The following is a 121,896-nucleotide window of genomic DNA, read 5'->3' as shown; positions in this document are numbered from 1 at the left end:
AGGCTACTTCTGGTGCCCTTGAAAGATTAGAATTGGCATCTCTCTGCTTTATTTTAATGTATTAAGACTATTTTAGATTTTCAATTGCAGCAAAAGCTGTTAACGCCTCTGAGTTAATAAACGGGGTACATAAAAAGACTCTTTACTACTCTGACTTTCCAAAACATTACAAATAACGCAAAATAAAACCACTGGCTCTTCCTGATCAATGTTCTCACCCAGCAGGTACCTCCTGTTAACTGGATGCTCGCAGCTCCTGCGCTGGGTTCAACCGCGTTGTGCTGGGATTAACCACCCACATGACCACCTCTGCAATCACAATAATCACCCCACAGCCTCCTATTCAGAGCAGCCGGGAGCGATAAAGGTCAGGCTCAGCGTGCTCTTTCCCACTTATTCTCCAGCCTGGCCGAAAAGTAGCAGAGGAGAACAGGAGTAAACACACTGGCTGCCACTCATGAACTGGTTTTAACAGGTTACTAAAGTGCAAAACCCACTCGGCTTCTGCTTAACATCTTTTGGTTTAATCACTGCTGTTTTGAGGAGTTTGGCTGATTTTTAAGCTATATTTTCTCAAGGCTCGTTTAGGTTATTAAAACACTTGAAGTGCGACAAACAGACAGCGATGAAGGCAGCTGGACCCCAAGACTGAACTTTTGAACTGAAGAGCTGGGAAATACTAATCCTGAAGCAAGCAGGAATGGATTTCCTCAGGTTTAGGCAGCCTGAATGATCAATCAGTCCAAAGGTCTCCTTCCATTACTAATGTGTTTTTGCTGAGAGTAATATATGTAAGAAAAATGGAGTTTTTAACCTTTTCTCCAGAGACTCACTGCTTTTCAGACTTACTTAACTACAGCGATGGTGATGAAGAGGAAATCGTAGTGTGCGGCGAAGATTTAGAGCTTAATCCTTTTGATGGCTTGCCTTACTCTTCTCGTTATTATAAACTTATGAAAGAAAGAGAAGAACTTCCAGTATGGAAAGAGAAATATGCTTTTATGGAAAGTTTGCTTCATAATCAAATTGTGATTGTGTCAGGAGATGCTAAGACTGGCAAGAGCTCCCAGGTCAGTACAACATTGGGTTGGGGCTTTTAAAATTATTCTTAGAATGTTTAATATTGTACATATTTTAGAGTTACTATAACTATTTTCTTACATATGTATTTTTAAAACAGAAGAAACTTTTTGTAATCAATTTACTATTCCCTGCTGTTGCCCTTTATTTATATTAGGTGCATGCAAATCTGCATTTATATTATATTAGAATCTGGCTTCAGTTAGCAGCAGGTTGTTTCTGTGCCGGTGCTGTATGGATGGTATTGCAGGACAGAAACGGAGATCGGAACTGCAGTTCAGAGCTGCAGTGTACACACAGACAGTTGCGCTGAGTTTAGCAGTTCTCAGTTTAGAAACAGATGTGCAGCCATCTATGGTAATCTGAGCTATTAAAGTAAGAAAGGGAAAGTCAAATACAAAATGTGACAAAAGATTAATGCAGTCAAAGAGAAATTTAACATATGTATATATAAAAGCTACATTTAAATGACCTTCTTCAAATATTCACAAACAATTGACACTTACTTTATGTTTGTCCATTCCAAGCCATATTTACATAGTTAATGACATCCTGGGCCTCGGGGTAAACAGAGTACAGAAGGATAACACTTTTTAGACTGTGATTGTCTGACAGTGTCCTAAACAACTAACAAAAAATCTCAAAGTACAACTTTTTACATACTAAATACTAATTTTACAAATATCAAGCCCTTTCTGAACACTGAACAAAGAACACTTGCATTAACTTCTCTAGTTTTAAAATCAGATCCAAATATACACGTATCCTTAGAAAAATTCGTGATAAAATGCTCTTGTGTCTATCAGTATGTGCACTGTAATTTCTTTCCTTGTTTGTATACCAGAACATCGCAGCTCAACTTGGAAATCTATCAGCTATGTACTTTCAAATCCATGTATCAGAATATTCCAGCTAAAATCCTTTCCTACAGAAATTACAAGAATATTTCCACTGTCTTCAGAGAGGCAAACCCTAAGTGTAATATACTTCAGTACTTGTTTCAAGTTACTTTAGTGTTTTATCAGAAAAGACTTCCATCTACACTTGTCTGGCCACTATTTTATTTATTTAGAGAATTTGATAGCCTCTAATATTGACTGAGCTTGTTATTCTATCCTCTTTTTGTCTATCATTACATTGAATGCCCAGTGGAAACGGTATAGCTCTGCAATGCCTGTGTTGGATTTGATGCATATTCTTACTTGGTAGAGTGGTTTTTGGTTCTGATGAGTGTTATATCAGGAGAGAAGTACAGTGGATTTGCAGGCAGGTTGTAACAGAAGATGGAAAAAGTTCTCAGGGAATGAAGGATTGAAATCAGCAGGGTTGTTTCTCAGGGAGAAGTAATGGTCCTTCTCTCACTTCAGCCAAGAGCAAGTGCTTTTTTCAAGAGTAACCAATTACTTTACAGAACTCATGTTAAAAGACATCACTGAAGCCGAGATCTCAGTTGAGTCTAAGCACATAAATATCCAATATGACTATCAAATTCTGTTATAACCTGGGACTATTACTACAGCATGCAGAGAAGAATTTTCAATCAAGTGTTATAAGCCAAAATATGATAGTTTATGACTGGGATAGGGAGAAGACTTTCCTGCAGATAAAGCTGTAAGATAATTACTGTTGCAGGGCATCTCATACCTGCCAGAGACGTGGATGCTGGGCACTGCTAGAGACCACATATTGAACGAGAGACATCACACTTCTAACTGAAAATTCTTATGTTCCTCTAAAAAGGATACACTCTCACCTCCTGCCTGGAATATTTTTTGGAGTGCAAAATCTTTACCCCTTGTTATTGACTGTAATTTATAAAAAAACCCTTTCTATAATAATAAACTAATTGTTGAGAAATGTTAGCTTTTTTTAATTGTCCTTAAGCAAGTTTAATAAGATGCAATACATTGCTGGCTGGTTTTAGAACTTTTTTAGAAAGATAAATAACAGAAATAAGAACAAAAATAAATACAGAAATAAGTGATGTGTGGCCAATGAACCTAGTTTACACACATTGATTAAGTAAAGAATTTAAAACCTAATACTTTCACTAAAATAATTTTTATACTGTAATTTTACTTTCTTATTACAATAACCCATTAATATTTTCTAGTGTTGATTTTCCACTGTAAATATATGTTAGAGAGCTTCTTCCTAGGTTTCAGGAGCAGTTCAGTTTCACTCAGCTTTGTTTAGAGAATAATTAATCTGAAATTATGTATGTTTGCTCTGGCATTTGTCAGTGTGAAATCCTCTTGTTCGTAGGACACATTTCTCATGTCAAGCACATGAATATGATATGACATGAGCAGGTTTACCACCGATCCAGCTGACAACCCCTGACAACAGCTGTGCTAACATTGTTGGATCAGTCAGCAGATGCTTAAGAATGATACTGCCAGAGTAACCTGCCTCCCAGAGGCCAAACCAGTCTCTTCTGCAATATATCCAAACTAATATGAGTCCAGCTGAGAAATTCCCAGGTAAACTTTCTAGCCCATGTCATTCCTACTCTTGACTATTTAAGAGCCTGAAGACAGGCTGAGAGAGTTGAGGTTGTACAGTCTGGAGAAGAGAAGGCTCCAAAGAGACCTTATAGCAACTTTCCAGTACCTGAAAGGGCTACGGGAAAGCTGGGGATGTTCATAAAGGCTTGTGGGGATAGGACGAGGGGCAATGGGTATAAACTGGAGAGGGGCAGATTTGACTGGACATAAGGAGGAATTTCTTCACTCAGAGTGGTGAGGCCCTGGCCCAGGTTGCCCAGGGGAGCTGTGGCTGCCCCATCCCTGGAGGTGTTCCAGGCCAGGTTGGATGGGCCTTGGGCAGCCTGAGCCAGTGGGAGGTGTCTCTGCCCATGGCAGGGGGTTGGAAGTGAATGGGCTTTAAGGTCCCTTCCAACCCAAACTATTCTATGATTCTTGACATTTATCAAGGCAGATAATTTCTGTGTCAGGCACAGCTCCTCCATCAGTAGTCCAGCAGACAACAGCAGCAGGTGCTCAAGTTGAGTCAGCTCTTCTACACTGCCTGCTTCTTTTACACTACAGTCACTGCTAAATGTGCTAAAAACCAGATACATCTGTTTTCTTATTTACTTACAGATTCCTCAGTGGTGTGCTGAGTATTGCCTTTCTGTCCACTACCAACACGGCGTAGTCGTATGCACTCAGGTACACAAGCAGGCAGCAGTATGGCTGGCACAGCGTGTAGCTGATGAAATGGATGTCAATGTTGGCCATGAAGTGGGGTATTTTGTCCCATTTGAAAGCTGCTGTACAACAGAAACCATCCTGAGGTTTGTGTGTTCGGTTTTTAATGCCTACAAACTAATACGTAGCTTACAGCTCTTTACAAGTGTAAAATTTGCAGCTGAGAGCGCTCCAGTCCTTAGGCTGTTCATTACACTGCTCCACTAACCTGGTCAGGACAGATAACCTAACACCCATGGCGGAACAGTGCTATAGTTACAAAATACTTCTGCATACATTCTGGAAGTGAAAAAACCTAACTTTGCTTTACAAAGTTACATACTACATTTTAAAATGCAGATATTGGAGATTTTGTGATTAATCAATAAGTTGTAAAAGACCTGAAGGAGGTATTCTGTTCTAAATTGTAGTACACATTAAAGAGGACAAGGTTACATCTGTGCAAAACTTGTCTCAGCGCCTCAGTGACTTCCATTCTACTTTTTCTTTCTCAGTTTTCTAGTACAAGAGTGTTCATAATCCTAAGAAAACATGGGTTAATCAATCACAAAGTAAAGCTGGAATTTATAAGTAATCAAAAGTCATGGCTAGAAAAGGTTATATTCAGAAAAAAAGAGAAAAAGAGGAGGATTTTTAAGAGCTAAGAAATGTACTTAATATATTAAATATAGGCAGGCGATAGCAGCAACACAGGAATTGAGATTTTGAGCCTCTCTGAAAATTATTTTCTCTGGTTCCCTAATATAGTAGGAATAAACTGTAAAAATCTAAATCATAGGCCTTTTTCCCAGCCATGTGAGCTCCAACCAAGAAGAAGGTACTCACCATTTCTGAAAAACAGAATCACTCTTCCTTTTGCATGTCCTTTCTCTTTTGTGGAGAACCATGTAACCCTCATCCTGCAGTGCATCTTCCTGCAGCTGCTCCTGATGTGAAAGGGAGATGAATCCTACCCTCTCACACATCAAAACCTGGTTTGGGAAGGTACAGAGTACTGCTGAGCAACACAGCAAAAACAATAACCTTTTAAAAAACAACTTTCAGTAGCAGGAATAATAGGTATGAAACCGAGGAGGGCATTACAGTATAAATCAGTCTCTCGTCTTGGTTTTGGCACTACCTCATGTGTGCGTGTACACCTTCTTTTCCTCATCTGAAAGTATTAGTTCCTGAAGAATTGGTTATGGCATGCCATAAGTTTAGATAGCCTGGAAGATAAAAAGCAATGTAAGTTATTAATGTAGGGCAGAAGCATTTCTTCTGCCTAGAGCATCCTTTCAGCTATAGTACCATTTAACGTCCTTGAATTGCATGAGTTTCTAACTACTTAAAGAAAGATTTAAACTTGTAGCTGATACTGTGATATTGTTGGCAAAACAGACTGTTCTTATCAAATATTTCTTGTTAGAACAGAAAGAACCAAGCTGTCCTCAAGACTCTGAATTAACTTCTTACAATCAAATCTGAATATTCCAAGGAACTTTGTAGAGATTTCTGTTTGTATGTTGCAGATACTGTACAGATGATATGCTACAAAGGGAAATGATGTCTACTCCTCTTCTGAACTATTACGGTGTTATCATCTTGGACGATGTCCATAAAAGAACCATTGCAACAGACGTGTTACTTGGCCTTCTGAAAGGTGTCTTGATATCAAGACCAGAATTGAGGCTGGTAATACTCACCGCACCTCATATGTCCAGCAAACTGCAGAGTTATTACGGCAGCGTCCCCTTCATAAGGGTGGAAAACAAACACCACGCAGAGGTTGTATATTCATGCAGCGTTCAGGAAGACCACTTTCTGTCTGCACTAAGGCTGCTTTTTGAGATACACCATACAAAAGAGAAGGGCGACATTGTGATCTTTCTGGCATGTGAACAAGTAAGTTATTAAATGACACTGTTATTTCTGATTTTAGTCAAGAAACTACTTACATCTGTGTTTTTATATGACCTGTAAATATCTTGTTGTCAGTATCTAAGACACTGGAGATTGCCAGCATTTTTTATCAGGTTTTGCCTACAAAGAAGTTATGGTATACATTACTTACTGAGAGTAAAGTAATACAATGAACCATCAGGTTTTCTGTTGGCTTAAAGACAATCATTCTTCTGTGTGATGCCAACAGTATCAAAGGCAGGATCCAGAGACAAGGATCACAGATGCAGGGAGTTAATACATTGCAGCCTGTTCCAGGGCACTTTGTGAATTTACAGGTCTTTTTTACACGTCATTTGCATAAATGTCCTGCTTCACATGAATGTTTTTACCTTAAACCTGCCTACAAATTTCTTCCGTTTGCATTCTCCTTTACGGCTGCAAACTTTCCAACCATTTGCATGCACAACAGCAGCAGGCAAATCTCACTCCAGAGGTGCTGCAGATAATCCAGGAATCTGCATGGGCTCAGCTGTTCTAGATAGTGGCATCTCTGAGGTCCCGCAGCCAGCAATGATGCCCTGAATTCAGCGCTGCCTGGATTGCATGATTGGGTCCTTCTCAAAAAAAATTCACAGTACTTTATAGCTGTCACAGCCATCTGCTGTGACAAAATAAAAGAAAATAAAAATGTTAAGACTTGAAATTCTTATAAATTATTATTGATTTCATCATAGTGATATTCAACCTCCCACTTTGTATCATTAAATCTGCTTTAGAACAACAAATTTGCCTTAGTAGCTCCAGGAAAGCATGACTTTTCACAAGCAAATACAAATCACCATAAACTACCCAGGCAGTATTGCTTTTCACTGTAAAAAAGGATAAATGTAATACTTTTAATAATGCTAAGAATCAGCTGTAAACTTTATAGACACAATTTTACAAATGATAAATTAATGAGCTCTCTGTATCAGTTCCCATATTTACAATAAGCAGTGTTAGAAAACAGATAGAGTTTCCATTTTGAAGGAGTAGGAAGAAAGTTTTATTATTGATAAAAAGTGTTTGGTGGGGAAGTCCCTCACAATACTAAAATAGTAAATTATTTCTTGCTGAGAAGCGATTACTTGGTTCTCTCTCTCACAGTGAACAAAACACTCATTATGAACTGTTACCACACAGTTCACATCACACGCATTCTTGCTTAACTATGATTTAAAATTTCATATTGCTAGTGGCTCACTCTTCCCTAGCACTCAACAGTCCTTTAAACTGAGCAAAACCAGGTATAAACTAAGAACATCAAGATTTACGTGCTGTCTTGGTGCCAGTCTTGCTATTAGATGCCACTGTCATATCTTTATAAGAATTGTTACAGAATATATTCAACTTATAGCTACTATGAATGTGGTGGCACTCTCAAATAGAAACCCAATATGGGTTTTCAATTTTGAGAAATGTCTGCCAGTAAAAATGCTTTTTAAAAAAATTCCCTCTCCAACTGAACAAGTCTACAAGTGATTTTTGTATAACTAAAAATGATCGTTTACAACACAAATGATTTTATATTTTTAAAAAAAAGGAATGAAAAAAAAAAGTGCCACCATTTACAATTTATATTTGATCTCTGAATTTGTGGATTGTTTTAAAGGTGATATTCTGGACTGGACATTAGGAAGAATTTCTTCATCATGAGAGTGGTGAAGCACTGTCCCAGGTTGTCCAGGGAGGTTGTGGCTGCCCCATCCCTGGAGGTGTTCAAAGCCAGGTTGGATGGGGCTTTGAGCAGCCTGAGCCAGTGGGAGGTCCGTGCTCGTGGCAGGGGGGTTGGAACTGGATGATCTTTAAGGTCCCTTCCAACCCAAACCATTCTATGAATCTACGTATCCTATGCATATAAAGTTTAGTGTGCACTGCATGATTTTTCAGCCTTGGTACTCCTTTACTAAAATTTTGCACATCTATTTTCCCCTGGACATTGGTTTGAATATGATAAAAGGCAGAGAAGTCTATTTTGAAGACTGCAGAAGAGAAAGACGTTTCAGAAAAACAGCCCAGCTTTTCACTGGTCTGTGCTTAGCAGATACAATCAGTAAATTCTCATACATATTTCAGTCCCTTTTCCCCCATCCTTTAATTATTAATCATGTAAGATTTAACTGTTGTTATAGTTTGATACATAGTTATAATTAAAGTAAGAATTAAAAAGTTCCTTTAAAATTAAATATGAATTTTTTTTTCATACGATAAAACCAAATAAAAATCTTTTTCCTGATCACAGGAAATTGAAAAAGCTTATCAAATGATCAGACAGGAACAGTCTAATTTAAATCCTGACCTCGGAGAACTCATCCCAGTTCCTTTATGCCCCACAAACCAAGATCCAATTCCCAAACCAAATCAAGACAAACAGGAATGCTGCAAAACATACAGAAGAAAAGTGCTACTCACCACAAGCTTTGGAGAATCACTGATTTGGAGTAAAAACATAACCTTTGTCATCGATGTTGGTGTTGAAAGAAGAAAGGTTAGTAAAGTTAACCAGAATCAGTGTGCCAAAAATGAACTATGCTTAAGGTTTCTTTCTGGATGGGGAAGAGGGAAATGTGCAGCTCATAGATTGATGCAAGTGGTTTCTAAAGGATCAAATATTTTCTGTTCCTTCATAAGTCAGATTCTACAATATTTTAAATTACGCAAATAGTTTTTATGGACATTGCATGTGAAAACCAAGTGAGAAAACAAAATTAACAAGTTTCTAAATCCAGATAAACACCCCGAGCTGAAACTGCCACTCATCTGGGCAATAAGCTAATCACTTACCATTTGCAAACTACGTCTCACCTTAACTTTGACCTATCATTCCTAATTATCTCTTCAATATCTTATAGATAGAGTGAAATACAATCAGTTGTTTGCTATTTATTGGCAGACTGCCTGGTTTAGTAGATTAACCTCATCCCTTGCTTAACACCTTTATAATCGGCGTAGTGCCACAGATCATATAATACCGAGGGGCGCTCATACAGGGAATCACTTCTTGTTAAAGTTGTTTGTGCTCCTTCTAGTCACATGTTTCCATCCAAGTAACCCAAAATCTTTGACCGCTTACGGTTCATTCTAAGTATGTCTTCAGTTCTACTGATCCTGGAAAGGACTGCAAGTCAAAATAAATATTCCAGTAATCTGCAATAAAAAAAAAATAGTACGGTTTCTTTATATAACCCAGAACTGAATCACCAAAATGGAAGTTAATGGATGGATGATCATTAATCCTCATCAGCCTTGAGAGTAGTTCAGGCAAAAGCTTGGGAACTACCAGTACCTCTAATTTGCGTTGGAACAAACTGTGTCTAGCTGTCATTTTTAAGGATTCTTATTTGGAGGTTGTAACTCAGCCTCAAAAAAATTGTCATACTTCTGTGTGAAATGAACAAAAGCCTAAAAGCAGTTTTCAATTAGCCCACGCATAACCAACGTTATTTGTGAAACTGCAGGTGTCTTGTAGGACAGAAATCAACCTCACTTCCATGGTAATCTGAAGTCTAAAGTAAAATTCAGTGCTTCCAGGCTTCTGTGAATCAGATATACGAAGTGGTGAGAATAAATGAGTTTCAACACAGCTCTGATCACCATCAAATCGCCTCTATTGGTGACAAAATTTTTACCCTTTAATTCAATTATTTTGTCCTAGCAACTGGAGTTTAGTCCTCTCCTAATCATTCCTCAGCATCTCAAATTCACATTCAACCCATATGGCCAAAAGTCATTTGAGTGCAGAGCAAACAGTCAAAGTTTTGTGCAGAACAAAATCCCACATCAGTCTTGCAGTTGGGTTATTTAATTAATTTACCTGGAGGAAAGAAATTTGTCCTCTGCACTGAGGCATACGTTACCTTTTTCAAAAAAAAGATCCTGCTTGAATTAGACAAAGTCTGTTCAGATAATATGACTACAAAGTTGCCCTCTCAGATGTTGTATGACTTTCCATATACTAAAGAAGCTTATGGACATCAGCTGGTGGTCAGAATAGTGAGTAAATAAGCTACCCGGTTTAATCAAAATTAAGTACAATTAAGAAAACCATAAAACGAGGTGTTGTGCACCATTGTTACAGTCCTTGTCTGTAATCGACAAGTTTCAATATTAAGACAAAAATCTAGAGTTGCAGGACAAAAAGTTATCAATGTTGGGATTCTGTCACTAGAAGAAATAATCTTTTTTGATGCTTTTCTTGATGATACCATAGATGTACAATTTGGGCTTTAGTAAGATATATTTCTTCAGAAAAAGACATTTATTTTAGAGTTTACTTAGACAGTTATTGCAAAACGTATCTGTCTATTTATCAAAGTGCTGACTGCTTTCATTTCCAAGCTGGTGGAACTCATAGTATAATAAGAAATGAAACTGTTACCATACGTTCTCTAAAATGACCTAGACAAAAATTGAATATAGACCATTAATATTTTTGTAGTCTTCGCTTACTTATCTGATGCATGATATCTCTTTCATTTAAAGGTGTACAATCCTAGAATCAGAGCAGATTCTGTTATAACGCAGCCTATCAGCAAAAGTCAAGCAGAGATGCATAAACAAATTCTGGGCATGTCTTCATCAGGTAGAATTATTAGCTAAAAATTTAAATCCATTAGCTCAAATTATTAATAGAATCAATGGGGCACAACAAAAAAAATAGGTAATTTCTCTGAAATCTTTTTCAGGAAAACTCTTCTGTTTGTATCCTGAAGAATTTACATATAAAGAAATGAAACCACATCTACCAGCCAAAATAGAGGAATCGAACCTAACTAGCATGGTTCTCTTCCTGAAGAGGATGGATATAGCAGGCTTGGGACACTGTGACTTCATAAGCAGGCCAGGTAATGTCGATGCATTAATTATCCACATTTTTATTATTATATTTGTAGACATTTAAAGATTATTTGTCCTGTTACACACACTATTTTTTTTATTGAAATACTTCTAAAAATATTGCCACCGCTTTTACCATTTACCTGCTAGAACAGTTCACAATGGCATAGTTGCACTTAGAAAAATAGTGCCATCTATGAACTCGTTGCTCTGAAAAAGACAGTAAAGTATCTGAAAGGAATTGGAATAAAAAAAAAATACCAATATTCCAAATATCTTCTTATCTAGGTTTCATATTATTTTCCTGGAACCCACAAAGAAAATGTGTGTCCCATTGTACAAAGCATTGTACAGATATCTAACAAAATATATGCATTTCATCAAAAGTTTACAGCCCAAACAAACTGCTGTTGTTACCTAGGAGACATATTTGGAGGAAATCAGCTTTCTTCTTATCATCCAGCATCTCCCACCTCAAATTTACAATAAACTGCTACTGAAGGGAAATATTTATAAAATAAACCTGACTAAACTTTCAACACTAGACAAAGAATACTCTGAATTTTGAGGTAAGAGGGTGAAGATAGTGGTTTCTTTTTTATTACTATTTTTCTGACTTTGCATTTTAGGGTTTTTTCTATAGAAGGATATCCTCTTCCATTCTGACCTACCACAAGCCCCAAAGACCATTGTAAATTCTGCAGTTTATTTGAAGCCCATTAAACTGAGGGATATAGCACTGATCTCACTGGTTTGGGTATCATGTGACCCATTGCTAGCTTCGTTTATGGTAATTTTCCAGTGCAAATAGGAGGAATTCTTATATTATCCTCTCTTTCTTTATGAAGATACACAAAGTTAAAATGATAACTTGGCTTCTGTGTGTTGTGCACCACAATTAAGTAGTAACCAAGAGTTGCATTCCCACTGTTGGATGTTGTGATGGATTTTAAGTTGAATTTTTAAGCAGAATTTATTCTACTTTTCTCTTGTCTGCCTGTTTAGCAGAAACATGCCTAAATGAAATGTGCTACAACTTTGCCAGTATGAGTGGTAACTAATTCATGACTGATGAGAATTGAAGTATTTTGGCTTTGTGAGCATCATTTCCTCTGTTGAATCTAGGAAACTTTCATGGAAAATGGTTATGGAATACAGTTGGTTTACACTCAAATTCAGAAAGTATTTTACTAAAAAAAAAAATAATTCTGAAATGTATCAGTGCTTTTACTATATATGAAGAAGGTTATTCTTGAACCGTAGAACGTATAAGTTACATTAGGAAAAGCATTCAGTATTTTGGGATTTGAAGGCACAATGGAGGTAGTTATTAGGCATAGAAAATGAAATTCTAGAGGGATTTAAGGATTTCACAAATGTAGGAATTCTAAATTTTGTGTGGATTTTTGAGATGAAGCTGAAGAAAGCACCTTGTTCGTGTACAAAATTGTAAAGGCATTTGATGAATGCATCAGCTTCACTTGAGTGGGCATCAAATATGAAAAAGTTTTTGCTAACTAAATCAAAAAAGGAGATCAAAGTATTGCAAAGTGTGAGGAATTACTGAAACAGTCTGAGGAACGTTAAATTGTTTGAACAAAGAAAAAAATCCCACAAACACTGTAGGAGGTCTGCAGGAGGGAGATGAGAAAGTCTGCATTTTCCTGGTCTCTTTCCCATCTTGAGGCCCCATATAATTAAGTCTAGTACAACTCTTCCTTTATCCTAGGATAGATCACACATAGGCTTTCTTTGTCTTGAGGCTTTCCTTTTCCCATTCTGAGTGGGCAATGAACCTCTTTCCTACAAACACTTAAGTTATATCCCTACCACCGTTCTCCAGATATGACTTTAAATCTCACACTATCAGAATATAGACAGTTTGAAGTAACTGGTGTGAAACACGTTTGTCTGAATGAAACAGCAATACTGAAGTAAACAAATTTGGGCTGGGCGTTAGTTATTTTATTGGACCAAACAGCAGAACTCAAAACAGATGTCAAGCTTTCAAGCACATAAACCCTTCTTTGGGGCCTTTCATCTATCCAAGAGCTTTGGGTCAATGATCTCACCCTGTGAAAGCCCAAGTTTTCTCGCTCTTTGCTGAGACAGCCCAACCAGCTGCACACACTCAATGCTGCACAGCTCTCCTAAAGAAGAAAGTCATCTTCCAGCAGAAGCAGGGACTGAGTCTAAAGTCACACCGTGGAGTCCTTGATGCTCAAGTCCAAATACTCCTGATTCCCAGTTAAAGGGTATCCCTGGAGCTCTTTGACTGCAAGTCTTAAGATCAAATAGATGTTATACCTTTCTGGATTACGTACTGCAGAGGAGGCAAAGAGAAGGGCTATCAGAGATGGAAGAGGAGGAGGGCTCTCTGAGCTGGCATACAGACCTAAGCGAAAAACATGAGCAACAAAGTTCACAAAACAACCACTGTGGCTTTTCCAACCCTAAGGAAACTCCTGGGCATAACAGTTCTTATTCTCATTTACTAACAACGTACACAAAGTAAATTTTTGCACCCTTAACCAAACACGGCACAAGATCAACTGGATCCCCCAAAATCCTGCAAACAAGACACAGCAGTAGTTCCATATGCTCTTATTTGACTTGGACAAATCAAGTGCCATTGAGAGCATACAAATACTAAAACCACAAATAGCCTTTCTTATTTCTTCCTAGCAGAGTTTGTCCTGGGCTTGACTATTCCATGTCTCTCCATCTCCTCAATTTCCCTTTTATTAAAGGGAGTAAACAGGCTGCAGCATCTCCCACATATCACACGTGCCACAGGCTTCCCCACACATCAGTTCTGTTCAGTTAACGTTCTCAAATTTCCTTTGCAATTGAAACAGATGGAGGCTTTGGGTTTTTAACCCAAGGTGAACTTCTCCTAAACAAAATAATCTTTGCAGTGAGATGACAAAGCATGAACCGGTGAACAAACAAGTCAAAAGTACACTGAAATTCATGGCAAGAATTCAAATACTTCACAGTCCATTCCCCGTACATGAAGTAGAGAACACATAGCAGATAAGTAAAGAAACAAAAATCACATCAGTAAAACATTTTATTTCTGTTCAACAGTGATGTTGCACAGTTGTTTTTTTTTTCCCCTGCCGCTCTTTGAGGAAAAATAAAAGCCTGGATTTACTCTGACTCGTTACTGTATTATGAAAGCAACAAACATGTCAGGCTTAGAGCTGCTGCATTTAATTCACGCTATAAACGAGATGAGCAAATGCAGCAGAGTGGTTACCCTTTCTAGAATTGATGAGCTATATGAAAATGTATTTGGCACTGCAGTTCTGAAGTGCGTTATTTGATTCCTGTGATACTATAATAGAGATGTCTTTACCTTCTTATCAGTTAATCAGCTAGATCTTTCCCATAGATTGCAGAAACATCATGTATTTTTGTAAGTCACTGGAAAATCCTTATTTAAACTATGCAAATCGGTATAAAGATGAAGCCAAGCAAAATTTCCATAAGAAATCAAAGTGAAAGCAGTTTGCAGATTTTAAATTCATGCGGAATAACCATAAGCAATTTTCAGACCAAAATATTTGTTGATGGTCATGGCTATCTTGACATCTGAGAGCTATGTTATTATAACCCCAATGAGAATATATTTCTATAATACCCATAATAACAAGAGTTGTATAAAAGCATATAATTTCAAATTGTTTCAGACACAGAAGTTGTTTGCATATTTTAGAAACAGACTGTCAAAGGCAGTAACTCAAACCACCATGTAAGGTCTGCTCAAAAGAAGTCACTTCACGGCAGATTTACTATCTTGAGATCACTTGTTGATGTTTTAATTTCTGAATTTCATTGATTAAATTGTATTCTGTATCTCCTAATGAAAAGCTTCCTGATAGCACAGACATGGCTACATACTTTATATTCTGCACCGCACAAATCAGTGGGAAAACATAATAGGAATAGGAGGATGTAAGGGCCAGACATCAAACAAATACAGGAAGCAAAGCATGGACTAGGAGAATTTGTTCAGTCTCATATCCATGGGACAAAAGCCATCAGGAATGGGAGTCAGGGCACTACATAAAGCCCAACAACTCAACAACTGAGCTGCATGCAGCCGGTTGCTTGGGATAGGGAGCTGGTACCACAAGGGACATCCCAGAAACGGGAAGGAGTAGTCCAGTACTGTTAAATCTGGACTACTTTCATGTCAATTACCAGAGAACAGCGAAAGAACCAAAATTGAATAAAAATATTTTTATGCTATTATAAATATTTAAAATATTTTATGCTGCTATATAATATTCTTTAAATTGTGCTCTGTGTGGATACTACGTGGTGCACAGTCATGCGTGCTCTGAGGACACAAAGCAGAAGCAAAATGAACCTCACTGAGCAGTCAGTGCTACTGTGCGGCTATAATTCTGCATATTTACGTTAGGAAAATGCAGGTCAGCCTCTGTCTTTCTTGTCCCTGCTGGCAGAAAAATGCAGCGACCATTACCAGCCACCTTGGAGGGGTGAAGAAGTGGTATAAGGAGGAAGCGAAAGACTGCAAAGCATGAGCATGGAAAAGTATTTTTTTAACGATCAATTCCAATTATTATTTCAAAATAACAGTTACAGAATTGGTGGTGTCAGAGTACGGCAGGCTAAAAAAAACCAAATCATACGTCAGAAGTCAAAGAGGAATAAAAGAAAATCAAAATAAAACCTGCACACAGAAGCTTGTCCTTGCAGAAGAAAACCCTTTGCACAATTTGAAGGAAACTTGGCACTAGTTTTCTCCCTATCCTCATTTTGCTACCCAAGGAGCAATGTTTAAAAAAAAACAATAACAGAAAACATCATTCCCCAGAACTGTACTCCCTGCAGTAATTACTTTGGCAATTCTTCAAGCTGTTAAGCCTAAGAGAAGATGGGAAAACTTGTGGTTTGTCAGGCAGCAAATCAGCTCTTTAAAGACAATGTCCCTTCACCTGACATCCACGTCATCTCGAGCTTTGTAACAGCTATTTCCATGGAAAGAAAGGATCTACCAAAAAGCAGGTGGTTTACATGGTCGCTTTCAGAGTAGGAGAGCAGAACACAGGACCCTCAGATACTGCAGACAAGCACAATATGGCACTTAAATGGACTATCAATAATAACAATAGAATTTATGTCTCATTTCTATCTCTAATACTCATTTATTACAGAATAATACATAATACATATCATAGGGAACTTTCAAATGAGCATTTGCTGTCCTTACAATGGCTTTTTATCGACTGAGTTTCTGCCTCAACATGCAGACCCACGCCTGAAAGCCCTATTCTATTTTTTTTTTCCTTTCTCTTCCTTCACCTACTTCAACTACCTGTACTATCTTGTCCTTTCTAACACAATAAAACTCTAAGAATATTTTATTTTTTTTTTTGTTAACACTCACAGCAAAACAGGGAAGTAATTTGTGCTTATAAATCTCAAGGAAACTAACTCTGGGGCATAAAAATGCAAATTACTGATACTATCAGGGGATTGAAATTGGCTGCCATATAACCACATATTTTTGTATGCTTTAGCACAAACTACTTTGTTGATTTCTGGAAATTAGCTTTCCATGATTTCCTAGTAATTACATCTGAATGACCATTTTACTCTCCTTGTATTTTCAGTCACTGATATCTATTTCCTGTCACTGACTCTCATGTTTCATCAGCTGTTACTTCTCATTTCTTTAAACTTTCTAAGTATTTTTTTCTCAGATGCTTCAGCTTTTGCAAGAGCTCATCTTTTATCCCATTAAACCGCATATGCCTGATAGCAAATGTTCTCTCCAGGCAGAAACCCTTCATGTTGTACAGAGATATGAACTCTTAATACTGAAAAAAATAATAGGTCCAGAGTTCTAACAGGAATTTAGAGACTCCTGAGAGAATTTCTCTGAGAACTAATAGCAAGTCTTCTCAAAGTGAAGTTGTAACACTAACAGATTTACACTCTGGAGAAGTTCTGTAAAAGCTCATGTAGCAGGAATTATTAAACTACTATTTTTCCATTCAAACATTAGTAACAAAAAAGGGTTAAAACTCACAGACGCTTGCTTGCTTCCTATTTTACTTTTTCCTTTACTTTGTTATCACTTGTTACTATAGAGTGAGTGCAATTAATCAAGAATTCACTGCCAACAAAGTTGAAATCCATCCTCAAGAGTTTCTTGCAGGAAGGCAGAGAGCCTGAAGGAGCGTTACGGGTAGGTGTGACCTACTAGCTCCTTACAGGCTTGCCTTGCTTTTAATCTTCGTGGTGCAGAAGTAGCCTGCCAAAGGCAGCTTCCCATTCATAATGAATTCAAGCAAGAAATTATTTCTAGTCATCCTCTCACGAAGATACAAGAACAAATACACACCCTGCCTGCGTGGGTAGCTGTGGTTATAGTTGGGTTTTTTTTGTATTTAGAGATTTTTTCAGCTTTCATGTGCAAACTGACAGCAGCCCACAGAAACCTGAAAAATTGCCAGTGCAGTCATTAGTTTCCCAGGGCTGGGGATGAGGCCAAGTCCTGCTGTAGCGGAATTTTTGCCACTAACTTCAATGGGACTAGAATTTAACTTGTTATCCACAAAAGAGAGAAAACATCAAACAATTTCTTAAACTGGAAAAAGGACAAAGTTGCTGCACTGATAGGAGAGCAGTTATGAATTTAAATGAATCGACACTCACAAAAGATATTGACCATTACAACAAGATCTGGAATAGAAATCTGCCTTTACAGAGAGATGAGAGAAAAAAGCCTTCGCACTTCAAGAGTTCCCAGACTTCCACCAACATCTTTCATGCTCTAACAGCTACTTTTTGGAGACTGTAGGTTTGACAACTTCTACTCAGCTTTCAGGTTCACCCTCTCTAGCCCCAGAACTCCATCCTCTGTGGTTGTACATAAAGCTTTTCTATGCTTGTTTTGCCAAAGGGACCTACTTTCATCAATAGGAGATTTCCTACAGACCAGCTCGTGTTCTCAGTTTAAGTACTGATTTGCTTAATCCTGTCCTTTCAGATATCTTTTTTTATCACTGCAACTGTGAAGGTCCGAATTCATTACACCATTCTTTCACCAGAACAGAATCTTGCTGAGAAAACACTAATTTTTTCAAAATCTGAAAAGAATGTCAGAATAACGCTTCACATTCTTCCAGCACTATCCATGAAAACAAAAAGCAGCCAATAACAATAAAAGGGGGAGGGTATACACATAAGCTGATCCTACTTTCCACTGCCTCAGATGCAGAAAAACAAGAGAAAAATAGTGGAAAAAATGGTAAAGGAGAAATTCAAGAAATTCAAGAAAAAGGAGAAATTCTCCAAGATACTTAATGAGGAAGGAGAGTCTCCATCAAAATCCTTCATTATTTACTCCCATCCAGCTAAGAGGTTCAGAAGAGCTACTTCAATTACCATCTTTTGGTCTATCAATAAATAACTGATGAGATGTTACTGGTAACTGATGAAAAAGGCATATTTGTGTTCATGTGTATAAGCCACTTCCAGTATCTTCAGATCTTGTGGGTTGCTGATTTCATTCACCTTCATCCGTGAAAGAGGAAGACATACCTATGATTTGTGGGGGTTCTCCTCATAGAATAATCTTAATATGTCATTGATCAAAACTGAATTATTAGAACAAATAACTGAAGTCATCACTGATACTCCAGCAGTATTCAGAAAAAGCTCATGTGGACTAATTTAGCCTGAAAGTTTGGTGTTCAACATCTGGAGAACCCTCCTTACCAAACATTCCTGACAGGCCTCCATGTGTGTTTGCCTAACATCTAAGATCCAAAGCCCATCACTTCAGTTTTCATCGTCCTCTGTTTTCCCTGTTCAGATACCCATCTTAAATGCTAAACTCTAACTCCTTATATCCTTCATTCTTCCTCTGTTCAGTCCATCTCATACTCACGCTCCCTTCTCACTGTGTGGCCCAAATTCTATTTCCTACTATTTTTCCCCAAATTAGTCTCTCAGTCTACCTAGTTATCTTCCTCTATTCACCCATTTCCTTCTGCCTCACTATTCTCACATCTGCTTACGCAGCCCATAAGGACATTATACCCTATAATAGAGGAAAAATGAACATTTAATTTTGTGCAGAGAGAAAGTATAGCCAATTGATGGGGACACATTTTCTTTTACTACGCTCCCATTTTTCTTCTGACATGATGAGAAACTATGTAAAAAAATAATAAATAAAAAAGGCAACCAAATACCTGCAAGAATGACAAAACGGCTATGACTTCTGTAAATGCTTGACTTTTGGTTATAATCCCCTTTCCAAGAGCTGTTGTGTATCTCTCAACACCCATCTAATGTGACCAACCTCTAAAATGAGCAAACGTGCACACAAAAGTACCTGAAGACTGTCAGTAGTGGAAGTTTTGGAATGTTATTTGCAGCCCTGTAATCGTTACCCTTTGTTTTCTTCCTCTTGAATGTTCTCAGCCTTCTGTTCATCTCATTTGTTATTATTTTTTTTTTACCTGTTGTCAAATGATAGAAGTTGACTCCTATAATTTTCACATAGGAAATACAGAACAAAAATATTATAATTAGAATTTAGGCATTAATTTATATGCAAGGATTCTCAAGTATTTGAATTATCTATCCTTTTTATTAGCTCCTGAAAGCCTGATGCAGGCTTTGGAAGATCTTGATTATCTAGCAGCCCTGGATAATGATGGAAACCTTTCTGAATTTGGAATAATTATGTCCGAATTTCCCCTGGATCCACAACTGTCAAAGTCAATTCTGGCTTCCTGTGAATTTGGGTGCGTTGATGAAATGCTCACCATTGCGGCCATGGTAACAGGTACTCAGAAACAATGTCTTACTGCCAAATCCACGTAGACTCTTTCAAAGTTTACTCACAAGGGCAACCGAAAGGCAGACTTTTGTTATTCACATCCTGCTTATTTCAAGTAAATTACTACCTTTGGCTGTTTAAGTTCTTTAGTTTAAGCATGCAGTGAAACACAAGTAATGAATTCCTAAGTAGCACTCCAATTCCATGCTTCAGATGCCCCATTAACTTCCAACCTTTTGTTCAGAAAGTATACACAGAACATCCCTTCAAAGTGAACTTTTGTATCTCATATTAATGTACATACGTTACAGGCTGAAGCAGCAAATTAGGGAAAGTTCTATTTACTAACAATACTGAACTGTTGACCTACGAAGAACGAATTTCTGATCTTGTCTCTCCACTTTATTTATATTTTATAAGCCTGACTACCCTAAGTATCCATACCATTCTGTCCTCATGGATCGCTCTGCTCCTACATGCCACTACGAGGCAAACCAGCTGTCCCCAAACACTGAACACGAGAAGTCTGAAGCAAGAATATTTATATATAAGGATATTTATATATATTTATATATAAGGAGGTTGTTTACTACAGAACTTCTTTCATCTGATGTGACAGAGCTTTCAAACACATAAACCCTAGATATTTAAACTTTATTTATTCCGCAATAAAGCAATGCTTGAGAGCTATCTATAGCTCCACAGCCACAGCTTAATCTTGTCTGCAGAGAACGTTTTGGCATAGCATAATTGTGCTCTGCCCAGAGGACCCAGAAATTGGTGAGGAGTCCGAAGCAGCAAGGTCGTGAACCCACAGGGCACCAAGCTGCATTAGTTCCTCTCCTTTTGGAAGAACTTGGGTTTATGCTCATGCTTGCTGGATTTTTAACATTGGGGCTAAACTTGTGACAAAATTTTGAAGTAAAACCAAATAAAACAAATATAAATAAATGAGCATCTGCATCCTTTAGTTTTTAGAAAAGCTCAACCTTCTCAAAAGACACAATTATGTAGCACAGCACTGCAACAGAAGTAAAATGCACAAAGGGAGGCACAAATCTCAAATTATATGAGTGAATTAAGGCATTACATCCATAAATTTTGTTTCTTTCTATATTATCCCAAATCCAAGCATATGGTTTAAGTTGGATCACGCCATTAAAAAGCATTTTTGGCATTAGTCTAGGAGAAAGCTTCTCACTGTCTTTTGTGCCTCCAGCGCAAATTATCTAAACAAGAGACGAAAATAACATCCACATAAATAAGACCTCAGTGGATGCAATAGATTCTTCAGCAGCAATGAATATTAAAAGAATATTAAAGGGAACTGAGAAAGGAAAGAAAAATATCAGTGGAGCTACTATTCGTGCATGCACCTACGTGTCTTAAATAACAACTGGCTTGATTTTTTTTCTAAGCTCCTAATTGCTTCTTACACACACCTCCTGGAACAGAAGAGATTGCTCTTACTTGCTGGCGAAAATTCTCACACCCTGCAGGAGACCACTTTACTCTTATCAATGTCTTCAATGCCTTCAAGAAAGCCAGCATAAACTCCACGAGCCAACGTAAGTGTACCCATACCAGACAAAATGAAGCACATTGCAACCAATTTGGAAAAAAAAACCAAAACAAAACCCTCAAACATTGTTGGCATTTTGTTCACAAATTCTGTTTGAATGGTTCTTTCTGGAATTGATAATTTGCACTGAGAAAAGAAGCCTAAAATATTAGCCATTACAAACGAATGTTAGTTTTAATATATTAACTAATTGAAAGTGATCTAGGACAGCCTAGCTCATCCAACAAGGCTACGTCAGCACTATTACTACTGTCACTGGAAGTGACATTGTTCAAACCCAGAAAGATGGTTCTTTCTGTAAAAGCACATAATTCACCGTTAAGATGTGAAATGACATAAACACAGCTGAGAAGGGACTTGATTGCACCAGCAGCCCATCAATTCCGGCATTTTTCTAATAGCTGTCAACTAGAAGGAAAGTTTAAAGAAATATTTGTATGTAGTGAACTTCACATTTACAGGAAATTAAATTAAAGCTGGGGGACTGCACAGCAGACTGCAGCTCTTCAGAGTATTTTCCTGAGCTCTGACATCTTGCTCAGGTTCATTTAGATGGAGTCCAGTACTTAGACAGTGGACAGATGTACATATAACTAAGTAAAAATTACAGTTGTTTCAGGTTCAGTCGTGCTGAATGCTTAAGAGCGCTTCAAGTGATCCTGTCCTTTCCACACATGATCACCACCAGCCCTACAAGTGGGATTTCACTTCCATACCCTGGCCTGTACCCAGAAAGCCTGAAAATAGAGTTGCTACTCCATCTCTTTGAAGCTATTACTTTTTACAGACCAAATAAGAGATTTTGAATATTTTTGTTTAGAAAAATACAGCTAAAATTCCATAAAACTAAGTAAGGATATCAAGTATTGCCCACTCACTTTACAATACCTACGAGTCTAAGTCGTCAGCTGTGACACAACTATGCTTTCCAATGTGGTTTTAATCTATTGCACCAGGTAAAGAGCATTTTATAGAGAAATATCTGTGGATAGCATCCACCAGTAAAACTTTGCTTTAAGCCAAAATACTGTTTTTTCCCTCCACAGACTGCAGTAATGAGAAATGGTGTCGTGATTATTTTCTAAGCTGTTCTGCACTGAGGATGGCAGAAATTATCAGAGCCGAACTAGTAGAGATTATGAAGCGTATTGAACTCCCCATTTCAGAACCCGGCTTCGGATCAAAAGAAAATATGCTAAGCGTTAAGAAATCTCTCTTATCTGGTTACTTTATGCACGTAAGGAACAATATTGTGGTTTCATATCACTGCATTGTTAACTTATATAGAATTCTCCCAGAGAATTTCCATTAGGCTGTGAAATCTTTTGACCATCAGAAAGGATAAAAGCCATTTTTTCCACTGCATCACACCAACACTCAGGCCATTTCCAATCTTTTCTCTGGGTTTCAGCTGTCACAGCATGAAGTCCATACACTACACTGCAAGAGGAAAACTGTCAATATGCCTTTCACTCAAAGAACTCTTCTACCTCAAAAAACTCTTTAACTTATAAAATTTTCTCAATTTTACAATTATTTCCTTTTTGAAGATGTTTTTGTGAAAATACCCTGAAAACAGAGAAATGACTTGTTAAATATTTTTAGGAATATAGAACACTCAGCTTTCTTAACCTCAACCAAATTAGGCACTCTCAACTGTAACTGTAAACAAGAAAGATTAATTTATTCATTCCCACTTGAAAACAAGCTTTCCTTTACACCATTATCCTCCATCTAAATACAGGAATAACCTCTCTAGGCTACAGTACTTCAATGTGTGTAAAATACAATGTGTGCCTGGCCACACATGGTATTTTAAAGTCTTATAATTCTTTTAAGAATAGATCTGTTTCCACACAAATCCTTAAAAGCCAACTGCCAAGTTCAGATATTTACTGTATAAGCCTGTCCTAATTTCTTGCAGTTTCCTTCCAAATATACAGACTGATGGTTTCTTTAAGCCTCACTTTATAGTATTTAGTCCTTAGCTTTCCCACAGAAATTTGTGAAGAGATTTACGCTTTCCAGTTGAAAGTATTGTACGAATACAATTTTAATCCCTGGTTTTAACACAATAGGCAAACACTGATCTATGCCTCTTGTACATTCAATTAAGTAATTGAACCCTCGCTGCATTTTTTTTTAGATTGCTCGCGATGTAGATGGATCAGGTAACTACTTGATGTTAACACACAGACAAGTGGCCCAGCTTCATCCTTTCTCATCGTATTATAACACCAGAAGGATTCCCGAGTGGGTTTTATTCCATGAGTTTAGTATATTGGAAGACAATTCCATCAGAGTAGTCTCTGAGATATCACCTGATCTGTAAGTTAACAATGATGAAACTGTTTCTTCACTCATACCTCTACTACAAAAGCCTAATTAAAGTCACAGACGGGGTGAGGATGTGCGCAGATGCTGAGACCAATGCTTGGAAAAATCAACTCCAGTCATCATTTCAGTTTCCTCTAGCTCTGTCATAAAAATAGTTATCGTCTAGTTCCATTGAGAAAACATTCCAAGCACAACTGATTTGCTCTAGGTAGGGATGTTGGGTTACGAAAAACAAAAAATAGGCATAAGAGAAAAGGACAATTATCATCGGTCTTCATACCTAGTCAAGCAAGAGGAGCAGGCACCACTGGAAGGGTGAAGAAATTAATGGTTTCCACACTTTTGATATTCAGTACTGAATATATGCAGAATAAAAATTTACTTCTTTGTTGCAGTATTGTTCTGACACTGTGTGCAGCTTTGCTTGATGGCTTCATTTTTCATTCAGAACATCTCATGCCCTTACTATTATTTTCACACAAAACAAAACATCACTTAAGACAGTCTTTTTTATTTCCTAATGTGTACTGATCTGTTCAGGTCCTTAAGTAAGTCTCAATGTCTGCCGCTGTAACTGTAATCAATTCATTCATTTTAAAAATGGATGTTTCTTACCAGGTAAAACCTATCCCCCCCAAAAAAATCACGGAAGAGATAAGACAGCAGTGTACTTATAGATTAATCTAGCTAGAACTGTCTTTGTTCCATGAAAAGCTATTTTCCAGCAAATCTTTTTCTCAACATGTTTTATATACCCAGCCAGCTAAATCACTCCATATCAACAGTTTATGGATTGAAGAAAAGACAACAGTCTCCCTTCTGCAAAAACCTCTTTACACGGAGAACATACATTTCACTGTCCTACCTTTTCTATTTTCAGTCTTTATAAGAAAGCCTTTTTCAGACTTTTATCGAATCAAAAAATGTGTGAATCCATTAAAATTACTATTTAATGCAATCTGCAGCATTGAGAACTGAAAAATAATGACCTGAAACACAGACTGAATACCTTAATTGCACATGTCCTGAAAGCACAAAATACTACTACATCTAGCAGCAAGTTTTGATTTTGAGTTGAAATACCAAATTTCTAGCTGTATGCATCAATATGTTGGTGGTGTCTTTGTAGAAGCCTGGAAATAGTTATTTAAACATTTCAAAATTCAATTTTAAAAAATAATAATCTTTTGTCTTATTTCCTCCCCAGATTCATGGAGCTGGTACCTCAATATTATTTTAGCAATCTTCCTCCTAGTGAAAGTAAGGATATTCTGCAGGAAGTGATCAATCATTTGTCACCTGTTTCGACCATGAAGGAGGAACAGAAAACTAACAATGACAGCAAAGAAAAATTTCCCGAAACTCCCCCTGAACAAAGATGTATTGTTCAGTGATTTTAGACTGAATTATCATATATTGGACAACTATAAATAAAAACCATCTATACAATATACATCCTCACCTTAACCCATGTAATTATTTCTAATTGTTGACATAAATGTATTTAACAAGAAGAAACAAATAGAAAAAGCATTGTTTCATAACAAAAATATACGATTCGGTTCGGTTACTAACATATTGAGCAGATCTTCAGATTTCTGTGTAACACTGGGTTTTTATTGACTGCTTAATGATGATCTAGAAGTATATTAAGATGCAACATTTAAAAATATTAATTTGATGGATATTTTCAGTTGTACCACCTCCTTGTCTTGTAAGTGTACAGAGGAAGCACATGGGCAGTAAAAAACCATTAACTGAATAGCAGTCTTCTGAAAATATTGTGACGTTATAGTTCTGTATGGCTGCTTTATAAAAAAAGTATCTCAAAGTTCAGAGTGAGAGATAGTCTTTGAGTTTATCCATAATTACATTAATATTAACAGCTGGAACTATCATAACAGTCCGCAAAGGTTTCATTGGCACATCATCAAAGGACCATCTGCCGCCCAAGCAGGTGTCACTCTCTTCTTGCACGGAGTAGTTGAACTTCAGAAGGGCTTTCTAAACAACAGAAACAAATGCATTAGGATTAAAATGTTTAATTAGCATGAAGATTACACATAATCTAAACAAAGTAAAAATAATGCCCCTACTATGCACGTGCTTATTAGGAAGTTTTTTTCTTCCCTTTCAAGAGGGACCACCAAAAAAATTCTACTATTAAGTGTTTAAAACTATTAGCTTTTCACACAATTTATATAATTAATACCACATGCTAAAATGATTGCTATCAGTATAGTTTGGTAGCAGAAAAAAGACCTAAGAGAGGGAAAAGAAACAACCAAAAAACCAGAAACATCAATGTGACCTTTATATGCTTCCTGTGCCCCATTTTAGATGGTTTTAAGACAGCCTCTAATTCCATATTATCACATTAAGTAATGGTGACCCTATGAAGCTATTGCATCAACTAGCAGGGATCACTAACCAATAACAGGAATACCAGGCCCTTAGTGGACCTTCCAGCCCGGAACAAGAACAAACCACTAGCTGTGTAATTTGAAGAATTAGCAGATCATTCAAAACCCAGATTAAAAAAAAATCCAGGTAGAATAGAGCCTGCATTAAAGACGATAGCTTGGAGTTGGCACCATGTTAAAGGCCTCTAGCAATGAACAGGCTCTGCAGCATTCATGGCTTTCTCTAAGACTGCTCAGAGTCCTAAAAATTAATGTATCTGTAATAATATGCGGTACACTAATCCATTTTTTCATACTGCCAATAGAAATTAAATATTAAGGGGACAGGCACTAACATGAATCCTATTCAGAACTTCAAAACGCTCTCGGAAAGAGTCGAGATTACTGAAGTCATTGAATGACATTTATAAAGGAGGCTTCTTCAAATCAGCAGGTGTCCATAATGTATATTATTTCTTTTCAGTGATATACACTGCATATACATAAAACAATCCTTTTTTTATTAGTCTTCCCAGACAAAATGCCTGACGGATAAGAAAAACTGACCTAACAAATGTTTCCAGTTCTCATGCAAGTCAGACTAACAAGTATGAAGTGAACTCCTACGCAGAAAAACTTACTTAACTTCTCCCCTTTTCAGGGAAAATTAAGATGCAGTCTCCTTTTAAGATTGCTATTTACCAACAGTATTTCAAGATTGTAAACTTAATTTTGGAAGAACTGTTAAATTAATTGAGTGGCTTTGCTCAAGAACAGCGCAATTTGACCAATGAACTCCCTAAACCTTTAATCAATTCCAAGTCTGGTCATAACGGAGCTTTTCTTCTGCTCCCTCAATAACATTTTAAAGAGCAGAATAAAGCACAGAGAATTGACAAGTGAAAAAAGTCTTCCCTTTGTTTTATATGGCTTTAAGTGTCTGCCTTATCTCATTGAATACTATTTTATGGCAATCTAATTAAAGTTATGTGTGATCAGGGAAGACATACACTCCAATGCTAATATAACATATACATTATTAAATACAAAGACCTACTTAGTCTAATATCTTTCACAATGTTTAAAATGAATTTGTTAAAAACACTGTTAAAAAGAAAAGTGTGTTCAGTTTGAGTCTATTCACTTGAGCTGAAAATTATTGCAATTTAGATAAATGCACACAAATAGACTTTAAAAACGCCACTCAAAATAAGAGAGCAGAGATAAATACAAAACAGGCCTTTTAGAACATAACACCTGTGGACACATGGGCATCACAGGCTTCTCCCCTTCAGTCTTTCAATAACATGCTTACGCAGAGTTCAAGTTCATTTATAAAGCTGCCGTGGGAGAAACACAAAGAGAAAATCCCAAACTTGTTATTGCATGGAGGCTACAACAGTATTCCCTATAGTTAACAATTAATTCATCCACCTACATTTTGCTTCTTCTCAAGAAACAAAATTACAGCCATATCATAGCCTCTAACAGAGAATGCCAGGAATGATTACAAACTGAAACCTTTGCTATTAACCACACAATGCACGTGCAAATACTTTACCCTGTAGGCGCTACCAGAAATGAAAAAACAATGGCCCTTGACAAAGTAGTAATATTGTAGAATACTACTTTTAAAGCTTTTTCGGAAGGGGGGAGAAGAACAATGAAAAATCCTTTGCATTTTAAAGTATATTTTTAATTTAATTTCCTGCATCTTCCCTTCTCCTGATTTGGCCTGGGACCAGCAGAACTGTGTAGTCAGCTTAGCTCAGGAAATAGAAATTAATATTTTCATCTCCTCAGTACTTCAGCACTTTATTAATATACTTGTCCTGAGTAGAGCAGAGACAGAAAAGGAAAGTGACAGCTACTTGTTTGGATCTTCAAGTTTTTTATTCTGAGCATTTTTTTTAAAGCAATAGGTATCCAAAAGGAAATCAATAAATCAGCTTTCACATTATACAATGACAATGACACAAATGCAGAGCTTTGCACCCGTTAAGTTTCTTGGGAAGAGATCCCAGGGAAATGCATTTAAATGCACTACCAAATCTCAATAAAGCCTCAACAGCTGTTTTTTTCTGACACAGGACTAATTATGTAGGGACAAGAAAAAGAGATCTGTGTATTTAAGTACTAACATGCATTGCAGATGCTCATCAGGACACCAAGAACAGAGATTCCTCTGCACTTTCTTGAATTTTTGTTCTTCTAAGTGCTTAAAGCTGTGACACATGATTGTTAAAGCACCTTTCCAAGTTACCACCTGTTGTTTAAGCTGCCACTCTTGAACTTGCGATGTAAACCATGTTAGCTTGAATCTCACTGACAGACATTCAAGCTAACCTGCATTTCCTGCAGTTCACAAACACGGAGTCAGTCCTCTCTGTTCAGCTGACACAGTAATCTAACAAGTCCTTCACATTTCTCATTATTCAGATTGAAGAAGACAACTGCACTGTCCCCAAACAAATGCAATTTCAACTCAGTCAGCTTGAGACACGCTGCTAAATTCAATATCCAGATTTATCACCAAGTGTTCATCCTAAAATTATGGACATTTAATTCACAGTATTTCGACAAATCTGACAATTACTACATTCAATTCAATTTCTTCACCATCACTACAAGAGTAAAGAGATCAGCTTAATTCTTTGACAACAAGACACCAGCCTCAAAACAAAGTAACTTCTGACCTTTTCCCTAAGGTCTCTGCTTATTTCAGGTATTCTTTGATTTTTTCCTGCTTTCCTCAGAGCACTGTAACCCTACCAGGTAGTAGCCCTGCCAAGGGTAGAAACTACCCAGCCTTACAGTCAGGTTAATCGTGACCTGATACAAATAGCACGTTAGTAAATTCACGCCAACACAGAGGATTAATTTAACAATGTAGACTTATGGACGTCACAACTCTCCCTGATTGTCTAACTACAAAAGCTGTTGTCTTCAACACACAAAAAGAAGTTGCTTGCTCATCTCTCAGTACTACAAAAAAGCCGCATGTAATGTAAAAGACACGTGATCACATTTTTTTAAAGCCCCACTTGAATGTAGGATGAAACACCCTTTCTGCTGACATATAAACAAAAATAAACATTTTAAATTTGAAGAATCACGTTACCTCATAAAAGAATTCTTCCTCTGCATTTGCAAACATTAATTCCTCCTTTTGCTGATTCCTCCCTTCCTTCCTCTTAGAATTACTCTTTGTGGCTTCTGTAAAGGTTTTGCTGATCAGAAGATAGTAGTAGCATTTTCCACAAGGTTTGTTTGTTCTCTGTGCCTCTGTTAACTCCTTCCTGAAGATAAATAAATGTTTATATGTACAATTTAAAAATACACATTTATATACACAATTCAAACCCTCAAAAGGTATAAAAGTAAACTTATTAATGTATTATTAAACATCATTAAATGTATTATTAAACTTATTAATGGTTTAATATAGAACGGGTGTTCATATTTCAGCCTATTCTTCTGAGTTCTGCATAACAAATTTTGCACGCATGTCCCTAGTACAAACTATTTACACTTAAAAACAATGAAGTCTTTCCACACTTCACAATATAACCCTTTTTTCCCCCTAATGTAGTTGATCACAGAGTCTGTGAAACGTTTTTAAGTGCAACTGTCCTGAAAATTCATCCAGTTATCATTTGCATGAGGAACTATAACTGAAGAACTAAAACTTGCCCACCCTTGTGTTAAACATGTTGTCATCGCAACACTCCAAAAACTTTAAGACGAAGAGGCTGAGACCTGAACTTTATTCGTGATGAATGCTGTACTAGCAGTAAACCTCGAAGCCAGACCTTCAAGCACCTCACTTCTTTCCTTAACAAACTTCCCGACCAACCCAATCTACGTGTTTTCTCTCATATCATAGTAATAATTCCTTAAAGGTCTATTTTATTGTTCAAGTCAGCCATGACAGCAGTCAACTTAACCTGACTTGTAATCTCACACTGCATCAGAGAAAAGAAGAAAAAAAAATCTTTATTTAATTACTGGAGTTTCTTATCCAACACAATTTCCTGGTTCTCAACATGGCACTAAACCAATACAGTACTGTACCTCAGTGGATTTATTTATTTACTGTCTCTCAGCCTATGATATAAACCCACGAATTGGTAGAGATTAACCAGCACCTAACCTCCTTCACTTATTTACTTGAAACTAATCAAAGGACTGCATATGGTTTTCATGGGCCATAACTCATCCACCTTATAAGCCTGTCCCTCAATCCAAATCATCCATTCCAGAGCCAGACATTAAAACATGAGCAGAAACGTCCAAGTTCCTCACTATCAGCAAGCTATAAAAAGTTCCCATTTTCAAATTTTCCTGGATCAATATGAAAATAATCTGCAATAAAATTATAAACAATAACATACACTGCTATTTTTGCAGTAGAAGAGCACATATTCTTAAACTATTTCCTTAGCTTAAAGAGGTTGAAGTGCCTAAAGACATAAAAAATACTAAAATATTAACTGAAGACCTTATATAAGGCGAAAGACGAAAATAATATTTTCTGTTCATGTCTTACTTCAATCTATATCATCACTTTTCCTAACATAGTCCTACATAAATAAGACTTCTGCAAAAATGTGAAGAAAAAGTACTATTCAACATCAAATAAAAATCCCCAAACTTACTGAAGCTGCTGGTGCATGGGTAAAGCAATTTGTGGTGGTACATTAATAAATCTTTCACTTAGCATAAGACCAACAGGCTTAGTACTGTCATTTAGGAGCTTATCCAGTTGTTCAACCACATGCTGTTCACAGCTCTTCTCACACCGACTTAGAACCAGCTCTTTGATTTGTTCAGCACACTGTGTACCCTAGAATAAAAAAAAATGCTTTTCCTTTGTATTATAGAACAATTATTTACACACTTACTGGCAATTTCCTTAAGCAGTCTGTAAAGCACTGATTTCTCTGAAATTTTGTACCAACCCTAAAGCTGAGGGCATCAAGTTTCTTAATTGATAGGAATGCAGCTTGGAGCTGCAAAACGAGTGCACTCAACAGCAAAACTCAAAAGCTGGGAAAGATCGAAGTGAAGAAATACAAGAGGCTGGAACTACTTACTAGATCTAGTTTTAACTTTTCCACTTTTTGTGTTTGACCTCCAGCAAGTTATGCTAAGCGATGTGCAACTATTAAGACCATAGTCCTCCATAGTGGAATTCAAAATCCTGATCCAGCTGCCTAGGCTTATTATACAAGGCAGAAAAGCAGGATGCAGTCTCATTACTGTCTCACTCATTACTGTCTAGAGGTTAATAAGGAATACCAACCTTCCTTTCTGTTAAGTTTACACAGCTTATAAAACCAAAGACTTCATCGTCATTTTCATCGTCATCACTACTGTCTTCTTGGACTTCTGCCTGCTATTTAATGAAAGAAAAAGCAACAACTCATATTGACGTTCTATTTCCATTCTCTGCAGCAAGAAGTGTTTTTCTTTCCAGAAGACACTTGGCAGATGACAGCCATCAAGGTAACACGTACAAACACATAACCTACAAATTCTGGTTATGGTTATGAAAGTGCCGCATCATTGAATGTCTCTGCGTACTTAGAGCCAACTATATAGAAAGCCAGGTCATGTATCTTCTACAGCAAGATCTTTTGAAAGGCACTAAAATTTGATAGCTCACATATAATAAGCAGCAACTTGGTACAAGAGATGGCAATATCTTAGGCAAACCCAATCTTCTTTAGTTTCTAATGTACAGAAATAAACCTGCAAAGTCTTAAAAACCACACAGCAATAGAGCTTTGATGGAGAATCAAACAAAAAGCTCAACAAAACTCACAACGAAAAACTTGGGGAAGGAACTGGGGCTCATGCAGTTGTAATATAAGGATCATAAGAAATCTGGGCAGAAAAACTGTTGGTGCAAGACAAAAAGGGAATGTACAGCAATGATAACCATGCAACATGGTACAACAGCACAGCTGTGCCATGGGGACAGCTTGTTAGGGTGTGAGGGCAATGTGGCCATGACATCTTGAACATTACAGAGTACTGAACAGCTTCCTTAGCCAGGAGGAACTCAGGAGCCTCTGCAGCGCTCCACTGCCATAGCAGAAGTTGTTCAGGACATAATTCAGGATCCTTTACTATGCCTAAAGAACACTGCACAAAAGGAAATGTCATGTGGGATATTTTTGGTCTATATATCCGTACAACAACAAGGTAGGGAAATCACAAGGTCCCATTTCTTATGGAGATGGTAACAAAACTCTTCACAGCATTTCCAACATTATTACTCTACTACACTAAAATTCAGAGAGAAAAGTGAAGCACCTTCCATATCTAAAAAGAAACCAACAAAAACAATCAGTCAAATTCCTTATTTGGTTGAAAGTAGGCATGAAAAACTTCAGCTCCCGTAGAAGATTTGTTCTCAAAGCAAAAAAGCAAGGATGTATACAAATTCAAAGACAGGATCCCCTTCTGTTAATGTCTGTTAAACCATTTCAGCATAAAGAAATATTGTACTTCATTTACAAATTTAAAGCCTGTCTTACCTTGATAATACTTCCAATATGATTCTGTTGTATTAGTATATCAGTTAATTCAGCAATGTTAACAGGAGCTTTTAGAAACAACTGGAAAACAAGAAAAAAGTATTAAGAAGGTTTAGGCCTTATGATATATCATGGGCCACTTAGAAGAAAATAAAGACAGCAATTTCTCTAAGTTTTTATGCAACATTGTTCCATTTTTTTTTTTCCATTTGTTTATTTAACTTCCTTCGACACAATACTGTAAAGACTAAAAATCAGCTCCTGAAGCGCTCGCTTCTCAACGCTCCACAAGGCGGCTTTTTGCATACCTGTCATCCTTTAGAGTTTGGTATGAACTCAACACTTGCTGAACACAGGTTCACAACGGAAACAGCCAAAAGACAGCTGGAAGCTGCCACCTTGAACAGACATACTGCTTGTTTGCCTGTTTTCTAAGGGCTATAATGCATAAAAAAAACCTCCAGGAAGCTGATTAATATTGAAGGAGGTTTCCTGGGAAGCAACTAACACAATGGAGAAGTAAAAGATTATAAATACTGTGGAAAAACAGTCCTACAATTCACTGTGTAAAGTTCTTGCAGCCATCGTTTAGGAAATATATGCTAATTGTGACTGTGATTATTTTATCTTCATGAGCTGAAGTACAGAAAAACTATGAATCAATATAGACAACGTGAACTGACGACTTCGTGTAACTCTTTAATAACTCATTTATTAATGGATATAACAACCAAGGTAACAAGAAATCAAAATACCTGTTGCAGTAATTTCTTTATCCCATTAAAGTCATTGTCTGATATGGAATGTGCTTCAAATTCAATATTCACTTCCTGTGAAGAAGTAATATAGAGAATATCAAACATACTTGGCAAGAAGCTATATCAAAACAAAGCTAAACTATAAGAATCTTGAAGACAAGCAATGGTCAACATCAGAAATAGAACTTACTTCCATATTTCAGAAATTTCAGCAACTGTTACAATTATAATTTCTTCCATAATCTTTAGAGAGCATCTGTGAAAGTAACTTTTTTAAATTAACTTACAAATGGTGTTGTGAAAAAATCTTTTAACGCTTTGTTCCTGCAATCTGGTTCACACAATTATGTTTACTATAGCCACATAGACTCTTACTGTAGAGACGCTTGATCCAGGCCATTAAACTCTTAGAATGGCAGGACTGGAGTGTAATGCCTTAGCTAGATGAAGATTGCTGCAGGCATTTGAATAATTACATCCTAACACATAATTCTGCTCTTTCCTCAAATTCTAATGGCATCATTAACTTCACCAAAGTCTGCTCAGTGGGCACATGATGAGATGCAGTCACAGCAAAAACAGAATGTGACCTCCTGTTCCTCTATCCAGAACAAATGCTGCACGCTTATCAAACTTTTCTATTGGTTTTCTATACTAATAGCACTACCTGTCAACATCACCTTGCCTACCTATTCTTCTGTGAAGCAGTGTTCAGGATCATCTAGATTTACTTTGCTCCTTCATTATCAGTTTAGATTCGACTTTCTGAAAACTCTAAACAACCGATGTGTACTTTTGTCACCAATTAAGACTCATAACTCTCTCCAACACCATATTGTGGTCACAGTCTGTTGTCCACTGGCAGAACACCATTAAAGGCCAGTTTACAATGTAGAAAACAGGTATACAACCACTCGAGGGGCTAATGAATAACAGGAGACATGCTCAGATATTCTTCTACAGTCTAGTAAAGGAAGGAAAGTCTATAGAGGCAATTGAGAGCATATTATTTACTCGAGAATAAATACAACAGATTGTATCTTTAGTGTATACAGCATCGACTCCTGGCGTGCAGGACTGCTTTAAAATTCAAGCATCTCACTGAATGATTAAGCCAGTAAATTCTGAACAAAATACAGTCTATAGTGGTTCTGAATGTTGAGCAAATCATAGCCATAAAATTGATATAAGCCACAGGAGCACTAGATGTTCTAACACTGGTCTTGCTTCATGGCTTTTCCACTACCTAAATAACAGCCTGGTATATGAGAGTTTACATCTTTCATCTATTAAAAAAAAAAAAAAAAGGTGAAAAAAGATTCATTATATATTTTGGAGCATCCTGTCTTGTTCAGTGTGCATTTATTCTTTTGCATCCAAAGCAAAGCAAAGGCCCACAGAGCAAGCTGCCACATACAATACTCTGCTATGGACAAAGCTCCTCCTCAGCAACCAGGTCCCATTTAGTAATGATATTGTTGTTCTCCAATTGACAGAGCTAACATGTGCTCCTTTGGATAAAGAGAATATCTGTATAAATATTGAAGACTGCCCTTTTCCCACCTGAAGTAGAAAGGGGTAAAGCGAAGGACTAGTACGGCAAAAATAAAAATGCTGAGAATCACAGAGAAACATGTACCCTTTCAGTATTGCACAACTTTCTAAGTCGGAACAGTTAGAAATAATCATTACATTTCTTTAATATTAGCAAACGCACACCTTGCTGTCCTATACAAGAACTGAGGGAAACAAGATATCTTTATATCAAGACTTCTCAACTTAAACAGATATAATAGTAATATATCACCTTCAAAAGCTGAACTACGAAATTAAAATAAGAGTTACGGTGCAAATTTATTCCAGTGCACAAATGACAACAAAAACCCCACAGGACTGCATAGCAGTGCAGGATGCATTCAAAACCCATGTCACTGAAGACTCAAGAATTTTCATCCACAAACACCACAATAAAAGCCACTGTTACATATAAATTATGCAGGAATGCTGAGCACTTTAAAAAAAATGGGGGGGGGGGGGGAAGAGATTGTTGTCATTAGCTTTAATTTCAGTGTCTAGACATCAGCACAACATCCCGTGTCAGTTTACAAACACTAAACAGTACACAAAACACACGCAGTGCTATTCAAGAACTTCACAAATGTACTATTCAAGAACTTCATAAATGTATGTAAGGCCAAACTTAAGTCAGTATCAATTTACCATGCGTGCTATGTCAAGTGTGCTTTTCCATCATGTTAGTATGGCTTATGATACAATTAAACCTCCAATTTTATTGTGACACAGTTTTAATAAGAGGTACTTTTTTTCGATTTGCTACCAAGCTAACTGGGGCCTCAGCTAAGAAAAACAAAGGCAGGAAGATAATTATCTCAAAGCGAAACTCCAGTGAAGACAATGAAGTTAGAAAAATATATAAAATATCTCCAATACACAAAGTACAAATGACAATGAGAAACCAGATTCAGTAGAAATTTGTTGATAAATAATGAAAAAAACAGATTTAGTAGCAATTTACTGACAGGCTGTGCTGTACAACTGGCTTGCAATAATTAACCAAGGCCCTGACATGAATTATGAAAGTCTCAGTCTATATGAACTGAAGCAGGAAGGAGCACTGGTTTTGCTGATTGTTCAGGTACAAGAACCAGTTGAAAACAAATGGACTGAGAAACGTTTCCCCATCTGTGAGCCAAGGTGAAGTGAGCACACACAAAGAGGAAGAGGTCAGCTACTGGATACTGCGATGAAGAGGATGAATCGCACCTCTGAGGGAGTCAGAGACCCCTAAGTGACTGCAATATGAACTTTAAGGTGCTAAATAGCAGCAGAGACTGAGAAATTACGGACTGATACTTGGGTAGACTTATCAAAACAATTTGGGAGGAAGGTTTGGATGCTTCGGGAATCAAGTGAATACGTATAATTTTATAGTATAAAAGCTTGTGATTTTCGAACAATCGCTGGGAACTCTTAAGGTGGAAAATCCCCAGGGTAACCCCAATGCTGAATAAAGATACCTTGCTTAACAGCAACGATCGTCATGCAGTTGAGTTTAATCTCCGTTTCAAAACCCATGGAGAGTTCTGGGTTTTTTTTTCATCTTTTATGCTCTGTCAGAATGACAGATTGCCTTACCATTCTAAGATCTTTGTAAAAGTTAAAAGTCAGTGCATAACTCCTCTACTCCTAGAAGGAGGGACACCTACTGGTGTCTGTGTTTCACAATTAAATACATTTATGCATCTGTCCCAGTGCAGATATTCACACAGAGGAGCTCAAGAAAAGCAATTAACATAGAGACCTTGCAGTACCTGACGGGGCTACAAGAAAGCTGGGGAGGGATAGGATGAGAGGCAATGGGTATAAACTGGAGAGGGGCAGATTTAGACTAGACACGAGGAGTTTCTTCACTATGAGAGTGGTGAGGCCCTGGCACAGGTTGCCCAGGGAAGGTGTGGCTGCCCCATCCCTGGAGGTGTTCAAGGCCAGGTTGGATGGGGCTTTGGGCAGCCTGAGCCAGTGGGATGTCCCAGCCCATGGCAGGGGGTGGAACTGGATAGGCTTTAAGGTCACTTCTAAACCAAACTATTCTATGATTCTAAGATCTCAGTAAAAGACAGTGCACGACTCCTCCATCCCTACAAGGAGGGACGCCTCCTGGTGTCTGCTTCACAACTAAATGCATTTACACACCTGTCCAGGTGCGGATGTTGACCCAGAGCAAGCTTGAGAAATGAAACTAACATCTTATTTCCTTGAGGTCTCGCAGTTTTCCTTTTACACTCCCCCTCAAAACTTCTTATAAAAAACGAAATTAGAGCAAATCTTTTGTGTTCAAAGCATCGTTTCCAGGTGGCCGTCCCCAATCCCACAGGGACAGGATACACACAAGTCTGCACAACTGGGATTCCAACATTAAAAAAAGAAGAAAAACGGAAGAATTAAGGCTCTCCCCAACAATGAACAGTGACCCCCATGCTTTATCCCAGAGCCAGGGGCTCCCAGGCTGCCCCCAGCAGTGCTGCTGCTCATCCTGGGGGAGCAGGGGGGGGGCGGGGGGTGCAGAGAGGGACTGGGGGAGCAGAGGGGGAAACAAGGGGTGCAGAGAGAGGGGCGGGGGGAGCAGAGAGAGGGACTGGGGGTGCAGAGAGAGGGGCGGGGGGAGCAGAGGGGGGGGGCGGGGGGTGCAGAGAGAGGGAACAAGGGGTGGAGAGAGAGGTGGGAGGTGCAGAGAGAGGGACTGGGGGTGCAGAGAGAGGGGCGGGGGGTGCCCCAGTGCTCCCCGCTCACCTCATCAACCTCCTCAGAGTCCGAGTCCGACCCCGACTCTGACTCTGACTCCGACCCCGAGCCCGAATCTGAGCCATTCTCCACTGCCACGACCCGGCGCTTGGGCTGCGAGGCCATGGTGAGGGGCGCAGGCGCGGGCGGAAGGGGAGGAGAGGGGGAGGAGAGGAGGAGGAAGAGGAGGAGTAAGGGGAGGAGGAGGGAGAGGAAGATGAAGAGGGAGAGGAAGAAGATGAAGAGAGAGAGGAGGAGGGAGGAGAGAGAGGAAGAGGAAGGAGAAGGCGAAGGCGAGGAAGAGGGAGGAGAAGGCGAAGAGGAGGAAGAGGGAGGAATAGGCGGAGGGAGGGGACGAAGTAGGAAGGGACGAAGAGGAAGGGGAGGGGATGAAGGGGAGGAGGGAGAGGAGGAAGGGGCGGGAGCGCAGGTGAGCGTCGCCCTCGGAAGCGGGGTGGGAGCGATTGGTACAATAATTGCTGTTGCCAGAAGTTGATAAGTGGCAGTTGTATAAGCCTGTGTGTTTCACAGTGAGACACGCTCCGAGCTAAAGTCTGTCTGAAAAGAGGAGCGGTTTTCCAAAGAACAGCCATCCTGTAGGATAAGATAAGGAGCCGGGGCAGCCCCATCGCAGCAGCACCGCCTTCTGTGCGCCTTTGGGCTGCGCCGCTTTAAGGTTAATAGTTTGGTAACGAGAAAGACTTCGAGCCTTCATTTTTGGACCCCCGGGAGGGGGAGAAGGAGGCGTGGAGGTATGTGAAGGATGTCTTTAAAAAAATGAATAGGTAAAACATTTTCGGGAGATGAAATGAATACGTATAGATCTGTAACTTAAAATACATGCGGTTTTCTTGCTTGATGTATGTGTCTGGAGCAGCCAGCGCTGGAAATAAAGAATAACTGCTTAATAATGACCATCCAGTTGTTATTGAGTCGTTATCTCGGAATCCTTACCCAGCCACATCTAGCCCCCCACTTTTGTGAAGATTGCTAGGACGCAAAGGGGTTTGGAAGCCCCATCCTTTGAATTAAAGTGGACTATTTTGATTTAAGCTAAAGTAGAGTTAAGTTTAACAGTTTAAGGTCTAAGCAGTTGTGGGGTTTGGAAGATAGAATCATAGAGTGGTTTGGGTTGGAAGGGACCTTAAAGATCCTCCAGTTCCAACCCCGTGCCATGGGCAGGGACACGTCCCGCTGGATCAGGCTGCCCAAGGCCCATCCAGCCTGGCTTGAACCCCTCCAGGGATGGGGCAGCCACAGCTTCCCTGGGCAACCTGTGCCAGGGCCTCACCGCTCTCACAGTGAAGAATTTGCTCACGTCTTGTCTAAATCTGCCCCTCTCCAATTTATAGCCATCCACCCTTGTCCTATCACTACATGCCTTTATAAAAAGTCCCTCCCCAGCTTACTTACAGAATGTCCCTCTGATAGGATGGTTTTCTTAAAAACAGTGCTTTTCCAGACAGTGTTCATTCTTTGTTGATGGTAACATCTTGTGTTCAGTCTCTGCTAAACAGTTGTGTCTTCTGGGATCACCTCTTTTTGCAGCTTTTTCCTATCTCAAATGCGAGGTCAGGCAGAGCTGGCTTCGAAGCTCCAAATTAGGAAGAGTTTTGACTGTTTTTAAGTTCATAATAACATTAAAATTAGTCCTTGGAAAGTAATGGAGTATGCATAAAATTTCTGGGAAAATGTATATGTATGCAGAAAGGGAGACTAATTTCTTCAGCAGTAAAACCAAAAGCAGTCAGAGGGCAGCTGCAGGTCGAAATACATGTTATTCATGAACGCACAAACTAACAGATTTCTTAAGTCAAATTTGTCTTCTATTGGATACTTGCAGCCCCTTTCTAGTCGATAGAGTTGCCTGTTGGCAGAACCAAAAATAGGCTGGTGGCTTTTAGGAGCACCAGGACTGAGCAGTCTTGCTCTTTTTATGAGTGAGCCAGATGGCATCTTGCAGCAGTTCATGTTTTATGACTTTGTAGTTATTCTTCGCTGGCAGCATATATTTTGTATGCAGGATCTAAACAAAATAATTGGATTATCGTAAGTCACTGTGTTAAGCATGGATGTTTACCCATTTCTTATTCATTACTTGACAGTAATAAGGCATAGGATGGGAAGTTAATTCATTTTTAACTACCTAAAGTAATTAATTAGAAATCTGCTTTTACTGGGTGTACCTGAATTAACTCTCTCATGGCATCTGGCAGTTTTACTACACTACGTTTGGAAATTGTTCTTTCTAGGAAGTGTCTTGTATTACACACTTTGGAAGGACTTTTATTTTTTTCCTTACATTTTGATGGCTTTATAATGTAATTAACTTTATATACTTAGGAAATAGGAAGGTATGGTAGGTTGGAGTTAACATTTTTTTTGGTTCTGCTAGACTTTAAGAGTGTAGAAATGTAAGTGTATCGTACTTGGAGCATAAGTACTGAAGGTGGAGTTACAGTAAAGTATCAGAACCATTTATATTACAAAAAACTGTCTGCAAACTAGATTTTTACAGAAATATTGGATTTTTAAAGTAAAGACGGTTGCAGTTTTAAAGTGACTGAGAAAAATTACTGGGCCTTACCTCCTTCAAGCAAGTCTTACTGTGGAGTGTTTGGGTGTCTTAATTCTTGAAAGCCAGAGATGGGATCTCCTCAAGTTCCTGGGAGTGGTGCTTTGGGTGCCCTTTGGGCCACCTGCATTTTTGCAGTGCGTTGGTCTCTAGAGGAGTGTGTGATGCTGACCTCTGGTTACTTCCACCAGATCCTGTTTTATGCACCGTTTTTTAAAGTTGCCTTTTGTCTTGACTCTTTTCATTTTTGTCTGAACAGGTTTTTTTTTCTCTTTGATGAATTTTTGAGGATTTCAATGCATGTAATGAAAATGAGTAAAATTTAAGATGTTCTGCACCTTTCAATATTCATAATTATTCATTTTAAAGAGAATTTGCTAGTATGTAATCTAGGAAAGTAACACATTGATAATTAAGATAAATGTGCAGTTAGAAAATAGGTTTCTCTGTATTATTGCATATGTTTACTTTGATGCTTCACGTATTTGCTTATGAATACTTTGAATTCAGCACTGAAGTCAACTTTTAAGGAACTGAGAACTACCAGCTGCCATTTTCATGGCAGAATATATTTTTTTCCAGTCTTGCCGTATTTGCTGTAGATACATCAAAGAATGCATATGAATGTTATGTTCAGATGTATAAATGTGTATATATACCTACATGTTTGTATTTTTAATAAACGTTTTGAAACACTGCCCTGCACATGTTTTCCCCCAGGAAAAGGTGACACTCCAAGTGCATCAAATTAAATCACCTGATATACAAGCCCTTGCAGACTCATTATGATGAGCGCAGGGTGGAAACCAGCCTGAAAATGAATAGAATTAAGTTTTTAGAGATAGGAGCTTATTATGTTGCTAAATGTGACTGCGTTGTAGGGATTCTTACTTCTTCTTGAGGACTTTCGTTATAGTTTCTCCCTTAAGCAGTATTATCTAAAAGGCAGCATGTTATTTGTTGGTCTTATCAGGGTGGATACTCATGTCCAGAGAATGTACGTTAGCTGCTTAGTCACTGTATAGAGAGCAGTGCAACTGTTAGCAACCCAGTTTCTTCAAAGCTGAGCTATTAAAGTAATTGTTCCATTGAAAGTCCCCTAGATCTGATTTAGATAAATTGCGTTATTGTCTTTCAGAGGTTTTTTTTTGTTGCTGTTTGGTGAACAATGAAAGTTCTGCTGCTGAAGGATCCCAAAGACAAAGATTCAGGACCAGATCCATATATTAAAGTGAGTTAACTTTAAAAAAAGTAAACAATTGTGTCACTTAAATGATATCATACATTTAGCAAGGCAGATGAATTTAACTGTTTAACGGGCTCAATTAAAGTTAGGATTCCATGCCTGAAATTGTGATGTTTTCTAATGAAAATAATCAAAATTAGGAGTGAATGTCTTAAATTATGCTAGGTAAAAAGTACGCTAAAAAATTTGCTGTAACTGAAAAAATTATTTTAAATATGGGTTATTCATACTGAATTCACCATTATAGCTCTCAGCAAACTGCTGATATTAAAACAATTTCATTTCAATTAATTAATTTTGATCATATTAATATGGATAGATTTAAGACTACAACAACTGTCTATAATCTTACTAGGACTGTAATGTGAAAAAGAGGTCACCTGTTGCTTTGGTCCTTTCTGTTGTTGCCTTACTCATGTGAGAAGGTTTTATTCATAAAGAGCAGTTCTATTCCCTTTAAAGAAAGAGATGCGCAAGAATATTTTTAGGCCTGTGTGCTTGGGGAGCTCAGGGTTATGTGCTGGTGTATACAGTAACTTCAGTAGCTGTGTAGGAGGCCTCAGTGCCACAGCTGTTTGTTTAGTATTATGTTGTAATACTAAATAACAAAACCAAACTAGTTTCACAAGTAAAAGCAAATATGCCTTTGTATTTTAATTTAGGAAAAGGAAACATTTGTGCTGACTTAGTCAATTCCTAGAAGAAAAGCACTACTGTTTGAAATTTATTTAATGAGTTTTAAACTTTCTTCTACAGGAATTAGGGTTATACGGATTTGAAACAACTTTGATTCCTGTTTTGTCATTTGAATTTGTATCTCTTGGAAGCTTATTTGAAAAGGTAAGAGTTGGATTCTTTTGGTTGTCTTATTTTCAACAGAATTTTAGTCTGTGGTTGCCAAGATGCCGTGTCTTACCTTGATTTAACAATGCCCTGTGCGGCACCTCTTTCTGCATTTCCACACGCAGAGATGTGTGAGATACCACATTGTGAAAAACATCAGGTGTGGTGCCCATACTTGTTAAAGTGTTAAGTTGGTCAGGTACAATTCACATTTGGGTTGATGGACCGTGGATAGTCACAGGTGTTGGGGCAACAGAAAACTAGAAGTGACTCTAATAACAACTAAGGGTTACCTGAGGTTCACCCTTACGTTGTTCTGAACTTGTGTACTGCATCTCCTAGTTGTGTGGAATAAAATTGCATAACTGGTGTTCTCTTTCTACTCTTTCCCCAATGTATATATTTAATTTTAAAGTGGTGAAAAGGTTTCCTGTGGAAGGTTCCCTTTACTGATAACCTCCAAAAGCACTGAACTTTTTAGGTGTTTGAATGTATCATGATCTGCATTTACAAATGATCCAGGAACACTTTTCCTTATTTTTTTGTGTTGCTCTTTGAGACCCCAATAGTAATGTGAAATGTTCTTTGAGGGGTCAGAGGGGAAGGAGCTGTCTGGGTGGTACCCTCTGTGTTACTACTTTGTTCTCTTGCATGAATCTGTAAGTACCTGATGTCATTCACCCATCCTTTCAGCTCATTTCAGTGACAGGAATCCTTGTCTGTTCCTACAAATTCTCAAAATTAATATCTTCTGTCCAAGTTTAAGATATTTGTTATACACTTATATATAACAATGTTATTAATTTATCTTACAAATACTCTGCCTACTGATAGTGTTAATATATTTACCATTTCAGTTTCAGACATTTATTGAAGCTGTTCTGTTCTTCACAAGATTATAAAGAACTTATCAACACATTTTTCAATTTATTTACTAGTTTTTCTATTTAATTCTTGAATTTACTGTTTATAAATAGCTCTCTCATCCAGAAGCTTATGGAGGCCTAGTCTTTACCAGTCCTAGAGCATTAGAGGCCATCAAGATATGTTTAAAAGAGAATAGTAAAAATGAAGGTAAGTGCATATTTATATTCCTTGGTCTTTCTGTTTCAGTATTTTGTAAAGTTTGTAATTTTATTTCACCCAACAGTAGTTTTTTGGAGCATGCCTTTTTAAAAAAAACATATCTTGTAGTTCTTGTGGCATCTGAAAGGCATTGTGTGAAATTGAACACTGAAAGGTTTGGCTTTCTGCAAGTATGCTGTTAAAAATGAATGGAAAGAGTTTTTGGTGTGAATGACTAATTAGTGTGAGCTTTTTAATTGTGGTTATCTCACACTTAAGGAATATTTTGTTGGAGTGCTTAGTAATGCTTGCTAACTACTTTTCTCCCTTAAAGAAAGGAGCACACTATAGAAACTGGCCACTGCTAGTTCTGTGCATATATAATTCATATGAATTCTTACAGAAAAAGAGATTTTTCTGTCTTGAATATAAAATTTCTCAAGCGAAATAAGCATTAGCTAAAAAGCAGTGAAGAAATGGTGATACATAAAAGTCGGTAGATTATTTGAGAGTAATAATCTTGTGGAGTGATAAATAGAAATTACCTTATCAGGGATCTGTCAAATCCTTGTAAACCTTTCTAAATACTTACGCTAAGTCATAACTTTTGGCTTTGAGTTTCTATGTACATTTGAATTGTTTTATTACTTTATCTACTCTCTATTTGGGCTGTAGTCATACTAATCAGCCTACAGTGAATAAGGCAATGCAGTAAATACACTTGGACTGTTAGCTTATTGTAGCACTTCCAGCAGCAGAGGACTATATTTCAGAATTTTTGGTCAAATGTAGTCTCTTATCTAGAGTTCATCCCTAATCTTGCTTAGGAATTTTGGGAGCTGCTGAAATACGTATTTTAATCAATAAAACGAGTCTTTAGTTCCTCTTTGGGTTCCTTTCAAAGATGATAAATCCTTCTCTTTTTTCTTCTTCACAATAGTTTCCTTTGGGTTTTTTTGGGTCTTTTTTACTGTTGTTTCCATTTCTGATTTTTTTTCCCCCCTAAGATTACTGGAAGGGAACTCAATGCCCTATGCTATACTGTTTTCAGACAAGACAGGAAAACTGTTTTTGTTTCTGTTTTTGACCCATTAGACTTTCAGGTGTAGTGGTCAGGTAGCTGGAACCAAGGTGTGCCATCAATAACCTGCTCGCTTCCTGAAGGAGGAGAACCTTCCAGTAGTTTTATTTTGATCTCTGGTACATTTTATTTCTGAGCTGATAACTTATTTTTGGTGTACATTTAAAATACACCCAATTTTTATATTTTTCTTGTATAAGAAAGAGTTGTGTAATAGAGTACTGTAGTGCATGGATATAGATTTTTACCCCTTTATTTGTGTTGTAGAAGATTATATTTGGGTTTTGCCTAAGCTGATGGTTTTAAGCCACCAGTTTGTATATGTAAATACCTCTTTATAGCGTGTGATGGCTTTTCCTTTGACTTTTGATGCTGTTTTGAATTCCTAGTGTCAAAACGTAAATGAGCATTGTAAGTTGCATGTGATCTGGCATAGGGCAAGTGTGCATTAAAAATTCTACTTAACAAAAGCAGCTAAGAACTGTTTACTCATAGGCCTTCAAAAACATGTTGTAAACTCCTATTTATACAATAAAAAAATACATTAAAAATCATTTTTTACATTCACATTCACTGAAATGCATAGTGGAGTACTAGTTATTGTTATTATTATGTTTCTGTATTTGTAGATTAAACAGAAGTCCGAATACTCATTTAGCATTTATGTTTTGTTGCCACCTGCTTAAATTTAATTTAATGTTTTCAGCCTGGTCAAAATCTCTTAAACAAAGATGGAAAAACAAACCAGCATACGTGGTTGGAAAAGCTACAGCTTCTCTAGGTAAGTGGGGTTTAAAAAAAGAAATCGTAGATAAATCTGTCTTTTAAGTACAGTTTTTTGAGTATTAGCTGCTGTTCAAGAGTGTTTAGAAAAAAATAAAAGTTTATAGATGGATAATTGTAAAAAAAGGAAAAGGTATACCATGTTAGAGCTATATGTGCTTAATTCAACTGAGGATCTTGCTTCTGTTTATTCATTACTTTTATTGTAATGTGATGGTAACTACTTTAAAGACTTGGTCGAAGAAGGAAAAAACCAACCTCTGTTCTTAATTTGCATGTGGTTTTTTTTTCATTTGCTTTGGAAGTGAAATCAGTTGAAGGGGTTTCTAACATGATTGGCTGAGATTGTGTGCAGTGTGCTGCAGTGGCCCTTCATTCCCTCAGTGTTCCTGTGAGGCATCTGCCAAACAGAAGTCAGCAGTACGCATCCCGTTGGCTTCAGTGGGTCAGCGGCTTTATTTGTCTCAAGTCTGTTTTTAATCTGATGCATAACGTATTTTATGTGCTTAACAAAAATCCAATGTAGATTTTAGTTTACAAAAGCCTTTTTTATTGTAAAATTGCATTATAGCTTTAGCTTCCAATGAACCACACAGAAAACATTATGAAAAGACAAACATGAGAGAATTTTAAAAGTCTTGATGTTTTTCTGCTTCTAGTCCAAAAATAGTTTGAGTAAGTACTGGCTGCATCTATTAAAAGCATATTCTTTCAGGCAGGCTGGTAACAACGCTGGATCACCAACCAGTGGTGACACCTAACGAGCATCTTGAACCAATAAAATCCCAAAAGAGTTAATTTCTCAGGGATTCATCTTATCCCTACCTATTTGCTTAAATAAGAGCAGTGTTACACTCTCAGATTTTACAGTAGGATTTCAGCCTTCGCCTGAAAGAACAGTGATACAACAGTGATGTTGGCTGCAACCAGACCATGCCAGGAACTGTAGCCCATTCAGCACAGTCAGACACTGATTTCAGTTTCACTGCTTCAGTTACAAATGCTTTAAAAAAAAATCTCCAAACCAGCTTAGTTGTCGCTGGAATTCTTCACTGTAGTTTTATCATGTATGTCTAGAGGCAAAATGGAATTTTTCATAGCATGTTACTACTTCAGGTGCTCTCTTTTTTTTTTTTTTCCTTTTTGAATTATTTGTGTGCGTGGATCAGATTGCGTCTCCCTTTTCAACCAATTCTGTGACAGTAAATCTGAATTGTTTCCATTGATTTCAACTTTTGTCTTGGCTACTTTTGGTTACAGTGGAAGAAATTGGCCTTACTCCACAGGGAGAAAAGTCTGGAAATGCTGAAAAATTATCTGAGTATATTTGCTCAAGTAAGTATCTAAAGCAGTCTACTTAAATTAAGCTAAAGTACTTTCTGTTGTTTCAGAATTCCCTATAAATAAAACCAAGTGTACGCTGAAGCAGAGATGTATGTGCTGCATATTTCTCTTTCACACAGAACCCATGAATTCTTTTTCTGGGAATGTGGGTGATATTTCTAGAAGACAAAAATAAATTTAAATGCCTGTACAAAATATTAATTTACATGAAATTTTAGACTGTATAATTGATTAATAACACTGTAGGACCCAGTAAACAAAGTCATCTTTTACTTAAAGATGATTTTTCACTGTGCCATAGTTTAAAGCAGATAAGGGGAACTCTTTTCCTCAGAATGAACTTGTGGCTTCAGAGGAATCTATTTTTTTGGCACCAAAGGAAATTAGTTTTGAAGAAGTTGGAGAATGGGTTGGTTAAAATAATGGTTTATGTTTTGTTTAGCCATTTTGTTACGGTTAAAGCTGTATTGCTAATCTGTTCACTGCTCCTAAATGTATTACCAGATTGTTGGGTGATTTTAGAAGTCTAGTTAGTCTATTTCTTCAGTTTTTTAATTGAAATTTGTTAAAATTTCCACTAGTAATAAGAAAAAAATTTAGGCTTAGGGTCCAATTATTTTCTGAGTGTGTGGGTCATTAAAAGCTGTTAATAAAGACTGTACAGACTGGCTTATAGAAGCTGGGTGAAAATGTCATAAATGGGAGCTGCCAGCACAATGAGTTTGACCTCCAAGCTTGTGATGCGTGTGGTGGTTTTCCAGGAGATCCACAACTGAAGTGCAGAATTAATCCCAAGGCACTCTGAAACTCGTAGCTAAAATAATCACTGTGCCAGATGAAAATCACTCCTAAGGTTCAGAATCTCAGCAGCAGCCTCCTAGCTGGCAGATCCTTCTCTGAACTTTGATAATACATGACATGGATTATGTCCATGTGAGCACACAGGAGCTGTATAGTGGCGCCTCGTAGGGAATTTAGAGGGTAGTTTTCAGTCCGGTACAAAGGTACAGGCCTTCGCTGAATTGACTTTCTGCCCCAAATTTACAAAGCGAAACAGAAACCTTCATCTGGAGGCTCATGCAGCATCTACTAATTGAACAGAGAATAACCAATGCTTTGCAAAGCCATGTTATTTATCCAATCAAGGTAAATATTCTGGGTGACCCGAGCCTAAGAAACAAATGACGAGCAGTGCAGTTGTTCTGGATGTTGGATGAATTGTTGTATCTGCTGCGTTAAAAGCCATAATGCTGACCACACTTTATGAACTTGCTGAATAAGGTACTGGGTGCTTCAGTAGTGGAAATGATGTCAAGAAGCCTGACACGTTATTTTCGGCAATTAGGCATAACATTAGATGTGAAACAAGAGTGCTGATTAGCAAAGTTTGTGTAGTAGCAGACATTAACTGGTGAAAGAAAAGTGTGACTGCAGCTGACAGGTATTGTTTTTTACGAGCAGAATGCTGTGTAATTCACTGGCAAATGGAGTATTTTAACCATACAGAATATTTCATGATAAAAATGATAGCTGCCAACACAAGATTAAATAAATTCTGAAGATTAAAAAGGACATTTTCAACACAAAAATGTTGTAAGTGAAGAATAACCGATAATGAGTCTCCAACAGAGATTTTAAAACAAAGGTATTAGCTGATTTTCTAGGGCTAGGAAATCAACTTCTGGTAATGAATTGACGTTTGCCAGTTTGCAGATGGAGCGTTTCTTTTAAAAGGAAATACTTGACTCTTCTGTTATGTGAATGTGAAAAAAAAATAGGATCAGGTCTAAAGAAAATGGTGCATGTAGTACCAGGAGTGGAAAAATTCCTTATTGGGAAGCCTGTGACTGTCACACTCACTGTATTGTCACCTCTTCCGGGTTATTTTCTTAGTCCAGTGGAGGATCATCCTGGCACTCCCTCCTCCCTTGGGAGTTGTGTGATTCACAGACCCGGTTACTTAAAATCATAGAATCATAGAATAGTTAGGGTTGGGAGGGACCTTAAAGATCATCTAATTCCAATCCCTTGCCATGGACAGGGACATCCCACTGGCTCAGGCTGCCTAAGGCCCCACCCAACCTGGCCTTAAACACCTCCAGGGATGGGGCAGCCACAGCTTCCCTGGGCAACCTGGGCCAGTGCCTCACCACTCTCATCAGGAAGATATTCCTCCTTATGTCCAGTCTAAATCTGCCCCTCTCCAGTTTATACCCATTGCACCTTCTCCTGTCCCTACAAGCCTTTGTAAACAGTCCCTCTCCAGCTTTCCTGTAGCCCCTTCAGGTACTGGAAGGTCGCTATAAGGTCTCCCCAGAGCCTTCTCTTCTCCAGGCATGAATAACCCCAACTCCCTCAGCCTGATCTCATATGGGAGGTGCTCCAGCCCTCTGATCACCGTACTTCTGACTGTGCCATGGCTGTTTCCTCGCTTTGCCTGCACACTCCCGCAGTTAGGAGCTGACAGTTGGCAGAGGGAGCAAGATGGGGAGCAGCACTTTCTGGTGGCAACAGAGAGGTTCAGTCCAGATCCAGCAGCAGCTCTTGACAACCACCACAGGGGAAGAGAGATCTGTGTGTTTTACAGCCTTTTACATAGAGTGTCCTGAGGGCAGTTTTGTAGCAGGAAGGCAGCAGGCCATTTAAATTAACACAGTGCTGCGACACTTCAATTAGCCCTACAAAAATGACTGACATTGAATACCCTTCAGTTTTGATAACTGGAGACTGCTTGTTGTTGATACATAAAATCATATTCAGTGATGTATTGGATTGTTCTTGCTTATGCACTCTCAATTTATTGAGTGGTTCATAACAGCCTCTGAAGTACAGATTAAATTACGTTTTTTTTCTTGTATATGTATATATTTATTTCTTTTCTTGTATTATGTATATCTTTATTTATTATAATTAAATGAGAAGAGTGGCTCTATATTTTCTATATAATTAGAATTTATTGTGAGAATAAAAAATTCTGAAGCAATATTGCTTTTGTTATTCACCTTGGTACCCGCTTCAGCTTAAGTGACTGGGAAAATAAAGGAATTCACTTCTTAGATAGCATGCTAGCTTTAGTCTTTTTCCAAGGCGACTATTGTTTCAGTTTTATTGCAGTGTAACATTTGAGTTGGTTACAGGAGTAGGGGATACCCTTAGAGCCAGTGCTCGTATTGTTCAGGCCTACTAAGGAATTGCTCTGTGTCTTGTAAACACAAGTCAAAAAGGATTAGTGTTTCTTTACAGATACCACATTGACATTTCACTTAGCTGTCATGAGCTGTAGGAGAATCAATGCTGAAATACTTAAGTTCTATCTTAATATTTAAAAATCTCTTTTTACATTCAGTCCCAAGTTCATTCGTCCTTCCTGTAATTTATTGCAAGCATATCTATGGCTTCTAATTAAGCTTCAGTGTGCATTTAGGACAGTCAGATCTATCTGTGTTGTCTCCTATTAGGGCCTTTCCAGTTGATTTTTACTATGCTGTCTTGATTTGCCCCCCTACACCCCCAAGGCATCTCTCATGCTTGCTGTTATAAACTAAGAGTCTATCTGTGAGCAGCCTGATCTAGTGGGAGGTGTCCCTGCCCATTCCAGGGCCGGTGGAACTGGATGATCTTTGAGGTCACAGCATGATGGTTATTGTCAGTGTTTGCACTTTGCCGTTTCCAGTGTGTGCGTGTGCACGGGGACAGAGGGGCTGTGGGAATGGTGTAGCGTGACAGATGGCGACATCAATACTGCTACCTGGTGGTATTTTTCAAGCAGAATTTGTTTAATGTATTAGAAACATATGGAACCTTTGGAAATTACATCCCAGGTGTATCATGTCCTACAAGAGTTAAGTTCTAAAGAGCCATGTATCAGAAAGGTCCTTGCGAAATCTGCAAGGGGCTTTAATGTGTCGGCATTGTAGCAACGATTAAGATTGGAGGTCTCTACCATTTTAAAGCACAAGAGTAAGGGAAGATACTCACTTCTACCCTAGCAATGGAAGTGGAATCATTTTTCCTTGGGGAAGTAAGAAAGTAAGACCTTTGAATAGATTAAAACTTCTCAGCAGAGTATTTCTGTCCTCCTCTTTGTCTGCCTGAACTTTCTTTTCTATGGAGAGCACTATCATGTATTGCATGGGACTAAGATTTTAAATATAAAATCGAGGAAGATTGTGTTTCTGAGGAGGAGGAGATAACTTGCTCAGTACTCATTTTTCTTTGTAGAATGGTGAGGGGAATAGAAATGCAGTCTATCTTGCACAAGATCTTTTTAGCCAATATATTCATATTATAGTTGTGGAATTTTTTTTAATTTACATGCTAAGTAGCCTCTGTCCTCTGAATTGTGGATGCAGTTGCACTGCAAATGTTTTCAGTTGTCTTTGAAGGGCTGTGTCTCTCTTGAAACATACAGCATCTCCCATAGTGCTCAACATTTGATACCGTTAAAATGAATTAAATATATCACGCTTACTCTTTGATAAAAACGTAAGTTAATTAAAGTTCTTGTTTTTGTGTTTACAGGAGAGAAACCTAATTCCTCAGCTCTTCTTTTTCCTTGTGGAGCCCTGAAAAGAGAACTACTTCCTACAGTACTTGGAGAAAAAGGTTGAATTTCCCTCGGGGCCTCATTTTAATTAGTCAGTTATGAGAGAAGTTGTCTCTAAAGCTTGTAACCAAATTTGACTAAGTAAAATTGGAATTTGCAGTTCTGTTAGCTAGAAGCTAGAGCATGAGAGCAAAACCTGTGACGTTGGATTGCTGCCCACGGCTCTGGGACTAAGTTGTAGTGTGACGCGAGCGAGGTTATTTGCCTTGTTCTTCACTCACGTTCTCATCTGTGAGATGGAAGATACCTTATTCACAGAAATGTCACAAGATTTGGCAGTTTTCCAGCGTGCCTCGAGACCCTCTGATTACAGATCCTTTACTGTGATGTCCTGCAACTCTAGAAATACCTATAAATCCTCCAACAAAACTTTGTTTGTACCTTTTTAGGCTAAAATAGAACACCAGTGCAGTTAGTATGTTGAGAGTGCTTTACTCTCAAATAGGAGAAATTACTGAAACCCTGCCTAATTATGAATGTATGTCCTGATTCCAGGTATACCTTTGGAAAGCCTTACTGTTTATCAAACAACTCAACATGCTGACCTGCAGGAATCTTTGAGCAGTTATTTCTCGCAACAGGTATTGGATGTTGATGTAATTTGAGAATTTATGATAATACCTAAAAGAATATACTCCTGTTTTTCAGTTGTCTGTAAATGATACTCATGGTTATAATAAGAATGTCCTGCACAGGCTTCTTGTTTTGTTTAGTTATTGACTGCTAAGAAAATCCTTTAGCAAAAGTTTCAGACACAGAGCAAGTCCCTCAGTTACTTGTTATGGCCATTATAAGTGAGCATAAAGCCCACAGTGCCTCCGTTTGAAGAAGAAACTAAAACCTTTCACATTTTGTCCAACTTTCAAAATATATGTACGTTTCAGAATTACTGGGAAATAACTGCACATGTAATTGCATACTCAGTTCATTCTTTCAAGCTGGACAAGACTGCTTTTTAAGTAATGCCATGTCAAAGAATGTATTTAGCGAGGATATTTATTGAACAGCTTTATTATTATTATTTATTAGTGTAATTGAAATATCACTGGACATCACTGCTGTCTATTACAAACCAGAATCCAGTAGTAATCTGCCCTACATAGTTTCAGTGTTCCTTCTCTGATTACCAATCGATGATCTCATTTTAAGTGCTAGAATTCCAAGTGACGTGCTGTTGACAAGTGTATCAAGATATATTTGCTAGAACTATTAATGTTTTTTCTTTTTAAAAACATCTAGTAGATGCCATTAAGCAAGGATTTTACCATTGTGCATGGTAAAAGATTTAAAGGTACTAATAATTGCTTTCATTTTTTTCAAGGTTGGCTTTCTGAATTTTCCATTTGTAGGAGTCTACATGATATCTAGGATTACTTTTATTCAAAATATTTCCTTCTTGCAGAAACATGGCCTGCTTGAGCATGTTGCACTTCTTTTTAAAATGTATACATTAATGTCTTGTTATATTACATATTGATTTTAAAGTTCCTTTTTAAGAAGTCTGAAAAGGCACAGGCAGTCTAACTGGTGCTTTGTAGTGTCCTGGTGTCTCTAGGTGGGCATTGCAGGTCTGATCCCATTGGTATTTAATTTATACCAGATATAAAAGTGAGTTGATAGTACATATACATTTTGTACCTTTCTGAACTGTTTTTATAAAACTCCACGCTTGCTGCAATTAGACGTTAGTTGCCGTGTAAAGCTGTTAAAATGTGTTCCTCCTGCGCTTTTTATAACAGTTGTTCTTAACTGACGATACAGTGGTTATGTATTTAGTGCATGGAGACCTGACATGAAATGACAGGTGATTAGCACTTGGTGAGATGACAAATGGCACTCTGTTAAACTGTCATTCTGGCCCTGGTGAGCTAAGACCAACTTCCATATCATGCGCTATAAAATAACAACAGATGTAGTTTGAGCGGAGCTACTGTATCATTGTGGTCAGACAGAAAATCACTGCAAAGGAGGGATGTGCTTTGGGGCTGCAGCTCAAAAGCTTGAGACCTTCACTCTAGATAGAATCTTAGAGAGTTTTCTTTTGTCTACAGAAGGTTGCTGCTGCTGTCCTTAAGGCAGCCTTATTCTGAGAGAGAAAGCCCTTCCAAAGGTCTGCAGATTTAAGGCATCACCTCCTCTTTGCCAGGGCAGCTCAGAGCGGACAGAACTTAGGGTAAACTATGAGCTGGGAAACAGTATGTGCAGAACTGAGATGAGAATGGATTGAGTTAACTTAGTGAGTTTTACTAAGTTACTAAGCAGGAAAATGAATACAGCTTGAGAATACTTTCAGTACATTTATCACCCAGCACTTGTGTGAAAAAGTATTTGGTTGAAGTCACACCTGAATTTCAGTGTTCTGTGGTAGAATGGGGTTTGGGCAGGCTGTCTGCTCCGCAGAAAACCATTGCTGTTGGCTTAACTGCTGTTTCTCAGCACTAAACCCACTTCATGTCCGTGTAGAGACAGCTGAAGGGGGTTATGTGAAAGGGTACTGATGTACTGCTGGAAGAGCAAACAACCTGTGCCAACCTGTGGTTACTTCTACTCAGGGAATTCCAGCAAGCATCGTGTTCTTCAGTCCTTCTGGTGTGAAATTTTGCCTGCAGCACATTCAGAAGCTTTCAGGGGATTTTATCAGCCGTATCAAGGTATTTTTTCTTTAAAAGTAGTGAAATACAATAGGGAGTAAGTTTGGGATGGGCAAGTAAGAGATAGGAGAGCTATTACACCCATTACAAACCTCGATTTTCTCTTTTGTTTGTGTTCATTTTGCTGAAAAAAACAGGTTATAGCAAATACAAATATTATATATTTTTTTAAAAAAGGAAAAAGTAATTATTTTCCTCTTAGATTTTTTTTCCCCAGAGCTAACTTACTCAGTTTCCACTGGGCATGGGTTTTATTTTCTCTTAGTGATGTGAAAGCATGAGTAGTTGTTGCTTGAATCAGCAACGGCAGGCTGAGACATATAAAATTTCCCCTCGCTTGTCCTGTTTTGTGGGACAAAGAGCTCTAAATTTTTGTAATGGCAAGATAAATAATGTAATGGCAAGATAAATAATAATCTTTCCTAAGTAATTTTTAAGCTGGGTTTTAATACTGAAATTCTCCAACCTGAAATGGTTAGTACAGGTTAGTAATCTCAGCCCTGCAGGTTGGTACAACACTAGCAAAGAAGGGTATGTGTACCTAACCCTGTAGGTAGGAGCTGGTACCACACCTGACTACATTGTGACTGTGAACAATGTCATTTCAGTTTGCTGCTATCGGTCCAACAACTGCTGAAGCCATGGAAGCGGCAGGAATCCAAGTTAGCTGCACTGCACAGAGTCCAACTCCCCAAGACCTCGCCACTGGGATCCAAAAAGCACTTCAGCTACAGAACTGCTGTTTATCTAAATAAGGACCCAGCATGCATTTGAAAGCAAATATGGTGCTGTAGGTGTTTTATCCATTTTGCAGACCTGTTGTCTTGCAAGGAAGTATTTTTCAGGAATGTGCAACGTTATCCTTGTTGCGGCCTGGTGTGAGTAGTTGCATCTGAAAATCTAAGAAATCTGGAATTTGTCCAGCATATTTGAAAGTATCCAGCTATTCCCCTTTGCTCATGTGTGCAGTGTAAATATTCTATGTGAGTGTTCCTTGAAAAGTAGTTGTGAGAGGCCAGTCTGTGTTGGAGTAGTGTACTGAAATAAGCTCAGCGTATCATCTCAGGTATCTCCTAGCACACAGGTAAGATTTTCATTTCTCTGTACAGTCAGTTTTACATGCATATATTTTTCTTTTGTAAAATAAAAGCTGACTTACAAGGAAGTATTTTCTGTTGTAAAGCTTACTTGGTTATGGTTCTGCTTTTCAAATACTTAGATTGAAATGAGTGTAGATTCTCACTGGAATATGACAGTTCTTGAAGTTGCAGTTACAGAGTCTTAAAAATTAGGCTTTGGTTTCTATTCCTGTAAAGAAGGAAGATTTATTAACAGAGAAATAAACTGGCTTATAATCACTAATAATGGTGGTAGAGTGCTCTGTACTTTAATTGTTTACTTGAGGAAGGAGACAAAGTAATCCTATTTAGCACTAATGCTAGGAAATTCATAACAAATTTAAATCATAATATACTCAATTATAATCTTCATGAAAGTCATGCTGTTAGTACAGCGCTGAGGTTTATTGAATAACAGAGAAATCCTCATTTGCTGCAAGTTTCTATTTGCTTAATTCCAAGAATGACCTGAATTTCCAATGAGGTAGGATGCTCCGTACCTAGGATAAGAGTTAATCTGAACCCAATTACGTTAATATAAACTGAAGTAATTTCAAGTTGTATAGGTGGATTCATCGGTCAAACTGGCACAACAGGACAACCATTTTGCTTTATAACACAGTTCAATTTCTCGAGATGAAATAGAATCTCTGAAGAAATCCATTCCAGGACAATAATGTTGAACAGTGGGAGGAATACTTCATTATTGAAGAGCATCCTGTAGGACATAAAATCACTATGGTAACTGGATGGAGGTGCAGGACAGTGTAGATGTGCCCCAAGGAGAAAAGGATGAGAATGATTACACAGCAATTGTTGACTTTCTGCCTTCTTTGTTCCCAAGACAGCTGCAGTTAGGCTGTTCAATATTTGGATTCAGTGGGGCAATGCCATTATAAACACACAGTGGGCCATACTGTTCATCTTTTCACTCAAAAATACACTACAGTATATGGCAAATTCTTTTGCTAGAAAAATTAACATATAGCTCAGGCCCATTTCAACATGTCTTTCCTGCAGAAACTGTCAGTTGCCATTATTAGTAAGTAACATGTATGGATCACATGTAATGATACAAAAGTGGGATTGCAAAGGTCTCTGGCAGGAAATCAGGCTGCCTTACACCCACCACAGCAGACAATGTGCTCCTCAGCCTGTGGCAAGCTGAAGTCAACTCAGGACACTTGATCTGTAATGGAAGAGGTTAACCTAAGTGAGGCATAGCTGACGTTTGCTGTGGGACATGAAGGCCACACACAGCTGCTATGACTCAAGTGACATTATGTCTGAATCTGAAATTCAGGCCTGCTTATGGTTTGTCAATGACAAATACCAGCACTATAGCTTAGTTGCCTGTAGGACTTAGGAGAGCGTAGAACAGCAGCAATGGGATAGCTTCTTATTCCTTTCCAGACAGACAGTTGACATACAGGGCTGGCTTAGCATCATCCCAGCAACCTTTCCACATCTGAAACCACCATTCCCTGACTGCTATTGCCACCAAGTTCTCCCCAGGCTGAGGCATTCCTCTTTATAGAAAATCCATATGCTATTCTATAGCATGGGCCCTTTAGAGACTACCCACCTGCCTTTAGAGCATCGCCCAAGGCTGTTCCCCTCTAAAGAAGAGGCCCCTCTCCCAGCTGCTGCCTTAACAATAACTTTGCTGTGTAATTAAGAAGCAGGAGACCTTACACAGAAGAGGATGAGTCTTACCCACCTGCTGCAGCATTCATAAACCAAAGACAGCTCAAGATTTTTATTAGTAAGCAATGTGGCAGGTCACAGACCTGATCTATTCTGTGTGACTCAGAAAAACACTAAGATCCTACTTGTGTTTGGTTACAAGGAAGCAAGAAGAGGGTTACACAAGTCCTCCAAAATCACAGTAACAGAGTGTTCTCAGGGCTTACACTGAGGTTTTTCTTGTCATCTGGCTGACAGGCAGATGCCCTGCACCTGCAGAAGCACACACTAGAATCTGTGCTAGTAGCCGCTTCTGGAATCAGCGGGATAAGGGAAGGGGTAAAGGGTGTTTTCTTCTGACTAACATTTAAAGCACTCTATTTCGGTTTTGTTTTGAAATTGCAGAAGACCTCCCCCCAGCTGCCCCTACAACTCCTCCACTCCTTTCCATCCCCCCCACCTTCCTAAACTGCACCTGCTACCTCAGATTTCCTCAGAAGAAAGCAGTGCCTTTCAGATCGATCTGTGTTGTGCAGAGCCAGTAAAATGCATTCAGGCAGGCAAAATCTCTTTAGCCCCATTTAGGCACCTGTTTCAGTCCCAGGAGAACTAGAGATCATGCTCACAGGTTACACTTTCCTTTGGGACCGATCTTCCAGACTGTCTCTCTTAAATGAAGTGAAAACTAGTAGTGCATGCACTGACATCTTGCATTACAATAGTCTGCTACATCAGATTTAATCAATGGGTTTCAGCTAGAAGTTTCCCTGACCACCAGGAATCTGCCAGCAGCAGACTTCTCTAACCAGGAATCTCTCAATTCTCCACACCTGAGCCACTGTCACTGACCTCTGCAGTCTTGCTTAGTTATCCCTCAGCAACTTTGCTCTGAAGAAGAGATTGTCCTACTCCTCCCTACTGCCAGGCTTCCCGACAGTAACAGTTTCAAGCACAGTGATTTTAGCCATCTTACTTCAGAAACCACAGCAGTTTTGACCTCTCTGAAAGCCAGAGGAGTCCAAGGGGAGTAGCGAGGAGACAGCCACCAGGTGGGAGGCAGAAAAGACAGAAACCTAAGCCCAAGCCTGCTGCCTTTTTCAAATCAGTCATTCCAAATCAGAAGCAACACAACAGATACATACTGTGCCTGTCATCTTTCATCCTTTCACAAGGTGCTTTTTCTTCTCCAGGTGCATTTGCGCTCTGTGTTGTATCAGAAAGATCAGGTTTCTTCTGAACACAGATCTAAGGATGCTCTTGTAAAATCATACTTAAATTGTCAGGATAGAAATTTCTACGAGCCAGAGTTTTCTAGGTGAAAGCATGCCTTATACAAAAAGCCATCCTTCTGTATCTCTCACCATCAGAGTAAGAATCATCTCCTCAAAACAAGCAGCTTAAAAGAATTAATTCACTACTTGTGTATTAAGTATAGAGAGATTAAAAAAATACATATGCACACAAACAGACATGTAAAAACTGTTGATACCTTTTTATAAGGCGTTTCACACTGTTTTTATAAAATGAACTACAACAGATGTTGTATTTTTTAAAACTATCCTTAAAAAATACATTTCCAAAACCCATGGTCCTCACATGCTGAGATTAAGCCTACACTCATTTGTCAGGCCTGATTTTACAGATATTTTCCAGCTTCCACTGCCTTTCAAGCAGTTTTAATTCTGTTGAGCAGTTTACTTCTCTGATAAGGCTTGTAACAGTCATAGCATATAAAACAAAGCAGACCGATTCATGAGTTTGTGTTTAATAAATAATTTTTTATTCAAAAATATGCTCTCATTTATTCACAGTTTCAAGTCTGAAAAAGATAATACTATTGATCAATTCAAACACAGCTAAACCCATTTACTGTCTGCAGTAAATGAAGTCCCAATGATGGCTGATATCTGCAAAAGTCTCGCACCAAAGCTAGAAAGGCACACAGTTTTGTGCAGGACAGTAACTGTAATCAAAGTGGTATGTCCGTGTATTCAACCAAATTTTCCTCATACAACTTCAGTTCATGTTACCGGTTAAAGTGTTCCAGTGAAGCCTTGCTTAAAAACTACACTGCATTAAACATCAAACCAGAGCAACTGTGGGATTACATTTCTATGCAAAACATTATCACTGCAAAACCCATTACCAGTAGGAGAAAAATCATTAATTTCTCCAACATAAAAAATTGTTAAGTTAATCTCCAGATCCCCAGTTTGGCATTTCAAACAAAGAAATGCTAGTACTGAGCCATTCCAGAGTTATCACAGGATAAAAAGGAATTCCTGTTCTCTTTCAAATGTACAATGTAACAACATAGGCAATATTATCACCTTCAATAAATACAAATATCAAATGGGGGAAAATAATACCACTGCCCCCCACCCATAGCAAGGCACTGTTTCTGCTGCTCTGCAGCCTTTAAGTCACTGGATTCCTCCATTACTGGCTTCGCTACTTTGCGTCAGCTGGTCCAGTAAATTTAAGATTACCTCTATTCGCTCTAGTAGAGTCACGCTTTTGTTTGCAGTTGCACGCAACAACAGGGAGTAAACTTGCTTGTTTGTTTTAAGAACAACTTCTTCTTCACTGATGCCCCTAAAAAGAAAACAGATAATACAAATACTATTGACCACAATATTTTATTCTGCAAATTATCAAAACAATCACTAAAAAACAACATGTGAAATCACATGGCTGGTGTTGTGATTCGAGTCTTTGATTTCCTTAGTTCCCTACTGTTTCCCAGCTCTGCAGTCGGGGCCTCTGTCTATACCGCAGCAGGAACAAGGTGTTGAATTTTCATTCAGCTCTAGTCTGGCCACTTCATTAACTCATAATCCCAAGACACATTATAACCTCGCTGACGCTAGATCTCCATGCCAAAACTCTGTACTTCTGTCTGAGTCAGTATCTAATCTGGTCATGCCAAATGCAAACAGACACCCCAAAGCTCGAGACTGTTTCCTGGCCCCCATGCCATTGCCTGCCATTAGCTCTCCTCTCTAAACTACTGTGGGCATCATTTCCCCAATGAAGTGTGAAGCCCATGATCTGGCCTCATTCTCTCAAGTTCCACACATCTGAACTATTTCCCTACAACAGAGGCTGTTCCATGCTCAGTACCTCTACACAAAACAACTTTTCCTCTTTTGCCGTTCTGCAGTCTAAGCTACGTTTGACAAATATTGTACTTCACTTATCACACATTCACTGGTCTTCTGCTTCAGCGCTGTCACCCCTCCTCTTTCGCACCCTGCTTTACTACATTTAACATCCAAGACTAATAAGTGATCCAAATGAGAAAAATATGAATGCTGCCATTAATATAAATAAATTAAGTGCATATGTGTGCAAACAGCAGTCAGTTTAGTTGCAAGTGCTTCAGCATTTGGTAATTCCTGAAGCAAATTAAATTCATAACACCTCACAGAAATCAGACAGAGGGAGAAAACAGAAGAGGGAGTCAATAAAAAGCCACTAAAATACAAAATATTTACAGGATAAGTTACAAGAATTCCCAAAATGAAGCATTACTTCCAATTACTTCTTTCCCCTGATTTTCATAGCCAACTTCTGTTACGCTTCTGCATTTCACTTTGAGAATAAAACTGATTTTACCCAGTTCTATTGCTAGTCTGCAAGTTTTCCTACCAAACATTAATTTTACCACATGTTCTCCTCTCCACCTGAGATCCTGAAATACCATTTGCAAGCTCCACTCTCCTCCCTTTTCAACCTATTATGAAAAGAGAGGGCAGATGCTATCTTCGACAAAGCAGAACTGAGGAAACCTACACAAGACACATGCAACTTGCTAGAAAGGTTAAGCAAAAGTTAAAGCTTAGCCTTAATCCTAAAGTTACAGCAACACTCCTACCTCATAGTATTCAAATTAAAACTAATGTGTCCCCCCTCAATGGAATCTTCAGTACAAAACCCCATTCAAGAAAGTGATGAGAAAGTAAATCGGGGGGAGGTGGAAGAAAAACCCATAAAACAAAACCCAAGAGTTTTTTTGTTTACAACCCTTACTTATAGTATGAGACAACAGAACTGAAACAATTTACTTGATTACTTTAGTATTTACATGGTCACATACAAATAATACCTCGATCCTCTGCAACTCGCATATTTTGATTGCCACCTTGTGGAAGCTCTGTCTTATAGAGTGGAATTGCCAAACAATGCACCTAAACCACTGCAAAGAAAGCAAATAGGCTTTCTTCTGGTTTCTATGTTTTTTTGTATTTATCAGTCTCCTACAGAGACACTTAGTGTTAAACTGCTTTGTGTGTGAATTTGTATCTAGGAAGTACACAGGATGTATAACCTCTAAATGGCAAGTCAGATATCACAGAGCAGGATAAAGATCAGGCATCCATAACTGTGTTTCAGATGATTATTACGAACTAGTATTTTCCTATTTAAATACAGCTATTCAAGTCTGACTTTTTTTTGTACTCTCTCAGTCCTGGACTGCTATCAGGAAAGGGGAGAGAAAAAAGCTGCCTAGATAGGCTCAGTAAAGATGGTTATTGGTTACTCCCTCCAATACACAAAACGCCACAGAAAACATGCAAAATTTAGATGACAAGAGTATATCTTGGCTCCTTCTCCACACAGGAGAGTAACCTCCATGAAAGAATAAATATGACACTTTCTTGCATGCTTAAGACTATAGAGTCTGTATGGATTTATGGATGAGGGACATCTACAGATGCATATCAAGGTTCAACTTACCCCATTTTTTTCTTGGTTGAGGTTAACAATTTAATGGATTGGAGGAGAAGGAATGACATTCTGGACTCAAAAATACCAAGCAATTTCAATACTTCTTCTTTGTTAAGGCCAGTGGATGACTCATTATGTGACATATTCTCAGCACTATTTTTATCCTTGGTTATCTACAAGAAGAGGAAAAGCAAACCCACATTTCACTGAACTCCATTTAAATGGCATTCAATTAAGTTAGACAACCACACTTGCAGGTTAGCTTATTCTTTTACAGGAGAAGAACTAATATCGCAATTGCTACAACACCATTTACGAGGCTTCAGTCATTAACTCATATCCACACTGTACATAAGTTACGACAGCTGCCTATGTTGTACCTAAATATATACAAATAAAGTAATTTTTAGTTATAAAAGTATCTTAAAAGTATGGACTACTCAATCTGTTGTTCATGTCAGCAAGGGATGAACACACATCAGCACATATCAAAATTATATATACAGACACTAAGAAGGTACTAGCACATTAGGAAGCTAGAGATGACCTTCCACGTTTTACTATTTCAATGTTAAAATATACCAGACAGAGAGAAATCCAATTTACAATATAAATTACAATTTACAATATATGTTGTAGATTTAAGTTCTTTCAGATAATTTTAAGAGATAACAGAGACTTGCACAGAACTCCATTGACTCAGTCAGCACATATCCATATACAAACATGTTTCAATCCATGTCTGGATGAAAGGTTTGTTGTAGAGCAACTTTTTTTTATCCTTTTCCACTTGAAGGCTAGAAGAGGACTGCAATAGGTTCAATCCCACTCCACACGCTTTAAGCAACGAGCTCTACTGAAAAGTAGCCAAGCAATATCTTATCTACTAAATGGCCAGTTTTGCGTGATACAAGGGAGCAGATGATCACACCACATAACACTTGTTCACCTGTTTATTTTCTGCCACAAGCTCCTTTCTGATGAGCTGGAACGCACTCTGGGTTTTCGCCATTATATCGAGGGCCCCAGACAAAGTCTTTAATTTTGCAGCACTGCTGTTCTGACCTAAAAAAAAAGGTGAAAATCAAGGATGTAAATAGCTTGTTATGGATTGTAATTTTTCTTCTATCCAAAGAATTCAAGAGTTCTCATGGGAAAAAGTGCATGCTGTCCCAGGCACTTGAAAAACAGTAAGATAAGAATGTGTCCTCTCTCCAAGAAAATGATATTCTGAGAAGCATATGACTTTGTAGATGAGAGCAGGAGTAATCTAAAAATGAAATAAAATAGGTAGCTTGGAAAGCTGAGCTAGACTTACTTGCCATCTGGAATTCTGCAAATGCCACCCTTTCCAGCTGCACACGAAGGAACTCACAGGGTGCATCCTTCAAGAGTTGGAACAGTCGTACTGCTTTACTGTAATGAAGATCAGCAAGTACACGGTGTTGTTTCCTTAGATGTTCATCACCAACCTGCATTCAAAGTAGGGTACATAGCAAATCTCAGACTATTTGTATATTCATGAGGTAACCATTAGAAAAAAAACCTGCCTATTGATACTTGAGGTACCAACAGCTCATTTCATAATGGCTATTCTCACTGTCTGCACATTTCTAGAATACATCACCAAGCTTTGAAGCTACTCCAAGTTCAATGCTAGCAAATTCACACCAAGTAGAACTAAGTTAACCATAAACAATAATAATTAGGTAAAAAAATATCAGGATGCAACATGCAAGTACATGAAGGCTTTAATAAATCATCTGCTAGTATCCTAGCAGAACTCTGGCCGCTTAAGCATCAGAAGAATGGCTTGGACGAAAAGAAATATTTATCAAAGGCTTCTATTATGCAAGCATGGAACTATTTAGAATAGACAGAACTATAAAGCTCAATACACTCTACAAAGGACAAACTGCACTCAAAAGGAACATTGTATTTCACATGGATTTGCAAATAAACTGCCTCACATTTATCTGGTTAAATTTAAATAAACATATCCCAACTACAGGTAGGATAAATATCAATCTCCACACACACTGGACTAATACCTGATTTCTCAGGCAGCTGTGGTACATTGAAGCAAGCCTATGGTGGATGGTTGCAGCTCGGTACTGGCAGAGAGGCTGTCGTGCAGACACTGTATCAACATCACAGTATTTCAAGGACTTCATCATGGCTTCACTAACTTCCTTCTCTATCTACAAGTTAAAACAAAGAGATATAGTGTGATTACTTTGAAACTAGAACACCACTATATGCAAGTGTAAGGACAAAATCTCTGTTTGCTGAACTATCTTTTTATTAAGCAAAACCTTCAAAACGCAAGTGATGAAGTTTTATGCAAGTTTTATGGCTTGCAAGAACTACTTCACAGATGTCTTTCAATCTAATAAAGGCTTAGAAATTATTTCAATATGAATTTTGCTCATTATTCAGTTTTTCAGAAAGAAAATGGCTTATTTATGGTCACAAACACTTTTTTACCTGTTCCTGAGCCTTTCTAGATAGCGGAGCATAATCCTGCTGTAGAGTTGCCATAGTGAAATAAGTAGTTGACAGCTCCCAGTTCACAGAATCCCAAACAGCTGGATGCACGTCTCTCCTACCAAGCGATCTTAATGCCTTAAGATAGTAGTCAATAGCCTAGAGATAACAAAATATACATAAATAAATTGAATTTATAGCAAATAGAAATTAATTTCTTTTTAAACATTCTCAAGGAAGCGTTCAAAACTATCTGAGCCTTCTTCAGTATTTTCTTTACGTCCGTTGTGGTCATAACTCTACTCCTCACCACGCATTTCGATCTCCCTTGTGCGTGACATTGCTGTCTGTTGAACACCAGGACCCAAGTGCCAAAGCACTTCATATGTCAGAGCAATGGAACCAAACCTCAACAGTACCGGAGCCTATTCAGTGAGGATTAGGATAACATGGAAGCAGGAAAGGTATCTCAAGTTATTACACCAAGACTTAGAGATGTTTACCAAAGACACTTACAAATATTCTACAGTAAAAGGCATATCAAGGTATGGGCCATTCCAAAACCAGCATGGTACCTTATTATAATAAAGGGCCTCTTCTGGGGAAAACTCTCTTTTGAAGTCGCCTTCAGCTGCACAGTGTGCTTGAGCACAAATTCGCATCAGCCTCCCCGTGTTGCACAGCAGAAGAGCAGCATTAGTTGCATCATCAATTGACTCAAAATTCTGAATTCCTTTTTCGAAGCAAGAGAAGCTTTTCTTCCAGAGTTGCTGCTCTGTCATCGATATGTTTTTACTCACTAAGGTTAAGACACAAGGTTTAACAGCTCATTCACATTCTTGAAAGATACTGAACAAACAAACATTCTCATTATGTTATTTTTCTCATAAATGACGTCTTAGAATTTAAGGGTGGTTAGTGATTCTGAAGATCCAATTAATGGAAAATACTATTCAAAAAACTTCAAACATTTGAAAATCTTAATACCTGAAGTGCACTATTACACACCGTATACTTCCAGAAGAATTGTAATAATGTGACATGAAAAAAACAAGGGAAATTAACTGAATAAACCACTTTTTTTTCCATAGTAATATTCAGGGTACGGTAGTTGCTTCTATAAACTTACAGTATGAAACAATAAAAAGTGACTTTTAAGGACAAATTAATTCAGTATTTAAGCTTTGACTTCAGCTAAATAGCAGTTCTGCAAAACCACAAAATGATGAAAAACTACAAAATTAAAAGTCCAACACCAAATCCTTTAAACAACAATTGGACAAAGTTCACAGAAAACAGCCAGTATTTGGTATACTAGAGCTGTTTACCCTGAACCACCAGTATCTGACTTGGTCTAGTTTATGTATCTTTTACTAGTAGACAAGACATCTCTGGGTTTGCTTTCAAAAGCAAAAACCCATCCAACACCTTACACTACAAGGAAGGCCAGGTAACCTCCACTTCCTCCAAAAAATCACCACCAACAACAAAAAAACCCATAAAAATGCCAGAAGAAAAGCCCCCAAGGATTTACTTAGCCAAAAATTCATAGACTGACTTCACTGAACTATTCTTATGCTTAAATTTAAGCTTAGATTCGTTTATACTGGGCTAAACTGAACACATCAAGAACGCAACATGCCCTTTGTTTTGTGACAGAACTGGTTTAAAGTTTCCATCGTGTTTTTGATGCCTTTCTAGACACTTCAAAAGAATTACTCCAAAGCTATAGACTCCATTATTCAGTTTACACTCGAGTTGTGTACCATCCACCGTGGACAACTATTTACAAGGACCACTAAAGTTACATAACACCAATAACAGAAAAGGATTTACTATGAATTTCTTTCAATATCTTCTTTATAATCAGAAATACTCAAGATATCTCGCACTGCTAGTTAAAACGATCACTGTTGTAGGTCTCTAAAATAGTAAGAAGTGAAAAACAAAAAACTTGCCCAATCTTTCAGTCTGCACTGCAGCAGCCTGGTTCATGTAGAACACTCCAATCTCGTTCCTGATATTACCCATCCTCTTCAGCACCTGTATACGCTGCTCTGGATGTTGGTTTTTCAAATTACTGAAAAGCAATATTTCGTAAGCAGCTTCATAACATTTACAGCTGACGGAAAGCTGGCACTCCAAGTCTGTAGACAAGTCTGTAGCCCAGGCAAACACTAGAAAACAGAATGCAAAGGCTGCATATCGAAGTATTTTCAAGCAAACTTAAATCTGATGGTCATCATTTTGGGCATCCTCCACTAGATTAAGCACGTCAGAACAAACCCACAATTTTTATAGATAAGCAGAATTTACCTGTTACTTAACCAATTACTGTCTTCAGTTATTTTACAGCTTCAGGCATGTCATACAATATCTTGACAGCCTCCTTACATTTGTCAGACACAATAAGCTTTCTCCAAACAAAACAGAACTGAAGAATAATAAACCCTCCTCCAGAAGTTACACTGGTGCACAGTTTTGAGGAAGCACAATGAAATGACTTATGTCTGTCACGTAACGGAATCACAGCATTTATCCTGTATCAGTATCATACCTTGGCACCTGGATTCTCTATGAAGGCTGTGTAATATTTCCTGATCTTCTTTTGTCTGGTAATTATATTCTTCAAGATATGCTGCTCTGTTGTTTGCATTCTGAGCAAGCATTAACTGGATATCTCCACAAAGGGTTAAACACTGACAAAGGAATACTAATACTTCAGGAAGCATGCTGCCGCAGAGACAACAGTAGGCATCTATTAGGAAAAAAATATCATGGATGAGGGAGGGGGAAGAGAGGAATTAAAACGTCAGAAGGTTTGATGTAGACTGACAATATAATTGATTATCATGTTACCTGCCACACAGTCTCTGCATGCAGACAACACATGTTCTTCTAAGACCCAACCTATGTTGAAGTCATAGTTGCTCTACACAACTGACAGTTTCAAAATAGCAACTGTGTTGTTCATGATGAGCAGCGAGTATGATAATTACAAATGCTTATCTCAGTGTTGCGGTTTGAGCTAAAATTGAGTCAGTTTTGTGACTAACTCAATTGCTCTAAGTAACTTCATTCTCTGAAAGCCAACTGCATGTTTCTGAGACAGTGTTCCTTGCTAAAAGTGATAACACAGGGCACTGGTATGCAGAAAGGTCAACGCTAATACTTCCCTAGAGTAACCAAGGCCATCTTCAAGCTGGAGGAAGAAGGCTGCACTTCCAAGGAGGGGCAGACAGGACAGGTGATCCTAAACTGACCAGAGTATTTAATCCCATATACGTCATACCCTGTATAAAATTAGGAGACCACAAGGGTCTTGTCTCTCTTCTGTGATGGCCAATGTCCAGTGAGGACCTCGTCTGTCTGGTTGCTCCTGATCCTGGATTCACGCATTCCTAAATCCAGTTCCTGAGATCAGCTCCCTCCTAGCCATGGAGCCATTCCCTCATGTCTGCTCTGTAGTGTTTGTGGTGACTATAATATAGTCATCAAGGTATTGGGGCGCCACCTCATATTTGTATACATTTTATTACTTACTAATTATTTTCATCACTATTATTAGTATTATTATAATTTCATTAAAGCTGTATTTTTAGTCTTCAACTCACAAGTCTTCTTCCTCTCATCTTCCCTTTCCCTGGGGGTGGAAGGGAAGGGGTTTCACAGCCCAACTGAATGGTTTTAGCTGCCGAAATCAGCCAGGCCAGGACTAAACTGGGACACTCAGATTTGACTAAAGGAAAACTCACTTTCTACAGATGAACTCAAGTGAGCTATTGCCCAAAAACCTGATTTCCAAAAGGTACAGTTTCAGCTTGACTCTCAAGTCCTTAAAAGGCCAAAAGCTGCAAACTGCTTTCAGTTATTGATATACCTATTGATGCTTTGTGCTAAGATCAAGTACTCCTGCTTTATAAGCCTCCCTCTGCCCCAAGCCCTACAAATATGGAAGCAAGTACTACAGTAAGTAGTAGTACTTGCAAGTACGGCAGTAGTACAGTACTAAGCTGATGGCATTTTCCAATTAGTTATTCTCATTATTAACAGCTTGATTTTACTTCATTTTCCTTAGTAATACTTGAGGATTTATTTCATTTTAGAGCAGCATCCAACTCAACTGATGAACAAGTTTGGTATTTCTGAGAGTCAGGAATATTTCTAAATGAAATGGGAACCACCAGGCATTTCCAGGGGAAAAAACATCTGCTTGCAGCAACAGCACTCAGTCCACAGAATACTCTCTTGGTCTTGGCACTGACTGACTCTCCCGACTTCACGTGCTCTGAAGCTCCAAATCTGCACTCTACATTTCCAAATCTGTCAAAATGGGAGCACCTTTCTACCAGAGAGGAGTTACTCTTACAACAGACTTTCCACCTGAATAACGAGCTAGACACTTAGTTTAACTAAACACATGGTTGCCAGAGTTACCACTGCATGCCACTAGGGTAAATTATGCATAAGAAAAGCATTTGACATCATTAAGGTATATGTGGGCAATGGTACAGGTGACATTCTAGCAACTTACCATGGCACTGTAAAGCCAGCTTGATGTATCGTAATGCTCTCCCATATTTCTGTAGAACCATAGCAGCATCAGACAGGACATAATAAGCCTTGGATGATTTCAGGATGAGCTGGAGTTTCATTTTATATTGCCACGATCCAGGAATCATTCCTGACTGACTGGAATGCTTGCCCTTCTGAAATGAGCCCACTGTAACAGGAACAGAACCTCAGCAGTAAATCTCATCTCTACAACATACACCACAGGTTGGACATAACTTTATCAGTATACAGATAGAATGTAAATTGCCTTATTACAACTTGTCTGCTACTACATTTTTCATCTGTAAAATGGACCCAGTACTTGGAACTTTTCTATGTACTCTACCTGACAGTGGGATGCTCAAATGCAGCGAGCACACTGACAGGGCAGCTAACCTCTCATACTTCAAACAGCTTTTGAAACACAGGTGCAGCAGCAGCCAAGACTGTCCTGTTCGGTAGCAGCAGAAATGAATGGAAAAGCCACCAGGGTAATTTGTCATGTTCTCCATCAAATCCTTAGGGTACATGCTCTGCTTCTGTACCAAGAGTCTCCAATTGAGAAAGCCTACATTTGTGGGGTTAGCCTCCACCATAGAAGTGGGATCATCTGGTTCTTACTGCAAAAACACCAATGTCTCTCTCACACTAGTCTCAAGACATCCTCAGTATAAGATTACGAGGATTCCTTCTTTGATGCCACAGTGGTTATGGAATCAGACAGAAGAGGCCACTGAGTTTAGGCATACCAAAGGACATGTACTGTATCTATATAGAAGAGAACTACTTCTGAATGCAAGAATTAATAGTACTTTTTTGTTCTACACATTTAAATATACACACTGAGTAGAGAAACCATAAAGTTTGCATCACAGAAAACACAGCTGGTGCTGAAGTAGCAAAAGTTTCTCCCTTACATTTAAACTATTTTTCTCCAGGCCGAGTTCAAACTTTATAACATAGAATCACAGAATCACCAGGTTGGAAAGGACCCACTGGATCATCGAGTCCAACTATTCCTAACACTCCCATAAACCTTGTCTCTAAGCACTTCATCCACCCTTCCCTTAAACACCTCCAGGGAAGGCGACTAGACCACCATCTTCCCATAAGCAAGTAGAACCACCACTACTTTAGGGAAGAACTCCAGCGCAGCTACAGAAATCAACCAAAATATTTTTTTCTAATCTGTGCAATATTTGTCTCCCACATCCCCTGGGAAACACTTGTTTCTAAACAGAAAAGTTAACATGCGGACATTCTCCTTGCCAGCTGGCAAGCAGCTGCAGTGTGTCATCAGTTCCAAATTGCAAAGGCAGAAGAAAAGAGCCTGGCTACAGAAGAGACGAAATAAGCACTGTTCTTGCTGAGTTGACCTCGGTAAAATTTCACAGTAAATCTTACTAAAAATCAGTCTTGCAGTCCATATTAAGAGTAATGTGCAGAAATTATGCAAGCTTGACACACCATAACTTTGATGGAGATGTTCAAATTCTCTGGTCACAGATCTGATAAAAAACAAAGTATGCATACATCTACAGGTCATGGATCTTCAAGAGACAATCATAAAATTGGGAGAGAAAGATGACAACACTTAAATGAATACCTCTAAACTGAATTTGCTTATTATTTACAGATTTTCAAAAAGGTAAGGGAAGAAAAGGAAAGAATAAAGACTTGTAAAATTACAAGACTTAAAGTTCTTTCCAGGTTATACTTAAAGGTCTTCTCACCCTTCAGAGTACTCTACTACTTTCATAAGAGTCTTTCCTACACCCTTTTATGACACTCCAGGAAAGTAAAATGGACCACAGCTTGAAACTTCTGTAATTTGAGTATTTAAGCAAACAAAATATATTTTCTTTACTGCTTCCTTCCACAGTTGTAGAGGTACACGAATGAAAAGAAAATCCTAATTAACATTTGATATTCAACTCAGGAGTAAGCGTAATGTAGGAGAAAAACCTGCCAGAAGTAAGTTCTTGCACAAAGCTTCCAAGTCACATAAAAGAATGAAGGCTGCTTTCAAAACAACCCACACAACTTACAGTTCTCCACATTGCAAGCCCAAAAATACTAGGTCCTTAAGGAAGTTATCTTTAAGCCACATCTAAATACTGTCTAGTGAAATTATGTGTTTACTAATAAAAGATGCTTTGAAATGCAAAATATCCCAAATAACCTATTATTTTCTTATTTTAAAAGGAACAGACTGTCCTCCAATTTCAGTGTACTACTTCTGCTTATGCAGTAGTGTAATTAGTGACTTGTAAGTAAACTGTTTTGACAATCAAAATAAAAGCAGCAGCAGTTTCTGGTGGCAATGGAAATGTCTTATTTGCACAACAATACAACTTACTTTTGTCTAAAAATAAGGCCATCTGTTTTTCCAGACACTCAGAACCACCACTGGTGGATTCATCTTCATATTTCAATGGGATTGGTGTGCTGGGGTCAGCTGCAGGAAGGTCCCCCTCTTTTTTAACGCTGCTGTCAACAGACTTTAATCCCTGCAAGAAGAAATCACTTAGTTCACCTTGAAGGCAACATCTGGGAAAAAAAGAATGCATAAAGAATTAGGTACTAGGTGAAACTTCTTTAGAAAGCTGACAGTAAACTCACCTCCAGGACATAGTTGAGAACTAGCCTGCAGCGCTCCTCAGTGCCATGGCAGACAGGGAATGCACAGCTAGGCTTTATTGAAGGAGCAGCAGGAAAAGAACAGAAAAAGAATAACTATTATAATAAATTACTGGCTAGAAGATGCAGATGAGAGCATTAAGAAAACCTTGAACTCTACACTATAAAGTGTCACAGTATTTCTCCTCTTAATCTCAGTGAGCAATTCACATACCTTGTCATCTACACTCAGTCTCCCCTGTGAATCCCAAAAGCAATGCAAAGAGAAGAGATGATTCTATTCCATAACAGTAACTACAAACCATCCATGGATGGTCTGCAATGCAGACCTGGGAAGATCAGCAAATTCAAAATTATGTAGAAGTAATTTCCTCAACCTATACATCCAAGTTGCACTTTTATTACACCTTTGATCAACTCAAAGTCTTGGGATCTCGGGTTTTTCTTGGGGGGGGGGGGCGCTGTTAGAAAGTGTTCAAAGTGTTAGAAATCAAAGATGCAAGATGACAGGGGAAAAATTCATGTTAAACTTGCCGTACTGTAAAATTCAAAGACCTCAAATTTTATGACCAGATCATGAAAAGTTTCTTTCCTCACACCAAATTTCAATAGCAAATCTTGCTACGTGAACTGACTCCTTAAAAAAAAATCCACAGTATCACTTACACGTATTCGATGAACAGACTTGTATTTTTCTGGTACTGATAGCTCTCCAACAGATTTGATAATAGCTACTGCTTTATTGTCATCTGGTGGATCAGAACTGTTACTGTAAGAACCATTTTCATCACTGTCGGGCATTTCTTCCTCTTCCTCGCTATAACTTTCATCAGAATTTCCATTTAGAGGGAAGTCTGTACTGTCTTCTTTTTTAGGTTCATCCAACTGAAAGAGGTCTGACAACATGTAGTTCGCTGAAGCAATAATCTTTTTTAAAGAAGAGGGGAAAAAAAAAGACTCATTTATTCTCAAGTTTTCTTTTGGTTTCCTTATACTACTCTGACCCTTCAAATTTTTTAGTTTAAGAAAAGGAAGAGAGCGTGAGAAGGCCTGGTCAAAACCCTGATGAGGAAGCAGCACACTATCTTCTGCGACTCAAAAGGAAGCTAGCACATCTGGTAGCAGTAATACTTAAGCTTAAGACATAAAAACCTTCTTTGTCTTCCCAGACTTTCACCAACTACTTGTCTTTCAGAGCAATTAGATTCCTGTTTTGCTTAAAAAATAACCAGAATCAAGTATCTGGAATAAAGGAGGTCAATACAGCTTTATCTGGGACATTTTCATTAGTTTTCTTACTGGTTCTGAAAGTACTGACAGCTCATACCATGGTCTAATGAAGAGATGAAGAGTTTGAGATTCTTTTTCTAATTCCCCTGCCAATCACAGAATGGTGGAGGTTCAAAGGGACCTCTGGTGACTGTCTAGCCCAACCCTCTTGCTCACAGCAGGTTAGCTCAGCACCATGTCCATTCAAGCTTTGACTATCTCAAAGGATGAAGACTTCATAGCCTCTCTAGTTGATCTGTCCCAACATCCAGACACCTTCAGAATGAACAAAAGTTTCCTCTTATATCAACTCTGAAGGTGTCATGCTAAGACCTGCTTCAGTGTACGTACAGCTTCCAAACAGAAGAGCGCTCTTTAGGAATGAGAGCAAAAGAGCCAATGTAATGACAAATTCCTTTCAGAACTTGTGTGGCAATGAGGGTCAGTAAAGGCTACTAATTAAAAATAAAAAAGCCCAGGATTTCTTTCAACACAAATCATAAATAAACTCCCAAGTTTATAAATAAATTTAGATTCTCACCCTCTACAACGGAGAGAAAATACCGCACGAAATACAACCAGGGGTATTATAATGACAGCATTTCCATTACATTTACAAAAAGCTACAAGAAAACACATAATTCTTACTTGAGGATGTCTGCCATTGTCCAGCAACTTAAGACAATTAAGGAGCAATGTTCTGATAGTGCCATAGTGTTTCTTGTTCTGATTTTTCTTCAGCATCATGTTGCAAGCAACTCTAAAACAAAAGTTGTACAAAACAGTAAATCCCTGGATAATTTCTTTATGGTAGAAGAAAAAAAAAGCTTTAAACAATACTACTGCAAATGTAAATCTGCCAGATTCTGCCAGGTCTATAAAATACACTCAATTTACAAGGAGAAGTGGTGAAATGAAGAAAGTCTGTTTTGATTTTCTGAGACTGTGGCTTGCCAAGCTTATGTGGAAAAGATTATTTTTATTTCACGCATTTTCATTTCATCAAAATTTTGTTCAGTATTTTCAAAAACTACAACTGCAGCAAGAATTACTACAAGAAAAATTATAAAAACTCACTTGTATAGAAGAATTGCCACTGGCATTGTAAAAGGGTTTTGGTATTTGTCTTCTGTCTCTTCACAAAGAGTGGTTAGGTCATAGAGCTTCACTATATCACTCCCACTTGCTGAAAGGTAAGACCTTTCATTAATCAACATGACATTAACATAAACCTTTTCAAATTGATCTAAATCCGCTTACCTTTAAACAACCAGTAAGTATGTCCTTCTTTGGTGCAATTTGATTTCAGAAAAGATAAAATATTTTGAGCAATATCTTTTATCACTTTGGTAGAAAAATTAGAGTTTTCCAAGTTGGGAATATCTTCAGTCTTGATCATTTCATATTTCTGCAAGGAATATACGTTAAAATGTAAGATTAAGAGGGTTTTCTGTCACCTAATCCCCACAAATCCATAGATCAGTGACTCTATCAACTGTTAAAAGTAACAAAGGCTACTATTATGACACAGCGTCATCGTAGATTGAGTTAATTTCTATGATTTAATTTAGAAGCAAGCACATCTTGATTACACTACTCAAAGCTTTGAAAAGGATTCACTTCTGTGACAAACATGGTACATGGAGATAAAAAGGTGAAAAAAACAGTAAAGGTCCAACACTAACTATTACTTCAATGAGACCTAGTCAGCCCAGTAAACAACTGGACACTCAAGGTACAACAGAAGCTCAGCTCGTAGGTGTGGTCTACTCCAAAAGAGTTAAAAACAAACAAAAATTTAAAAAGCATGCATCTATCCTCCCAAGTGAACACTACAGATTTTACAATGCAAGATACTGAAATATTTGTACTGCTACATTTTCCATTTTTGCTTTCACTCATACATCAGGGGAAGAAGAAAACCTGCAGGCATGGAAGGGAAAAAAAGTTTTTGGATGACTGCTACAAGCTGTGTAGATGTTTCTCATTCTGCAATAAAGGATTTTTATGATCTTTTTTGTCAGAACAATAAGATGAGAAAGACCTGCTGCAACTGGAGCAATGTCAGAAATTGAAGAACAGGTTAAATAGGCATAATGCAAAAAGCCAGACTTACCTGAACAATTCCATTAACATGAAAGCACATCACAAGCTCTGGTACATTGCATATTAAGTTGTCCAACCAATAGTCAATTCCTGTTAGCACATTTATTGGCTTGTTGTTATCCCTAAAACCAAAGATTTCTTGTGTTATTTCAGTCTTTATTTATCCTCCACATTCGGGATGTTGACTAATGGGATTTAGATTTAAGTCACCTGAGAGTGGATGAATACTAAAGCAATTATTTGTGAATTGCTATGAGAAGGCCAACAATGATGTACATCAAACAAAACAGACGTACTGCTCTCTCCAATGAAATACATCCACATTCCTTTAGCAAATCTACAATTTTGGCCACATTTATACTGAAATTTTAACAAGCTTCAGATGTCACACTATGACCAAAATTTTAAGTACTTAACTACTCCTGAAGGAAGACCAGTATCAGCTATAACTAAATATAGCACAAGCCTTCTCCCACACCTTCCAAACTTCCTTGCAAAGCAAGGTACTGTTAATTCCAGGATGTCTCAAAAAGATGACATACACTAAACGGTTTCAAGTTTTTGCCAGTTCTTTGCCTATGCACAGGCAGGAACAAAGACTGGTAATAAAGTGATCAACATAAATTAGCGAAAAGCAAGATAGCCAGAATTTAGAGTACTCAGTCACAAGTTTTAAGTACCAACCATTATTGAAAGTCAGAATCACAGCAGGAGAAATCTTACTGGCCTCCTCAGTAAAAATAGCAATAGAATGAAATTAAGGTCTAGATTTACAGAAATGTTTTAACACTCAATATTCACACTGAAGTCAGGAAAAGTTGCAAACCAGCAGTACCGTCAAATAAAGACTTGGTTACAGGCCAGAAGTCAACAGAGCATCTCAAGTCCCAGTGCAGTGGCACAGCATTGGGACTGTTTCTGTCTTCCTGCACTTCACAATGCCATCACCATTCAAGTGCGAATTTTATTCTTTAAACTGCTTATAAAAATTAAGCGTCAACCAAACAAAACATCACTAAACAGAAAGCAAATCAACAAGTCAGTCGAGGCTGGCATATATCTCGTCAACTTTTAAACTCACCTCAGACGCAAGCTCACAGCCGGGTATCTCCCACCTCCAAATATAGGCATATTTGATCCTACTAACATGTGGATATCTTCAAAGGTCCACAAGATATTACGAACAAAGTCATTTTTAAGTCCCTACATTAAGAGAAAAAAAGTTGTTCTATAAATCACTAGTGTAAAACTTGTTCTCTGTGACATTCTCTGGAATGATGAGAAAGCAAGGAGCAAAAGCAGCAGCGACTAAGAGACAGCACACAATGAACTATGCTATGCATTCACATTAACTTAAAAGACTGAGATCACAGATGCCACAGAAGCGACTTCTACAGAGGACTTCGTTTTTCTTTTTGTTCCAATTTAGACCAAATTTTAAGACGTTTGATTAAACTGAGGGTTCCACGTTTGAGCTCAAATTTCACATATAGCATACCTGACTGTTTTCCCCGTCACTGAATAAAGTAGTCAGGTTTTGTTCTTTGGGGGCTGAGGCCACATGCCCCACTATATATGAGGGTTCAAGAGGCACACTTCCCTGTGAAAAGCACAAGGATAAGGAGTGATTCTGCTGCTGAGGTAAAGTTAGGCCATTAAAAAAAATCCAAACAACAAAAGCATATAAGCCTTTACCTTTGACTTCTTTAAAGAATTACGTATTAAGCTAGAAAAATCATCTAGTCAGTGGCCAGAATCCTTTTCTATAGGCTGTATCAAAATTTTGTACTTTATATTCCAGGTGGCTTTGGAAAGAAGTCAGTGAAATCTGAAGTTTTTATAAAATCTTTATTACCCCAGGCTCAGCACCAGATTATCAGTCTCCCGAAGTAAGATCTCTACCCTGATGTCTTATTTATAAGTTAAAGAAAATGTCACAGTACAAAAGAACAACAGCTCTTCATGATAATCTGTCTGCTGTATTAGGCAACAGTTCCTCAAGAAGGCGAAAGGGAGAAGTAGTCCTTTCACTTAAAGCTTTCAAGTACCGAAATATTTCTGCACTTCAGAATATTACTGTACCACAACACATGCAGTTACAATTTTATGGACAATATAGGTTAGAGACTTCATAAATTAGCTGACAATGTCATCTGGTGTACCAGTTGGTAATACTGTTTAAGCATAACTATAACACCATTATTATATTAACATAGGCTGAATACAACAGACCTTTCAACCACATAAATTTAATAAATTCCTGTATTGTATTACTCAAAAAACATAGGAATGAATGCTTTTCATAACTAAGCTTAGCCACAGACTGAAACCCTAGATTAGGGCCTAATACTAATCACAGCTCATTGCATAATTACTATAAACATCTCCCCCATTCACTTGTGTAACCTCATTGCAAGAATTTGTAAATGTTGCTTAAACATTACGCAAACATTTTCATAGATCTTTATTTTCCTCTTCATCCAATAAATTCAGGGCCACAACAGATTCATTTTAATGGCAAGACTTATGATCAAAAGCTTCCGGTTCCATACACACCTTCTGAATACCAGATTTTCCTAGTTTTAGGTGAAGTCTGGGACAACCACTCCTAGCCAAATCTTTTGTTTTTCAACAATTCAGAGATGAAGATGTATTTAGTGGTGACAGAAAAAAATAATTTCTGAAATTTGGAGCTCTGAAACAGCGGCATCAGCTAAACTGCACATACTGCCAGGTTCTTCTAATGCCTTAGTTCATTTTGCTCAGCAAAGGGTACTGCTGCAGCACCCCTGAAAACCTTTTGATATATAGGTCTCTACAAAAACTAAGGTGCTCTTTAGAACATTATATACACTAACCTGGTTAGAAGCCCCTGGATCTTCAGATAACGAAGAAGGCATTTCAAAAGGAGCTGGCCAAGAGGCCCTTCCCGCTTCATCACTCTCACCTGAAACGGGATCCTCCTCATGCTGTTTTGAAGTGGAAGGAACAGGCTGAGCAGCTCCATCACCATTAATGCTGACAAAAGAACATTAAAAGGATCAGTTGACAATATGAGAACAGATGCATTTTACAACTGTTACGTTTTATGCACTGTTCTCAAAGAACAACTCCGCTAATATTCTAAAAGACTGCTATATTTACAAGTTGTCTATTGCTCAAACTTACAAAATTACAGCTGTCACAATCTACCTTGTGTATTTTAAGTTTTTCTTGTCTCAAATGCAGAAATAGAGATATGCAGTTAAGTCATGCTATTTATTAAACCCTTTAATACTTCAATTTCACTTTAAAATACTTCAACTTCTGTTAAAACATTTACATGTCATTTTCTGATCACATCCCTTGATCTCATCTGTATAAGGATAAATTGGTAAATAAGGCAGACCATAATGGTACTTTAATGTTTACTTCAAGACAAGAAACAGGTAAAACCAAGTGGTGCGGAATTTAAGATTCATGCAGACAGAAAGTTACCTGTAATACAAAAATTTAGAAAGTATAGCCTTCTGGTACCAATGTTCTTTACTCTTCTTTTTTCGTTGCCACTTCTGATCAATCAGCCTTTGATAAAACTCTTTCAGCCATGTCCAGTCCCCTGTCTAAGGCAATATCAAAACCACAAAATTAATACAAAGAAGCATCTGCAAAGTAATTCTAGTGCCTTATTAAATTATGAATACTTATCCACAACAAAACAAATCCAGAAAGTAATTTCACAGTTAACACCTTGAATACATCTTCTGGCAAAGTTCTAACTTGAAAAGTTGACTTCATTAGAAAGTCAGATACACAGTAAAACAGTAAGAAATAAAATTACTGAAGTAGTACAACAATACTGAAGTAATTACAGTAAAGTGGGACGCGGAATTTTAATCCTACAATACCATAAATATAAAACATCAGGTGCAGTACACAGGTAAAGTAACTGCTGCAGAATACAGCACCTTTTGTATTTGCATACTGTTCTCAGGAATTTTGATACGTATGTACTTTCTTGTTGGCTGTACTGTTCTCAAAATAATGCATTTTAACCTTATGACATACTTAACAAAAAAGTAAACATTTAACCTGAGATGATCTCATGAAGAGTTCTTGAATATCTAGCTCATCCAACAACAGCGTCCGCCCAATGCGATGAACTGCCATGCTCACATGCGACTTGCTATAAGGTATCTTCAGAAGTTTTTTAATATTCTTGCAGGAGAAAAGAGAACAGAGACAATATTCAATATAATTTATACTGCATTGGAATACAGTTCTTAGGAAACTGCAAGCAAAGAATGCACTACTAATATTGAAGAGGCATAATATTAAAGACTGATGTGCTACATTCACTAAACCACATGTTTTCGCTGAAGATTATTTGCAGAAATCCATAGAAAAGATAACTTCCTCTCCACATTACTTGTTCAGTGACACAACTTCCTTGAATGACAGAAAAGCTAGGTGATCTGCTTGTGTTTCACTTGGGGATCTTTACTTTCCCTAACAGGACACAAAGATGACAGAAACTATGACAGTACCTTAATATATGGCTTTTACAAAATAATATTTTGAATGATAAAACTTAAAGTTATACATACCTCTGAATCAGACACAACATCCACATCATTTCCAACAGAGTCAATGAAGTCATACGCCATTCCAAAGCTATTCAGAAAATATTACAAGTTAAGATAAATGCAGGGTGACATTAAATAGAGATCTGTTTTTTAAGCTTATTAAATCTTTGAAAGTTTTTTCTTCTTGAAAAAAGAAGAGTCTAGCTAATCATTACCAAGTGTAAGGAGATCTAAAGTTAATTAACAGAATAATTTCATTTTTAGATTCTACAGGTTTTTCAAAGGTATCTTTGGAAGTGCTTCGGTAGAATTTTAAGACACTCTAACATGTAGCCTAAGTTTCACTGAAATGAAGGAAATCAGAAAATGTTAAGACAGCTATGAGAAATTAGAGAAGACTAAAATAAGAGTAGTTTTTTTTAAGAATTTCTCTTTAAGGCGTTAAGTATATTAAATACTTTCATTTTAGCAGCTGTCATTTCATTTTACCTCATATTTATGTTTTCTAAAACTGACCTACATGATGTAACAGACACATCCTTGTATCTTCATCCACCCTCATTGAGGCCTCTCTAATTTGCAAGCTATTTAAGGTAGACTATTTCGATGTACAGATCATTCTTTAAAATTAAACCAGATATTACTATAACACAAACATACATGATGTGCAAATGTCCAAAGTTAAAAAGTTAATAGCAGAAATGTAATAGTGACACTAGATACAAAGATTAAACCAGCAGCCCCTATTTGGCAACAAACATAATGTCTAAAATAAACGGGAAAAATTCATAAAGTCTCAGGAAACATGTTACTCCGCTTAAAAATGTACATCTCCTAAAACAGATTATGAGGATTTAAACACAGACCCGCTATAAACTGTTAAATTTCGCTAACTGGTTGACTTTGTGTGAATTCCCTTGTTGAGCAGGGGATTTAAGTCTCCTATTTATAAACACTCTGAACTCAAATCCTCCAACTATTTAACAAACATCCATACCAAAAGATAACATCGCTTTTCGGTTGTGCCCCTTATTTCACCTTACGTGTTCGTTCTTGGCATGATTATGAAATTTCTTTTGCCAGTCGTTAGCCAGGTCCAGCTTCTAAAGATGCAGAATAGCTATATATTGGCTCTATAACTTTCAAGGGGAACAACGTTTGTTCCATTTTCACCTGCTACTAAGAGCGGAATGGCCAGCTGAATGAATCAAGTTTGATTTTGGCCAAGTGACAACAGCCAACCAGAGAAGAACATGAAGTCAGTTCAAATGTCCCAGGCCAGGTGACAACATGTACTTGAAAAGAACCATCATCACCAGCATGATTAATCATTTACAAAAAAGACAAGATTATAGCATAGACACAAAAACTAAGGATGAAAAGGTAGAGGGAGAACAGTTAAGAAAACGCAATAGCTAGTTGCTATGGTGAAGTCTGTATAGAGCCTGGTGTTATTTACCTTGAAAATGGTTTACTTTTTTTGTTGTTGCCAAGAATGGTTGTACCTGCTGGCCCGAGCTTCGCACTTTCACGTAACCAGTTGGCAGGTGGAAGTTTCAAGTCCGTTTTCTCCTGAAGACGGGCAAATGCTGCTTGCGGTGGGGCAGATGAGTATTTCACCACAGCACTACTTTTCACTTCATTGCCTCCCAGAAACAACATCGACGCCTAATTTTCAAAGAGAAATTGGTCTTTCCGTTATAAAATAACCAAAATTAACACTATCAGACTTGCTCTATGACAAGCTAGTTTTAATGCTAAAGCGACCAAAGCCCAGTCCTGCATTCACTGATAACTTTCACATCCGTTCACAAGCATTTCAGTCACACCGATTTCAACACTTGCGTCCTGCGCATTCTCCGCTTTATGAATTATAAGGCTAAGGTGATATTAAGATCAGCTCCCCACGGAATGTGAAATTACTCCGAAAGGCTGAAACTAAAACACCTGTTTTTAAAATAGGTGAGGCACCGGCACAGGTTGCCCAGAGAAGTGGTGGTTGCCTCATCCCTGGAGGTGTTCAAGGTCAGGTTGGACGAGGCTCTGAGCAACATGATCCAGTGGCAGGTGTCCCTGGCCATGGCAGGGGGATGGAACTGGATGATCTTTAAACTCCTTTTCAACTCCAAGGAGACCTTATAGCAACCTTCCAGTACCTGAAGGGGCTACAAAGCTAGGGAGGGACTTTTTACAAAGGCTTGTAGCGACAGGAGTAGGGACAATGGGTATAAACCAGAGAGGGGCAGATTTAGACTAGACATAAGCAGGAATATCTTCCTGATGAGAGCGGTGAGGCACTGGCACAGGCTGCCCAGAGCAGTAGTGGCTGCCCCATCCCTGGAGGTGTTCAAGGCCAGGTTGGGTGGGGCCTTGGGCAGCCTGATCCAGCGGGAGGTGTCCCTACTGATCCCAGAGGGATTGGAAATAGATGGGCTTTAAGGTCCCTTCCAACCCAAACTATTCTATGATTCTATGTAACACTGCAAAAGTTCAGCGAACACTTCCGCAACAAACACCCATGTGAAAGCTAAACATGTTTCTGCCTTCCTATGCAGGCTTTACGACTGCCTATTTATTTTGAAATAGAACAAAACCACACAGCTGTCACACACGTTAAGAGCTTTGGAGAGATGTATGTTCAAGGAAAAACAGCTCCACCAGATACTATTTACATAAACAGAACACAGCACACTGCGCTTACGCATAATGACAAAAACACCGCTTCCAATTACAGCTTAATCATAATTAGCACATTCCCTACTGTATTCCAGCCCTGACAACGGCACTCCCTTACTTGCTGGACTGGAAGGCAGCTGCTGAAAACATCCCTGTGGGCTGTGCTCAGGCTATCCCATGGTTTAGCGGGATTTGAGCCACAAATTCCCACCTCCCATCCCCACGGCCTCTACCACAGCGCGCTCCATGTCCCCCCGCCACAGCCTCCCCCGTGTCCCCCCGCCACAGCCCCCCCCGTGTCCCCCCGCCACAGTCCCGTCCCCCCCCGTGTCCCCCCGCCACAGTCCCGTGTCCCCCCGCCACAGCCCGCCCGCCCCCTCCATTACCCTCTTCGGCTCCTCCGCGTCTCCCCGTATAGCGGGGGTGGCGGCCCCCACCCCGCAGAGCTCCTCCATCCTCCGCCACCCAGAGGAGCCGCAGGTCACTGCCAGCGCCCGCTGCCGGCTGGGAGACCGCGGCGGAAAACCCCAACAGGAACAGCCGCCTCTCGCGCGGCTTCCCGGGAACTCCCAGGGGGCTCTGGAGGCGGGGCGGGCGGGGTACGGCCAATAGGAGAGCGAAGAGGGCGGGCTCCGACCAATGGGAGAGCGAGGAGGGCGGGGCAAGAGAACGCTCACCAATAGAAGCGCGAAGAGGGCGGGGCTCGTGAAATCTGACCAATAGAAGCGCGCTGAGGGCGGGGCAAGCGATCCCCGACCAATAGAAGACAGCGAAGGGAGGGCTCTGGCCAATAGGAGCGTGTGGAGGGCGGGGCAAGAGAGCTCAGACGAATAGGAGCGCGCGTAGGGCGGGACAAGCGAGCTCTGACCAATAGGAGCGCGCGGAGGGCGGGGCAGGTGGAACCCTCAGGGCTGGCGCGCTGCCGTGTTAGAGAGCGTGGGCAAGGGGATACCGAGAATATTGGCGAATAAAAGTCTCTAAGAATCGTTTTTATCATAGTATCATAGTATCATAGTATAGTTAGAGTTGGAAGGGACCTTAAAGATCATCCAGTTCCAACCCCCCTGCCATGGGCAGGAACATCCCACTGGCTCAGGCTGCCCAAGGCCCATCCAACCTGGCCTTGAACCCCTCCAGGGATGGGGCACCCACAACCTCCCTGGGCAACCTGTGCCAGTGTCTCACTACTCTCATGGTGAAGAAATTCTTCCTAATGTCCAGTCTAAATCTGCCCTTCTCCAGTTTATACCCATTCCGACATGTCCTATCCCCATGAGCCTTTATGAATAGCCCCTCCCCAGCTTTCCTGTAGGCCCTCTTCAGCTACTGGAGGCACACTATAAGGTCTCCTCTGAGCCTTCTCCAGGCTGAACAACCCCAACTCTCTCAGCCTGTCCTCATGGGGAAGGTGCTCCAGCCCTACAGTCGTCTTTGTAGCCCTCCTCTGGACCCGTTCCAGCAGCTCCATATCCTTCTTACGTTGAGGATTCCAGAACTGGACACAGTATTCCAGATGAGGTCTCACAAGAGAGGAATAGAAGGGCAGAATCCCCTCCCTTGCCCTGTTGGCCACGCTGTTTTTGATGCAGCCCAGGACATGGTTGGCCTTCTGGGCTGTGAGCGCACATTGCTGGCTCGTGTTGAGCTTCTCAAGGACCAGTACCCCAAGTCTTTCTCTGCAGGGCTGTTCTCAAGCACATCATCCCCCATCATGTACTGAAAATGAGTGTTGCCCCAATCCAGGTGCAGGACCTTGCACTTGGCCTTGTTGAACCTCATGAGGTTCTCACAGCCTCACTTCTTCAGTCTGTCCAGGTCCCTCTGGATGACATTCCATCCTTCCGGTGTGGCAACTACACCACTCAGCTTGGTGTCATCCGCAAACTTGCTGAGGGTGCACTCAATCTCACTGTCAATATCATTGATAAAGATATTGAACAGCACCAGTCCCAGTATGGACCCCTGAGGGGACACCACTTGTCACAGACCTCCATTGGACTTAGAGTCATTGACCACTACTCTCTGAATACGACCATCTAACTGGTTTCTTATCCACCTTACCACTCATCAAATCCATCTCTCTCTAATTTAGAGAGAAGGATGTTGTGGGGGACTGTGTCAAAGGCTTTACAGAAGTCTAGATAGATCACATCCATTGGTTTACCTGTGTCCACTGCTGTGGTTACCCCATCACAGAAAGCCACCAAGATGGTCAGACAGGACTTGCCCCTGGTGAAGCCATGCTGGCTGCCATTAATCACCTCCCTGCCCTCCATGTACTTTAGCATAGCTTCTAGGAGGATCTGTTCCATGATCTTCCCAGGCACAGAGGTGAGGCTGACAGGTCAGTAGCTCTCAGAGTTGTCTTTTCTATGCTTTTTAAAAATGGGCACAATGTTACCCTTCTTCCAGTCACCAGGGACTTCTCCTGATTGCCATGTCTTTACAAATATGGAGAGTGGCTTGGCAACCACATCTGCCAGTTCCCTCAGGACTCTGGGATGCATCTCATTAGGTCCCATGGACTTATATATGTTCAGGTTCCTCAGGTGTGCACAACCTGATCCTTGTCTACTGTGTGAAGGGGTCTACCCCCCTGGTCACCATCTTGCTGTCTGTCCCATGACCCAGGAGGGGCGATGAGAGCAGTTATTGGTGAAGACTGAGACAAAAAAGTTGTTGAGTAACTCAGCCTTTTCCTCATCTTTTGAGTTTTAGGAAGGCAGCATCCTTTATCAAGCATGGGAATGATCTCCATTAATCATGTGCAACGAGACAAAGGCTGTTTCTGAATATATTTCCCACTGATATGCACATGTATAAATTTTCCTAGGAAACTTTACAACAGTCAGGACTCTTACTAATTTGGAGCTGGCTCCGGCTCTCTGCCTGACCTTGCCTTTCAGATTAATAAGGATTCCAAACAGGTGATTACAGAGAAGGCATCTGTTTAGCACAAATCATTCCTCACACAATACATTATTATCTTCAAAGAAAGGACAGTGTCTGAAAAACACTGTTTTAAGGAAAACATGCTGTCAGGGGGACATTCTGTCTAACTTTCGAAAACCACAACTGCTTAGACGAAACTTAATTGTACTTTAGCTTAAATCAAAATATTCCACTTCAAAATATTCCGCATATTGTATCAAAGGGACTCGGCCAGTGGTGCTTATTGATGGCGTTTGTGGTCATGCTGAGTGACTAGAGATTTTTAGAGGTCATAAATTCAGAAAAGGTTTCTAGTACCAAAAATGTCAGCAAATAAACACTCGTAAGACTCGTTTAGGAGTTTCAAAGAAAGCATCCTTTATCAGGCATGGAATCGCACAGCAAGACAGAATCTGTTACGGAATATACTTCCCACTTACAGGCATAGGTATAAATTTTCCCAGGAATCTTATGCATATTCTACTACTTACCAAGGTCTAATTTTAATGTTGTTATGAACTTCACAACAGTGAAAACTCTTGCTAATTTGGAGCTGTCTCCAGTTCTCTGCTTGACCTTGCCTTTGTTTCTTCTCCTTAACCAAAATTGCATTATCTGAAATAGCTTATTTTTTCATAAGCAATGTTTACATTTGCCTCTGTAAATCATTATAAAAGTGATTTATCTAGTGTTGAACTGAAAAGTTACTTGCAGCATGGCATCATTAATAATAACATCCAAATAATTGCTCTTATCTGTTTTATCAAAACCTCAACAGACACTTAGAGAAACAAAGTAGCTCATTTAGAAGAAAGCCTTGAAAATCTCTGTGATGGCAGCTGATATTCCCAAATATCATTGCCAATGTCTGACAGTAAAATGGGAAACTTTGTAATTGCCTTTAAAATAAATGGCTATGACTGAATCATTCATACTTAACGAATACAAGTGCCATATTTTTTCTTGGTCCATTTGCCAGCCATGGTATGATTCCTGCACAAGTTAGCCTTGAATATCAACATACTGGAAAACAGGCCACTTCCCAAATGATTGTCATGTTGCTTACAGGCTGTCAAGGACTGGGAGGCAAGGTCTTGGTTTCTGCTTGGATTAGGGAGAAGTTCTGCTCACCCACAGGCTTATTTCACATTAAGCAAGGGCTCTGTGCTTCAGTTTTTCTTTCTGTGAAATAAGCCTTAAATTCCAGTTGGTTCTCCACTTCCCCCTCTATAATAACGTTATAAAATGTTCTATATAAAACCAAGTCTGCTACATCCATCTTAGGGATTGTGTTGTAATACAAATGAATGAACTTTGGACTTTTCTGGCCAGAGGACAAGCGGCAGGGTGCAGACAGTGACCACAGTCCATCACTGTCTGCCAGCCAGCAGGACAGCTATCCCAAATTCCTTGAGAGATGCAGAGCCCAGTGTGTTTCCCTGCACCCCTTCCTGGGCAGTGCTTGCTGTCAGAGCGTGTGGACACATCATAGAATGTCCTGAGCTGGAAGGGACCCACAAGGATCACTGAGTCCAACTTCTGTGCCTGCACAGGACGGCCCCAATGTTCACATTGTGTGTCTGAGGGTGTTATCCAAATGCTTCTTTAATACTGTCAGGTTTGGCGCTGTGACTGCTTCCCTGGGGAGCTGCTCCAGTGCTCCAACACCCCCTGGGTGAAGAATCTTTTCCTAATATCCAACCTAACCCTCCCCTGGAGCATCTTCCTGCCATTCCCTCGGGTCCTATCATTGGTCACCAGAGAGCAGCGATCAGCGCTTGCTCCTCCACCTCCCTGGTGAGGAAGCTGGAGAACATGATTAGGTATCCCCTCAGTTTTCTCCAGGCTGAACAGATGGAGTAACTTCAGCTGCTCCTCATACGGCTTCCCCTCCAAACCCTTCTCAACTTTGTGTCCCTCTTCTAAACAATCTCCAGTAGCTTTATATCCTTTTTATACTGTAACAACATTTGCAAGTCCATCCTCAAAGGCAAAAATGCCCTTAAGGTGCTGTCAGGGTTCTTTTAACAAATCTTGTTTGTGCCCTCAAGATGTGTGTAAGGGACTGTGAAACGAGCATGAAGTTACAGCTTAAAAATAATACACATAACGTCCTTGTGTTTTTTCCTTAAAAACGGCCCTCCTTCGTTATATTACCATTAAGATTGTGAAGTTATTGTGCAGAGGTAATTGATTTTTCAAGGGAACCCCATTTCTCTTCTATTTTAGAGTAGCATTCAGTGATTGTAGCACACACACATACACACACACCCTCACACACACCCCCACCCCCACTCCCCCCTTACCCCCCCGCCCCCCCCCCCCCCTCCACCCCCGGCTTTCTCCGAAGCCGGGTGAGGGCGGCGTTGCCGGGGCTCTGGCTGTAACGCCGCGGAGGCTCAGTGACGCAGGCACAAGGCTGGGAGGTGTCGGTGTGGGCTCGCAGCCCCTCGGTGAGCTGCGTACAGCCCGGCCATGAACAGGCGCTCAGCGTCCTGCCAGCTGCGCGCTGGAGCCTGGGTGAGAGCCGGGACCGACCCCCGCGGGGGAAAAGGAGGGTGGCACTGTCCTTAGATGGAAGAGAGGTTCGCCCTTCCTGATTGGAAAAGAGATCATCGAATCTAACCATTCCTATCTGCCACTAAACCATATCCTTAAATACCTCATCCACCCGCCTTCTGAATACCTCCAGGGATGGTGACTCCATCACCTCCCTGGGCAACTTTATCAGTGCCTGAATCACCCTTTGGGTGGATTTTTTTTTTCCTAATGTCCAATCTGAACCTCTGCTGGCAGAGCTTGAGGCCATTCCCCCTTGTCCTGTCCCCTGTCACTTGGGAGAAGAGCCCAGCTCCCTCCTCTCCACAACCTCCTTTCAGGTAGTTGTAGAGAGCAATAAGGTCTCCCCTCAGCCTCCCCTTCTCCAGGCTAAACACCCCCAGTGCCCTCAGCCGCTCCTTGTAAGACTTGTTCTCCAGCCCCCTCACCAGCTTTTGTTGCTCTTTTCTGGGTATGCTCCAGAGCCTCAACATCCTTCTTGTGGTGAGGGGCCAGAGCTGAGCACAGGATTCGAGGTGCGGTCTCACCAGTGCCGAGCCCAGGGGCAGAATAACCCCCCTGGACCTGCTGGTCATGCCATTTCTGACACAAGCCAAGATGCCATTGGCCTTCTTTGCTACCTGGGCACACTGCTGGCTCATGTTCAGTCGCTGTCAATCAACACCCCCAGGTCCTCTTGCGGGCAGCTCTCCAGCCACTCTTCCCCCAGTCTGTAGCTGCACAGGGCTGTTGTGCCCCAAGTGCAGGACCCGGCATTTGGCCTTGTTAAACATCATCCCGTTGGTCTCAGCCCATCGGTCCAGCCTGTTCAGATCCCTTCGGAGCCTCCCTACCCTCCAACAGATCGACACTTCCTCCCAGTTCAGTGTCGTCTGCAAACTTGCCAAGGGTGCACTCAATGCCTTCATCCAGGTCATTGATAAAGACATTGAACAAGGCTGGACCCAGCACTGAGCCCTGGGGGCACCACTTGTGAATGGCCTCCAGCTGGAGGTAACTCCATTGACCACCACTCTTTGGGCCTGGCCATCCCTTCAGAGAGTGCATGCTAAAGCAAACTCCAGCAGGAATATTTTCCAGTTGTCCAGCAGGCCTGGAGGTCTCTTATTTTATATTTAGCCCTAGCCAATTTTCTTTATCTTCTGGAAAATGCGAGCCGATGTTTGCCTCAACCCTCACCCCTAGAAGTGCCACAACCCCCATCGATTGACCTAGGCTGGGACCTCTCAGCATCCCTGGGCACAGTGAGGCACATCTGAAAGTCTTCCCCAGGCTCTGAACCTGTGGGCTTGGTGTTTGGCTCAGCAGTTCTTCAAGAGTTTTGTGCTCTCAAACCTACGATCATACAACAGCAGGACGAGATAGGGAGACATTATCGCATACGTGGTTTTGCTAGATGTACAAAGTTCCCGAAGAAGCAGTCATAGATTCATAGAATGCTTTGGGTTGGAAGGGAGTTTAAAGATCACCCAATTCCACCCTCCCTGCTATGGGCAGGGACACCTCCCACTGGATCAGGTTGCTCAAAGCCCCATCCAGCCTGGCCTTGAACACCTCCAGGGATGGGGCAGACACAAATTCTTTGGGCAACCTGTGCCAGTGCCTCACCACTCTCACAGTAAAATATGTCTTCCTGATATGTACTCTAAATCTCCCTTCTTACAGCTTAAAACCGTTCCCCCTCGTTCTGTCGCTGCACTCCCTGATAAAGAGCCTTTCCTCAGCTTTCCTGTAGATCTGTTTTACAGATCTACATCATGAGGTATTTATTTGTGGTAGGGATTTGTGTTTTGTGGGGAGGCTCCTTTTTGTTTCTTAGAGGCCGCTAGGTGCTGCTATAATCCAAACAATAAAAACATGTAAAAATCCCATTTTTGCCCACATTTCCCATCAGATTTGTTTGGGGGTTGGCTTTTTTTTTTTTTTTTTTTTTTCCAAATGGTCACAATTTTCATTATTTTCTAGTTCACTCATGTTGGAGCGAGTGACAGTCAGTATGAGTCAACTACAAGCTCTGCACTAAAACAGGTCCAGAACTCAAAAGCAGCTCAGTGTACTGAGGACAGTTTGCCGCTCACTTACAGAGCTCGGGAGCAGGTGAGTTACTGTGCCAATACATTCAATTTACAGAGCTCCCTTTTGCAAGATACCACTTTCTAAGTTATGCATAAGAGTAGCACTTAACAGTAGTTAGCAAAGCAGTCACAGTGGACTGGCAGACTTTGTGCCTCAGGGAGTAAAATGATTGCTAGCTGTGCTAAAGAAAAAACATATTTTGCTGTTACTCAGTTATAATTTTAGATGCTCGAAGTCCTGCTCTGATGATTTCCAGCATCAGTTACTTTTCCCTTTACTTTTACCTCCAGCTGCTCTGGCTGTTGGAGACATGTTTGTGTGCCAGAATATGTTATGATCGATCTCGGTCCAAAATGTGTGTGGATTGGGTTTTTTATCATTAAAAAGTTAGAAGCTTCCCATTTGAAACATTTTTAGAGCTTACTTGAAAATGAGGAGATTTGGGACAGTTTTGGAAACAAGCGAAATACAGTACTTAAGTATTTAAAGATGTTATTTAAGTATTTAATTTATTTAAGATATTACAGTTTCATAACCACATTTTAATGTCCGTATTTTATCATCATACTAAGCTTTGCTTTAGCCACGCACTTTGTGAACCGAATATTTTCTATTTTCATTTTAGAAGCATAGCAATTACACGGAGTCCATTTCACAGATTTTGCTATAATGAAGAACAGAAATGGGCTAGGAAGGAATATTTAAAAGGGCAGCTCAGGGCTAGTGAAAAGAAAAGGAGAAGATTATACTGTAACATGAGTATACGTCGTGTTGGTATTACTTAGACCTTTCTGTGGAATATCTGCTCTTAGCTACTGTCTGAAAAGGAGAACCACATTAGATAGACCATTTATGAACACTGGTGTGACTGTGCACTGGATGTTTTATGCCTTGTACTTACCAGTCCTTCACTATTAAAAAAATTAGTGGAATTCCTATGCGTCAGAAATCAAGAATAAAAATGAGGCGAGTGGTGAGAGTATGAAGATGCATTAAAGTCTAAAACATGTTATCACAGGAACAGTCTGAGGAAGTTTGTTATGTTTTCAGAAAGTGCTGGTAGAGTGTTGGAAGCTCACTGCATGTAAAGCTGGATGTCTCTAATCTCTTTGTATGAGGGAACTCACTGGCTGTGAGGTTAATTAATTTTCTCAGAAATATAGTACTCTTTGAGCTTATATTACCTCTTATATCTGACTTCACGATAGTCCTATAATTATTCTGTAATAATTTTTTTTTAAGCTTTAGTTAATGCGAGGAATCCTTCCAAGAGATGATATTCAGTATTTACCATCCTGGTTTTCAATTTTCCTGCAGCATAAAGGCACTAGTAATAAACACTATTCCTAAAACGTTGGTTAACATGTAATTGCAGTAGGATATTTTAGTAAATCTTACATTATACTGACTTAGAAGGTGTTTATCATTAAACACATATATGAGAATGTATCTATTGAATTTACTTATCCATTGAACTACAGTCTGGTTGAGTCTGCCCAAGAAAACAAGTAAACGTGTGACATGTACCTAAAAAAGGTAGAGAATCTGTCTGGAATACCAGATACCCGAAGATGTGATCATGGAGCAGACTGCGTGCATGCAGATTTTCTTCTTGGTGATTCTTCTTGCTGGATCAGGCCTCCAGTTAAATTTACCTTTAAAACTGATTCAGATTCACTTACTCTTGAACCGAATTTTTTAAATTGTGTTCTATTAAAACTTGCTCTTCTGTTTGGAGGTGAATATCATAGTTGGAAGATGAAAAATGTGTTCCGCAATGTTAAAAGTAAAAATCGCTAGAGCATATACAGAAAAAATGTCAAGTTCCCAATGTGAAGCAGGAGAGTAATGCTTAGGAAAGAACAGAGGCAATCTCATACTCCAGAAGTGTTTTCAGTTTTTCTATTTTGAACTATTTTAATAATATGGCAGTGATATATAATAAATAAGACTTTAAAAAATAAATGTTAAATTACTTTAAAAATAGTTCTTTTGACATTGTCCTGTTTTTTTCTAGAACTCTAGTTTCATTGTAGAGACTGGGTAAACATTATGTTAAAGAATGAAATTATAGATTTGTTATGCAATTAATACCTCCTCCACTTCCCATGCAACCAGCAGTGTACATGACATTCAGTACATAAATCATAGATTAATTCAGTTTTGAGGTCCCTTTTGTAATTCATTTTAATTAGCTTTAGGCTTACAAGTGAATCAAAGAAGGCAATGCTGACATATATCTAGTATTTTCCTGCTTGCAGACAGAATATAGTATTTCTTATTTGAAAATAAACACTTTTATATTAACCATGTCTATATTCAGCAAGTCAAGCGAACGCAAATCCCTACGATGTTTTTGTGAAAAATAAAAATTAAAATAAAATACAGAGGGTCTGCATTGCCCCTATAAAATTATGTACAGTTGAAGATTTAATGTAAGAATATGACTTCTGTGTTAGACCATAGGCAGCTGTAATTTCAACATCTCTCAGGATATAAGAACTAAGACTAGTAGAGGTATTTGAAGCAAGATATATGAAACTTCTTTTTTTTTCAGAGTGCAGCAAACAACAATTTCCCATTTTCTGCTCATGACAACAGACACTCTCTGCAGAATACAGGAGAGTATTTTGATTTTGTAAGTATACAGCACCAAGAAAAATCAAGCAAATTCATCTTTCAGTCTGTCAGAGATTAAACACAGTGTCTTTTCTCTCCTCTGCAAAAGTTAGAGATGCTAAAAATCGTAAGAGAAGTGTAACCAGCAAAGAAAAACACATTTTTTCTTATTAATAGTGTAGGCATGGGACTCTTCTGGGGCTGACACAGGTATACAGCATCACATGTGGTCATTGAGAGTGGCAGAATGAATTCAAAGGAAACAAAGCCCCTATGATTTGGGCCTCTGACAGGTGATTTCTAGTGGTCCTGTGTTTTATGTCTTACTATGATTTTGTACCAAGTTATATTTCCTACTACTCTGCTGAAAGTGAGTGGTCTTGTGATGAACTTTTTAGGGATCTCAGCTACTTATAATTCACAGTCTCACATATTTGATTCAGACTCATCATTATCATAAGTTTAACCAAAATCCATAGGGGGGACACAGTGTATCTCCAGAGTGTATTATTTTCCTTTCCATATCTCTTTACAATATATCTGCTTAAATGTATGTTGCAGAAGCCACAACTTTAAATAGAATTTAAATGTATTTGGGCTTCTCTGTTTATGCAACAGTTTCATGTTTTTTCCAATTTTATTAAATTGTTGGCGTCTTTCTAGGCAGCAAAAGAAATAGCGCAGTTCACAAGTTAATGAGCAGGAGAGAAAGCAGCAAATTGTGATAATGAAAGTTTGTCTGACTTTGGGCTCTCTTAGACCTAGATTTTTTTTGGTATTCATTATTCAGAGTAACCTCCATTTCTGTCCACTTTGTGCAGTGTCTCATAGTTTTAGAGATACTGCCCAACCATAGCTCCAAATAAATTTCCTGCAAGCTATGGAGTATGAAAATCAGGCTCCATCTCTGTGTTTGGGATACTTTTGAAGATCAGATTTCACGGTCTATCTCATTTTCTTTGCTGCAGTCTGAACATAAAATTATTAACATATTTCTTTGTATTACTCTGAAGATTAATTTAACTGAGTGTAGCTAAATAGCTTTGAGTATACAATATGCTATAGAAATGCAAATTATAAGTAGTTTATTAATACTAAGAGATAGAAGGTAAACAGATTTCCCGTTTATATGCAACCAGAAATGTTCATACAAGTAAGTCTGACAATATTATTTTTAACTTGCTAAAGCTCAACCATGAGTTCTTGAAATCACTGTGGTAACAGCTTCGTTAACTTCCCAGTGGGGTAGTGAACATAACAAGATTCATCTGTGAAACTGTGATTGCAAGTCATATGTTTAAATGAATTTTTCTTTCAATTTTTTTTTTTTTTTTAGGGCCTGGGCAGGAAGAAGGTGGAACCAGAGAGACGGCAACAGAACTCACAGAACTTCTTCCTCTGGGCTCCTGAACCAGTTTCTAGCAGTAACGATGGCTTAACCACTTACCAGAGGTCATTTGTCAAAGATCAAAATACTGAGACCCCGTTTTGTAGGCGATATCCAAAACACCATTTAGGAAAATGTAGCGCTGACAAACCTGTACCTGAGAATGAAAAAAACCCTCAGCCAAACAAGTCACCTTAATTATAAAAACACCTTTATAACACTAACTTACAACCATCAGAGCATTTTCTCAAGATCTGAACTACTTGTTAGTCACATGGATGATGAAATAAATGTACGTGCAAAGCAAATGTGGTAGTACAGTTGAAAGTCCTTTGAAATCAACAATCATATGTTACTCTGAAGATACATATTACTATGAACATTTTAATGAAGAAGAGAATTATAAGGAAAACCATGTTTGTACATATTTTGAGAAATACCTCTACTTGGATAACAGAAGTAATGACTGTGCTTGTGTTTTTTGATACTGGCTGACCCTCATCTTGATCCAAAAGCTCCTTCAGTTTCAGAATAGGTGGTATAGAATCATTAAGATTGGAAAAGACCTCTAAGATTATCAAGTCCAACTATCAGCCCAACACTGCCATGCCCACTAAACCATGTCCCAAGGTGCCATGTCTACACATTTTTTTAACACCTCTACTGCTTCCCTTGTTCCAATGCTTCACCGCTCTTTCAATAAAGATTTTTTTCATAATATTCAATCTAAACTCCCTCTGGCACAACTTGAATCCATTTCCTCTCTTCCTCGAGTGACTGTACTTTGAGCAGCTGACAGCATCTGTGCTGACTGAAGTATATTCAGAACTGGATCCTTGAGGATTCACCAAAACAGGGAGCCAAAACTGCCTGTTCAGGTAACAGTGAAACTTTTTGTAAGGTTTCATGGCTATGAAGGCGGGTTACTAGCCAGTGGAGAAAGTAAACAAAAAAAAAGCTGCACATTAGACTGCTCTGCAAAATAACTGTAATGTTTGGTTATAACACAGCAGTTGTATAAGTAAAGAAACAAAGGTTTTTATGATCAATACTTGCGTACTTGTGTGTGCACTTACAAAATGTGAGTGTATGCATGTATGCATCATTCATGGCAGTAAGGGGAAAAAAAGCTTAAGCAGAGAATGGAAGGCTGCATAAAGGTTTGAGTTTGGGATGGACTGGATCAGAAAAGAACTCATGATTTTATAGTTATATGTCCCTAAGGATATGTCTTAAAATATACTAGAAATAAGCTTGTTGCTATGCAAAATAATGTCGACTAAAAAATCTGAAGCATAAGTTTATGGGATAATGTCCTTTGTTTACAAGATAAACAGAAAAATAAACCCTCAACTCTTAGAATTCCCTGCGTTACAAGAGATGCTTTGAAAATGAGCTGCGTTAAGAAATTATTTCTGCCTTTCAGTGAACACATACATGATTTTGTATCAGCGTGCAATGGGTGATCTTTTTGTATGCCATCAAAATAGATTATATTAAAATACTTCCCCAAATGTATAGCAATTTTATTAGCATATGCTGAAACCATAAACATTTTTTAAATTAATTTCCCCCCTACTAAATTTCTGGGGGTGCTGCACAATACATAGAAATGCAAAACATCATTGAACAATGTAAAAACAGATACAAAGCCAAGTAACATAGTGCTATTAAAAAGAATTATTTTTCCTCAAAGTAAAGACAGCCTGCCTGACAACTCTACAGTCAGAATTTCCAGAGCTTTAGCCAACAATTTCATCTCCAAACTGATTCAAAACCGAAGTGTGTGCCAATCACATGGTAAATGAAGTACCCCATGCTGTTTGGCATACTCCAGAGGGCAATGTTGGACCTCCATCACAAGGAAGAAACACATTCTTGCTACTTTAGTAATGTTTATCTGTGGTTTAGCATTACAACTGGATATGGTGAAATAAATTGCTGTAGTTTGTTATGCCTTAGAAAAACAATAGGAAGATTCCAGATTTCTTTTTTCCTGTCTTTTTTTTTTTTTTTTCACATTTGGCTCAAACACGGATTAAATTTTTTTTTTGAAGTAACTGTGGATTAATACATGTTCTCAACAATATTGTGATAAAAATTCCAGAACAGAAACTAGGGAGATCATTAAATTCTGTAAAAAATGAAATACACTGTGCTGGGCTGAACAAAACAGGTGATTCCCACATATCTCATGCTCTGGCTGTGTTTCTTGGGTAAATAACATGAGATACAATACACTGAATTTTAAAATGAATGATCAACACTCCAGTCAGATTCCAGAAACTCATAGCATTATATATTTGGGATAGAAACCATCAGTTTTGTTTAATCTTATGATAATTAATGTCTCTGAGAAAAAGAGCGTATTGGATTAAAATATTTTTGCAATGCAGGTTTTTTTTCCTTCTGGGCAGGGAGTAGCAGAAAAGGGAGGGTAGCTGGTAACTCCTCCCATAAAAGTTTCCTAGTCAGTGCAGGAAAGTGCTTCCAGCTGGTCATTAATTAGGATCAGGTGGATGTAGGTAGGCTCAGCAGAATCAGCATGAGTTAATTCAGCCAAAGACTACTCTGGAGAAGTAGATGTTATGCTTTAGGTGGTGCTGATAAAGGTGGACTTCTTTTAACCTTGTTTTATCAAAGACGAACAAACAAAACCCCAGAAAACTCCAAGCAGGTTTGTTGCAAAATTTCCTTGAACAGTATTATCAACAATTTGGACACAGCCAACACCTCTTCACAGAAACAACAGGCTCTGGACTATAATCCTTTCAAATGAGCAGCCTTCCATTTTTCTTCCTGACCCTACATCAGCTTAGGGACTGTCTATACAGCTTTCTTAAGAAGTCTCTTTTATGTTGATTTAAATGTTAGCTAAATTCACAGAACTCAAGCAAAATTTGTTTAAAAAAGTACCCGGGGGATGGGCCGATAGATAGCTGCAAGTTCCTTTGGCCTAATGAGTTGATGCTCCTCAGCTGAGCCCCATCAGGCTCAGATTAGTTAATAGGGCTGAGCTGAAGAGTTGGAATTTCCTCACAGAACTTTCTGTGCCTTGGTTGAAGATGACTTGTTTCTTGGGTTCCATCAGTTCAGCCACATTGGAATACAGTCTTACGCTTGTGGCTGCATGTTTATATCTGCTTGTTTAAAGTCGGGGTGTTTTCTATCTTTTTTTTTTTGTGTGTTTTTTTTTTTTTCCCCCCCCCCCTGGTTTCTGATCAGTAGGATCTCCGAAAAAGGTCTTACTCAAAGCTGCTGTCCTTGTCTGTGTGGCCTCCTGGTAAGTTAGATATCAGCTTTCCTCTTACATCCGTTTCATTCATTAAATGTTGTGACCTGTGAAATGCTTTTAATAGTAACTTTTATCCTGATATACAAACTATTGATGTTGTACGATAACAGATTTGGTTTGGTACGATAAGATTTAAATTTTGCCTTTTGTTTGCTTGGTGTCTAAAGAAGCCTAAAGAAATGCTTTAAAGCCTGAACTGCCAGGCCTGTGGGGAGGGTTGGGTGGAAGGGGGAGTGCTGTCGCTTGTGGAGTTAGTAATTCAATGGGGATGTAGCAGCTTGGTTTCCAAGTCATCTGCTGCTAATCTGATTGCTGTGTTCATAATCAAATCACTCTGTGTAGCTGAAATGTTGTTTTTTAGGATGTGCTCTCAAGGTTAGTTCCAGTGAAGTAACTTGATATAGGTGTTGTGCTGAAGATTAGCCTTTTTCCTTTCCTAGGCTAGAGTTACACAGTAGCGATACTGTTGGCCATCTTTCTAAACCCAAAACTGGTGCTGATTTATTTACAGTGATATGATTGAAGTGTGGATAATGTTAAGCTTCTATAAATGTTCTTGTACTGATTTAACTTCTCCCTAGCTCAGCAAAATATTGGTATAACTGATGGTGCCGATGTTGAACTGAAAGTACGAGCCTGTATCTCGTAGAAATGTTTATTAATACTGTGGCCACGCTAGTTGACAAAAAATAAAATTTCTGAAATTAAGTGGAAACTTTGGATTAGACAGTTCTGTCTTTAAAGCAGAGTCTGCAAACTTTATTATTTTCTTACCCTTCCCCCTGCTGCTGCATTATTATCTAATCAGCCCTAAATGGCAAGTCCAGAGACCTATTTAACTCTGAAGTGGAAAAGGAGTATGTAGAGCTGTCTCATCCCAAATTTCGTGTTTTATGCCTGCCTACCCAACAAAGTAATAAAATAATGAGCTGTTAAAACATTATCTCTGGAATATCTAATTAAAGGGAAGCCAGTTCAACAGGGAAGTAATCCTTGCTGACCTTAATTTGGATATATTGCAATAGTTGGTGTGAGTGAACCACTAAAGCACCCAATTTATGATTCAGGCAGAGTACTGTGTAGCATTTATGAAAAGCATGTTATCAGCCTGCTCTTTTGTCTGATCATAGTTTGTAATTCACCTGAAAGTGAAATATCTCAAATTATTATCTCTTATATGTGGTGTACAGAAAGAAATGTAGCTTGAAATAGATAAGTTGCAGCCTAATAGAATCAAAGAAGCGCTGCTCAGAGGGAACCTCTGGGCATGTCTTGACCAGCTTTCTGCTTAGGCTGGACCCTTGTCAGCACTGAATCAGTTCAGCTGTGTCTTTGCTGATCTGCATCTAGAAAGCCTCCAAAGAGGAAGCTTGCACAACCTGTCCAGGTGACCGATTCTGTTACTACAATGTAGTGCAAGGGAACAATACTTTCCTAATATCCATCCTGAACCTCCCAGCTTGCATTCTGTGACCGCTGCCCGCTACTGCATCATAGGGCACTACCAACAAGTTTGTCTACTTCATCTTTGTGACTGTTCCTCAAGTAGTCACAGACTGGTCTTAGCCTCATCCTCACGAGACCAAACAAACCCATTTTTCTTCAGCCTCTCCTCACAAGTCATGTGCCTCTGACCCATCTCTTACTGGATCCTGTCCTATTTTTCTGCAGCCCAAAGTTGGTCATGCTATTCCAGGTTCAGCCTATATTACTGAAGGTGAATGAAGAACATCTCTCAGCCTGCTTATAGGTAGTTATTCTCAAAACATTAGTCTCTCCTGAAGACAATGAGTTGAAATCATCTGGACAGTCTGTAAACCAGGGCTTTAATAAACAAACAAACAAAGCTGGGAGAGTTTACGTTTTTTCTTCTTTGTGGGGTTATGCAGCTGATTCCATAAGCAGCACATGTGTGAACTGTGTAGAATTTAGAGATAATACATGTATTTGAACTCCTCTTAATCTGGTGGCAGTTGCTAGAAGCACACGGCTTCTGGGAGTCTTCCATGGGTGGTTAAAATGCTGCTTCTAGACAAGTCAAAAGTGCCTTAGTCTTGATGGTATCAAGCTCAAACCTGTATTGGGGAAAAGATCCACAAATTAATTATTCTGATGTCTGCACAATGCTTTAAATTGTGAGAGTACTCAACCACATCAAGTTCTTCAGAATGTATATGAAGAGCAGCTATTATCTTCTCTGTGTGTAAGAGCTTAATTATTACAACACCCATTTGAAATGGGTTCTTTTCTTTCCTCTGTGCTTGCGTTGTTTTGGGGAGACGGTTATGGCTTATTACCCAGCAGTTTAAGTTTTCTTTACTTTCCCCTTCCTGAAACTGTCTCATGTGTATGGAATATTTAGATGCTCATTAAATCGTCAAGAGAAAATTCATGTGTGCACAGAAGTGAGCATGACTGTCTAGTCCAGGGGTTAGAATACTCGCCAGAGAGAAGGGTTTGCCTGGATTGGGGTCCTTGTATGGCTTTTAAATTTGAAGCAGATGTTATTTGAAGCAAGGACTGGAACTCGAGTCTGCCTGCTCACGGATGAGTGCTCAGACTGCTCAACTAGAGAAAAACCTTGTGCTTTCTTTCAAGCTCCGTGTTTTACTATTTCATACAAAACGTAGCAGTTCTCGCAGAAAGTCTGTAGAGTGATCATTTTTCCAGATTACTCAAACCGATTCAGAAAATCAGAAGAATCTTGGGAATATCTTTATTTTCCTTACTGTGGGATGTCTAGAAATAGTAATATGGTTCTTAAAGCACTACCCTAACAGCAATTAATTAATTCTTACAGTAGCCCTGTGAAGGAGTCACAGTCACAGTACTCATTCTGCAGATGACTTAACTGTGACGTGCAGTACTGAGGGTGACTGCTCAGTCAGCAGCAAAGCCACAGCTACAAAATGAAAGTGTCTTGACTCCTAGACTGTAACCAGCACTTCTTTCCCTGTGCATAGCTTTGATATAGAGTATTTAGAGACTTGTTAGAGATCTAGTTGCCTGCCACTCTATTACCTGAAGAAAATAATCATTCTGCATGTTTTTGTGATCTCTTTCAGTATTCTGTGTAACAAGAGAGAAGCTTGATAACTCTGTGCTATTTTTAAATGGTAGTGGGTTTTTTAAAATCTAAAAAAAAAAAATCTCTCACTCATATCCCTCTCCCCTCCTCAAAATAAAGATTATGTTTAGATTATCCAGTATTTTCTAGTAGCTACAAATGGCAGTGCCTCCTATGTGAACAGACCAACAGAATTATCAAGTACTGTGCTGAGACAAAGTCTTGAGGGATCAGGTTCTATAATGCTAACTAGACATTCATGCCTCAAATGCCATTTTAGGCATGCGTTAATGACCCTAAGCAACAGACCTTCTCATCTTATTGCTTAATTAATCAATGGCCCAGTGGCACATTGGCAGTGCTCTTTTTTCAAGCTGTGCCTCCCCTCAGATGGTATATGGTTGTATCTACTTATAGGAAAGTCAGAACCCAATAAATAAAGCTTAATTTCCTGATTCCCCTGGGATATAGTGATTCCTTTTAACAATGCATCTTTAGTGGAGTTGAAATTAAAAACCAGCATGATCAACATATTGTGTAATATTTCATGGATGGAGTTAAGTACCAGGTTTAAAGACTTAAAAAAAGAGGACTGGTAGGGGAAGACTGATATCAAAGTAGAATATTTTCCATTAAAAATGCTTAATCTAAGTGTTAGACTCTGCATTGTTAACTTTTAAGCATTATTGTGAAAGTTTTCTCTGTGTGTGTGGCATTAATTTTCATTCTAAATTATGCTTGCTATCATTTGGAACAGAATTGACATTGAATTTTAAAAATATTGTTGCAGCATGCAGTTCAGCTGGGTGCCATAGGAGGGCAGATGTGTTGAACGGCTGGATTTTAGTATGCAAGTTTTACATTACCGTGAGATCTGCAGCAAGTTGAATTATCAGGTTTATATTGGTATCGGTGAGCTCTCAATCATGTTAGAGAAATACTGTTACTTGAATTGGATCAAAATGTAAGTTGTATGGATTTTGTGGATTTAAATATCTTTTCCCAGTTCTTCAGTTTTGATGCTTACAAAGTTCAGAGATTTTTCAATCCACAGTTATTTTTGTTTTGCCTTTGATAGCCTATAATCTGAGTGCAGTTACTTATTTAATCACTGTCAATATCCAGCAAATTAACAAAATTAGTTCTTTAGTTTCCTACTTAGATTTAATTCAACTTTTTATTTTTCTAGCATCAGGTTTTCATTATATTATAATTTATACTACAGTTTTCTTTATGCATCAGGTTAGGTTCAGGCTTAAGTATAAAAGAGCTCTAGCCTCTACGTTAAATAATTCCTTATGGAATTTTAAATTTCATTCAGTCCATATTTGCCTTTTCAAGTGAGTGGAACAATGAATGAAACTTACTTTGTTAGAGGAAGAAGTGTGCGTGTACTTTCATGGCTTAGATGATCCCTTCCAGAGTAATTGGGAGGGAGCTCACTACAGTGATGGGTTCTGAAGAACTGAGCTTGTGCCGAGGTCTCCACTGACAGGCTGTTAGATTGAGAAAACTGTCTCAGAAAATGGTTATGATCTCTCCAGTCTATCCATTTGGGTCTGTTATTCCTGACCCCTGAGCATCACAAAAGGGAGATCCCTGCTGAGTTGTTAAGTAGAGACTGTCCTGCAACCTGGGAGTCCTGCTTTCCTGTAATGATTGTAGAATGAAGGCTTTCAATGGGCAATACTATTTCTTCTTAAAGTGGAGAAAAATTTCCATCATCTTGAGCTGAAAGAATAATATGAACGTTTCATCTGTCTCTTATAACGAAGTCCCTGAAGTAGAAGAGGGCTTGTTAAGCTCCAAAGACGTTAAGAGGCACAATTTCTAAGACAAATCCGATCCTTCGGATGCAGGAATGACTGTGTGGCAGCCTGACCATTTCTGACAGTGGTTCAACTGACCCCACTTCTTCCCTCTGAGACTGGCTGAGTCTCTCTCCAAATACACAGTAGCACCTGCAGAAGGGATTCAACCAGATTTCCTGCACCGTGAAGGAGCTCTAAGCTGCTTTGAAAGCCAATATTCTTAGGACGATATTGAAGAGTAGTATTCTGTTGTCCCCAGCCCCAACAGCTTGCAGAAAGCAAACCCTACTGTGCTCTCAAAATAAGTTGTCACAGGATCTGTTAGCAGATGGGTCAATCCTTGCTTGTAGGAGTGGACAATTTTGTTTTGTATGCTTCTCTTACAACTTAGCTTTGGACTATCAAGTTGGCCGAAAACATAGTTTTGGGACTATACCTTTAAGGAGGAAGGTCCTCATCACCTCTGTTTTCTCCCTTATTCGCTGGTTGCTCTTATGTTTAAACTATGTAGATTCTGACCTTACTGCCACAGTAGATATCGGGAGCCAATATGACAGCTGTTGTACAGGCAAATACAGATCTGCTGAGATCTGTAAGAGTAACTTGTGTGTCAGAACACAGGCCATCTGATGATTTTATTTATCTTGATATGCAGGTGTCTTGTTGGATAAATTCAGAATAATCTCAGCCCAGTGGTCCAAATGTTGGTATCTAGGACACAAAGTCTGTCACAACTGTTGAAGTACTTACTACACTGCACATAGGAAGCTTGTCTTCGCATTTGCTTTGCACTCTGATAATGAATATCTACAGCTTTCTTTGTATAATGAGAACCTCTCCAATTTTCCAGAGTGGCATGGCTGCAGGCTAATGTGCCAACATTGCTCTCTTACGAAGATGCAAAAACTTTTATAGCCAGTACATTTTGTTATTCCCTACTTCTCTCCACTCCTCTTTAACTCCCCCCAGTAGGATTTTTGCAATAGATTTCTAGAAATATTTTATGCACTCTGACACAAAACAATATCTTCCGCAGTAATAATAAATTAGACACAGTGGGAATTTAAGCTTGTTCTTTTGTCCAAGGTGATATAATAGAAGTCATTCATAATGAAGGAAAAAAGTAATTGTTATGCAGCATTTCTGTATTAAACATGCCTCCTCAAATTATCCAAAGTATAAAAGTGTTTTTAGAGCTTTGTTACAACCATGGTTGAGCAAAATGCATGTGAATGTCCTCTTATTTGCGTAAATAGGATTTCTTAAAATACAAACCGTTGGTATTGTGTTAAGCTCCCTCAAGCCCTGGTACCTCACAAGATGTATCATTGTTTCATCATTAATCAAAACAAAGCGAAAATCAATAAACATGCGTAATCAGGAGTCTCTGATTCCAGTATGCAAATATGCTACATATTGATGAAATGTTTCTGAATCTAAAGTAGTTTTAGTCTTTTTTTTTTTTTTTTTCCTTCTTGGAAGTCCCTGAGCCTTTTAATGTTAATATTTTATGCATTGCAATGCAAACAGTATAAGAATGAGTTCATGTATTGGAGATAACAAGTGAAAAGATAAATGTTGGATGTATCTTCTAATAGTTTTTGTCTGCTTTGTTGATTTTAAAGGTGGTTTATGTTCCTGAAAGGCAGGTAATTAATTGACCTTTAAAGGCCTAATCCTGCAACAGCAATTGCTCTGTCGTGCGCTTTCCAGCCGATGCCAGAGCACAGGCAGCAGGATCCATGGGCTCTGTGCCAAAGCTGTTTGTTACTTAATGAAAATCAGTTGTAGGGCAATGGAAGTGTAATGTTATAAAGGGATAGAAATGATGTTTGGTCAGGACAATTTTGTGACTTTGATGTGTGGCCAAAATAGTGATCGATACCTGTGGCTCCACAGAGCAGAGGCACTGTTCAGGAGGGGCGTGAGCTGTGGTGGAAGCTCAGCTCTTCTCACATGCCAGCAAATCATGCAAATGATTACTGATGCCTATTTAGAGCTGTCCTCTGTGTTTTTAATCCCTTATCAGATGTGTACATTATGATACAGGGAACATTACTGTCTGAAGATGCATCCAAAAATAAACATTTTGACAAGAGACTTGATGATTTCCTAGGTTTGTTTTTTTTGGGGGGGAGGGGTTGCACCACTACGGTTAAGAACCCCTATAAATATATGGCTCAAATTAACGCTGCAGATTCCTTTAATCTGAACCACAAGTTTCTAATAAGTGAGCTGTGATGGGGCAAATCTTATCAGCAACAACTATTCACCTTATTCTGAAGCTATGCTTTTTCATAGCAAGTACAAAACAGACACGAGAAGTGGGCACATCAATAACCAAAGGATTAAAATAGAACAGAGTTCGATGAAAACCAAAGGTAAAAGCAAAGAGAGACGAGAAAGATCTGTGGTAGAAAAGCCAGAGTGCAATTCAGTTGAAAAAGTTCCCTGTTTCCTAGTCAAGTAATAAGTCGTGTCAGAGCGGTAGAATTGGCTATTCTAGCATAATTGCATCTCTTGTGTATCTGTGGGACACTAACCACAGGCACAATCCTCTCGTGAGAGTCATCTCCTCTGAGCTGATTTATTAGAAATGTGAAAAGTTTAAAGGAGTGATATTTATTTTATATCATAATAAAACAAATGTGGCAGCAATCATAGATTAGGAACCATAGTTTCAAACTGTGAGGATCTTTTAGGCTTACTAATTTGCTGTGGGTGGGTTTCACAATGGGTATGTCTATTCGCCCAGGGATGCTTATTTACATCTGCTTAATGCTTGTTTTCACAACCTTAGAGTCTTAAAAACCCTATGCCTTTGGTGGGAATAAGTGCTCACCTGAAGAGAAATGGTGCATCCTATGTGTAACTACACTCCTTATTTATGGAAGCAGCCCCACTGAAGTCAACAGGATCATGCGCGCGCACGTGTTTATATATATATATTTATCTCCATACCTATAGATAGATATAAGGTGGGGGGGGTGGAGTGAGCTCCTCAAAGTCAGTTGCTTCTTGAATTTCCTTTGATATAAGGATGGTTTATAGGAAACTTTGTAGTTATGCTTTTCAAATTGTTTCTTCAGTGATCTGATTTGAGAGTTTTCTTTTAAAAATAAGTTAATTTTCATGGCAAACGCCTGCATTTAAGAGTGTATTTGACAAAGGGAAGAACAGAGGTTCCTGCAACTATGGGTTGAGGATGAAGAGGAACTGATGTTTCAAGCCAGAACATCTCTTGATGTTCTTTGCTTAAACTGCTTTACCTCTTTTGCCTAGTGCTTGGTACATGTTTGCCTACCTCCCTGTGCCGCAACCACTCTGCGTTTTAGAGGATGGTGGCCTCTGGCAACACTGTGTTTTGCCAGCATAACTGTGTGTGCAATAATCATGTTTTAGAGTGGCAAGATATTCCTCATTGCCCCTCTCACTACTAAATTTCCCAAGCCAGCAAGAGGAGTGAGAGCTGTTCATCTTTGTTTCAACCTTAGCTTATTTAGTCCAAGCTACAATTCAACGTCTAACCTTTTCCTTCCTGATTTTTGGCAATTGTAGTACTTTGCTGCTAGCCTACAACAAGCTTATGCTGGCTGTGCGTGCTTTGTCCACTGTCACTAACTGCATTGCATGTGTAAGATATAATGTTGAGTCTTCTATGTGTGCTTATTGTTTATTTTAACTGTGATTTGTTATTTTGGTGGGTAGTTACCTAATGAGTAGCTGTTATGACCTGATGTACCTTGCACACAAGTTCTATGCTACATCTGCTTGTACTCGGTTAATTTCAAAAAGGGAAAAAGAAATATTCATCAGCCAAACCAGGAAAAACAAAATACAAAGCCTATCTGCTTTTTGGCAAGGATGGTAGAGGAAAATAGAACTGAGGCCACTTCCTAATTGCTTGTAGAAGGCATGCTAATAATAAGCTAGTCAGAATGACATTACTGATGTCGGTGATTAATATTTTTAAAGCTCTTTGGTTTCTTTGGCTCAAACTTTCTGAAAAAGGGTGGAGTATTAATGTTAGCCACAAGCAAGGAACCTTCAGTCTCCAGAACTCTCAGCCTGGCACTTTCTCCTGTTCTTGCATTTAAAAAGGAGGGAATAAAAAAAAAAAAAATTACCTGCAGGACCATTGCAGAGTTCAATGAGCTGTGGGGTAAAGGAAAGCATGGTAAATTCATCCAGGTTTGAAGGGTGGAAGTTTTAACATCAGTGTGTTCTGCAGCTCAGGGGTATGGTACTTGCTGGGTGTGTTAATCTCTAGCTACCTGGACTACCACTTAGACTTGGACTCATACACTGTTTTGTTTTGAAGATATTTTTCACGTGAGACTTCTGAAGTGCATTGAAGAGAATAAATGGACCTCTGTCCACCCTGGAGAGGTATAATTAACAACTTGGCCAAGATAGGATTGGAACCAAGGAACCTCCTCCTCTTTATCTGCTTACCCTGCTCTAAATGTTTTCATGACCTTTTTTGGAAAAGTTTTGCAAAAGTAATATTGAACAGAGGTCTTTTTTTCCCATGTCTTCCTCTGTTTTGCTGCACAGTGTGGTCTGTTTTAAATAAGCTCTACAGTGCAGTCATTTAAGGAAAAGAAGATATTTCATAGCACACTTAGCATTTGAATATAGGCCACCCTGCTGTTTGATTAAACTGGAGTTTAAGAAAACTATAAGAATTGAGGTTCATATGCAGTGCAGTACTTCACACTCAGATTGCAAAGGTTGTTGAAGGGAAAAAAAATGATAATATCCTTGGAAGTACATGACTAATGAGAATATATATAGCACTTCTGAGACAGCTCAGATATATAATTATTGTGAGGATTTTACAGACACATAAATATAATGATCTTCAGCTAAGTAAATTGCTACCTACCAATGAAATAAATATGGTCCCTTCAGAATTTGAAATAATTCTGTACTGTAGGTGGTGGGAAATGATTCACCTTAGCTGTTATCTCTGGAACAGTAATATAGAAATATATCTGCCAGTACTGTTACATTTACATTGTTCTTCATATCCTGTGGAGTTTGTCAGAAAATCTGTGGTCCCTGCCGGTTTCCACCCTCTTATTTTGATAAGGCTCCGCACAGCATGGCTCAACAATGGGTTGGAGCAGCTAATATTGTTTACCACAGTAGGCATCTCAGCCATAATATTTTTCCAAGAAACACTGATGTGTTTAAAGGTCAGGTTGATACTGATTTAACTGCTAAACATGAATTCATTTTTCTAGGAGTAGAAGGGTGTACATGCCTTGGGATAAAGGTTAAACTGTTGTTTATGCACTCGATAGATGGAAAACACGAGGCTTTAATACACAAATCATAATAGCCTATTCTGGTCAGTCAGAGAAATGCAGTGCTTTATATTTAAATGGAAGTTTCAAATCCACGAGCGTTTTCTGTCTGTCACTGTAGAAGAAAACTCACTGAAAACTACAGTGCTTGCTTGGAAGATCTAGACGTACAAACAGTTTAAACTTTTTTTCTGAGCACTGTAGAACAGAACTCATCCAGGTCTTTCGTCAGCACTGGTAAAATTGTGTTGTTCCCTGATGAGGTGTCAGAGGCTGGCCCCTCCTGCTCTCGTAGGGGGATTGGAAGGAAGGAGGGGAAAGATGGATGGCTCTACAAATTTAGATTTGCTCTTCTTGCCATCTTTGGTGGAGTAAAGTGATGTGGTAGTGTCTGCTGTTGCCAAAAGGAAGGTCACCTTCCCCCTTATAGCTATGACCTCTCCTGTTCAGGTGTCTCTTTCTGTGTCAATGAAATTATGGTCAGTAAGGCTGGCTTACCCACGGAGATTTCTAGCTGGCAGCTGCAGGAGATGCCTGGATTTAAAGTAAGATGTGATGTTTTCTGGTAGCTTCAGCTGGGGTCCACAGGAAGGCAAACCCTAGCCAGGATGTGATCAATTCCTCATTTCATGGACTAACACATCAGATGGAGGGTCCCTTCCAATTCCTGCCATTCTGTGATTCTGTGAAGTGTGAGCACTCGGTGCTGAGCAGTGCTTTATGTGCAGTACCTTCTACGCTCAGTCTGTGATGTTCTCCAGGCCAGATGAAGAGGGTAAAGGATCCCAAAGTGTAGAAGGGGGCTCTACAACAGGAGTACAAGTACAAAGTAGGCACATCTATGTAGGGGCCTATCTCTTCTTTCTTGGCTTCCGTTTTCTAGGTACTTGTTTAAATATAATTTCCTTCAGCCTATAAGAAATTGTGCTGCTCTTGAGATTTTAACCAACCCCCATGCTTGTTTTTCTGAGAGATGATTTTTGCTTCCAGGAATGTGTGTTCTTTGCCAACAGTCTCCTTTCTTTCTTGCACTGTGTCCACGTCAGCCACCCCCTCCTTTACTGTTCCTCTCACTTTCTCTTCTTCCAGCCTCTCAAGGTCTGAGTCACCTCATTTACCCATCCTGACTGTACCCCTCTTCTTTCTTTCTGTAATGAGAAAATCTTTAATGTCAGGTTAGAAAGAGGAGACTGTAGCCATATGGAAGGCTAAAACACTTTTGAAAGAAATAACCAGCACTCTTTGATCACATCATGTGTTTCCTTACTCGCACCTTTTGATGTTTTGGGATAAAGTGTTTGGGGCTGTTAGGTGTGTAGAAGGGACTATTTTAAAACAACATCTGTGACACACAGCTTCTGTCTTCAGTGGGGCAATGGGATGCCTCTGCTGTAGACCAACACCAGCTCTAAAGATGTATTTTAAAAGTTCTAGTTTGCTTATCAGTGCTGATAAGCACACAATTTCTGCTTTTAACTTTGCCTTGTAAAAGAATCAGTTTTCACTGTTTATTTTAACTTTCATTGATTCATCTGGGTTGTAAACTCCGCTTGAAAGCCTCAAAGTCCATCCAGGATTTTTCCTGTTGATTTACCTTATGAATGTTTTCTAGATGTGTTGTATTCTATTTCTACAGATTTGGTCTTTGCAAAGACTTCAGTGCTAGCAAAACAGCTCCGGTCACTTCTTTGATCCAGTTTTCAGTGGATTGTTCTCACACCTTGACCATCCTGGCATTTGCTTTGAGAACAGATGGAAAAAACAGTTCATAATACACCTGTTGGCCTAAAAGCAGAGAATCTAGTAGTGCCATGAGTGACTTGCTGGCTGACATCAATAGCACAGGATGCTGTATTTGATTAGCTCTGCTTTCACAAGAAAGGCCTACTGCGTTGTTTTGAAGAATGTGTTCAGTTGTTTTAGCGAACTTTAAAATCCCCCATAGCTACAGAAACAGAACATTCAAGTGAAATGTTCAGTCTGCTGATTATGCTCAATCCTGAAATTGTATAAGTTCTGAAAAGCTTCTGGATTTTCCTTTTCTTTTGTCTTCTGAAGAAAGATAAATCTAGAAACTCCACAGGAGGATTTCTGACTTTGCAAACAGAGCGTTACTGCTTTTTCATTTGGTATTTTAGCTCAACATTACAAATATTTGTGTCAAAGATCTCTGCTTGAGTCCTGGAATTATTTCAGATGTGATGGTGTGATAATAAGAAAAAAAAAAAATCATGGTATCGTAGTATTGTTAGGGTTGGAAGGGACCTTTAAAGATCATCCAGTTCCAACCCCCCTGCCATGGGCAGGGATATCCACTGGCTCTGGCTGCCCAAGGCCCATCCAACCTGGCCCTGAACCCCTCCAGGGATGGGGCACCCACAACCTCCCTGGGCAACCTGTGCCAGTGTCTCACTACTCTCATGGTGAAGAAATTCTTCCTAATGTCCAGTCTAAATCTGCCCTTCTCCAGTTTATACCCATTCCGACTTGTCCTATCCCCATGAGCCTTTATGAATAGCCCCTCCCCAGCTTTCCTGTAGGCCCTCTTCAGCTACTGGAAGCACACTATAAGGTCTCCTCTGAGCCTTCTCCAGGCTGAACAACCCCAACTCTCTCAGCCTGTCCTCATAGGGAAGGTGCTCCAGCCCTACAGTCGTCTTTGTAGCCCTCCTCTGGACCCGTTCCAGCAGCTCCATATCCTTCTTATGTTGAGGATTCCAGAACTGGACACAGTATTCCAGATGAGGTCTCACAAGAGAGGAATAGAAGGGCAGAATCCCCTCCCTTGCCCTGTTGGCCACGCTGTTTTTGATGCAGCCCAGGACATGGTTGGCCTTCTGGGCTGTGAGCGCACATTGCCGGCTTGTGTTGAGCTTCTCAAGGACCAGTACCCCAAGTCTTTCTCTGCAGGGCTGTTCTCAAACACATCATCCCCCATCGTGTACTGAAAACGGGGACTGCCCTGACCCAGGTGCAGGACCTTACACTTGGCCTTGTGTAAGCTTATGAGGTTCTCACAGCCTCACTTTTCCAGCCTGCCAGCTCCCTCTGGATGACATCCCATCCTTCCAGTGTGTCAACTGTACCACTCAGCTTGGTGTCATCCACAAACTTCCTGAAGGTGCACTTAATCTCGCTGTCAATATCATTGATAAAGATATTGAACAGCACCAGTCCCAGTATGGACCCCTGAGGGGACACCACTTGTCATACATCTCCATCTGGACTTTGAGCCATTGACCACCACTCTCTGAATATGACCATCCAATTAGTTTCTTATCCACTTTACTGTCCACCCATCAAATCCATCTCTCTCTAATTTAGAGAGAAGGATGTTGTGGGGGACTGTGTCAAAGGCTTTACAGAAGTCTAAATAGATCACATCCGTTGGTTTACCCGTGTCCACTGCTGCGGTTACCCCATCATAGAAAGCCACCATAGAAATCCTCCCTAGGCTTTCATGCCTCTCTCCTACTTCTGCCAGGTTGTCATTATTCTCTTACTGAAGAGGAGAAGTTGAAAAGCTAGCATTATATTCCTGAGGTTTCTTACTGGAAGTTGATTTCCATGGATGTTGTATAAGGAAACTTCTTTACTGTTTTTAAAAGGACAATATTGTGGGGGGCCGGGGGAGGCTGCTTGAGTTAAAACAGCAGTGGACTGGAAATGAGAAATTTCATTTTCCCTCTGCAGCTGCTTTTCTTCTGCCACCCCCACTTCTCACATCAAAGCAAAGTCCCATGTCCCCTTTTCCGTCCTTAATATTAATTGCTGACCTGCATTGATGTCTTCAAATTGCTTTCTTAGAGAGCCATCTCTCCAACTGCCTAAGTGGTGCCTTATCCCTTAAATGTTGAGCAGTAGTGACAGCCACTTGTTAGATTAATTACAAATATGTATTTTACAGAGGTAAATCCATATTTTTTTAAGCATTTGAGGAAGTATTTAAAAATACTATTGTATCTAATATTGACTCATGTTGGTCTTCCTTTAAGGAATTCAAGTGTTTAAGTTTGGTGTCTTATTTTTTTTTTTTAGAAATATAATCCTATAGATTTTTCTAGAAATCAGAAAATTGAAAGAGATGAGATTATTTCTTCATGTTAGGGTTTTTTCAAACAAGAAAGAAGAGGAAACAAGGTTTAAACCATCATGGAGCTCTTAGGTTTTCTTTTCCTTTTTCATAGTAAGTAGTAGATATTAACCACAAAGTGTTAGTTCAAAATAATAATTGACCAAGATAGAGGATACAATTCAATTTTTCTGTTTACTAATGAATTTTATGTCATCTTCATTACCACAATGTGAGTTTTTCAGTTACTCTTGAAGTGACGTAGCTGATATCTGTCATAGTTCTTATGTCTCCTCTTATGGAAATTTGTTTGTGCACTTGATACTTTGGATTGGTATATTGACTTCCCCCACCTTGAACTGTACCCACCAGGCAAATAAATAGCAGAATATGATTAAATTTTGGATCCTGAGTTACTGATCTGGATAGTAGGTTCAGTGATGCCTCGAGTCTGAACACTTCCGAGCTTTGCATCTGTTTCCAAGCAGAGCATTTATCTTTGCTAGATAGGATCTCTCTCTAATGGAAAAGGAGTGAACATAATGGGAAAAGAAGATCTAAAAATACAATATAATGCCCAGTTGTACAGATTGAGCTGTTGTATTGCACAGCCACGCTGAAACTTGAAAGCCTTGAAAGAAACTAAAAACCCCAGTGGTTTCTCAGTAATAACACAATAGAAACCCTTAACTAAGCAATGTTGAGCAGGTTTAAGGCCTATTTAATAGTAAAATGAAAGCACATGCATCTGATTTAAAAGCAAAAAAAAAAAAAACATAGTGAAAAGAATGTGTTTCTTCTTAATAGTATAAGACAAGGGTTGTAGACACCTTCAGATTGAAAAAGGCAATTAATATTTATTTCATATCAAAGTAGATTGCTAATTAGGGCTGTGCTCTTCCCATCCCCTAGGGAAATAATCGTATGAGTGAATCTCATCTGGAAAGTTCACATATGGCAATGAGAAGCTCATCATAAAGATAAAACCAGAAAAGAACCTGGATGACCTGATGAAATGTTCAGGCTGTCTCATAGACTTTGCTCTCTAATGGGGTTTAAAAGACCTGGTATTAGTGAATTTATTTTACTGGTTTTCTGGTGACACTTTATAAAAAGCTATGATTATATATAGCTCAGTCACTTGTCAGTGTCCTTTCATTAACATGCCTAAAGAATCTTAATTGCTCAATCACGATAGCAGATTTTTCCTCTGCTGGTAAAGTTTAAGAGGTTATTCAAGCCAAATAGAGAAAATGGAAATACCACCTAAATGGTTCCAATAGAAAGAACAAACTTCTACAGGAAAAAGTCAAGCAAGACTAAGAAAAAAAATTTAAGAGCAAATACCTAAAGATAGAAAGATAAATAAGAAATTATTTCGAATATACCAAAAGCAGGAGTGATAGCGAGTAAGGGACAAAAGGCAGTGCTGGATATTCATATGTCAAAAAATGATCTGAAGTAAACAAAACAAATTGAAGTCCATCTAGTTTAGCTTATTTGTTGTTTTTCAACATTTTAAGCGTTTGAACTCTTTCCTACCTGCTGGGTACAATGGCATATTATGGATTTTCAGTAGAAGTCATTACTGAAGTACTGAAGTGTACCTTTAAATAAACACTCAAGTGTATAAGCCCATGCTTGGCAGAGTGGCATCACTTGAAACAATGAACAGGAATGATGTAAAATTTTGTGTTAATGAAGAATTGCCTCCTTTTCTTTTTTGACAAAATTTTGTCTGCATATCTGCAGAAATAGTTTGTTTCCCATTGGAGAATTTCAATTCTAGCCAGCCTTCCCAATGGCACCCTCAAAGTCCCCTCCATTGAAAATGGAATGTTTGGGTTTGGGATGAAAGTTTGTATTTCTGTCTTTAAAAAAACTAAATAAATTCTTGGGGGGTAATTTCTGTTTCCATCCAGATCTCATAATAACTGTGCTGCTAGATGTTTGGGGGAAAAAAAAAAAACTTATTTGAAAGTTTTGCCTTTCTGGTGTGGTAGAATTTTCTTGTTGTTGTTAACAATTTAAGTTAATAAATTTAGCCTTTCAAGTTTCTATGATAAGCTGGCAGAAGAACTAAATTGTTAAGGAGAGAGCTCATTTTAATTCGGTTTTGTAACTACTTTTTAATCTGGAAAGAAAAATCCATCAGAACAACAGTCAACTTCTAGTGAGACTAAAATTAGCAGAGGTGTATCGCAAGGATTCATATTGTCTTATTCAATCTCTTAGCATCTTTTTGTTCTCACTGTATTGTAAATGTTAAAATTTACAGATTAAACAAATTAACTACTTACTAAAGACTAGAGAGGTTGATGAAACATTTGGGGAATCGATATACGTTGATGTTTGGGCATCATAAAAGAAACAGAATTAGGTGTTGAAATTGCATTAGAGCATATTTAAAAGAATCATTTTAACTAACCACACAGATGTAACACAAGTAGTTTCTAAATTCATTCCAGACCCTCAGGAAAAACATCCAGAAGTCCCTGTAAGAAGATAATCTTTAGGATGTATGAATTTCATTAGTTAAATGTAAGACTGTTTTCAAAAATGCATATAAGTAAAGCTGATGTGTTATAATGTCTTAGATATAAGGACAAAATTACCTGAGTTGCTGATCAGCCTGTATGAGAAGATTTAGTGGGAACAGAAGAGCTAACATATTACAGCTATGGGGAAAAAACTTCCCCATAGGACTTGAAGAATGAATAATAAACTCAAATAAACAAAAAGCTCTCAAAGTGATAAGTAAAACCTGGTAAAATTAGTAAAATAACCATGCAGTTTTCACAACGTTTTCCTTTGTGGGTGTACAGATAATTAAACTTCTTCAAATTGATTCTTTGATGTTTTGTAGATTGTATTATTTGCTTTGAGGTATTTGTGTGAGGAATGGTGAATAGCTACGAATTTTCCTTTCCTTTCTTTAAATGCCCTGTTTGCAATTGCAGATTTAACTTAAAGATATAGAGGCTTTGTCCTAGAAGCTTAATGTTATTAAATTGGCAATATGTCTGACATGGTTTGGCATTGTTCTTAAAAAGTAATTAGTTATTGTAGTGGAGTCAACCTCTGCAGAATACGGGTATATCTGCTTTATAACTTTAAAGACCTAAGTCTTAATTACACCATGGCAGCAGTCACTTCAGCACTTCAGTCAGTTTTGCTGGATGTTGACTTTACTAAATTATCTCATGTTCTAAATGCAAAGTAGCTGATTTTTCCTAAACACACTTCTTGGCAACCAAGAGATAAATTGGCCTGGTTTCATTTTTAAGAAGGGCTTTGTCCTTTAATGATCCTAAAATTAATCCTGATAATTCCACCTGAGAGGATGACAATTCTAGAAAGCGTAGAACAAAATCGTGCATTATATTGCTTACGTGTATTTACAAATGTTCTGTAGTCTGCCTCTATTCACTGAGAGAATAGAGATTTCTGTAGTAATTTATGAACCAAGATATAAATAGATGAATGTCATTAAAGAGCAGCCTTCCTGCCTTTGAGTTTAATAGTAGAGCTTTACTTGAAATGGGGGAAGTTTGTCCTAGAAGAATGCAAGTTCATTTTCAGCAGAACTAGATCCCTTAAATTAGGTGATAGTCATACATTTCTGGGTATACATCATAAGAATTTTTAATGCATCTCCACCTCTCATTCCTTAGTCTTTCTTAATTCTTAAACTGATCCTTTGGAATAAGAGTGCTGGCAACCTGTTTTATTTAGTGAAGCTCTAAAGGTCAGTGTTTTGGGAGCTACATCCTATTAACTTTGCTTCTTTGCATAAGGCAAATGTTTAGGCACAGAATTTCAGTGACTGTTCTGAGATCAAATGTATGTTTAGGGGAGCCAGAGCAGAACCCAGGAGCATCACCTGTTCACAAGGTCTCTACACAGGTTTTCTCTTTTTTTTTTTTTTTTTTTTAGGGTTATAATTTTAAATCTTTGATTTTGTACTGTTTTGCAATTATTACTTTGGATAAAAGTGGATGCTCTGTTTGCTTAATGAAAGGGAAGCCGTGGCACAAGTACTGCTAAAGAACCAAACCTGCAGGGTACTAATGCCAAGAGCTGTCTGGGTGGTCCCACGTCATCTGGTGCAGCCACATTTTCTCCTTTCCTCACACCAACATACAAATACCATCTCTGCCTCCACTACATCAGTCTGTAATTAAAGCAAGGGTTGTCTCTCACAGCCTCTGTGTAGGGAAAGGAGATATTTGCCTGTCTTTTCCATTCTGTTAACCTGAAAGGCGGAGAGAATCCAGTGATGTGCAGCAGCCTAGGGAGGAGATGTTTATGTAGCACCGGCTTCATGAGGGTCCTTGTAAGCATCGCTTACAACAGTGGGCAACGTCTACCACTTGAAACAGCTGTCACAACTTTTCCTTTCTTTACTCTTTTAAGAATTAGAAGGAATACACGGTGTAGTGCAGGAGGAAGGCGTTCTCCGGTAGATGGTGCTGCTGTAAATTTTTGCCGAACTCATCACACAACTCATCCCTCGGGAGGTACAAAGAGGGCAGTTGCGCGTGTACATGCAGTGTCTTAGGAGATAGACGTCTATCACAAATTTCCAAAGGAAAAGAGCTTTCCAGCTGCAAAGACTCCAGGAAAAAAAATCCCTGCCTTTACCTAGCACAGCATAATGTGTTTTGAGCAGCATAATTACAGCTAGGTATGCCAATTAATTAATAAAGCAATAAAAGAAGTTACTCGGCAACATACCAGCTCCACCAATTTAAGATCAGGAAGACATCAGTCTTGGTGCCTTCGAAGAAAGGCTTCCTTTACTGGCCACAAAAAGGAAGTAAATCAATATAAACAAACTATTACGTGTACGTAGCAGTGTATCAGAAACAAGAAGGCACTATGCATGCTCCCTTTCACATCGTCATGATATCAGAAGATCTTTATAGTGTAGTACACCAAATAGACAGAGGGCTTGCAGAGTGTCTGTACTTACAATCCTGATGCCTGATTTCTATAAAGGTGATTATTTACAGCATTGTGGTTCCAAGGGCAATGACAATATTTCAAGCTCTTTTCCCAAATGCTTTTTCTCTGAAAATTTTAACGGTGAATTTTCTTCTCTGCCACACAAGTGGTGAGGAAGGAAAGAACCCTTGAAAGAATTTAGCTTTCGATTCGCTATCTGAGGCTTTCTCTTTAAATCCAGGATAGTCAGTGGAGGTGTTAACACTGTACTTAATGAGCAGGATTCTGCTCCTTCTAGGGGACTTGGAGAATTTGGATTTGAAACAGGTAAGTAGTTATCAATTAGAAGATTAGTAGTAGATAAGTGTTGCCTGCATCTATAGTTACTGTAGGTAAAGTTATCATGTTATGCCACTTCTAAATGAATACAGCTAAGGTCTCGTTATACCTCACTTTGAACAAACCTATCAGAAACTCAGTTGGACTTTCACCTCTCTGCTGAAATGCTCATTGCAATGAGGGCAATTAATTAAAAAGCAAAAGGTGCAATGCTATTTTCACCTCTATCTTTCTGATTTAGAGTTCTGCATTTATACCTTTGGGAGTGGAAAAGTTCATATGTAACGGCACCAAGACCTAGGAGCAGAGACCTCCCAAGATGGAATAACCAGAGACCTGCAGAGCTGATGAGAGACTTTTGTGTGTGTTGTTCTTCATGGTTATGTGTTATGGGATCAGGGCAACATTATAAAGTAGTTAAGAATGTATTTTTTGACTGAATTAAAATGGTTTATGTCCACGGCGCTGCCAAAAGGAGCGGTCTCGGCTCTTAGTCCTGGTCTGTCTAGCACTGACGGCAGTGCTCTAGTAATTACACAGATGCTCAAATCAGCAAGCCGAAGTCAATGAAAGCATGATCTCCTGAGAAAGGAGGAGCTGAAACAGAATAAGCAGTGGAGATGTGAACTCAGGATGGAAAGAAGGTCAGGCTCACCCCTGTCACAGCTAACATAATCTTAAGAATGTTTTGGCTGGCTGCCACTCTGCTAACTGCCAGAGAACCTGACTTGGTCTGAATATCAGCTTTGACAAGACCAAGTGAAGAGCTCCAAGCGTAACTCAAGGCTGATTCTCAAAGAAATTCAGAGGTTTAGCTGGGGGAGGGAGGAGGGACAGCAGGAGGAGGGAAGTGATCTGGAAATGAAAATGTCTTGCTAACAGCTGTGATTGGAGTACTTGTACAAGTAGATGTAACGTGTTGCACAAATAGAGATGGATGTTAGATTTTCTCCTTTGAATAGGGAAATTCAAATCTCATCTCTCGAGTGATTTATTTGAGTTAAAGATGTATGGTACAGGCGCATTACTATTTTTTTCTGTTCAAGATTAATTAATCCTGTGAACGCTAGTAGGAACAGGAGTCCACAACGCAGCACATAGGGCACTCAGATCCCGTTCAGCCCTTTTTCTTTTAAAGTATCTTAAATCTAATGGGTATTTGGCTTGACATACAGAGGCAAGATGCTCTAAAGGCAGTTTGAAAGCTATTATATACTGAGTTGCTGTGTCTCTGGGAAATTATCAAATCCTCCTCATCCTAAAATCAGATCTTAATGTAATTTATTGTGGAATTACAACTTGTGCATTTACTTGCTTGTCGTACTATTTGCATTATAGAGCTCTCTCTTTATGGCCCTCTGGGGTGGTATCATCTGGCTAAGAATATAGGAAACCTTTGGACGAAATGAATGCTGTAGCTTAACTTTCTGCTGGTGTGTGTGTGTGTTTGCACTGTAACTGAATTAGCCACCTACCAGGACAGTAAACAGCTGGAAATCTCAACTTTCAGGCAATCCTGTGAGAGAAGTGCATATATAGAAATGGGTTTGGTTGATTCTGCTGAAAGATTAATTTAGTTCAATCTGAACAGTGACTTTTTTTAAGACCAAATGTACTTTGGAAGCATTGATTGAGAGATTGAGGTTGTGGAGTTGGTTGGTTTTATTTATGTAGGGATATGATGATAGAGGAGGTTTTAGAAGAAATGACAGTATATGCATAATGATGTTGATTTCAGTACAAACCAAATTCTGCATCTACTTCTGGAAGATAAAAAAAAAACCAAACCAGGACTCCTTTCCCGTAATTGTGCTTAAGTAACTGCCCTGTGGCTGCATTTTTGGTGTCAAAAATAACTAAATATATTTTGTGTTGCTTTTATAGTAAATGGCAAGTCACTAATAGTGACAGTGTATTTGATTACACTAATAGTGTAATCAAAGCTAATCCTTACCTATGGTAAGAATCGGAGTTAAAAGCCTATAATCCTACTGTAGGCTACATTCCTCTGTAGGTTTCTTTTTAATATTTCTGTGGGTTTGCTCCTCATGAACAGTTTTCTCTATTTTTAGGCTAAATTATTGACCCCAAAATTTTATTTGTTGAGGTTTTTTCTGTGGTGAATATATTCTTTGAGTTTGCCTTAGTGTCCTCTTCATTGCATAACAGTTTGTTGTTATGTTTTCAAAGACAATTACAGCCTTGCTCTATTTGCTACATTGCTCACATTCAAGGTTTTTAGATTCCTGCTTTATTTCTTATAGTCTCAGCTTTTATTTAATAAAATAAGAGGAAATCAAGTCTTTGTGAAGAACGGTCTGCCATGAAGACCTATAAAACTGAAAAATAAAAGACCTTCACATTCAATCTCATGTTTTTTCAGACCAGATTCAGAAGTATGCAATACTTCTGGCTTAATGTCTTAATATTTGGGTTACAATGGATTTGCTTTAAAAGGACATTGCACACAGGCACCCGTAGGTGTTTGCAGAGGCTTTTCTTTTGCTGTCGTTGAACAAGTGCATCCAAGTCCTTTGCACTGAACTGTTCATTGGTGAGTGATTCTGATAACACTTGCTGGAGATTAATTATAACTCTGTAGTGTCTGTATATGCTGATTTCCTGATGTACTGAGTTTATCAAATCAGTAATTAATATATAACATCTGTTCTCTGACTTGTTGCACAGGCTTATTTTGTTGGAATAACTTCTCAGTTGTGATCCCTAACTTTAGTGTATGGTTTCTGTGCCTGTACTGGGATGGACTGTAGATCCACGCAGTTTGCTAACAGTCCCTACCAGGACTAACATCTCAAATTGGAGACGGGCTGCTGCAAACCACAGTGCTCACAGACTATTCATTGGTTCTGTGCACGACTGTGTGGGAAAATTCTTCTCCTAGACCTGTCGGTGATCATCTTACAACCCGGAGCATGGGACTGAATGCTTCTTATTGTCTTGATTTGAAAGGACGCAAGCTGTATGAAAGGTAGAGGAGTCCCCCACCCTCCCTTGCTTGCGTGCCTGACCTGTGGCAGGAAAGCCTTCTGCCACAGCAGCCTGCCTCTTTGGATAATAAGATGCCGGGAAATGGTGGAGAGCAGCACAGCAAGCTGGCCCAAGCAGGTCTCGTTGCACTCTGCTCTGAGTGGATGACTACTGTTGTAGACGGTGTTGCTAAAAAGGAGAATTAAACAGAAGAAGCATTGCCTAAGCTAAAATGGAACTTTTTTTTCTTCTTCATTTCTCTGCCTGTTCATCTCTGATCTATGTAGTACGAGAAATCCAATCTTGAACTGGCAGCACACTAGCCAGAAGGGTCATGTAGCAGCCGAAGCGGTAGGTTGCTTTTGTACATCTGTATATATGATATGATTCGGCTATCGGATCCCTTCTCCCCTGCCCCTGGAGGCAGCCCACAGAAGTTACTCTTTGAAGCGTGCTGCTGAGCCTCTGCTCTCTGTTCTGCTCTGCTTCGTGCCCAGCACTCCTTCAGGCTGGGGTCACAGTTTCTGCCATTATTACCCGCTCTTGCTATTGGTCTTAATATGTCTGGACTTAATAAGGATTTTCTGTGTGAAGGAAGCAGTCTGGCACTGCAATTGGCATAGCAGGTTACAGGTAGGGTCAGCCGGGTCGCGCTGGAAGCTCTCAGGGGAACTTTGAACATGGACAGAGGGACAATGGCTCCAGGCAACGCTTAAGCCCTAGATCAGGTCTCTTGAAATCACCGAAAATCAATTTATTGTTTTTTCTCTCCTCTCTTCATTTCTCCCTTTCTCTGTTTTTCCCATAACGTACTTAAGAGTTGCTCATTTTCAAGTATTTTTACTTTTGGCATCACAAATATCTGTCTAGCCAAATAATAGCCAGCATGTGAAACAAAGCTGCTTTAATAGTTGGTTTTCTTTTTTACTGCCTAAAATAAAAATAGTTAAAACTGAGGGGAGACTACAGTGTGGATTGATAGTGAATTGACTGAAGAAGCTTGTAGATAGAGATGCATTGGTAGTCATTTGATCAGAAAATGGGATTTATGACCTATCTTCAATGTACTCATACTGGTTTTAAACAGTATTGGAATTTAATTTTGTATAGAAGTTAACGTAATACTGGTGAAACTGAGATCAGTATCTATTCCAGGTTGGTAGTTTCTCTTCCAGTGGTTTTAGGCAGAAAAGAAGAGTAGAAAAAAGTTTACTTATGAAGTTTTGAGCTTGTTGGAGCCTCAAGTAGCACATTCCCACTTGGATACAATGCCGTATGCATTCTTTCACCTGCAACAATCAACACTTCATTATCACTTTCCTATAATCTGGAAACTTAATTACTACCATTAATTACTACTACTGAACAACAATTTCCTACCACTTATCCTTCTCTAACACAATACACGTACTGAATTCCATGCTCAATGTAGAAATCGTAGTAAACTTTCCATGGAGTTTCAAACGAGTATTTTGGACCTGTCTGTTCCCTGGAAACATCGTGTGATGCTGCATATTGTTATATGCCACCTCTTCTGCTTCCAAATAAACTATGGTAGTGAAGTGTGAAACCAAACCCACTCAATACACTGTCTTGAAGTCACAGGGAATTAAAATAAAAAGGTTTATTGTCTCACAAAGAATGGCTGTTGCTTGTCATCAGCAACCATAAATTTTTCCCTTGCTCTTAGAGTTTGGAAATATTTTCCACAGATTTTTTTACACAGACCAAATGAATATCTTCTCTTTGGTTGTTTTTTTTTTTTTAAAAAAAGGTAAAAATAGGAGTTTTATTTTAGAATGCAGGACTTCACTTGAAGCTTTATTTTAAATCACTTCAAATCTAGAGAGGCTCTTCAGAATGAGTGGTATACAAGGCATTAGAGGAGATCTTACAAAGAGGTGGTGGTATCTCCGCTCTAGAAGTTGGTTGGCCTCAGGAGTTAATAGATATCATGATCCTTGCTGTCACTTGGGATGATCTAAATGACCTTTAAAAGTCTCTCAAAACTCTATAGTTTTGTGATTAAGCAGTAACTTGACAAAGTATGTCTTGTATACATGTCCTACAAACTGCGGCTCATGTCACACCAGTGAGATGAGGCTTTGTACCAGAATGTCTCATCAAACTATTTAGGCTCAGCAGCAATATTTAATAAGTGCTAATCTTACAGAAACCCTAAATCAGAGGGAAGAACGCTTGCCCTGAAATTAAAGACTGTATGTGCCAGACTGCTTCCTTGTGGGAGGAAGGTAGGATATCCCAGATGAGGCAAGTGCTGTTGCAAGCAGTTACTGGAACCGGTTGTTAAGTTCTTCCAAATTCACAGAAAATGTACATTGTATTATATTCTGGGACTATACCTATTGAGGAATGAGGGGCTGTTTAGGTAAGAACTGAAGAAGATCCAAAAGTTAATTAGGAAGCTCTGGAAAAATCTGATAGCAGTTCTCTCTTCTGTATTGTTTGACTCCTCATCTCAAGGGGCAATGAAAAGAAGTAGAAGACATAGGACTATAAATGCAAAGACATCAGAAGAAAGACGTAGTGGATGAATATAATGAATGGCAAAAGATGATTCAACAGAGGAAGGAAATGTCAGCATATGTTATACATAGGAGACAAATATATTTTTTAAATCAATAATTTTTTTTGCT

The 121,896-nt window shown here is 38.9% G+C and overlaps 5 protein-coding genes across 7 annotated transcripts; 3 read left to right on the top strand and 2 right to left on the bottom strand.

The window, feature by feature from the left end:
• The first annotated feature begins 264 nt into the window (after positions 1-264).
• On the top strand, positions 265-25,203 carry DHX32 (DEAH-box helicase 32 (putative)). Of its 2 annotated transcripts, XM_009563493.2 has the most exons (11): positions 265-1,070; positions 4,185-4,378; positions 5,804-6,176; positions 8,458-8,703; positions 10,698-10,797; positions 10,901-11,059; positions 19,699-19,890; positions 21,303-21,452; positions 22,513-22,703; positions 23,613-23,794; positions 25,011-25,203. In XM_009563493.2, exons 1-11 carry the CDS (start codon positions 801-803, stop codon positions 25,195-25,197), a joined length of 2,244 nt encoding a protein of 747 aa, XP_009561788.2. In that variant the 5' UTR covers positions 265-800; the 3' UTR covers positions 25,198-25,203. The 2 variants fall into 2 exon arrangements, with proteins under 2 accessions (XP_009561788.2, XP_053927565.1); XM_054071590.1 differs by lacking the exon at positions 4,185-4,378 and having other exon boundaries at positions 920-1,070.
• Positions 25,204-25,261: 58 nt separating this feature from the next.
• On the bottom strand, positions 25,262-38,031 carry BCCIP (BRCA2 and CDKN1A interacting protein). 2 transcript variants are annotated; one of them, XM_054071591.1, is made up of 7 exons: positions 37,820-38,018; positions 33,506-33,580; positions 32,751-32,831; positions 31,511-31,603; positions 30,864-31,051; positions 29,327-29,504; positions 25,262-25,807 (listed from the first exon to the last, which is right to left on the bottom strand). In XM_054071591.1, the coding sequence occupies exons 1-7, from the start codon at positions 37,934-37,936 to the stop codon at positions 25,637-25,639; spliced, it is 903 nt and encodes a 300-aa protein (XP_053927566.1). In that variant the 5' UTR covers positions 37,937-38,018; the 3' UTR covers positions 25,262-25,636. The 2 variants fall into 2 exon arrangements, with proteins under 2 accessions (XP_053927566.1, XP_053927567.1); XM_054071592.1 differs by lacking the exon at positions 31,511-31,603 and having other exon boundaries at positions 37,820-38,031.
• A 238-nt stretch (positions 38,032-38,269) lies between these two features.
• UROS (uroporphyrinogen III synthase) lies at positions 38,270-55,381 on the top strand. Its single transcript, XM_009563485.2, has 10 exons — positions 38,270-38,562; positions 41,524-41,616; positions 42,388-42,471; positions 43,452-43,548; positions 45,327-45,401; positions 46,664-46,738; positions 51,269-51,352; positions 51,849-51,934; positions 53,906-54,004; positions 54,613-55,381. The coding sequence occupies exons 2-10, from the start codon at positions 41,554-41,556 to the stop codon at positions 54,757-54,759; spliced, it is 810 nt and encodes a 269-aa protein (XP_009561780.2). The 5' UTR covers positions 38,270-38,562; positions 41,524-41,553; the 3' UTR covers positions 54,760-55,381.
• Positions 55,382-58,566: 3,185 nt separating this feature from the next.
• Positions 58,567-82,397, bottom strand: EDRF1 (erythroid differentiation regulatory factor 1). Its single transcript, XM_054071981.1, has 25 exons — positions 82,223-82,397; positions 80,620-80,828; positions 79,182-79,248; positions 78,667-78,792; positions 78,073-78,197; positions 77,454-77,613; positions 76,094-76,195; positions 75,677-75,798; positions 74,606-74,717; positions 73,750-73,897; positions 73,567-73,675; positions 73,138-73,249; positions 71,887-72,147; positions 71,203-71,274; positions 70,940-71,090; positions 68,561-68,749; positions 66,584-66,784; positions 65,985-66,203; positions 64,602-64,825; positions 64,027-64,185; positions 63,591-63,740; positions 62,858-63,011; positions 62,489-62,604; positions 61,549-61,712; positions 58,567-59,403 (listed from the first exon to the last, which is right to left on the bottom strand). Exons 1-25 carry the CDS (start codon positions 82,289-82,291, stop codon positions 59,232-59,234), a joined length of 3,693 nt encoding a protein of 1,230 aa, XP_053927956.1. The 5' UTR covers positions 82,292-82,397; the 3' UTR covers positions 58,567-59,231.
• Positions 82,398-87,242: 4,845 nt separating this feature from the next.
• On the top strand, positions 87,243-93,869 carry TEX36 (testis expressed 36). Its single transcript, XM_009563490.2, has 4 exons — positions 87,243-87,287; positions 89,292-89,423; positions 91,960-92,040; positions 93,358-93,869. Exons 1-4 carry the CDS (start codon positions 87,243-87,245, stop codon positions 93,604-93,606), a joined length of 507 nt encoding a protein of 168 aa, XP_009561785.2. The 3' UTR covers positions 93,607-93,869.
• The last annotated feature ends 28,027 nt before the right edge of the window (positions 93,870-121,896 follow it).

This window comes from Cuculus canorus, chromosome 7 (genome assembly GCF_017976375.1).
Source record: "Cuculus canorus isolate bCucCan1 chromosome 7, bCucCan1.pri, whole genome shotgun sequence".
Lineage (NCBI taxonomy): Eukaryota > Metazoa > Chordata > Aves > Cuculiformes > Cuculidae > Cuculus > Cuculus canorus.
The sequence above is the reverse complement of the archived record's forward strand: the minus strand, read 5'-3'. Positions and strand labels throughout refer to the sequence as shown.

Excerpts from the sequence above, each read along its gene's own strand:
- DHX32 (XM_009563493.2), top strand. The coding sequence starts at position 801 with ATGGAGTTTTTAACCTTTTCTCCAGAGACTCACTGCTTTTCAGACTTA. Across the intron at positions 4,379-5,803 it reads ACAACAGAAACCATCCTGAG|ATACTGTACAGATGATATGC; the intron begins GTTTGTGTGTTC and ends TGTATGTTGCAG. Across the intron at positions 21,453-22,512 it reads CATAAACTCCACGAGCCAAC|ACTGCAGTAATGAGAAATGG; the intron begins GTAAGTGTACCC and ends TTCCCTCCACAG.
- BCCIP (XM_054071591.1), bottom strand. The coding sequence starts at position 37,936 with ATGGCCTCGCAGCCCAAGCGCCGGGTCGTGGCAGTGGAGAATGGCTCA. Across the intron at positions 32,832-33,505 it reads TAAAGAAATTACTGCAACAG|TTGTTTCTAAAAGCTCCTGT; the intron begins GTATTTTGATTT and ends CTTGTTTTCCAG. Across the intron at positions 29,505-30,863 it reads CCCATGCACCAGCAGCTTCA|GAAGGAGTTAACAGAGGCAC; the intron begins GTAAGTTTGGGG and ends ATTTATCTTCAG.
- UROS (XM_009563485.2), top strand. The coding sequence starts at position 41,554 with ATGAAAGTTCTGCTGCTGAAGGATCCCAAAGACAAAGATTCAGGACCA. Across the intron at positions 43,549-45,326 it reads AGAGAATAGTAAAAATGAAG|CCTGGTCAAAATCTCTTAAA; the intron begins GTAAGTGCATAT and ends TAATGTTTTCAG. Across the intron at positions 46,739-51,268 it reads ATCTGAGTATATTTGCTCAA|GAGAGAAACCTAATTCCTCA; the intron begins GTAAGTATCTAA and ends TTGTGTTTACAG.
- EDRF1 (XM_054071981.1), bottom strand. The coding sequence starts at position 82,291 with ATGGAGGAGCTCTGCGGGGTGGGGGCCGCCACCCCCGCTATACGGGGA. Across the intron at positions 74,718-75,676 it reads GCTGTGAGCTTGCGTCTGAG|GGATAACAACAAGCCAATAA; the intron begins GTGAGTTTAAAA and ends CTTTGGTTTTAG. Across the intron at positions 68,750-70,939 it reads GGCCTTATTTTTAGACAAAA|TGGGCTCATTTCAGAAGGGC; the intron begins GTAAGTTGTATT and ends TTCCTGTTACAG.
- TEX36 (XM_009563490.2), top strand. The coding sequence starts at position 87,243 with ATGAACAGGCGCTCAGCGTCCTGCCAGCTGCGCGCTGGAGCCTGG. Across the intron at positions 87,288-89,291 it reads AGCTGCGCGCTGGAGCCTGG|TTCACTCATGTTGGAGCGAG; the intron begins GTGAGAGCCGGG and ends ATTATTTTCTAG. Across the intron at positions 89,424-91,959 it reads CTTACAGAGCTCGGGAGCAG|AGTGCAGCAAACAACAATTT; the intron begins GTGAGTTACTGT and ends TTTTTTTTTCAG.